Source organism: Haliotis rufescens, unplaced genomic scaffold, assembly GCF_023055435.1.
Source record: "Haliotis rufescens isolate VD_foot unplaced genomic scaffold, xgHalRufe1.0.p SCAF_5, whole genome shotgun sequence".
NCBI lineage: Eukaryota > Metazoa > Mollusca > Gastropoda > Lepetellida > Haliotidae > Haliotis > Haliotis rufescens.
The window spans coordinates 54,250,006-54,394,184 of NW_025964223.1; the positions used below are offsets into that span (position 1 = coordinate 54,250,006).

At 40.4% G+C, this 144,179-nt stretch overlaps 4 protein-coding genes across 5 annotated transcripts; 2 read left to right on the forward strand and 2 right to left on the reverse strand.

Annotated features, from left to right (window-relative positions):
• Positions 1-4,130: 4,130 nt before the first annotated feature.
• LOC124125994 (WD repeat-containing protein 3-like) lies at positions 4,131-45,783 on the forward strand. 2 transcript variants are annotated; one of them, XM_046489420.2, is made up of 26 exons: positions 4,131-4,280; positions 4,777-4,958; positions 6,181-6,390; positions 6,979-7,097; positions 7,724-7,802; positions 8,952-9,047; positions 9,978-10,064; positions 11,278-11,379; positions 12,305-12,402; positions 14,271-14,406; positions 15,448-15,638; positions 17,372-17,465; positions 18,182-18,283; positions 18,997-19,082; positions 20,944-21,012; positions 22,192-22,264; positions 23,055-23,212; positions 37,524-37,635; positions 37,847-37,981; positions 38,204-38,254; positions 38,854-38,919; positions 39,061-39,153; positions 40,310-40,404; positions 41,901-42,029; positions 42,412-42,505; positions 45,593-45,783. In XM_046489420.2, exons 2-26 carry the CDS (start codon positions 4,788-4,790, stop codon positions 45,743-45,745), a joined length of 2,799 nt encoding a protein of 932 aa, XP_046345376.2. In that variant the 5' UTR covers positions 4,131-4,280; positions 4,777-4,787; the 3' UTR covers positions 45,746-45,783. The 2 variants fall into 2 exon arrangements, with proteins under 2 accessions (XP_046345376.2, XP_046345382.2); XM_046489426.2 differs by lacking the exon at positions 4,131-4,280 and adding an exon at positions 4,340-4,483.
• A 1,454-nt stretch (positions 45,784-47,237) lies between these two features.
• LOC124125984 (lysine-specific demethylase 9-like) lies at positions 47,238-64,212 on the reverse strand. Its single transcript, XM_046489410.2, has 9 exons — positions 64,027-64,212; positions 59,844-59,956; positions 56,830-56,934; positions 55,771-55,835; positions 55,106-55,198; positions 54,432-54,665; positions 53,366-53,422; positions 52,182-52,249; positions 47,238-51,901 (listed from the first exon to the last, which is right to left on the reverse strand). The coding sequence occupies exons 1-9, from the start codon at positions 64,032-64,034 to the stop codon at positions 49,462-49,464; spliced, it is 3,183 nt and encodes a 1,060-aa protein (XP_046345366.2). The 5' UTR covers positions 64,035-64,212; the 3' UTR covers positions 47,238-49,461.
• A 139-nt stretch (positions 64,213-64,351) lies between these two features.
• On the forward strand, positions 64,352-66,769 carry LOC124125973 (glycerol-3-phosphate phosphatase-like). The gene has a single exon (XM_046489399.2). It carries the CDS (start codon positions 64,553-64,555, stop codon positions 65,627-65,629), a length of 1,077 nt encoding a protein of 358 aa, XP_046345355.2. The 5' UTR covers positions 64,352-64,552; the 3' UTR covers positions 65,630-66,769.
• Positions 66,770-79,735: 12,966 nt separating this feature from the next.
• LOC124127333 lies at positions 79,736-86,119 on the reverse strand. Its single transcript, XM_046490728.2, has 3 exons — positions 85,819-86,119; positions 81,238-82,326; positions 79,736-80,389 (listed from the first exon to the last, which is right to left on the reverse strand). Exons 2-3 carry the CDS (start codon positions 81,878-81,880, stop codon positions 79,842-79,844), a joined length of 1,191 nt encoding a protein of 396 aa, XP_046346684.2. The 5' UTR covers positions 81,881-82,326; positions 85,819-86,119; the 3' UTR covers positions 79,736-79,841.
• Positions 86,120-144,179: the final 58,060 nt, after the last annotated feature.

The following is a 144,179-nucleotide window of genomic DNA, read 5'->3' on the forward strand; positions in this document are numbered from 1 at the left end:
AACTGAAATATGACACCCTTCACCCCACCGCTGCCGCGCGCTTTCTACTTGGCAGGAAAGTAAATTCGTTTACTAACCTTCTGACCGCTGTCCACAACACCAACATGCATGAGTCAAGAAATAGATGGAAATGAAATAGTGGGAAAACCTAGAGGTTTGGACCGGCAGTCATTCAGAGAATATAAGTTCAGTAAAGATCTGTACAGAAAGCAAGCTACAAATAACTTATGTGGTTTGCAGACTGACAAAACTACTGAACTGGATCAAAACGCCCTTGGTTTGGATATTACAGTATAAATTGCTTTGATGTTGCCTGCAGCAATGTAATGTCGTACTTTTTATAAGGGATTAAAACACCGGGCTAGTTGAAAAATGTAACTGTGTTCCGATACCACCACAATGAACCTCTGGTCTTTGGGTAAACAAGACGATTAATAATTGCTTTAAAAACACCATCACACCATTAGGAGTAGAGATGGAACTACATCCAGTAGCTCTGGTGATGTCATGGAAAAGTGGGCCACATATTTTGAAAGTGTGTTCCGCGTAACCAGTGTGGCTCACTTTGACGAAGGACACAGATTTGAAGATGAGAAACAGATCACGGAGATTAGGAGGTTGTGTTACATGTGCTTTAATGCCTCCTATCACCACGGAGAAGGTGGAGCGAATCTATAGAGCGAATCGAATGGAAAGGCTGGATGGGTTTGTGTACGAACACCTGAAATTTGGCAGAAAGACTTTGATGTATCACCTCTGCTGTCCGTTCAACACAGTCATAGAGACTGGAATAATTCCGCACAAATTGAAACGAAGTGTTATTCTGCCTATTCACAAAGGAGGCCGGAAATATAGAAAAGATCCGAACGCATACAGAGGAATATCTTTGAGCCCTGCAATAGCGAAAGTATTTGAAATGGTATTACTTCCACATCTGACAGCACAGATGGCATACCAAAAGGCTTATGTTCCACACATGTGTCTTTTAATCTACAAGAAAAGGTACACAATTATACTGAACGAGATAGCATAGTTCATGTACTTTTCCAAGACAGTGCAAAAATCTTTTGATAGTGTCTGGCATGATGGTCTAAGAAAGAACCTTTATGATCGCGGCAAGAGGGGAAAATTGGGGACTTTTATTGAAAAACTGTATCAGGACATGGAGAAGTCCATTCAAATAGGGGATAGGGAGTCTCGCTGCTTTACACTGCAACAGGGAGTACGCCAAGGGGGTGTACTATCAGCAGTCTATATCTGCTTGACATAAACCAGCTCTTAGACAAGACTGTGGACTCCAAACGAGGGTGTATGATCATGGACTTACATTTTGTTTTGTTTTTTGTTTGTTTGTTGTTTAACGCCGCACTCAGCAGTATTCCAGCTATATGACGGCGGTCTGTAAAAAATCGTGTCTGGACCCGACAATCCAGTGATTGATGTGATGAGCATCGATCCATGCAATCGGGAAACGATGAAATGCATCAACCCGATCCCGTTCATGGACTTACATACTAGATATCCAACACAAGCTGATGATGTCGCCTTGGTCAGCTCAAGTTCAGCAAATCTGTCGACACTTCTGAAAATCGCAGGTGATAACAGCTAACAGGGGCGTTGCATACTCTCTCCCTTTAAAATTAAGAAAATGACCTTCATAAGCAGAGAAAGGTCTCCGCAAGTACCATCTGAATACAATGCTCTGCGGGCACCCTATACCTAGAGCCATGTCAGTGAAGCATGTTGGTGTTGTACAGACTGATGACTTAACTCTATCGAGATGACTCTGGAGACAAGCAATAAGCTCTGGCCTTATGTGTATTCCGTCACACAAAGGACTAGGTTCTATATGTGTCAGTCATTTAACATGTTTGAGGCTGTTGCTCTACCAAAGTGCCTATTTGGATGTCAGTTGTGGAACTCTACCAGTTCTACTGAGCTCCTTATACTTTGGAGAGCCTGTCCACATATGACCAAAGTCATCCAAGGGTTGCAAAAGAGAGTAAGGACTGATGTATACCTTGGCCTGTTGGGACTACTACCCTTAGAGGTCGAGATTGATAATGCAAACTTCTTTTTGCAGGAAACCTCAACAATATGGACCAGATATATTTTCCTCATCGGGTATTCATGACCAGACGTCTGTTATGTGCAATGCCATGGCTGATGAGGCTGATGCAGAAGAACAAGCTGAATAATGTGGTAGATGGGTACCTGTTCACAGGCACCTTTGCCAGTCAAAAGAGGTGGGAACAATCTGTAAGAGGTTTCATGAGTAAGCGTGGTGTGAACGAATTGTAAATGACGAAGAACTCTTTTGGTTTGCATTGCTGCACAATCAACTTGGAGTTCCCCAGCATGGCACTTCAGGCAAATCCTTTGTGCAGAGCTCCTGCAAAGTTTCTAATCTATATTTGTCAGCGTTAGAAATTGGCACTTGTCCTATACTCCTTACCAAACTGCCCAATAGTAAATGTATCCTAAGGACTAGTAGAAATTGGCTCATTTTAAGGGTTTTTCTATATGTTATCATTATAAGGACTAGTGGACAAAAACTGTTAGTTTCTAACCCTGTTTGTGCTTCCATAAGAGATCTTAACGACGTGACATTCCTTTGTGAGAAATGTGGTAGAATTTACAGTTGTTCACTGAGATGAAATTTATTATATACGGGCTCAACTGTGGTGTGAACTGATCAACATTGGACCAATAAGCTTCAGTGTATATCTCCAACCCTATCTGATATTCAGCTTGTGCTATGCCTACTGTTCTGTAGGCCTGACTACGAACTGAACGAAGACGAGTCGGAACAATTCATCTCCGTGTGTGCCAATTATGTAATCTAAAGTGTAGCGGAACTCGCTGCACTGATACAAAAGCATTGACACTGGGATCTCCTATGGATGTTCAGTGAAGCCATACATTTATTATCTGATATGTCACATCCAATTACATATGATGTACATAACTACATAACTATATAATCTCCTAAGCATATTAACGTAATCTCCCAACTCGGAGGAGTCATCGAGGCTCACCACCCGATCCCGTTAGTCCTTACACAGACATGCATGGGTTGCCGAAGACTAGTTTCCACCCGGATCTTCTCGGAGGTAGATTAAGTGAGTGAGTTGTGCTTACCGCCACTTTTAACAGTATTCCAGTTATATCACGGCGTGTAAGTTAAATGTGGGAGGAAAGCCAGAAGTGATGCAGGTCTTAGACGTTTAGCACTTCGGTGAAACCCATGAGCACGGGTATGGTGCTGACAACCCAAGAAACATAATCGGGGCGAACCGGGATTCGAACCCGGATTCGAACCCACAATCATAGGTTTCTGTCATGCCCAAGGGACGCAACTCTGCACAGCGAATCGCTGCGCCTAAGACGACTGGGCCACCCCTGATCCGGGTAGATTAAGAAACCCGGGCCATCGATAGGACAGCCCCCAGAGTAGAGGTTTATCCACACGTGGTAACACAAAATGCGTTATATATATGTTTTATGACAGGTTTGTCCTAAACAATCGAAGCAACACTAAAGCATAAGAGTATACAGATAAGTATAACTGCTAGGTAACATCATTTACAAATAACCACCCGTGCACTGATATAAATGCAAAACGATACTTTCTTGTCATGATGATGATGATGATGACGACGTTTGGGAAGTTTTCAAACAGGGCAACAAGACTTCCAAAAGCAAATTGTTACTTATCCTATTTGTGTTTATACAGCACGTTGTATGCAGTGAGGAATAATCGTTATCTGTTAAATTTAGATTAATTAGTACATAATAAAATATATGTAAGAGAAGATTTTGAATGATTTAGTTCAAATGTCCCGAGTCTCGTTTATCTCGGGAGAAATCAGTATTGCAAATATTTAAATGCTACCGACAGTAGGTAATATTCGAAAGCAAACAAAATGAAAAAAAAGAAATATGAACAAATTTGGCCTTTCTTTATATTTTACATTTATTAATACATAAATTTAAAACGCTAGAGTCAAATTCAAGTTCTTATTTAATAGGACAAAATATATAGTGAAGACATTTAATCCACTTTGCGTTCAATCAGATATGATCTCTGGTTCAATCTACTGCTTGTTCGAACACCAAAGCGACAAAATAATATACCCCTGAAGTAACTCTACACAGGGTCATTGCCTTACAACGTAGCAGGGAGCTCAACAATCCATGCGCAAGAGAACACGTGCTTCCGGAATATTCATTCCCATTTTCAGACAAGACAACATGGGAAAAGGCAACGTTGTGACCAGGTGAATATTATCTCTTCATTGCACAAACATCCCAGCTACATACACACTACACTAACATTTGACGTCAGGGTACCTATTTGTTAGAATAGCCATATTTCAAAGCCATGTGTGTTGGCATGAAAATGGGACATTAAAGAGACATCAGTTATCACAGCGTCGTAAGCCACAGAGATTGGAGGACAGCTGAAGGGAACTCTAGCCGGGTAGCCCACGTTCTTTTTACGCTTAACTTATCGATGCACCAGTAACACTTAATACTTTTCAGACTTGGTGATAATAAAAATGCTTTTTGCATGCCCTTTGTTTAAAACCTTACATCAGGCCCAAATCATGCAGGCGCATTAAGCATGTGACACTGTAAGACAACAAACCCACCTATTTTCCGAAATATGTTCAGTTTTAATCATGCTGAAACTGCTGACAGCAATGGTCAGCCAATTGTCATGCCGAAATAGATGTTACATATTTACATTAAATCAATGTTTCTTCTTTTCAGATAAGTCCATAATGGGTTTGACCAAGCAGTATCTAAGATATCAACATAGTGCTGTATTTGGTATTGTGGGAAGTCAGAAGTCTAACATTGTATTTCTTGACATCCGAGGAACTAGAGGAAAGTATTGTGCAGTGGGAGCCTGTGAGAATGTCCTTATTTGGGATCTACGCACAGGAGAGAAGGTAACATATTATTCAACATGGTTCAATGAGTACTACTTTGCAACTAGAAAATTCTGCCGTCTCTTTCCTGAACATGCTGGAACAGACAATCTTTGATACTTTGAACACTAGGCTTGTAGAAATTAGAATGCATTCTTTAACATGCTTAAGTTGACTATATTAGGGTTCGCATGGTCACATATAGACACATGGCGGCGGTATTAATGGAATTAAATGGGTGATGAGCAGGAGAGACAAACACTAAACATGGCCGTTCTCTGCCATAGTGACCTGTATTTGTGGGTGAGTGTAAATTATCAAGCCTGGATTGGGAAAGCCAAAGAGTGAAAATATCGGCATCAACCCACTTCTTCAGGGCACAATGATACACATCAACCAAGTTGCTCACCTGATCCCCATTTTAGTTCTCTCTTACAACATGAATGATGTACTATTGTCCTCGCCACTTGTAATAGAATCATCGATCCAACTTGCGCGGATCGCTGCTCATGATATTAATCAATGGATTGTCTGGTCCAGACTCGATTATTTACAGACCGCCGTCATATAGCTGGAATATTGCTGAGTGAGGCGTTGAACAACAAACAAACCAACCAACTTGTAATAGAATCACAAAATGTTGTGATGATTGGTTAACGAAGATAGCTGCATGTGTTCCAATACTACGAAAGTGAAAACAAGCTATGCCACGGCGTAATGACATAAGTTGCAAAGTATGCTTTTCAAGAAATGTGAGTTGTCCATTTTCTAGCAATAAACATCATCACTGAGTTTTGATGGCATTACAATGTGGATAAGAATCAGCAGTCAGCTGCGAGTGAGTATATTTAGCAGTGAACTTCATCAAAATGATCAAGAGCACATTAGATACACATGCACACACTGCTAAATATATCCTTGCAGTCAGCTGTCAGTTTCCTACCTGTGATTACAAAACTCAATGATTTATGTAGCTAGAATTACTGAGTGCAGTGTTAAACTACAACAAATTTTTAGAGAAAAACACTTGTTTTTCGTGTTCAAGATGGTCATCTTTGATGGATATCAGGGTGCAGCTTGTGCAGTCTTGCACAATTACGGCTTTAGCTTTTTGGCTTAGCTTCCACATGTGCTGATAGTAAATACATTAAGATTATGATATAATACAAATTAAGCTGCTTGAAAGTTTTGGCTGGAACTGAAGCGTTTAGCACAGATAAATGAATCTTACTTCTGGTTCCAGTTCAACGACCTTAAAGGAGACAAACATGAAGTAACGGTTATATGCCGCTGTCCGGACAAGCGCCATCTGGCTGTAGGGTACGATGATGGAACAGTTCGTGTGTTTGACCTGACGTCTGGTGACCTCCTCATCACATTCAGTGGCCATAAGTCGGCCGTTACAGCGCTGCGATATGATCGACAGGGTCTGCGACTTGTGTCAGGGGCCAGGGTGAGTGTCATACATGCCTGTCCTAGTTGTGTACTGTATGTATAAGATAACACCTGGGCGCGTGAAGATGCGGGGTAGAATAGGTCTTCAGCAACCCATACTTGCCGTAAAAGGTGACTATGCTTGTCATAAAAGGCGACTATCGGGATTGGGTGGTCAGGCTCGCTGACTTGGTTGATACATGTCATCGATCCCAATCGCGTGGATCGATGCTTATGATATTAATCACTGGATTTTCTGGTCCAGACTCGATTATAGCTGGAATATTGCTGAATGCGGCGTTAAACCAACCAACCAACCAACTAGAAGAATACAAGGTCAGTAGCAGGATTTCTAGGAATCACTGTGCTGACTTGTCACTTTGGAGTGTCAGGATCTGTTTATCCTGGGTTAGTATCCCAGATTTCTTCCTGTGATAATGATTTTGGTTTCTCAGCACCACAACAAACAAAACTCTCCACTGATCTTAATCACTTTTAGCTTCGTTTCTGATGTATTGAAATTTAAGCGTGTTAAAAATTAAATGTTTATTTCTGCAGTGACAAGTTGCAAATAATACTATTATTAAAGATCAGTAAATGATTTCAGGATACTGATGTAATTGTATGGGACATCGTCAATGAGTCTGGCTTGTTCAGATTGAGAGGTCACAAAGGGCAGATAACCCAAGTTTGCTTCCTGAAAGAAAATAATGTGCTGGTAACAAGGTAGGCCTGGTGTATCTTTTGTAGATTCCGTATAAATGTTCCCTAACAACATCCCTCAGAGCTACAGATAAGCAGCGTATTTGTGTAAAATACCCCCCCCCCCCCCCCCCCATATTCAAAACCCAGTTACTTTCAATAACTTCTGTACAGAAATGTATGCATTAAATGAAAAAGTCAAATTATAAATACAGCACGCGTGAATACCCAATGAAGCTTTTTCAGCATGCGTACAAACAAGCTAATTCTGAAACACAATTACATACTAATTTTCTTTCTGAGTAAAGCCTATATATTTAGAACAGTTATATACGTCTTTAGAAAGCAGTATTTCGTATTTTTTAAATCTTAAAATGTTCACTAATTTTGGGAAAAACCCAATAGAGTGATGAATAGATGAGTAAAAAAATATTGATTACCCAATGAAAAATGTAATAACCCAATAAAATATGGAAACCCTTGAGTAAAAACTCAATTGCCCCAAAAGTTATCTGAAGCTCTGTCCCTTCTTTGTACTCCCTTTGGTTTTGGCCTTAATGAATCGTCTAATAAGTGATGTCCCAATGTTTATGGTTCAGTATATGATCTGCACGTATACTTCATAATTTGTGAACATTTCCATCATCCAGTTCCAAAGACACATTTATCAAGTTTTGGGATCTTGACACCCAGCATTGCTTCAAGACACTAGTTGGACATCGCAGTGAGGTAAGCAATGGTAAGGGCAGGCCGATTGTATTCATGACTTTGTCAGACTTTGTCATGTAAATTGCAAGGTTCAAGTACACGATCAGGATATGGTTGTACTGCATGTGACCCAAATCACAAACGCCCATTGGATCGGAGCCTTTAGCCATGCTGTATGCTACAATATTTTATTGTGGTGTGGTGGGGTAGCGCTGATGTAAGTAGTGTCAAACAGATCGCCTAGGTTGATTTCTCACATGGGGACTATGTTCCTGATACAATACTTTATTGTGATGTGGTAGGGTAGCGCTGATGTAAGTAGTGTCAAACAGATCGCCTGGGTTGATTTCTCACATGGGGACTATGTTCCTGATTCTGCTCCAAAAAATATTTAGGCTGATTGTTTTAATTAAAAACTATCTGGTTTTGCATCTGCAGCTCTAAAAATATCTAATCTCCAATTGAAATCACAGACCCCCTACCCAACCAAACCCAGAATATCAAATAGTCGGTCCCTAAGGTGCGTTGCGTCGCTAGCTGTGGCAAGCATGTAGGTTTCTTTGCACATCTAAGAATTGTGGTGTGTTGAGCTTTTCTCCCACAATAAGCCGACATGTTGTGTAATGACTTAATTACTTTTGAAAATGCTGATAAAGCCCAAATCCTTAATCACTTGCCTCATGTCATTCTTGGTGTCCCTGGGTGTATTCTGGGTTAGGATAGGTCCCCAGCAACCAATGGTGGTTGTAAAAGCAACAAAACCATGAAGATGCTGGGTAGGATAGGTCTTCAGAAACCCATACTTGTCGTAAAAGGCGACTAGCGGGATCGGGTGGTCAGACTCGCTGTCTTGGTAGATGCATGTCATTGTATCTCAATTGTAGGGATCAATGCTCATGATGTCTATCGCTGGATTTTTTACTGACCACCGTCATATAGCTGGAATATTGCTGATTGTGGCGTTAAACAACAAACAAACTGTATGAGGCGACCAAGTGGCTGAGCTGGTCAGACTCGGTGGCCTGGTTCGTAGTGTGTCCTTGTAACCGGACAGCATGGATCGTTGCTCCATCCATATTTTCTTTCTTCATCCAATATTAGATGTGACATTTTATATTAAATGTTGTACTTTCGTGGATACTTTATTTGATCTGTTTGTATGGTCTCCAGGTGTACGACTTTGTTCTGTTGAAAAATGACCATCGTCTGGTGACAGGATCCTCCGACAGCGAGCTGAGGGTCTGGGACATCACTTATAAAGGGCAGGTGAGTGGTGACTCCTGCAGGAAGGAATAATGGCTTTAAACAATCAGTGAAATCTTCATCAATTGCAATTTCTTTGTCAGCAACCCATGCTTATCTTAAGAGACGACTAACGTAATCAGGTGGTCAGCCTTGCTGATGCATGTCATTGATTCCCAATTGGATAGATTGATGCTCATGATGTCAATCACTGGATTGTCCGTGTCCACTCAATTATCTACTGACCGCCATCATATAGCTGGAGTATTGCCGAGGGTGGCGTTGTTTAAACAACAAACAAAGAAACCAACTTTGTCACAATTTCCAAACCTTATTCAGAGAAATCCGTTATTGTGGAAATAATGATGAAAATGCCTGTATTCCGCAATGTTATGATTGTTGTCAATTAAATGAAGATTGTACTGTTTACGATTCAAGAATAAGATTCTTTGGTCTGGGAAAGTAAAGTTGACTGCGAAAGTAAAGTTTTGTGATTTTTGGAAAATATGTCGAGCCATAAGAAGAAGAAAATGGGATGTTTGTGACAAAACAAATTGTACAGATGAAAATATATCCTAAAGACTGCTAACTTTTCAGTAGTTTACCAATAATTTCTGGTTGTGTTTTAAATGAAGTGTCATCAGAACCACAGCTTATTTTTCTCTGGAGAACTATATGACTGAACTAATGCTGATGCGACATTGCTCTCACTCACTCACTCACTCCAATTATTTACAAACCGCCGTCATATAGCTGGAATATTGTCGAGTCCGTCGTTAAACAACAAACCAACAACATCCCACTCACTTACCCACTCGCTCGCTCGCTCACTCACTCACTCACCCACTCACTCACCCACCCACTCACTCACCCACTCACCCACCTTCATTTTTATGCCAGTTTAAGGATCATGAGAAATTTGATGTTCAGAAGGTCTATATATTTATGTGACAGGAAGTTGCAGATGCTGCTGAGAGTCCGGAGAAGAAGCTGAAGCTAGATACAAGTGAAGATGAAGAGGAAGAAGAAGAAAGTGAACTGGTAAGCATTTTATTCAGAGTGATAATGTAAGGCAGTGAGTTGTGTATTGAGTGGGGTACCAGGTTGTGAGTGTATTTGGTGGCTCCACTGTTCATGTGTTAATGGTCCTAAGGGGCGGTCGGGTAGCCTAGTGGTTAAAGCGTTCGCTCGTCATGCCGAAGACCCGGCTTCGATTCCCGACATGGGTACTATGTGTGAAGCCCATTTCTGGCGTTCCCCGTCGTGATATTGCTGGAATATTGCTAAGAGCGGCGTAAAACCATACTCACTCACTCATGGGTCCTAATGTTCAACTGTTGCTTCACAACAGTGTATGGGAAAAGGACAGAGGATGGGGATTGTGCAGTCAAAATGGCCCCTGTGTGTGTCCACTGAGGACCATGCTCCACGATTGGAGCCCATTTTCAGTCTAGAGCTAACTAAGCATTGTTGTTTGTGAAACTGAGACATCGTTTTTGTGTCATTAGGGTCACCAGGAGCTCATAAATTGATTTGCATAAAAAAGGATTCAGCATAAAGATCTGGGTTAGAATTGGTCTTCAGCAACCCATGCTTGTTCTAGGAGGCAATTTTTACGAGACCACCAACAGGCTCGCTGACTTGATCGATGCATGTCATTGTATCCCAATTGCATGGATCGATGCTCATGATGTCAATCACTGGATTGCCTGGTCCAGACTTGATTAATTACAGACTGCCATCATATAGTTTGAATGTTGCTGAGTGTGGCATTAAACAACAAGCAAACAAATATTGGAGGTAGTGACGTCCTTTACAAGATGTCGGCAAATGATATTCCCTTGATGCTTGAGGAATTTGTGTGCGTGCGTGCGCGCGATCATGTGTGATCGTTCTCATGATTCATCAACATGAGTGTTGCATCTTGAGGAAGAATGCATGTTTCCACTTGTTTGAACCTCTTATTTACCTGTTCTTACCCCGATGGGAATGTGGCTTCTATGCTTGTCGTAAGAGGATTGGGTGGTTTGGCTAGCTGACTTTGTTGATGCATGTCATTGTATCCCATTTGCGTAGATTGATGCTCATGATGTCATTCACTGGATTGCCTGCTCCAGATTTGATTATTTACAGGCTGCCTTCATAGAGCTGGAACATTGCTTTGTGCAGTTTTGAACAACAAACCTGAAATATAGAAGGAGCAGAATGTCTGAGTGTATTATGACATTGAGGTTGAATACTTTTCATTTGACAGAACATCCTCAAGTGCACCAAAGTTGGATCTGTCATGAGATTGGGCCGAGACAGAGTGGTATCCATGGTAACAGATGAATTAGAAAGTATACTCGTCTGTCATGTAAGTAACTGACAATATCCAGTTTTTGATGTATTCCTGAAAATTGAATGCACACATAAAACATGTAGCGTTAACCACTTTCCAAATGCATTGTGACTAACAGAAATAAAGTTGTCTTTTGGAGTGGCAAGGCTGGTTCAGTTGTCTGAGGCGCCACAATTCTCTGTGTCCCTGAGAGTGCCATGGTTCGCTGAAAATGATTTTTGATTTTCAGATGTTCCAAGAATTATGTTCTCGATAACATACCCGTACTTGTGGGTTTTCCACCCAGGAAGATCCGGGTCAGAAAAGGTCTTTAGCAACCCATGCTTGCCATAAAGAGGTGACCTAACGGGATTGGGTGGTCAGGCTCGCTTAATTGGTTGGTTATGTCATTGTATCCCAATTGTGTGGATCGATGCACATGATGTCAATCACTGGATTGTCTGGTCCAGACTCGATTATTTACAGACCGCCGTCATATAGCTGGAATATTGCTGAGTGTGGCATTGAACAACAAAAAAAAGAAACAAACAAAAGAAACCTTTCTGTTTCACGGGTGTCACATTCAGTTGTTCTTCAGCTGGGATATAACTGAAATACTGGTCAAAACACGTATGAAATCCAAGTCCCCCAATTTACAACATGTACAAGTGGTGCAAGATGTAGCAGTTGCTTGCATTTCATATTCAGGCAGAGGCGGTGGGGTGGCCTAATGGTTAAAGTGTTTGCTCATCACGTGAGGACCCGAGTTTGTTCCCGACATGGGTACAATGTGTGAAGCCCATTTCTCATGTCCCTTGCTGTGATATTGCTGGAATATTGCTAAAAGAGGCATAAAACCATATTCACTTATAGTAAGACAAAGATAAGTTTACACAGGTACTTAATGTGATACCTGTTGGGTATTGGTTGGAGTATAGACAGTGTCTGTGATGTGTTGTAGGGCAATGCTGCAAATGTGGACGTGTTTGCCCTGCCATCTGAGGAGAAGCTCAAGAAACACCTCGCCAAGAGGGAAAAGAAAGCCAAAAGAAAACTGAAGTGAGTCATCTGTCATTCATTACACATTGGACCCGGGGTAGAATAGGTCTTCAGCAACCCATGCTTGCCGTAAAAGGTGACTATGCTTGTCGTAAAAGACGACTAACGGGATCGGGTGTTCAGGCTTGCTGACTTGGTTGATTCATGTCATCGATCCCAATTGCGTGGATCGATGCTCATTATATTAATTACTGGATTGTCTGGTCCAGACTCGATTATTTACAGACCGCCGTCATATAGCTGGAATATTGCTGAGTGCGGCGTTAAACAACAAACGAACCAACCAACCAAATCATTACACATTGCATCATGTGGGGCCATGACAGATAGTGCCAGGACGTTGAGTACGGGCTTGGCCAACGTGCTGATCCTGAAATAAAGTCCTGGGAAAGAGATTCAGTATGCAGCTTCTTGTGTCTCTCTGTGTGGAGTGTTCACGACACTGCTGCTGATACAGTGTCACAGTTGCACCTGTTATATTCTGCAACATTGCCAACACATACTGTAAATGCTTCATAGTAATGAGGGGGGCACGGGTGACCCAGTCGTCTAAGGCGCAGCAATTCACTGTGCAGAGTTGCGTCCATTGGACACGCCAGAAACCTATGATTGTTGGTTCGAATCCCGGTTCGTCCTGATTATGTTTCTAGGTTTGTCAGCACCATACCCGTGCTCGTGGGTTTCACCGAAGTGGTAAGCGTCTGAAACCTGCATCACTTCGGGCTTTCCTCCAACATTAAGCTGACACGCCGTGATATAACTGGAATACTGTTAAAAGCGGCGTTAAACCCAACTCACTCACTCATAGTAATGAGGTTTCTGATAAACCAACGCCATAACAAACTGATCTCCATTAATAACTTTAATAATGCCTATACTTTGCTACAAGTGCAGTACACCAGTCTATCAACTAGTCCCCATTATACCATTAACCACATGTAAAATAATGTATCTGGGCATACAACATCGAATGTAAGACTGAATAGAAAAAAGTATGAATTATCACTCAACCCACAGACAAGGACCTGGATGTTGATTATCGCATGTAGAGAACATGCGAGTTAAATATGACTATCAGTTTGTATGACTACCGTGTCTAATATACCGTCATAACAAACTGATCTCCATTAATAACTTTAATAATGCCTCGATCCAAAGAAAGACCCAAATGTTCAGTAATAAACATCCAGGAAGATAATCGCATGTAGAGTACCGGTACATGCGAGTAAAATATTACTATCAGTTTGTGTGACTGTTTAGTAATACAATGACATATGATAACGACATGATTTGCTGTTCAAGATGACACATTAATGACATAAGCTGATGGCATGAGACACTGACAAAATGAGATGCTGACATCAGACGCTAACTTTGTACACTGTGCTGTTGTTATGTAACAAGCCAGTTCAACAGCTGTCGTACAATGGGAGCCCAGTCGTTTCGCATTATCTTTCTTGATTTGGGGGAACTTTGAAAAAATAAAACATCACCAACATTTAGTGAAGGAGTTTATATGAAAACATTTAGCTGAATTTGATGAGTATGAAAACTTGTCCAACTATTTTGAGCAAAGCTGCCAACCGTCCCAAATTATTTGTCAGTTATGAGTTTGCATCTAAAATACTGATATTTCCAATTGAGTCACTCCACTCATATTATCAAAAGTTGCCGTACTAGAAATAGAAACAAAGCAACAAGATATTGTCAGGCTGTTGTGTCCCTGACAGAAGATTGTACAAAATAGAGATTGTAATTTGGGAAAGTCGGCAGCTATGATTGCGGTACAAAGCTGTGATGACTTCCAGTGTATCATCAGTAGAGGGGGCAGTAGGTTTCATGTCTCAAGACTATGTCTGCTGCTATAGGGAGGAGGAGGGAGAGGGAGAGGTCACTGTGGAGATCAAGCTGATGGATGAGATCAAGAGAATGACTGCAGTCAAGATGGCCGCCAAAGTGAGGGCGCTTGACCTCCTGGAGGAGCAGGAAGGGGAGTCAGTGAAGGTGAGGAACGGATCAGTAGTACAGCTCATTTACCTTCTCTGATCACTGGGGGGACTAGGCCCTCAGGAAGTCCAAGAAAGTTTAATTCACATTTAAATCCTTCTTTATCCCTAAACATCAATTTAATGTACATATGAATCTACCAGGTCATGAATACACTGACGATGTTCGTGTTTGACACAATTCATTTATTGCAGTGTCTAAAATAGAATGGAAATAGGGTCCCCCCTATAAACATGATAATGATGTGAAATGGACCCGTGAAGATCTGGGGTAGAATTAGGTCTTAATCAACCCATGCTTGCCGTAAAAGGGTGACTATGCTTGTCATAAGAGGTGACTAACGGGATCGGATGGTCAGGCTCGCTGATTTGGTTAATGCATGTCATCGTATTGCAATTGCTGGATCGTCTGGTCCAGACTCGATTATTTACAGACCATCGTCATATAGCTGGAATATAGTGCGGCGTTAAACAACAAACAAACAAAATGATGAGAATTGGAAGACATCTTCATCATTTCTCTAGGATAAGACGGGGACTAGTCTTGATCAGCTGGCAGTTTGAACTAGCTGTAAAATAGTAGGAAATAATGATTTGCTTTTGCTGTAAGATGTCCATGTGATTCACACCTTCATAATGGTCCACTTAACTTCGATTCCCTACATAGGTACAATGTGTGAAGCCCATTTCTGCTGTTCCCCACTGTGATATTACTGGAATTTTGCTAAAAGCGGCGTAAACCATACTCACTTACTCCACTAAACTCTGATGCTGATTCTGGACTTTGAATGTGAAGTTAAACCTCACTCACACACGCACACACTCTCTCGCTCTCACTGCACGAACCATCAAGCTCTGCCAGAGTGCAGATTACAGAATATTGTGACATTTGTGTTCCCCCTTGTTCCCCACCATTTCTCTTTTAATACATCCAGACGTTCCCTTTCAAAATGTAATTTTATAGCTTACTAGTTACGACTCAAAGTGACCATTTTGTCTTCAACTCAGTTTCATGATTTTCTGACTTGTGTGTCTGCAGTGTGTGTGCCTGCTCAACAACAACTCCATACAGACGTCGGCCATACACGTTGACAACAAGAAGGCGGAGTTGTCTGATGTGAAAACGCTCGGCCTCCCGGCTCACCGAACCACACCACGGACCACATGCTTCAGCTCCGACAACCTGGCCATACTGTCTGCCAGCAGCGAGTCCATCAAGATCTGGAACAGGTCAGCATACCTGCCTTCACTCAGGTGGTTCATGTTGAGCAGTAGGCTGGGAAGGTGTTTGAAAAAACGAATAACATTGCGGGTCATTCACCCTGGTTATGTTCCTCTAGACATGCTAAAGTGGTAAACCAGGGGTCCGGAAACCGTCATATGCGCCGGACATGTCCGATTGGGAATCTCAAATGTCCGTTTTAAAATATTGCTTACCGGACATTTTAAAAAGTATTGTCCGGACATTCTTAAATTTTGACCGGACATGATCAACAGTTAGGACTGAGCAGTTTCTGTCTGCAGTTGCAACACAATGAAGATTAACTACACTGACAAGCTTTGTTTGTTTTGATTGCTGTAAATACATCGTACCTACATGATAGTCCAATCGGTAAAACACTGTAATAGGCAATAAACTGAGTTGACACTGATTAATCGAGGATTAATTACTGAGAACATCTTGTTAATTTGAGTGAAAGGTGTTTACAACTGTACATTAATACCTTGCATCATCGATGTACCTCATTATCCTCACAATGCTACGATACGTAACCTCAGACAAGAAGCGAAAGCGTGACGACAGCCAGTCGACCGATGCAGATCAGTCGAGCGGATCTGCCAAACCCTCAAAGTCTGGACGATCATTTTGTAAGTCGTGGCTAACGGCTTTCACTTGGTTGACAAACAATGAGGATTTGCAGATTTAATTTTTTCAGTAGCTAGTCGTATATTGAATCTTGATTGACCGCCATTTTGCTTTCTCGGACGATCGATATCCAATTTTTTTATGGTCAATAATTAAGTACAGATGAAAAAAGTATTCAAATAACTATTGCTATCAACGATATTTTAGTATTTGTGATTAAATTATCTGTCTTGTTTTTAAAAAAATCTTTAGTTTAAAAAAAAAAATTCCCGTGAGGTCACGTGATAACCAAATATGGGATAATAGTCTCGATCCAAATGTTACAACGCGTACACTTGAGCAGACTCATGAATATAACTCATGAATATTAATTAGACCGTTCACTACGTTGATAGATCGTTATTATAACAGAAACAAACGTATGTTTTCCATGTAAATCTAAAATTATATTATTTGTTATTAATTGTCCGGTGAATTAAACAATTTAAATTGAAACAATTCATAATTCATCATGTTATGAATACGTAAACTTGTAAACTTGTAATGTGTGTGAAAAGTCGTACTAAAATACGCTATTTGAAGGGGGCGTGGCCTAAATGCAAATGTCCGATTGGGATTTTAAATTTTCCGGACCCCTGTGGTAAACGTTTGAGAACTTCATCACTTTGGGCTTTTTTCCTAACTAGGCTGAAAAGCCATGATACAACTAAAATACGGGTCAAAATTTTCATGATCGAACCATTGTCTAATGGTAGAGCATCCATCCTGGAGAGTAGAGGGTTCGGGGTTTGATCCCTGGCTGCGTCATACAGAAAGATGTTGAAAGATGGTACTGCCTGGCACTCGGCATTAAGGGTCTAAAACAAGGACTGGTCGGCTTGGTGTCAGTATACTGTTCCTGAGTAGGGTATTCATGTTAAAACATTGCATTGCATCTTAGTGGGCTAGCACTATGAAGGTGGCATCAGTCTGGTTTAGTACAAGCAGCCACACACATGTTGCTATTTAAGTGCAATAATCTTGGACGCAACGTTAAACACCATTTCACCTCACCTCAAAACTTTGTTAATCCACTTACTCACTGTGTCATGTCCAGGGACTCACTGCAGCCTATCCGCACCATGCCGTGTGAGTACGCCATCACCTCCATGTTTGCCCCGGGGGACAGACACGTCATAATCGGCACCAAGGTGAGTCCCTGCTTGCTCAACTCAGAGATAGTCGTAAGGTTACTTTGTGTGATGGAACCCTGTTGTAGCTCTTGGGTCACTTTGTGTGATGGAGTGATTTTGATTGGACTAAAAATAGCAAAAATCTAACACCATAATTCCAGCCTAGTTCAGTCAAGGGTGGAAACTGGGCTGTTATAGTCGGTTAACGCCCTTGCCTCGGGAAGATGTGTTAGGGGCAAGTTAACAGGATTTTGTGGTGAGGCTTGCTGACTTGGTTGACACATGTCATTGTATCTCAATTATGTAGATTGATGCTCATGGTGTCAAATCACTGTGTGGTCTGGTCCAGAATTGGGTATTTACAGACTGACGTCATGAAGCTGGAATACTTGCTGAGTTCGACATTAAACAACAAACATTCACTGGCTCAGTCACTGACTCAGTCACTCTCAATCACTCATACTGAAGATCTTTTGTTATCTTGCTTGTGGAGAGTCATACAAATGTGATAGTTGTTTTGCTCTTGAAAATAATGAATAAATAGAGATTTTTCATTGTTGGAAAAAGTTTAAACATTAAAGTTTGACATTTGGGAGGATTAGATATTTTATTTATTTCCCACCCATGTAACATATAAGCTGAATTTGTAACAAAACTATAGATTAAATTTAAGAATGTAACAAGATTGTTTTTAGAAAGACATCTAGTGAATGTATAAGTCTCCTTCACTACAGAGTGGGAAGCTGCAGATATTTGATGTGGCGTCAGGATCCCTGCTGGAAGACATTGAGGCTCACTCCGGTCCCCTGTGGTCAGTCTCCATGGCCCCAGACAAGGTGAGACCTCCACTGTACGGCTGTCACAATATCATTTATGGATGACAACTTCTATATTATCCCCCACCATGAAGTGGGGCGGGGGAATATAGGAATGGAGTTAGCCTGTCCGTCCTTCCATCTGTCGGTCTGCTTCCCAATGGGGACAGTTTTTCTCAAAAACAATTTAAGTTTATATACAGAAGTGAAAGTTGACACACTGGACTCTGCCATGGTGATTTGGGGATAGAGTTGGTCCCCAGCAATTTATGCTTATCATTAGAGGCTGGATGGATAACATGGATCGGGTGGTCAATCTTGGTGACTGGTAATTTACAGGCCGCCATTATATAGCTGTGATATGTCTGACTGCAGCATTAACCAACTAGAGGGGCCCGGGTGGCCCGGTTGTCCCGGTTGTCTAAGGCACCGCGATTTGCTGTGCAGAGTTGCATCCCTTCGGCATGGCAGAAACCTATGATTGTCGGTTCAAATCCCGGTTTGCCCCGATTATGTTTCTAGGTTTGTCAGCACCATACCCGTGCTCGTGGGTTTCACTGAAATGGTAAACGTCTAAGAATTGCATCACTTCTTGCTTTCCTCCCACATTAAGCCAACACGCCGTGATATAACTGGAATACTGTTAAAAGCAGCGTTAAACCCATCTCACTCACTCACTCTTTAACCAATTAACGAACACTCACACACTCACTCACTTCTATTCCCAACAACAGAGAGGCATAATGACTGGCAGCGCTGATCACAACATCAAGTTCTGGAACTTTGAGCTCATTAAAGATGAAGAACATTCCTCAACCAGGTAACAAATCAATAGTCAAAGACATTTGACTGCAATTTGTGGTTTTGTGGGGGTAATAGTAAATCCGTAATTCAAGAATGGTCACCACTGTAAGGTAGCTAAAGCTTTGGGTTATTGAAACCATAGTCAAGGTCTTAGAGGAGACCAGTGCAGAGCAATAGTGTTGATAATGTATCAGCTGGGACAAAACAATTTTATCAACGACAGTGCATTTCACGTCAATGGAGAAATTTGCAGTTTGGATGGTTTTTTCCGACTCTTTTGAATTATGCAAGTTAATCTGTTGTTACACTGTCTTGTAATAAAGAAAAGTCTTCATTGCATATCCATACTTATGTTAGTAATCTATAAATATATAATTAATAACTTTTACTCAATATTTCATTCTATAATGTTCACATAAATTTTGGCGAAATTGTGTGTCTTTCAAAATCCGTCTTATCTATGGTCATATATGGTACCAATGCTCGACAAATAAGCTGTCCTGTTAGACAAATGGTAGTGAAACCTCATCCTAGGTCTATCACTATATTTCTACAGGCTCAGAAGGCCAGTGCAGTAAATAAGGACCACACACTGACTGACCTGAAAAATACCGTCACAAACTTATTGCTTACAGTGGCTGAAGCACCTAATTGGGCTAGCTGTATTCATAGGTAATTTGTATTGTTTATTAGACATAGTGACTTGGGTATATTTATATAAATGTCAAGCTCTGTAAAACATGAGTATAGGATACCATCCTACTCCGATACAACCAGGTCCATGGACTAGCGGTCTTGTTGTGTGTCGACATGGCTGCATTAAACAACCTGGGAGAGAAACTGCAGCTTTTGCTTCGTGACGTAGGCTGACCTGGCTTACTGTTACCATAGGGCTGGAGACATATGTGATGTGTTGCTAGGCTACAATAATACACAAGATTGCAATGTTGTGAATATGGCATGAGTTGATTATCTTTGTCATTGTGACATGGCTTGCTCTTAGTAACCTAAGATGGGTCCCAGTAGATTTCTTGGACACTTGAGTTATAAGCACTATTGTGATGCTGTGGAACAGGAGGGGTGGTGGGGTAGCATTCGCTCGTCACACCGAAGACCTGAGTTCAATTCCCCACAGGGGCAGTCGGGTAGCCTAGTGGTTAAAGCGTTCGCTCGTCACGCCGAAGACCAGGGTTTGATTCCCGACATGGGTACAATGTGTGAAGCCCTTTTCTGTTGTCCCCCGCCGTGATATTGCTGGAATATTGCTCAAAGCGACGTAAAACCATACTCGCTCACTCACTTACTCAATTCCCCACAATACAACGTGAGGCCCCTTTCTGGTGTTCCCTGATATTGCCTGAATAATATATATACTGAATATTGCTAAGCAGGGTAAAAATATATTCACTCACTCACAGTGCAGCAGTATGCTTTTCCAACTTTTTTTCCCTCTTTATTGTGTACACTTCCCCCCCCCCCTGAAATACAGCTGTAAAGATTGAAATAGCAAGATTATTGGAAACCTTAGATGGTGACTGTTTATAGTTTGGTATAAAGTTATTTTGTAAATAAATAAAATATACATGTTGAGATCATTGTTTGAAATAAAAAAATTCCAGGCTGCCATCAGGACCCACAGACTTCAGAAGCTGCAGGCCCTGACTAAACTCTTCAGGCCATTATTAAAAAAACTGCAGCTTATTATGACAGATAAATCGACATGTACATTTACTGCAGGCCACAAGGATCCATACAAATTTGAAACTACGAGCCCGACTCGAGCTCTACCTGTCGGGGGCCTACAGGCAGGCATTTTCTTCGAACTCTGGTTGAGATATATCTTTCTGGCTTTCTCCACAAAAATGTTCTTTCCCCAGCAAACGTCTTACCCTGGAGCACAAGAAGACACTGAAGATGGACGAAGATGTGCTGTGTGTCAAGTACAGGTGAGTTGTCTCCCATTCATGGGTTTGATGCATTGGCTCTTGTTTGCCATTATGCCCTAATGACATGGATCATTGAAAGTGATATCAATCTCCAGAGTATCTCATCCAGATTAAATTATTTTAAGGGTGCTCTAATATTGTGGGGTGCAGTGTTAAACAAACAAATAACCACCTACTTCCAACTTTCCACCATAGTAACTTGTGTTGAGACCGTAGCTGCAGGGATGATGGTTGGTTTGTTGTTTAACACCGCACTCTGTAAATGATCGAGTCTGGACCAGACAATCCAGTGATTGATATCATGAGCATCAATCCACACAATTGGGATACGATGACATGCATCAACAAAGTCAGCGAGCCTAACCACTCGATCCTGTTAGTCGCCTCTTACAACAAGCATAGTCGCCTTTCACAGCAATAATGGGTTGCTGAAGACCTATTCCACCCCCGATCTTCACGGGTCTTATGCGCAACGATCCATTTACTCATTGGTTTTAAGTGGTACAGCCTGTTTGACTTTTAGTTTGCTGCCTTTAAGCTGATCCACCATGATGGAACAACTAAAATACCCTCTAAAACAATCCGTGAAGATTCCGGGGTAGAATAGGTCCTCAGCAACCCATACTTGCCGTAAAAGGCGACTATGCTTGTCGCAAAAGGCGACTAACGGGATCGGGTGGTCAGGCTTGCTGACTCGGTTGATGCATGTCATCGATCCCAATTGCATGGATCGATGCTCATGATGTCAATAACTGGATTGTCTGGTCCAGACTCAATTATTTACAGACCGCCGTCATGTAGCTGGAATATTGCTGAGTGCGGCGTTAAACAACAAACAAACAAAGTTTCTAAGACAGCATAGTACCTAGTTCTTTCACTTGAGCACACGTTCTCCAAGTTTTTCTGTGCTCTCTGCCTTTGAGAGAATAAGAATTGGCTGTTGATAATTGTCAGGTTGATCCAGACTGTTGAGTACAGAGGCAGCCACTCCATGCTGCTGATGAAATGAAAGTCTGGAATAGAAACATTAGGACTGAGACCTGCCTGGCTGCCCACTGTGGCAGTGGGGTGTTCTCGGTGCTGGGACAGTGTTGCTATACTTTCCCTGGCAGGACTTGCTCCACGCTGTGATGTTGCTAAAAGTGGTGTAAAACAATACTCACTCACTGTTTGTTTCAGTCCTGACCAGAAGTTTGTGGCAGCCTCGTTGATGGACAACACGGTCAAGGTGTTCTTTTCCGACACACTGAAGGTGCGTTAAGCCTGATGTCTGTGATTGCTGAGTCACTATCATAGTAATGTGTATTTTTCTATCAGGAATAAAGGTGCAAAATATTTCTTCAATTGGCCCTTGTATAATGAAGCACCAACTGTTTGAAATCAACCACCTCTTTACAGCACCTTATGCTGAAATTAATCCAGCAGGCAGGGCTAAAAAGTGTGAAAATAATTCAGCATGGACTGTCATGGCAATCTTCAGATGGGGCGCTTATAAAGATTACTTACAGATTGGGGGGTGCACGGGTGGCCCAGTCGTCTAAGGCGCCGCAATTCGCTGTGCAGAGTTGAGTCCCTTGGTCATGCCAGAAAACTATGATTGTGGGTTCGAATCCCTGTTCGCCCAGATTATGTTTCTAGGTTTGTCAGCACCATACCCGTGCTCGTGGGTTTCACCGAAGTGGTAAACGTCTGAGACCCGCATCACTTCAGGCTTTTCTCCCACATTAAGCTGTCTCGCTGCGATATAACTGGAATACTGTTAAAAGCGGCGTTAAACCCAACTCACTCACTCACTTACAGATTGATCAAGAAGTTTTGTCAGGGGGCTCTTGTCGGATCGGTGTTCTTAATACAGGGATTATGGTATCTAATTTCTGTAGTTTTTTGGCGGTGGGGTAGCCTTGTGATTTAAGCATTTGCTCGTCACGCCGAAGACCCGGGTTCGGTTACCCACATGGGTACAATGGGTGACACCATGTCTGGTGTACCCTACTAAAAGGAGCATAAAACCATACTCACTCACTCACTGACTAATGTTTCAGTTCTTCCTGTCGATGTATGGCCACAAGCTCCCAGTGTTGTGTATGGACATATCGTCTGACAGCACGCTGCTGGTCACTGGATCTGCCGACAGGAATGTCAAGATCTGGGGAATGGACTTTGGAGACTGTCACAAGTCTATATTTGCCCATGACGACAGGTGAGTACATCCTGTCTGACAGTTCCACATCAGAGATGTATGATGATATGGTCCACTTGTTGAAACCCCACCGAACAGTGCAGCAAGTAAATGACCCCAATCAAATGTTTTTTCACAGTATTATCGTAGATGGTTCATACTTTTGATGACATCTGACCGCCATGAATTGGGCTGCCTAGATGACAGTGAGTTCTGCAAGAAACTGGGTACCTTGGGTACATTTGACCAATGACCCATGAAGATTCTGGAGTAGAATAGGTCTTCAGCAACCCATACTTGCTGTGAAAGGCGACTATGCTTGTCATAAAAGGCGACTAATGGGAATGGATGGTCAGGCTTGCTTACTTGGTTCATACGTCATCGATCCCAATTGCATGGATCGATGCTCATGATGTCAATTACTGGATTGTCTGGTCCAGAATATTATTCAGACCGCCGTCATATATCTGGAATATTGCTGTGTGCATCGTTAAACAACAAACAAACAAACAAATCATTTGTCAAACCTGAGACCCAGACAATGGCTGGTTAACCCTTAGACTGTGTGTCGCGACAATAGTCATGCAAGACTCTGGAAAAATGCATGCCCATATTCGGCAGAGGCTCTCAATTACCATTACGAATATTGAATATCTGCATGATGTATGTCAAACCAGGTCCGTGTACCAGTGGTGATAATGTTCTAAGTTAGGAAACCACTTATGCTTGCAATTTTCTATAGTAAACAAACCAAGTGTGCCATATTGAAATCAGTTTTTGATTCCGTGATTATGTAGTTGTTGCCTTGGTCTTGACCAATGAGTTACTGGGTTGTTGCTAAATGCCGATTCAGACCAACTTTTTGGTGATGTAAATTTCTCATAAATGATTGATACTAGATCTGCACGATGTTTGTCAAACCAGGTCCGTGTACCAGTGGTGACAATATTCTAAGTTAGGAAACCACTTATGCTTGCAATTTTCTATAGTAAACAAACCAAGTGTGCCATATTGAAATCAGTTTTTGATTCCGTGATTATGTAGTTGTTGCCTTGGTCTTGACCAATGAGTTACTGGGTTGTTGCTAAATGCCGATTCAGACCAACTTTTTGGTGATGTAAATTTCTCATAAATGATTGATTCTAGATCTGCACGATGTTTGTCAAACCAGGTCCGTGTACCAGTGGTGACAATATTCTAAGTTAGGAAACCACTTATGCTTGCAATTTTCTATAGTAAACAAACCAAGTGTGCCACATTGAAATCAGTTTGTGGAAGCCTTGATTATGCAGTTATTGCCTTGGTCTTGACCAATGAGTTACTGGGTTGTTGATAGATGCCGATTCAGACCAACTTTTTGAGTGATGAAACGTGAAAATCCTAGACATGGTCCATTTGAAATATTCCACTCTACATGGCCCACAGAACAGACCAGGTTGTACCAGCGGTCTTGTTGTGTGTGAACATGGCTGCATTAAACACTGGGAGAGAAACTGCAGCTTTTGCTTCGTGAGGTAGGCCGTCCTGGCTTACTGTTACCATTGGGCTGGAGACAGGGACAGCCTTCTGTCATACTCCCAAGTTGTGACGGAATATGGGCGTGAATTTTTACATATTGAGAAAATAATTGTGGAAATGAATAATACACTTTTGAACCTAATGCTTTCAGCCTTTTCCTGAAAGATGTTCATTTGATGTTTGTGTGTTGTTTAATGCGCATTAAACAATTCAAGCTACAGTAAACTCATCTTTAACGAACAGGCTTAAAACGAACTGACCGATATAACAAACTTATTTTTTAGTCCCAGCCATTTGTTTATATGCTGTATATATGCTTAAACGAATTGCGGTTATTACGAACTAAAATTAGTGGTCCCTTTGAGTTCGTTATAACCATGATAACCATAGTTTATGTATTTAACAGTGGTCTGTAAATAACTAAGTCTGGACCAGACAATCCAGTGACTGAAATCTAGGGCTGGTTATCGATATGGATTACTCAGATCGATTATCGGTAGTCACATATCGATCAATAATCGATAAATATCAAAGAATTCTATTTTGGTAAAATGACATTACAGAAAAATGGCAATTCACTTCTCCGGAGACTCAGTGTTTCAACAATACGCACGTTACATCGCATTTTTAGCGATGAACAATCTGAGTTTAAGATTCATGTCGTCAAAGACAATTATTATTTGTATAAAGTGAGAATACCGTATTTTCTTGAGTATTCCTTTTAATATTGTTTTTATTAATTTCGGCGAAATCGTGTGTGAAGCGATCGGAAGATCGCACAACTCACCGTTATTAACAGCAACCACGGTCAGAATACCGCTATTGACGTCTTGAAACGAACTTTAGTTGACAGAGAATGGATACATATATCATAAATGACATACTTTGACTCGTTAAAAGTCATATTTGTTTTTGTTTGACGATTCTATGTCAACATGAAATTCTCGCGATCACGCGATCACGTGCGCGTGAGCCTTGACGGTGACTGGTCAGACTGGGTCCATGTAAAAAATAATACCCGGGAATAGCGATCAGCTGCTTCGCTTAGGGTTATTATCTATTTTAAATATGTTTAGTAAAGGCTGCATATAATTAAGAAAATAATGGAATATATTATTCTTGATAAAAAAAATAGTTTCATATACAATTTTTGCCGATCCTTGCATTAAAAATCCTATTAAGTTATATCATTGGGTGTGTCTTGACCGAATCACCGGTCGATTCCAAGAAAACGTGTGTACAGCTGATTGCTGTTTCCGGCTTAGTTTACGAGAAAATACACAAGGTAATCTTAATCCCTGGATATAAAACAATGCCTAGCAGAACAATAAATACTATTTAAACGGTAAATAAACATGTCTGGTGATTTTTTATCTCAAATTTCGAATTTGTACTGAGGAAGTTTCTCATCACCCGTTCGTGTGCCGGACTTCGCTGAAAGGGTACGGTGTAAATTTTTTCTGCGCATAATATTCAAATTTCTTTTTTTCCAAAATATTGAACCCGCTAGAGGGGGGTGCGCATTATAGATGGGTGCGCACTGTACTCAAGAAAATACGGTAATTGAGAAATTAAATGTAATTTCACCTGATATAGTCGTTTGTCATTTATGTACAGTATTCACGAAACTATTCAGATACAAAAATCATCAAATATTCCGCCATTGTGAATGTCAGGTGTGTGGTACGTAGTAGGTTGTACTAGGTTCACAGGTGTGATACGTAATAGATTGGGTGGCAAACTGATATTAAACAAACATCGTGCGATTATAACGGGGAAATTAGGAATTTTTGCTGCCATATCGTAAAAATGTCAAACCCCACGTGGACCTCACGTGGGCTGTGATTTGAGAATACCGGGGAAAACGAAAACTATGAGCATTGAAAAAATCGAAACAGACCGGAATACGTAGTTACCAAATAGACATAAAATTTGAAATTTTATGAAATAGAATGGGAAGAATTCTTTTTAAGAATTAAAGTATTATGAAACCTATTTTAATCATGATACTTCATACTATTTCGAAAATATACATATTTTCTAAAGTCCTGACTCCGCATTTAGATGCCAGTGACTACATTTGTAATTACCCACTAACAACACGTAATGGCGTCGTCGTTCGATTCAAAGCAGAACTTTTTACTTTTTGAAACATTTGATTATTATTTGCGACTAAACATAAAGCGAAGGAGAGAAAACTGTATGTTAGGGTGAATCTGTTTATATCTAGCGATAATTACAAGGACAGCAAAACAAATAAGTCAAATGTGTTGCAGTAAAAACTTTTATTTGTCGAAAAAATACATGTCATTATCGATAGCATTATATTCATATCGATAATCGTCACAACCTTCTTCCATCGATGATAATTACGATTATCGATCTGAATCACCAGCCCTACTGAAATCATGAGCATCGATCCATGCAAATTGGGGTCCGATGACATGCATCAACCAAGTCAGCGGGCCTGACTCCCCGAACCTGAGTAACAGTAATACGTATTCAGAATGACTTTCTCCACCCCAAACTTTTATGGTTTATCAGTAACCATTGTTTTATGCAGCGATATGTATACTATAGAGAGATTGATGTATTCACAAACAAGTTCTTGTGTGAAAAGGTATAGTTTTAAGGCAACCAATCAGAATCCATCATTCTTCAGTGTCAAGTGATACCCACCTCTTGATCATGGTAAGCAGCAAAATATAAGGACCCCTCCATCACGTTGAGCAATCTGTATGTTCATTTTCGTATACTTTGAGCTGATCCTAATGTATGAATCATTAAGCCTTATACACATTACATGGCATTGCCGGTGATATGTCATGGAAGTAATATTACCGAGGCAAATGCTGGATGATAATTCCATTATTGTCATAGTACCCAGGCATCTGTACTGACATCTGTGTCCGATAGTGACACAGGTGCAATAAAAACCTGGAACAGAAAATGTGACCTTAGATGCTGTGTGGGGGCTTCAGTAGCCACTGTACCTCTCAGGTCAGAGACACAATGACAGGGTAGTCATGATATGTTTGTTGGATTTGGATAATCAATCAGGTTTATGTACATTCAAATGTGAGATGGGTACAGGTGTATACAGTGTAGAGCACATTGCAGTCGTCATGTGGAAACAACTCCACACATGGCAAACACCACTGGCAAATGTGCAGAGGTTGGCTGTGACCTCTCCTGTCTGTGCTGACTAGAAATGTTTTGCAGGTGACAGATGTGTCAGTTTAGATATGTCAGGCAGCCACAGCCAGGCATGGGTCTCTTAACTTTTGGCCGTTAAGATAATCATCAAATCAGCATTTTCAGTAAGACGGTGTGAATTTGAAATTGTGATACTTGTAGGTGTTTTGTATATTCCTCGTCTTGTCACATGCCAGCTGTTTGATTGTGAACACATCACATTGAAGTGCCTTGTGCCAATTGTGTTAAAATTGTTGATGTAAATTTCTCATAAATGATTGATACTAGATCTGCATGGTGTATGTCAAACCAGGTCTGTGTACCAGTGGTGACAATGTTCTAAGTTAGGAAACCAATTATGCTTGCAATTTTCTATCGTAAACATACCGAGTGTGCCATATTAAAATCAGTTTGTGAAAGCCGGGATTATGCAGTTGTTGCCTTGGTCTTGACCAATGAGTTACTGGGTTGTTGCTAAATGCCGATTCAGACCAACTTTTTGAGTGATGAAACGTGATATTCCTAGACATGGTCCGTTTGAAATATTCCACTCTACATGGCCCACAGAACAGACCAGGTTGTACCAGCGGTCTTGTTGTGTGTGAACATGGCTGCATTAAACACTGGGAGAGAAACTGCAGCTTTTGCTTCGTGAGGTAGGCCGTCCTGGCTTACTGTTACCATTGGGCTGGAGACGGGACAGCCTTCTGTCATACTCCCAAGTTGTGACGGAATATGGGCGTGAATTTTTACATATTGAGAAAATAATTGTGGAAATGAATAATACACTTTTGAACCTAATGCTTTCAGCCTTTTCCTGAAAGATGTTCATTTGATGTTTGTGTGTTGTTTGATGGGCATTAAGCAATATTCAAGCTACAGTAAACTACGACTTTAACAAACAGGCTTAACATGCTTAAAACGAACTGACCGATATAACAAACTTATTTTTTAGTCCCAGCCATTTGTTTATATGCTGTATATATGCTTAAACGAATTGCGGTTATTACAAACTAAAATTAGTGGTCCCTTTGAGTTCGTTATAACCATAGTTTATGTATATAACAGTTGTCTGTAAATAATCAAGTCTGGGCCAGACAATCCAGTGACTGAAATCATGAGCATCGATCCATACAAATTGGGGTACGATGACATGCATCAACCAAGTCAGCAGGCCTGACTCCCCGAATCCGAGAAACAGTAATACGTATTCAGAATGACTTTCTCCACCCCAAACTTTTATGGTTTATCAGTAACCATTGTTTTATGCAGCGATATGTACACTAAAGAGAGATTTATGTATCCACACACAAGTTCTTGTGTGAAAAGGTATAATTTCAAGGTAACCAATCAGAATCAAGCATTCTTCAGTGTCAAGTGATACCCACCTCTTGATCATGGTATGCAGCAAAATATAAGGACCCCTCCATCACGTTTAGCAACCTGTATGTTCATTTTCGTATACTTTGAGCTGATCCCAATGTATGAATCATTAAGCCTTATACACATTACATGGCATTGCCGGTGATATGTCATGGAAGTAATATTACCGAGACAAATACTGGATGATAATTCCATTATTGTCATAGTACCCAGGCATCTGTACTGACATCTTCGTCCAATAGTGACATTGGTGCAATAAAAACCTGGAACAGAAAATGTGACCTTAGATGCTGTGTGGGGGCTTCAGTAGCCACTGTACCTCTCAGGTCAGAGACACAATGACAGGGTAGTCATGATATGTTTGTTGGATTTGGATAATCAATCAGGTTTATGTACATTCAAATGTGAGATGGGTACAGGTGTATACAGTGTAGAGCACATTGCAGTCGTCATGTGGAAACTACTCCACACATCGCAAACACCACTGGCAAATGTGCAGAGGTTGGCTGTGACCTCTCCTGTCTGTGCTGACTAGAAATGTTTTGCAGGTGACAGATGTGTCAGTTTAGATATGTCAGGCAGCCACAGCCAGGCATGGGTCTCTTAACTTTTGGCCGTTTAGATAATCATCAAATCAGCATTTTAAGTAAGATGGTGTAAATTTGAAATTGTGATACTTGTAGGTGTTTTGTATATTCCTCGTCTTGTCACATGCCAGCTGTTTAATTGTGAATACATCACATTGAAGTGCCTTGTGCCAAATGTGTTTAAATTGTTGGTGATGTAAATTTCTCATAAATGATTGATACTAGATCTGCACGATGTTTGTCAAACCAGGTCCGTGTACCAGTGGTGATAATGTTCTAAGTTAGGAAACCACTTATGCTTGCAATTTTCTATAGTAAACAAACCAAGTGTGCCATATTGAAATCAGTTTTTGATTCCGTGATTATGTAGTTGTTGCCTTGGTCTTGACCAATGAGTTACTGGGTTGTTGCTAAATGCCGATTCAGACCAACTTTTTGGTGATGTAAATTTCTCATAAATGATTGATACTAGATCTGCACGATGTTTGTCAAACCAGGTCCGTGTACCAGTGGTGACAATATTCTAAGTTAGGAAACCACTTATGCTTGCAATTTTCTATAGTAAACAAACCAAGTGTGCCATATTGAAATCAGTTTTTGATTCCGTGATTATGTAGTTGTTGCCTTGGTCTTGACCAATGAGTTACTGGGTTGTTGCTAGATGCCGATTCAGACCAACTTTTTGAGTGGTGAAACGTGAAAATCCTAGACATGGTCCATTTGAAATATTCCACTCTACATGGCCCACAGAACAGACCAGGTTGTACCAGCGGTCTTGTTGTGTGTGAACATGGCTGCATTAAACACTGGGAGAGAAATTCCAGCTTTTGCTTCGTGACATAGGCCGTCCTGGCTTACTGTTACCATTGGGCTGGAGACAGGAGACAGCCTTCTGTCATACTCCGAAGTTGAGACGGAATATGGGCGTGAATTTTTACATATTGAGAAAATAATTGTGGAAATGAATAATACACTTTTGAACCTAATGCTTTCAGCCTTTTCCTGAAAGATGTTCATTTGATGTTTGTTGTTTAATGCACATTCAGCAATATTCAAGCTACAGTAAACTACGACTTTAACGAACAGGCTAAAACGAACTGACCGATATAACAAACTTATTTTTTAGTCCCAGCCATTTGTTTATATGCTGTATATATGCTTAAACGAATTGCGGTTATTACGAACTAAAATTAGTGGTCCCTTTGAGTTCGTTATAACCATAGTTTATGTATATAACAGTGGTCTGTAAATAGTGGAGTCTGGACCAGACAATCCAGTGACTGAAATCATCATCAATCCATACAAATTGGGGTACGATGACATGCATCAACCAAGTCAGCGGGCCTGACTCCACGAACTCGAGTAACAGTAATACGTATTCAGAATGACTTTCTCCACGAACTCGAGTAACAGTAATACGTATTCAGAATAACTTTCTCCACGAACTCGAGTAACAGTAATACGTATTCAGAATGACTTCCTCCACGAACTCGAGTAACAGTAATACGTATTCAGAATGACTTTCTCCACCCCAAACCTTTATGGTTTATCAGTAGCCATTGTTTTATGCAGCGATATGTACACTGAAGAGAGATTTATGTATTCACACACAAGTTCTTGTGTGAAAAGGTATAATTTTAAGGTAACCAATCAGAATCCATCATTCTTCAGTGTCAAGTGATACCCACCTCTTGATCATGGTAAGCAGCAAAATATAAGGACCCCTCCATCACGTTTAGCAACCTGTATGTTCATTTTTGTTTACTTTGAGCTGATCCTAATGTATGAATCATTAAGCCTTATACACATTACATGGCATTGCCGGTGATATGTTATGGAAGTAATATTACCGAGGCAAATGCTGGATGATAATTCCATTATTGTCATAGTACCCAGGCATCTGTACTGACATCTGTGTCCGATAGTGACACAGGTGCAATAAAAACCTGGAACAGAAAGTGTGACCTTAGATGCTGTGTGGGGGTTTCAGTAGCCACTGTACCTCTCAGGTCAGAGACAGTGACAGGGTAGTCATGATATGTTGGTTGGATTCGGATAATCAATCAGGTTTATGTACATTCAAATGTGACATGGGTACAGGTGTATACAGTGTAGAGCACATTGCAGTCGTCATGTGGAAACTACTCCACACATCGCAAACACCACTGGCAAATGTGCAGAGGTTGGCTGTGACCTCTCCTGTCTGTGCTGACTAGAAATGTTTTGCAGGTGACAGATGTGTCAGTTTAGATATGTCGGGCAGCCACAGCCAGGCATGGGTCTCTTAACTTTTGGCTGTTTAGATAATCATCAAATCTGCGTTTTCAGTAAGACGGTGTGAATTTGAAATTGTTATACTTGTAGGTGTTTTGTATATTCCTCGTCTTGTCACATGCCAGCTGTTTGATTGTGATCACATCACATTGAAGTGCCTTGTGCCAATTGTGTTTCAATTGTTGGTGATGTAAATTTCTCATAAATGATTGGTACTAGATCTGCACGATGTTTGTCAAACCAGGTCCATGTACCAGTGGTGACAATATTCTAAGTTAGGAAACCTTTTGAATTGACTGAATTACAGTCAAGATGTACAGGGTGCATGAGGGACCAGGTCCATGGACTAGCGGTCTTGTTGTGTGTCATCATGGCTGCATTAAACAACCTGGGAGAGAAACTGCAGCTTTTGCTTCGTGACGTAGGCCGCCCTGGCTTACTGTTACCATAGGGCTGGAGACATTAGAAATATCAAGTAGTTTCTTTTGTTGCTACATACCTGATCAGGTGTCAACATTTAATATTCGCCTATACAGACCCAGCAAGGGAAATCTAACAATCTGTCACTTGTCGAATTTGCACTTCTAAAGACCAAATGTTATAGATTGTACCGGAAATTTACATGGCATGGCCTAGACTTGATAATTAACAGGCTACTATAATATAGTCGTAATATTGCAGGCTGTCATGTGAAACGTTCACAAAATGGCATTGTTCTCAGTGTACTGTAGGAGTAAAACGGGTACATGTTGTGTTTGTTATTGTCGGTGTTGCCGTGGGCTGGAATTATGGAATTTCAGGATCAGGTCACTGGTGGTAATATTGTAAGTTAGAAAGCCTTGTGTAGATATAATGTACAGGATACATAAGAAACCAGGTCCATGGACTAGCGGTCTTGTGTGTCATCATGGCTGCATTAAACAACCTGGGAGAGAAACTGCAGCTTTTGCTTCGTGACATAGGCCGACCTGGCTTACTGTTACCATTGGGCTGGAGACAACACCCCAGGGTTGGGCACAGGCCCTTGTGTCGTTACTTAAATATTTCTAGACCAATTAATATCACGAGTGTCAGAAGAGCACTATGCTGTTAGGATCGTGCATTTCTGACACTCATGATTGATCTTGAAAATGACACAAGGGCCTGTGGGGTTGGGTCCTGGGTTGGGGCGACTTTCTGGGGCATTTAATCTATTGCAGTAGTTATGACATTATTGCCATACTATTAAAATTGTAGTGCCGCTGAGTATCTTCACATTCCAACATTTGTCCAATTTACTTTTGTTATTCGACATGGGGTCAAGCGTAACAATTCTATTAGTTCTAAGTTACAGTAGCTTGTCAGGGGATTTGTTCAAGAGTAGAGAGAGGTATTGTGTTCTGGTAGTGATAAATATCGACAGTCAAGCAGGGTATCAATATCAACTGTTGATATGGTAACTTGTCATTGATGTGATTACCTCAGACAACAAAACTTGAAGAAAAAGCAATCCTGCTTTTGGATAACTGCCCAGCCCACCCCCCTGCCTCAACGTTGACTTCACACGACGGCAAAATCAAGGCCGTTCTCCTGCCGATAAAATACAACCTCAATCATACAGCCCTTGGATCAAAGTATAATAAAAGCGTTTAAATCACACTGCAAGAGGAAACTGATCAGCAATTTGCTAGATTCCGCTTTGCCCCCAACGGATTACATTATTACTTGTGTAAAGAATTGTGATTGGCTCTTCACTCATAGCGTCTGTTAATGCTTGTAAAGTTAAGGCTTGTAAATAAAAACAAACAGCGAAAAAACATAATGGATATATATTTATTTTGATGAACCGTAAACAACTCGAATCATTGCAATGTGCGAGAGAGGCGAAGATCGTGAGATTGGCCGAGCGCACTCCCCTATGACTCCGCCTCGGTTAAAGGCTCATCGTCTATAACGCCCACCAATTATTTCGACCCCATTGGTAGCGTTGTAGCGAGGGACCACTGTATACGGTCAAACGGATATGAAGGTTCAAATGTGTAAACAGATCTATGGGGTCAAACGTGTCAAATGGTGTAGGGTCAAACATGTAAAACGGATATTTTGGGTCAAACGGATATATAAGGTCAGAGGTGTCAAACAGATACATAGGGTGAAACGTGTCAAATGGATATATACTGGAGCTTGCTAGAACATGTTCCTGTCGAGAGACCAGGCATCTGTACTGACATCTGTGTCGATAGTGACATGGGTGCAATAAAACCCTGGAACAGAAAATATGGCCTTAGATGCTGTGTGGGAGCTTTGATAGCTTCCTTGCCTGTGAGGCCAGAGACAGTAATACAAGGTGTGGGGTGTATCGATAGTGGATCATTGTGGTAACTGATCAAGCTTCACAACTTTTAGAGTTGTATGGATTTGTGGCATTGGTTGCTCCACAGTGTGCAGAGCGGCAGGAAGGAAGAGAGTTGTCTAGAAGTAGGGGCAGATCTCCCTGCTTGTTCAAAACAGCTTGGAGATTATTTGGCCTTAGTTTGCCAAGATACAAAGACTTTATTTACAAGTGTTTGAGGGATACTTTTGTCAGTTGAACAGTTCAATGTCAGGTTGGGGGTTGGAACTAACACTCGAACCGGTCTGCAAGTTGTCCGTTCAACAAGATCTACCTCAGTTTCATGTGTCATGCATTAAATCTGAAAATGAATGACATCGCCTTCGTAGGTATAATAGGGGGAGCAGGGGTGGCCCAGTCGTCTAAGGCGCCGCGATTCGCTGTGCAGAGTTGCATCCCTTGGACACGCCAGAAACCTATGATTGTGGGTTCGAATCCCGGTTCGCCCCAATTATGTTACTAGGTTTGTCAGCACCATACCCGTGCTCGTGGGTTTCACCGAAAGTGGTAAACGTCTAACACCTGCATCACTTCTGGCTTTCCTCCCACATTAAGCTGACACACCGCGATAAAACTGGAATACTGTTAAAAGCGGCGTTAAACCAAACTCACTCACTCACTCGTAGGTATAATAAGTGTTAAGTGAAAAATAGTCAACTTGACATCCAGTGAGATTCATGAATCATAAGAATCTCTTTGAGGATGTCAACATTTTCACGGTTAGCTTTTCTGGGATGGAGATATCTCAACAGTTGAAGAATGAAGTATTATATCTTGCATTTATAGGATATTAATCAAGCTTCCTCTTTCCTTTAAAGTTTTATCCCAAGTAGAATATGTTTTACTTGAACCAATCTTTAGAAAGGTGTTCAACCTCAAATAAATGTTAATAGAAATGTACAAGATATTATAAAAAAAACCAGGTCCATGGACTAGCCGTCTTGTTGTTTGTCATCATGGCTGCATTAAACAACCTGGGAGAGAAACTGCAGCTTTTGCTTCGTGACATAGGCCGACCTGGCTTACTGTTACCATAGGGCTGGAGACATGTGATGTGTTGCTAGGCTACCATAAAACACATGATTGCAATGCTGTGAATATGGCATGAGTTGATTATCTTTGTCATTGTGGCATGGCTTGCTCTTAGTAACGTAAGAAGGGTCCCAGTAGATTTCTTGGACACTTGAGTTATAAGCACTATTGTGATGCTGTGGAACAGGAGGGGTGGTGGGGTAGCATTCGCTTGTCACACCAAAGACCCGAGTTCAATTCCCCACAGGGGCAGTCGGGTAGCCTAGTGGTTAAAGCGTTCGCTCGTCACGCCGAAGACCAGGGTTCGATTCCTGACATCGGAACAATGTGTGAAGCCCTTTTCTGGTGTCCCCGCCCCGTGATATTGCTGGAATATTGCTAAAAGCGACGTAAAACCATACTCGCTCGCTCACTAACTCAATTCCCCACAATACAATGATCCAATCTTTAGAAAGGTTTTCAACCTCAAATAAATGTTAATACAAATAGAAATGTACAAGATATTATAAAAAACCCAGGTCCATGGACTAGCGGTCTTGTTGTGTGTCGACAAGGCTGCATTAAACAACCTGGGAGAGGAACTGCAGCTTTTGCTTCGTGACATAGGCGGCCCTGGCTTACTGTTACCATAGGGCTGGAGACATATGTGATGTGTTGCTAGGCTACCATAATATACAAGATTGCAATGCTGTGAATATGGCATGAGTTGATTATCTTTGTCATTGTGGCATGGCTTGCTCTTAGTAACGTAAGAAGGATCCGAGCCCCATGCATGTTTCAGGATCAGGTCACTGGTGGTAATATTGTAAGTTACTTAAAGTTAGAAAGCCTTGTGTAGATATAATGTACAGGATACATAAGAAACCAGGTCCATGGACTAGCGGTCTTGTTGTGTGTCATCATGGCTGCATTAAACTACCTGGGAGAGAAACTGCAGCTTTTGCTTCGTGACGTAGGCTGACCTGGCTTACTGTTACCATAGGGCTGGAGACAGGAGACAGCCTTCAGTCAGACTTAGGGATGTAAGGACTGCATCAATTAGGAACTTATGGTTAAGTCTTTTAAATGAAAACTATTGTGACATCACCCCCAGGTATCAGTACTGACATCTTTGGTCCAGGTGACCTGGGTGTAATAAACGCCTGGAATATCAACAACTGCCTCTTGTCACCTGCTAGCCCCGTCACTGGAAGCAGCTTGAACAAGATGCGAGGACATGGAGCCCTGTTTCACTATCATGCCCTGCACATGGCTGTTGGCCCCATTCACAAATAAAAGTAATATTTTTAAATCATGTTTTTTTGGGTGATTTCTGAAAGTAACTGTTGGGTGAAAAATGACGGATCACTCGGCTTATTTTCTTTGGTTTGTATTTTTTATTTCTGTAATTGCAGAGTACAGTAGTTAAGTTTGGGCAGAAAGAAAAATCTATGTTTATGTATATTTGACATGAACATTTTTGTTGCTGGTTTGGTAAACCAAGTAACAAAATGGTGTTCTGAACAATATGACTGACAGTTGTGTGCCCGGAAATGTGAATGTAACCACAACATAACTACAATGTAACCTCAATGCAGCCACACAGCACCGTGTTTCAACATTATGTGTATACAGTTTCGTGCCTAGACTTAAACTGTAACCACAATGTAACCATAATGTAATCACAACCACAATGTAACCACAGCTCCATGTTTCAGCATTGTGCCCGGTATCGAAATGTAACCACAGCTCCATGTTTCAGCATTGTGCCTGGACTCGAAATGTAACCACAATGTAACCACAGCTCCATGTTTCAGCATTGTGCCCAGACTCGAAATGTAACCACAATGTAACCACAATGTAACCACAGCTCCATGTTTCAGCATTGTGCCCAGACTCGAAACGTAACCACAATGTAACCACAGCTCCATGTTTCAGCATTGTGCCCGGACTCTAAATGTAACCACAATGTAACCACAGCTCCATGTTTCAGCATCATGTGTATACAGTTCGTGCCCCGGACTCACCTGTTCTTCAGTGGCGGCAAGGACAGGAAGCTCAAACAGTGGGATGCAGACAACTTCGAGCTCGTCTCAACACTCCAGGTAGGAAATTGGTCTGCTTCAATACCAAGTCAAGGAGTATTGGGCAAAAACTTCTTTATTATACGTCCACAACATCTCAGGGCTAGTTATTGCCCCTTCATTGGGTGACTATCAACATGAGGGTGAGCAACAATCATAACAATGTGGAGACACTAGTGTTGATGCAGGTGATGTGATGGCTAACTGATGCTGGATGTGTCCATGTTTGCAGGGTCACCATGGAGAGGTGTTCAGTCTGACTGTCAGCTCCAGTGCTAACTTTGTGGTGTCGGGCTCCCAGGACCGGTCCCTGCGTCTGTGGGAGAAGACACAGGAGGTGCTGGTGCTGGAGGACGAGAGGGAGATGGTAAGTAGTCACCAGAGGATTGAACTGAAATACTGTCATGAATCACAAGAATCTCTTTTAGGATGTCAACATTTTTACCGTTAGCTTTTCTTGGATGGAGATGTGTCAAACTTGAGGAATTAAGTATCTTACATCTATGGGGTTTTAAACAAGCTTCTTATTTCAATGTATAACCACAATGTACTCACTATCATTGTCTCATTACACTTGTGTGTGTTCCAGGAACGTGAGCAGGAGTTTGAAGAGGCGATATCTAATGAAATGGAGGTAGTGGTGAGTACAATCAGATACAACTTCATCAGTACAACTTGATCCGTGCAATCGGTACAACTTGGTCGGTGCAATCAGTACAACTTGATCAGTGCAATCAGTACAACTTGGTCAGTGCAATCAGTACAACTTGGTCGGTGCAATCAGTACAACTTGGTCGGTGCAATCAGTACAACTTGATCGATGCAATTGGTACAACTTGATCAGTGCAATCGGTACAACTTGATCGGTGCATTCGGTACAACTTGATCGGTGCATTCGGTACAACTTGATCGGTGCAATCGATACAACTTGATCGGTGCAATCGGTACAACCTGATCAGCAAGGTGGTAAGCAACATTCCCTCCTTAGTGATCTAAGTAGGCTCGGGATAGTCCATGAAAGAGGACAACGTCTTGTACAGGTGCTCAGTCACAAGCTATGGTCTGGGTTAGAATTTACCAGCCTATGCTTGTCGTAAGAGGCGGCTAACAGGTCAGGTGGTCAGGCTCTCTGACTTGGTTGATGCATGTCATTTTATCCCAACTGCCGTCTAATAGTTGGAATATTTTAAGTTTAGTGTTAAACAGCTGTCAATCAATTAAACATGTGATGTGTTTCAGGTACCAGGGGAGACAACCACTGAGGTCGCTCTGGCTGGGAAGAAAACGGTGGAAACTGTTAAGGCGGTGAGTGACACTGACTTCTTACGTGTGTACATGTACTTGCAAACACCTAGCTATTACCATCATAGAAGGGAATTGTGGTAGATGTTACGATTCCATAATCCTCGTGGCACTGGGTGGCTACAGTTTGTGTGTGTGTTGCAGGCTGAGCGGCTGATGGAGGCCATCGAGGTGTACAGGGAGGAGAGCGCCAACATCCAGCTGCACAAGGCCGAGTGTCAGAAGACGGGCAAGGAGGTGAGACATTGAGTGTTTTCTGTGTGTAGTGTCATATGGACAGAATCGGCATTTAGTGTAACTCTTATTATCATGATTATACAACAACCTAAAAGGGTGGAGGTATATAGTTAAACCCAGGGGTCCGGAAACCGTCATATGCGCCGGACATGTCCGATTGGGAATCTCAAATGTCCGTTTTAAAATATTGCTTACCGGACATTTTAAAAAGTATTGTCCGGACATTCTTAAATTTTGACCGGACATGATCAACAGTTAGGACTGAGCAGTTTCTGTCTGCAGTTGCAACACAATGAAGATTAACTACACTGACAAGCTTTGTTTGTTTTGATTGCTGTAAATACATCGTACCTACATGATAGTCCAATCGGTCAATCACTGTAATAGGCAATAAACTGAGTTGACACTGATTAATCGAGGATTAATTACTGAGAACATCTTGTTAATTTGAGTGAAAGTGAACTGTACTGTACGTTAATACCTTGCATCATCGATGTACCTCATTATCCTCACAATGTTACGATACGTAACCTCAGACAAGAAGCGAAAGCGTGACGACAGCCAGTCGACCGATGCAGATTGGGATTTTAAATTTTCCGGACCCCTGGTTAAATCAAGGAATTCCATCCGTCCTTTCTTCGAGGACATTTCCTGTGCGACCTGTAACTTGAGAACTGCTGCATAGATTCTTTTCAAACTTAGTGTACACTTTCTACACCAATAGGAGAGGTACAGTGCAAAGTTTGATTTTAATAAGTGTATTTTCTGAGAAAATATTGCTTTTTTCCTGTTTTGAACTTGGGGTCAATGTCAGGGGTATTAGGCTAAATAAAATAATAGTCTTGGTTCTCAGGCACCACCCACATCATCATAAAGTCTGCTGCACGTTTTGTTTTTATTTCCCTTTTAATTTTTTTTATAAAAATCCTAATACTTTAATACAATGCTCAAAACAAAAATATAGGAAAATGGAAACAAAAAAGAAAGTATATTTTTTTCATAATTGAGAGATGGTATTAATAAAAATTGCATTGCATGTTATGCTAATCCTCTTTTGATAGATAATCAGTTATGTCAGAAATATTTAAATATACATTTGGAATCAGTTTTGTGTATCATGGAAAGTTGAGTAGTATATATCGCGTTTCACTTGTAGCTGGCTCCTCCCCAACTGAACCCACTCATCCTGGCGTATGGAGTTACCTCCCCTACACGCTACCTGCTGGAGGTCATCAAGAGGATAAAATCAAGGTCAGCATGATATTAGAAGAAAGGATTACATAATCTGAACCCCATTTGTTATAAACATTTAGAACTGTCATACCTGCAGTATTCATGAAGGTGAGGTATCCTCAAGGATGTGACCCGTGAAGATCTGGGGTAGAATAGGTCTTTAGCAAACCATTCTTGCCGTAAGAGGCGAGTAACAGGATCGGGGGGTCAGACTCGCTGACTTGGTTGATGCATGTCACTTTATCCCAATGGTGTGAATCATTGCTCATGATGTCAATCACTGGATAGTCTGGTCCAGACTCGATTATTTACAGGCCGCCATCATATTGCTGGAATATTGCTGAGTGCGGCGTTAAACAACAAACAAAATCCTCAAGCATGTTATTCAGTTGGACATCATCTGTGGTGATTCCAGGACAGAAAAGTGTCTCAGAGCCCAATGCATGTTTCAGGATCAGGTCACTGGTGGTAATATTGTAAGTTACTTAAAGTTAGAAAGCCTTGTGTAGATATAATGTACAGCATACATAAGAAACCAGGTCCATGGACTAGCGGTCTTGTTGTGTGTCATCATGGCTGCATTAAACAACCTGGGAGAGAAACTGCAGCTTTTGCTTCGTGACGTAGGCCGCCCTGGCTTACTGTTACCATAGGGCTGGAGACATTAGAAATATCAAGTAGTTTCTTTTTGTTGCTACATACCTGATCAGGCGTCAGCATTTAATATTCGCCGATACAGACCCAGCAAGGGAAATCTAACAATCTGTCACTTGTCGAATTTGCACTTCGTAAGACCAAATGTTAAAGATTGTACCTGAAATTTACATGGCATGGCCTAGACTTGATAATTAACAGGCTACTATAATATAGTCGTAATATTGCAGGCTGTCATGTGAAATGTTCACAAAATGTCATTGTTCTCAGTGTACTGTAGGAGTAAAACGGGTATATGTTGTGTTTGTTATTGTCGGTGTTGCCGTGGGCTGGAATTATGCGCTGTTGGGGCTGCCGTTCAATGAGGAATGTTATGTGAAAATGTTGTCGGTGTTGCAGTGAGCTGGAATGGGAGCTGTTGGGGCTGCCGTTCACTGAAGAATGTGTTTATGTTATTGTCGGTGTTGTAGTGAGCTGGAGTAGGAGCTGTTGGTGCTGTGTTCACTGAGGAATGTGTTGTCGGTGTTGCAATGAGCTTGAGGTGGCGCTGTTGGTGCTGTGTTCACTGAGGAATGTGTTGTCGGTGTTGCAATGAGCTTGAGGTGGCGCTGTTGGTGCTGTGTTCACTGAGGAATGTGTTGTCGGTGTTGCAATGAGCTTGAGGTGGCGCTGTTGGTGCTGTGTTCACTGAGGAATGTGTTGTCGGTGTTGCAATGAGCTTGAGGAGGCGCTGTTGGTGCTGTGTTCACTGAGGAATGTGTTGTGTAGGTTATTGTCGGTGTTGCAGTGAGCTGGAGGAGACGCTGTTGGTGCTACGTTCACTGAGGAATGTGTTATGTATGTTGTTGTCGGTGTTGCAGTGAGCTGGAGGAGGCGCTGTTGGTGCTGCCGTTCGGCTACGTGATGGACCTGCTGAAGGTGCTGGACATCTTCCTCCAGGCCGGATGGGAGCCGGAGCTCTCCTGCCGATGCCTCCTCTTCCTCCTCAGGTAGGGACAAGTTAGGTGTCAAGAACAGGCAGTCCATCGCTGTGGAGAGATTCACAAATGTCTTCTATCTAGAGAATCCAGAAATGTTGCGCCACCCGGTGAAGATTCCGGGGTAGAATAGGCCGTAAAAGGCGACTAACAGGATCGGTTGGTCAGGCTCGCTAACTTGGTTGATGCATGTCATCGATCCCAATTGCGTTGATCGATGCTCATGATGTCAATGATGTTACAGACCGCCTTCATATAGCTGGAATATTGCTGAGTGCGGCGTTAAACAACAAACCAACCAACCAACCAGAGATGTTGCCTGCGGTGATTCAGTGAAATAAGGATATTTTACATGTAAATGTGATGGTGATTAATGTCATGTTTCTGATTTCAGAGTACACCATGGTCAGATTACCTCGAGCCAGGCGCTGCTGCCGGTCATAGACAGACTCAGGACATGCACTCTCACACAGGTCACACAGCTCAGGGTAAGCAAACACACAGGCCACATAGCTCAGGGTAAGCACTCTCACACAGCTCAGGACAAGCACTCTCACACAGCTCAGGACAAGCACTCTCACACAGCTCAGGACAAGCACTCTCACACAGGTCACACAGCTGAGTGTAAGCAGTGTCTCACACGTCAAGCAACTCAGGACAAGCACTCTCACATGGGTCACACAGCTCAGGGTAAGCAAATACACAGGCCACATAGCTCAGGACAAGCACTCTCACACAGCTCAGGACAAGCACTCTCACACAGGTCACACAGCTGAGTGTAAGCAGTGTCTCACACGTCAAGCAACTCAGGACAAGCACTCTCACATGGGTCACACAGCTCAGGGTAAGCAAATACACAGGCCACATAGCTCAGGGTAAGCACTCTCACACAGCTCAGGACAAGCACTCGTAGGTCAACAAGTCGCAGTAACACAGTAAACATTTACTCTCACAGCCCAGCATGAGCACACAGTAAGTACTTACTCACGGGTCACACAGCTCAGGGTAAGCGCTCACACAGGTCACACAGCTCAGGGCAAGCACTCACACAGCTTAGGGTAAGCAGTCACACAGGTCACACTGCTCAGGGTAAGCAGTCACACACAGGTCACACAGCTCAGGGTAAGCGCTCACACAGGTCACACTGCTCAGGGTAAGCAGTCACACACAGGTCACACAGCTCAGGGTAAGCAGTCACACAGGTCACACAGCTCAGGGTAAGCACTCACACAGGTCACACAGCTCAGGGTAAGCGCTCACACAGGTCACACAGCTCAGGGCAAGCACTCACACAGCTTAGGGTAAGCAGTCACACAGGTCACACTGCTCAGGGTAAGCAGTCACACACAGGTCACACAGCTCAGGGTAAGCGCTCACACAGGTCACACTGCTCAGGGTAAGCAGTCACACACAGGTCACACAGCTCAGGGTAAGCACTCTCACACAGGTCACACAGCTCAGGGTAAGCAGTCACACACAGGTCACACAGCTCAGGGTAAGCAGTCACACACAGGTCACACAGCTCAGGGTAAGCACTCTCACACAGGTCACACAGCTCGGGGTAAGCAGTCACACAGGTCACACAGCTCAGGGTAAGCGCTCACACAGGTCACACTGCTCAGGGTAAGCAGTCACACACAGGTCACACAGCTCAGGGTAAGCAGTCACACACAGGTCACACAGCTCAGGGTAAGCAGTCACACACAGGTCACACAGCTCAGGGTAAGCAGTCACACAGGTCACACAGCTCAGGGTAAGCACTCACACACAGGTCACACAGCTCGGGGTAAGCACTCACACAGGTCACACAGCTCGGGGTAAGCACTCACACAGGTCACACAGCTCAGGGTAAGCACTCTCACACAGGTCACACAGCTCGGGGTAAGCACTCACACAGGTCACACAGCTCGGGGTAAGCACTCACACAGGTCACACAGCTCAGGGTAAGCACTCTCACACAGGTCACACAGCTCGGGGTAAGCACTCACACAGGTCACACAGCTCAGGGTAAGCACTCTCACACAGGTCACACAGCTCGGGGTAAGCACTCACACAGGTCACACAGCTCAGGGTTAGCACTCACACAGGTCACACAGCTCAGGGTAAGCACTCACACACAGGTCACACAGCTCGGGGTAAGCACTCACACAGGTCACACAGCTCAGGGTTAGCACTCACACAGGTCACACAGCTCAGGGTAAGCACTCACACACAGGTCACACAGCTCGGGGTAAGCACTCACACAGGTCACACAGCTCAGGGTTAGCACTCACACACAGGTCACACAGCTCGGGGTAAGCACTCACACAGGTCACACAGCTCAGGGTAAGCACTCACACACAGGTCACACAGCTCGGGGTAAGCACTCTCACACAGGTCACTCCTCAGGGTAAGCACTCACACACAGGTCACACAGCTCAGGGTAAGCACTCACACTGTTCAGGGTAAGCAGTCACACAAGTCACACAGCTCAGTGTAAGCACTCACACAGGTCACACTCCTCAGGGTAAGCACTGACACACAGGTCACACAGCTCGGGGTAAGCACTCACACACAGGTCACACAGCTCAGTGTAAGCACTCACACAGGTCACACTCCTCAGGGTAAGCACTGACACACAGGTCACACAGCTCAGGGTAAGCACTCACACAGGTCACACAGCTCGGGGTAAGCAGTCACACAGGTCACACAGCTCGGGGTAAGCAGTCACACAGGTCACACTCCTCAGGGTAAGCACTCATACACAGGTCACACAGCTCAGGGTAAGCACTCACACACCGCTCAGGGTAAGCACTCACACCCTGCTCAGGGTAAGCACTCACACCCCGCTCAGGGTAAGCACTCACACACAGCTCAGGGTAAGCACTCTCACACAGCTCAGGGTAAGCACTCTCACACAGCTCAGGGTAAGCACTCACACCCTGCTCAGGGTAAGCACTCACACCCTGCTCAGGGTAAGCACTCACACCCTGCTCAGGGTAAGCACTCACACAGCTCAGGGTAAGCACTCACACAGCTCAATGTAAGCACTCTCACGGGCCGCACAGTTCAGGATAGGCACTCACAGGTCAACAACTTGCAGTAACACACAATAAGCACTTGCTTACAGGTCATGCAGCATAGGGTAGGCACATTCACAGGTCACCCAACCCTAGGGAAGCACTCACCCACAAGTCACATCAGACCCTTGAAGATCCGGGATTGACTAGGTCTTCAGCAACCCATGCTTGCCGTAAGAGACGACTAATGGGATCGGGTGGTCAGACTCGCTGACTTGGTTGATGCATGTCATCGATCCCAATTGTGTGAGATTCTGCTAGGTTCAAATCTCATCGTCAAGCAAATTCTGGCAACTTAGCTATGTTCATGGATTTCACTATCTAGGCACATGGGACTGTTTATGTTAGTATTTAACACTAACTTATTACTCTCATGACATGTTCACTTACAGAGTATATAATAAATTTACTGTTCAGATTTCCTGCCTGCAGATTTTTTGAATGCTGAGTAGTCCCTCGGATTGTTTTCCATGACCTAGTCTGCTGTTCGTCAACTGTACTTGTTCAATGTTTCAGGACCAGATTGGGTTCAACTTGGCCGGGCTACAGTTCCTGCAGGGTCAGATCGAGAGGACAGACGAGGTCATGTTCTTCAAGGATGCCACAGACCGACTCCGAGAGAAGAAGAGGAAGAGGAAAAAGAAAGTCATACTTGCGATCAAAACATGACATTGTATATTTACTGAAATAAATTGTTTTATTATGAAGAATGGAAGGTTCTTTGTGGGGAAGGTTAGAAAAGATGATTCCAGTGCAAAGTGTGTTCTTGCCTGTATGAATCCTAGGTACAGACACACAAGGCTCCATTACGGGTGTGTCCTGGAGTGACAGCAATGGAAATGATGCTAGGGGGTTATACAGTTTGGAGCTGTTTGTGTAACATTGTATCCTCCTGGATATCGTCTCACTGTGAAGATTCTGGATGTGAGGCTCAAGTGGGGATCAGGTGGTCAGACTCGGTGTGCATTTTATCAAATCGCGATGGTGTCGATTGTTGCTGTATAATATATCACTCGATGGATTGTCTGGTCCACACTTGATATTTGACAGACTGCCTTCATGTATGAGAATACACAATGCCACTTAGAAAGTGGTCAAATTTTAGTGGACTAGAGTGGGTTAGATTGCTGACTTTGTGAGCTGGCGATTAGGTGCCTTACTCTGGGAGTTAGGGTTCGAATCCCAGACAGGACTCCCCCCCCCCCCCCCCAAAAAAAGTACGAGAATCTGTACTTTACTAAGAAACTGTTATCCCAAATATAACATTTGTTACATCTGACCACTTTCTAAATGGCATTGTGTATTCATCACTTTCGGCCATTGGAGCGATGCCAGTGTCAGAGGGGTACACAAAGTATGTGATCTGGACTACCATCTCACTACTGATCATGTGACGAGTCAATATTCGAGGTCTACATTGAAATCGTAACATTGTATTGTTTCGTCACGTGGTACGGATTCACCAATGGAACTGCAAGATTCTTAATAGAGGTAACCCGTGAAGATTCCGGGATAGAATAGGTCTTCAGCAACCTATGCTTGTCATAAAAGGCGACTAATGGGATCGGGTGGTCAGGCTCGCTGACTTGGTGGATGCATGTCATCGATCCCAATTGGGTGGATCAATGCTCATATTAATCACTGGATTGTCTGGTCCAGACTCCATTATTTACAGACCGCCATCATATAGTTGGAATATTGCTGAGTGCGGCGTTAAACAACAAACCAAACCAAACTTAATAGAGGTATAATAATATCAAGTACTGATTTGTCTGGTATGGACCAGCATTTACAGTCCACAGGTTGGCGCGTATCCCCAACATGCCAACCTATAATATATTGTTTACTTTCTCTCCTAGATTTGGGACGGGGGGGTAGCCTATTGGTTAAAGCGTTTGTTTGTCACGCTGAAGACCCAGGTTCGATTTCCCACATGGGCACAATGGGTAAAGCCCATTTCTGGTGTCCCCCGCTGTAATTTTGCTGGAATATTGCTAAAGCTGCGTAAAACCATACTCGCTCACTCTCCTAAATTCGTGTAGTGGCGTAGCCTGGTGGTTAATGTGTTAGCTCACCACGCCTGTGGTCTGGGTTCGGTTCCTCTCTGAACCAATATTGATCACAGATGCTTTTTGCACACAATGGAAGAAAAGACAAAACGTAAAGGTATATCAGGCATTTAATAGCACATTTATGTACATGGAATACAGCTACTTGAGACAGATTTCCAAAGAATTGATGAGGATGACATTGCTCAGTAGTGCCAAGAAAAATATATTCAGATGAGTGACGTGCAGTTGCAAGAACAAGACTTGGTGCACAGCCAAATACTTAGTTCCATGAAAAGCATATCCGTTTAAGTGAACAGGTCATGCAAACCCAGTGTGTTGGTAAATGTTCGGGTAATGCATTGTTGTATAAAGTGTAAGTACATTTATCGGGACATGATCATTGTATCAGAGCCTTTAGCTGCCCTGTAAGGAATGGAAGATACTTGTATGGCACAAATACACATTATGAGGCATGCAATTTCTATTTTGATTATGGGGTCCTTGTGATTACGAAAAAAAATATTAACATGTATTCAACTAAGGTGCACCCTATAAACAGTGATTATGGTGCTATACCGTTGGCATCCAGGGGAATGGATATAATACTCATGATATAATAGACTAACATCTAGTCTCTGAAATGAACATATCGTAAAGAAAAAAAATTGTTCAGTTATCTTAATAAAAATATAATAAAAGGGAGCCCAGTGATTCTCTTCATTTTCAGATACTGCAGTAATCTAGACTTGCCAAACATTATAGACTTGCATGGGCTGTATTTGATATATATTTGTATCAGGGTCTGTGAGACAGACTAATGATATTATAACGTTGTTCAAATCCATCCTCTATGATCAAGGGTTTAGTATTGACAAATACCTTCATTTTGGAAGTGATATCAGCAGCCCTTCAATGTCATCACAATCTCTTGCTCATTAGCTTGAAATCAACAACCAATCAAATGCCTACTCTGACAACAACTTACAAGACATTCGCTGTTGTCCAGGTCAAGTTGGGTGCCGCTGGAAATGCTGATTGTTCCAATGATGAAAGATGTGTTGAAATTGTTTGGACCACTATATTTAGCATTGTGTCCTTTGATTGATTGTTTGTTAAATGCCACACTCAGCATTGTTCCAGCTATACGACAGCAGCCTGTAAATGTTAGCGTCTGGACCAGACAATCCAGTGATTGGTATTGGGGAATGATGACATATGCCATCAACCAAGTCACCAAGCCCGATCTCCTGATCCATTAAGGCACCCCTTACGACAAGCATTGGGATATGTTCCCCGTATGAGACTCTAAATGAAGCTATGGTGGTGAATTGGTCCATGGTATTAATCATTCTAGAATGGAGTAATAGTACAGTGATTATTCAAGGATGCAAATCTTGGTCTTGGTCTTGTGATGACAACTGTTGATATCTGAGGCTCAAAACCTACTTAACAATTCTCAAATGTGCATACGCACTTATTTTAACAGCCATGTTTTTACCTGTTTTGGAAAGGAATTCAAATTTAAACTGTCACTTTTTTTATTTGAAGCTTTACCAATAACAAAACTTAGCACTTTTACACTGAAAGATACAACCAGAATCTTTGAAATAAGAAAAAAATATGAATTAATCTGATAGAAAAGAAAGATCACAGAAATATTACTTTACATTTATCATGGTATGACAAAGAGTGGCTGACAATACATTATTAGCTGGACATTATGAAAACATGCACATGCATAAAAAGCAGGAACTTTCAACAAGATGTAGATCAAGGATGCACCTGTAAATTATGTGTACTTCAAGATAATTTTCAAGTGTTATTCAATAAATCCTGAACTAAAACAATATTGTTTTCATTCCGTTTGATGCAACCATTTTATTATTTCTTACTACTTTTCAAATACAGTTTCATGAAAGACATATTGTAAATGGTAAGCAGAGAGTGACTTCTAGTTCTTGCAGAAAGGTAATTTACAAGTATCATACAGAATATACAATATTGCTACCGCTAGCATTGTCTAGTATTGGCATTACACTGTGACACGCACCCTCAAAGCAATGACTGCAGAAATAAAGATTCGAAATACTCGTAGCACAGCAATCATGTTAGGGGGGTTTTCCCTCAGCCCACCCACTTTCAAATAAAAATGGATCAATCCCACAACACACATACTCTATACCCTATTTTGATGCATTTGCACAACATCTGCAAATTTGGATCAGTTGGTTGAAAATATAGTTGTCTATGTGTATAATCTGAAGCAGCAGTATTACGGGTTTACTGGAAAGATCCAGCAGGATTGTCCTACTGCTGATAGTTATACCCTGTAGTCTATATGTTCATCTCTGAGGCTGTATCAACACTGAGGAGGGGAGACAGTGGATAATTGGACTGCATCTCCTCGAGAATCCTATCTAGATCTGTTTCCCGGACTCCCCGTGAGGCACAATTAGGGTCTTTGTTTTCACAGTCATCATCAAGCACACTGTCAATGTCTGTCTCAAACACATCCCAACCCAAAGAGGGCCTTGTCTGCTCCACAACCTTCTCTGTGAGTGACCTTGAACAGGATGCCTTCCTGTCAAAGTTTTGACCTTGACCTTCTCTGTCACATGTCCCAGAAACTGGAGTTGTCTTCAAGATGCTTCTCACCTGCCCAGTTGGTGTCAAGGGGGTTCTGGGGCTCTGTGGTTTATCACCACTGGTTTTCTTAGCACTGAATGTTCTGGCAGGTTTCTTTGGCGATGGTGTTGAACGATTGACACAGTTCTGGTTCAATGATCCAAGCACTCGTGATACAGATCCAGATGAGTTTGAAGGCTTTCTCTGCATGTTCTCCTCACTGGACACCTCACTACTGGACCTGGATGATCTGTCACTGGCTAAACTGGACACCGAGCCCCGGTCACTGGCCGAACTGGACACTGAGCTACGGTCACTGGACGACTGTCTCTGTCGCGCCTTTTCAACTGCCTCAGCAACTTTGCTTTTGTTTGGCTTTGGTTTCAGCACTGGTGGCTTTTTCATTACCTTTTTTACTTCATGCCCTTCTGAGTTCTCTGATACACTGCTGGATGTAGAACTGGAACTACCTTCAGACTGCTTCATTTCTTGGATGGTCCTCTTTAGATGTTCAGCACTGTTTTCAGAATGATATCTGTTCCTAGTGTCGTGCTTTGGTGTGGTCCTCTGGTCAATAACATCTTCGGTATACAAGTTTGTGTTCAGGCCTTTACCGAGGTTCCGATGTCGTCTAGGGACATCTGCTGTGATGTCTTCGATAGAAGAGGCATAGGCAGTCTTCAGTGACTTCATCGCACCAGACAGTGCTTGGCGGTAGGTGAACACATCATCCTTCTCTGTACTTGTGTCCAGGTCTGTGAGGGCATCTGTCAAGTAGTTATGATTGGGTGTGTCACCAGTAGATGGGGGTTTCTGATCCATGCTAGCTTCACTCTCACTGGATAACTGGCACAGGTCAGGTTTGTGCAATTTGGACTTCATTGGAGGTGGGACCAGCACAGGCCCTACGGAGACTCTTCGAGAACTTGTGGACATTTCTTTGACTTGGGTAACCTGAACTGGAACTGCTAATACTGAGTTTTCAGGAGCTTTTGACTGATGATTTGGTTCCATGTCTTGTGGTGTCTCCTCTGATTCGTTAACTGCTTCCAGGATGGGGAGTGCTAATGGTGTGATGGGAACAAGGGTTGGAGGAGGAGTCTCGGTAGATGAACAGTCCAGAGACAGTAGGGATTTAGGTGTAGTACAACAGTATGAAGGCATGGCCTCCAAGACCTTAGATGACCTTGGAGTGCCACATTCAGCAATCAATGATGACTGAGAACCATAAGCTTCAATAGATGGTCGGTATTCATTCTCCATTGGCGGTGTGTCCATCAAGAGTTCTGGGGGTGGGGGTGGCAGGAGGGAGAGTCTGACTGGGGGATAGATGTCTGACACCAGGTCAGGAGGTGGGGGTAGGGTAGACAGATCTTCATCAAGAAATGCTTGGACTTCAGGATCCAGAATCTTCACCTTTATCTCGAAAGACTCTGGCTCAGATTCTTCATCAGATGAGGAGGAGGAAGAGTCTACATCTTCTTTTTCATCTAGTTTAGGATCACACAGATCAGGCATGGACACTGCCATCCTCATGGGACTTTCCATCTTTTGAGGACTGAACACAGATTTAGATCCATTGCTTATTTTTGCTGGAGATGTGAACTCATGGCCATTTTTCTTGATCGAGAACACGGGAGCTTCTTCAGCATTATTAATCACCTGGTACGGCCAGGTCTCCAGAGGTGACTTCCGTTTTGGAGGCAGAGGAGGAGGTGGCGATGTTACCTCCTCAACTACCTTTCCCTTCTCAGCAGACATCCGCTTCTTCTTGACCGGCACAGCATATATCTCTTCCACACTCTTACAGCCATCAGTCACTGGACGAGGACTGTCGACATGAAGGCCGGAGTCCAGACTCTTTGACCTTGATACTGATAGACTCCCACTGAAGAATGGGTCTGGGTCTGCATACAGAGGATCGTAGTCGGAGATCTCTAAAGGGTTGGCATCCTTCACCTCCTCGTAGGGAACGGAGGTGTCCAGCCTCACCTTGGTAGACTGGCTGGTCCGCTTAGGGGGCTTAGGTTTTGAGGATTTCTTCTTGCCTTGTTTTTCCTCTGATGCTGGGCTGGCCGGGGATACATTGAGTTCTCCTTTAGATGTCCATGACAACACCGTAACCTTGTAGGGATTGTCGTTCTTCAGTCTGTAAGATTGAAACAAGGAGTTAGTGACTATGGTTTAATACCACTTTTAGCAATATTCCAGCAATATCATGGCGGGGGACACATTGTACCGTTGAAACAAGGAAATTTGTACTTAACATCACTTTTAACAAAATATAAATCTACCAGCTATTTGGTATTCATAAAATATACATACAATACGTAAGGTAAAACTGATACAGTCGATATATTTAATACACATATTTTCTGAAACTAGTCACATTTATATAATAAAATATTCCAGCAAATTGAGCAACCTACTTTGATTTTTTGGGAGTTGTACCCTTACTCTTCTTCTTCTTTTTCTCAGACACAGGTTCAGGATTGTTCTGCAAGACAGAGAATTACACATTAATAAAATGTCATCCTGTTGGATACTTCATATCTTAGTTAGAGTGATTTCACATCTAATACTGAGGCCTGTAAAGTCCTCTAATCACAGAAATACTCCAGTCAGCAGAAAGCTACTTGAAAACATATTCCTGCAATATGGATGCAATATTTATTAGGGCCATGCAAACCAGTGACTGAAAGCATGAGCAACAATCGACACCATCTGGATACAATGATAACCAGGCCAGAGTCAGATCATGTGATCCCCATTTAAACAGCTCTTGTGAAAAGCATCAGTTTCTGGGGAGGTATCCTGTCATGGGATCCGCACAGGGCCAGCTGTCTGGACCAAACCCAGGTTGTAAGCAATGTGTTGGCTACTAAGGCAAGTGACTTGGTTTCAATTACGCCTCTGTTCCCCCAGCAGTCAATGGGTACCCTGTTGGGTGAGATGGTAACTCGAAATTTTCAAGCGCTGTATAGGCATCTTGCGGTATACTCCCCAGGGAGATGAGAAAGCAGCTGGAGTGCACACTGAACCGTTGACCAGTGTAACAATGGAGGTCCGTTTGGTTGTTTTAAGCTGTGATCAGCATCTTTACAGCTATATTATAGTGCCTGTACTTGGGCAAAACAAACCACAGCCCCCATTTCACACATGCGATCGCAGGACTATGAACTTGAAGAAAAGTGTGCATGCTTTTCTAGTTATTGTATATAGGCTGATTAGTTTTGAAATGCATGAAGTATGTTTCCGCCACATATAGATTGTAAGTATGGGGGCAGCTTGTGCCAGGCCGCCTGAGTCTCCTAATTTATATGGTAGTGGCCAGGATACATTACCTGACCAAGACCCCTTCCCCAAAGTGATTGTATGTTAAAGTATAGGAGTCACGATTGTCTCAGTGGCATTACTATTGCTTTGAGGGACGTTTTAGTCACACTTACTTGCAGAACAGTCTGCATGCTCAACAAAGTAAACCATTATGTTATGTGCTTTGGAAATGCGTGAAAGACAAGTATGTCGGCAGCCATATATGTACTCTGTGTTCACCGTTCATATATTCTGAGTTGCAGTGTGTATTTGTCAGCTAGATGTGGGCAGCCATTACCTTTTGTATGTTGCCATCTGTAGAACTGTTCTCTTTGTCCACGGCACCCGAGTCCTTCTGGGAAATACCAACAATAATGCATCTTAGTGTCACTGGTCACACTATCACATCATATAAGTTTACAGTTAGAAAAATTGATGACTTTGCTAATCCAAACTTCAGACAGTGCCTATAAAATCTTCCTGATTAATTTTCTGCAGAACATGCATTTTTCATCTCTAAGACCATGGATGCTATGCACCTCAATAAGGATAGTTAAAAGCAATGCACATCTATTTATCATCCAAAACTGGCTCCCACAGGAAATATCGCTTGGGCGAGATCAAGCCATATCTACAGTGTAGATATCGCTGCAATAAATTGCATCACAATCAAATGACATCACCAATGGCTCTGCTACTGTAGCTGTTAGCAGTACTTTTTACACTTTACACTGCTAATTACTGTCTACAAACTGAAAAAGTTGGAAGAATGATGTTGGATGATAAATAAAATCTCATCCTCGTGTCTTATCAAATATATCAACATTTTTATCAACTCGTATTGATATATTTGATATCAAAAGACACTTGGGTGAGATTCTCTATATACACTATGAAACTATTTACCACATCCAGCCATATTAATCACGATGACATGAGGTGAGTATGGGGTTTAACATCATGTCCAAGATTATTTCACACATACAACGATATGAGTGTAGCTATTTCTAGTGCTACACCACTGATTACCATGCTATAGATTAACATGGATGATCCGCTTTATGTCAAGTGTCAGGTAGGGCAACAAGTACCCATCTTTTACATTGGGCATGACACATCCAGGGGATGAACCACTGACCTTCACTCTCCGGGCAGACACTCTATCCACAGTGGTAGTTCAAGTAGACATGAAGAGGGTTAATATATGTTTTGGTTTGGTTTGTTGTTTAACGCAGCACTCAGCAATATTCCAGCTATATGACGGCGGTCTGTAAATAATCGAGTCTGGACCAGACAATCCAGTGATTTACATCATGAACATCGATCCACGCAATTGGGATACGATGGTTAACATGTGTACTCACGATGTCTGGCAGTTTGATGATCCGTGGTGTTGATTGAGGTGTGAGGGGGTCCCCTGGAGATTTGCCAAACGTGGAGAACGGAGAGTCAAGCAGCACAGCGCCCTCTAGGCTCAGGTCAATGGGGTGATGGAAGCCAGGGATGTCGGAGAAGGGAGACCCCTCCACAAAGCTGAACCTCTGCTGGTTACGAGATGGCGGCGGTGTGTCTGTGCCAGTGGAGCCACGGTAGTATTTCTGCGAACGACAAAATGATTTTGAATGAGATATGGCAGGAAATAGAAATATGTCAAGCAGATAGTCATACATTCGTCAAAGTGATAATACCAATAGAAGCATCCAGCATACTTTTTCTTTTACCATGTGTTGAAGTTTGAATATTTGTTTCACTTAGTGAGCATTAATGTTCCAGAGAAATAAAAAATAATTACCAAATAACAATTCACAATTCAAATGAGAAATGATATGTTCGATTGATAACAAGCTTAAGATTTTTTTAAAGCTCATGTTACCAATGGTTACTGGTTGTGTCTAATTGATCCCAAAACATTTTTAACCAATGACATGTCTGGTTGACTGTGATAAAACAATGTTAACATTACATGTTTATATTGCCATCGCTGGTTACTACTTCCTGTTGTCAGCACTAAGTGAGGAGACAACAGATTCTTCCATACCTGTGGCAGCTTTTTCTTGTTCCATAGTTTCATGAAATCTTTGAAGTACGTCTTCAACTTTGGGGACTTCAGGTCAGCAGCTGTCTTTTGCTTCTGATGAAAAGGAAAATTTGAAAATACTGAAAATACTAAACATTCAAAACCATAATCCTTTATTCAAGTTTTGACTGTCAATTAAACATAGGATTCATTGACATCAATACAGTTTGTGGTGTATTTTGAATGAATTACATATATATATATTCTATTTCAGAAATATGCCCACAAAATTAACAAACTGGTTCATATTAACATATAACATAAGATAACATATTTCCAAGAGGGAAATTTGTTAAATCTTTGCATGCTTGATATATAATTCGACCTGGGGTGGAATAGGTCTTCAGCAACCCATGCTTGCTGTAAAAGGCGACTCTGCTTGTCAAAAGAGGCGACTAGTGGGATTGGGTGGTCAGGCCCGTTGACTTGGTTGATGCATGTCGTCGTATCCCAATTGCGTGGATCAATGCTCACGATGTCAATCACTGGATTGTCTGGTCCAGACTCTATTATTTACAGACCGCTGTCATATAGCTGGAATATTGCTGAGTGCGGTGTTAAACAACAAACCAACAAACATCATATAACCATTCCATTTATTGTGACACAGATGAAGGTTCGCTTACCTCTTCTTTCAGCCACATTTTGAACTCTGCTTGCTTGCTCAGATAGTCCTCCATGGATATCATGTCTGAAACACAACAGGTCACATGTACTCTCACACAAGTAATACAATACCTACATACTCTATATACCGTTTTCGCCGTAATAAGCGCCCAGGGCGCTTTCAAAATTAGAAATAGGGGGCTCTTATTAGAATGAATTTTTAAAAAAACAAACAAACAAAACAGTTAATAGATCGTAAATTTCGTGGTTTATGCTGACAGCCTGAATTGATACAAAAGAAAAGTCTGTGTGTATTATACACGACAGATATATTTTTCCAGAATTTATTTACCCATAATTAAGGGTGGATATAACACACGAGTGCGTATTATACACGAATAAATAAGTCTTGTGTACATTGATTAATCGGAAGGGGTGCTAATTGGGATTGTTCACTAGCCAATATATTAGTAAATATCACCGTGGGCGCTTATTACGTCAAATATGGTATTACATCTATAACTATAGTCTCCTACTGATCAACCATCATGATGACATCACACTATTGTTGTTGCAGATGATCCTTAGCCAGGAGACTGTCTCAGTGGTCTAGTGGTAGAGTGCCTGCCCGGAGAGTGGAAGGTCCGCAGTTCGATCCCTGTCCGCATCATAGCGTGTGTGTGTCTGCTTGTACAGTCCGGACTGATGCCGATTTATAGTGCAAGCACACTGAGATACTATGCCGCAGTTTAACATGAATACCCCACTCAGACACAGTATACTGACTCCGAGCCGACCAGTCCTTGTTTTAGCCCCTAAATGCCGAGCACCAGACAGGGCAACAACAAGTACCATCTTTTAACGTCTTTTGGGATGATGTGGCCAGGGATCTAACCCCTGACCTGCCACTCTCCGGGCGGATGCTCTACCACTAGACCACGGAGGCATTCTTTAACCATTAGGCTACCCCACCCCAGAATAAACTGAATAATAATAATGAATAAGACATGGCGCTAATTAAGACAGTTGTGTCAGAGACACAAGTATTGTTGCCATGGCAACTAGCCATCGGAACTTACTGTTCTCTATCTTCTTCTGCTGTTCCTTCTGTTTTTTGCGGTCTCGCCTGATTGACTTGCGGGCGAACATTCTCTGTTTGCGACTCACCTCAGCAATCTCACCATCTGGCAACAATACAAGGACAGTCAGTGGTCACGTTTATATTCATCACCATGGTCCATGTTTCACACAAATCTAGTTTCTGTTTCGCTCAAATCTTCACAGATTTTTCATTGTAAATTTAATACACCTCTGATGAACATGCAGAATGATGCCCACAACTTGGCCATGGCTTCTCTAAGTATAAATGTTTTAATTTGGAACAAACATTATTATTACTTTTCCATTTCAGTTATAAATACATTAAACTACGTTTATAACCAACACGCTTATAAGGATATAACAAACTGTATTTTGATCCAGTCCCTTTGTTGTATATATTCTTATAACAAACTACGGTTAAAACAAAAATTAGAGGCCCCTTTGAGTTTGTGATAACCATAGTTTACTGTATCTCCATACAACCATGATAACATGCACAGTATCTACCATGGATTTAACGAGACCTGTTCAGAGGCTGATATTCGGCTCACAAGTCTGCAGCAAATGTACATCAAAATTCCCAAACTTGAATTAAAAATCTCCCAATTCATGTTAATAAAGCTTTATCTAATGTTATGGCTTTGTACAGGTAATTTGTATATCACTGATAACAGGACCAGTATAGATGAAGAGGCTCTAAAGCTTTGATTTACACTATTGCAATGAATCCAGTGTTAAAATTAATATCCAAATTTAGAAAAGATAAGAACTTTTCAAAATCCCAGTTTTGAACAAAAGAATATTTTCTCAATTTGCCTGCCATGAGCACTAGTTTAGACTCTCAGAGAAATCCCTGACCAAGCTGCTCTGTTGACTTGACAGTATAACAGTAAAATCAGAAAAAGGCACAGGCCTATGTAATCTCCCCACCAGCTTCAACCTTACTTCACCAGTTTGCAGTACATGTGTCTATAAAAGCACTGAAAGTGTACAATGTGCACACCATGCACCTACCACAGACTAATATACAGTTGGGTGTGGTATATATGCCACCACAAGACAATATGCCACTCCCACTTGACACCTGCACAACTCATCTATCACCCAGGGCATCCACATCAAAGCTTGTTAATTACATAAGCCCATTGTTTTAACAAAGGGATCTGCATAAGCTGAGACTCTGTGCTGTTAAAGGGATGTCAACAAGCTAATCTGGGGCAATATAACAACAAACTTAATTGCGCTTGGGTAATTAAATTGGGTTATTACTTTCCTGCTTGATGAAATTATGTGCTTACCATCCTTATAACCTATAATTGGGATGTGCAATAACAGCTGTTTAGTGGCTACAGCCTGGACAGTCCCAAAGAGGGTCAGGTCAGCCGAAATTACAAAGGCAGAAGGTGACCTCTTAAAAGCAATTAAAGAAGTGTTGTCAGAAAGAACAATTCTGTTTTTGAGGTAGCTACTGATACTTTTTCCCTCACATAACAATGTTAAATAGTCTGTCACACAGACCCTGAAACAAATATATCCAATACAGTCCATGCAAGTCTATAATGTTTGGCAAGTCTAGATTACTGCAGTATCAGGAAATCTGAAAATGAAGAAAGTCTCTGGGCTCCTTTTTATTATATTTTATAACTGTAATTTAACAACTGTTTTTTTCTGTAAAATATGTTCATTTCAGAGACTAGATGTTAGTCTAAATGTTAAAGTAAATAATTTTTATCTATTGTGGATAAAAAGTGTTAGGGAAATTAATTTTTTCAGAAATTGTATAAATCATTTTTCAAAACGTTACAATGACAGCAATGTAGGAGACTTGTTCAACTTGCTGGAAAATTTGCAAAAAGAAATTATAAGGAAGCAAACTTATGGATGTCAACTTCTTTATTATTGTGAGTGAGTATGGTTTTACGCCACTTTTCAAGCCTCAAAGTTGTGACTAAAATGGTCTGCTACTACTTGTACTGGCAGATAATTCCTACTCAAGTTAACAATGAATCGAAATACATAAATATTAACATGATGATTAATGATTAATGTAAAGAGCATTTTATTTCATTTGACAATGCTCATTGGATAAGCAAGCATATACCTATATAATCTAGTAACATAAATTGCACCATTGTTCGTGTCACAAGTAATAAAAATCAAGTACAGTTTCCACTAATATACAGTTCCAAGACTAGTGCTATGACTTGTACATCTAATAGTTATTTGATAAAAGATCATTTCAAATGCTTTTGGCTACCTACACTATTGACTTGACTTCTTAATTTTACCTCTGGCTACCTGGAAAAAAATACTTGTAGCCCTATGGCTACTTGGTAAAAATTTTAACTTTGAGACATGCTTTTAGCAATATTCCAGCAATATCATGACGGGAGACACCAGAAATGGGCTTCACACGTTGTACCCATGTCGGGAATCGAAAGGGTCTTCCGACCGCTTTAACCACTAGGCTACCCGACCGTCCCTCTTTATTATGAGGAACACAACGTTTTGGAGTATATGCTTACCCCTTGATCACGTGAAACGTCAGCATGGTCAGGTGAAAGTTGACATCTACAAAAGCTCCTACTTACGTGTATCACTTCTGAATGCCTTTCAAAGAAATTTATGTTTTTCCATTAGGATAGAAAAAGCAGAAATGGTTGAGAAATAACTGGATTTTTTTCTGGATTTTTGTCTTCAAACAGAGCAGAATGGCGAAAACACAAGGTTTTACCATGCATGCTATAGGTCATAGGATTGCAAAAACTCATTAGTCTTTAATTTTCTAACAGTGAGAAGTATCCCTGACTCCGAGTGAGTGAGTGAGTGAGTGAGTATGGTTATACGCCGCTTTTAGCAATATTCCAGCAATATCACGGCGGGGGACACCAGAAATGGGCTTCACACATTGTACCCATATCGGGAATCGAACCCGGTTCTTTGGCGTGACGAGCGAACGCTTTAACCTCTAGGCTAACGGACCGCTTCCTACCTGACTCCGAGCTGGACTCTGATGGTGTGGCCCCATCCTTCTGTGGAGAGTTGATAGCGGGGCAGGAGATACTCTGCTGGGACTGCTTCACCAGGTTTTCACGACGCAGGAACCTGCAACAGTCAACTCATACACTCACATTCACATACATAAAACATTTATTACCTACGAGGGCAAACATATCAGGGTTCATAACAGTCAAGTGTGCCCTAGGGTCATATCATGTCGTGAGAAAATGGTGTATTGTTTCTATCATCAGGACGGCATTATTGACGTCATTCGAACCTTATTGTGAAATGAGGTCGGAATGATGTCACACTAGAAACGACGTCATAGCTGAAGATTGTTGACGTCATTCGACAAATTGTGGTTCCGCTGCTGCGACTTGCTGTCCTTATAAATGAACACTAAAATTTGTCTCTGTATGTAGACATCTTCTTCGGTAAAAAATAGAACATTATATTCGTGTTCAAGTCTTTCTATGTTTACAACACTCGTGCCTAAATTCCTTTATTTGTTGGCTCTCGATCAGGAAATACTGGAATTTAGATACTTGTGTCGTTAACATAGTATGACATGAACACGAATATAATATCCTCTACATACAGCAAACTCAATCCTCATGGGTTCCAGGTAATGTTGGGACGAGTTGCGTCCCTCGGACATGCCAGGCCCTGTGATTATGGGTTCAAAACCTGGTTCGCCAATTGTCAGCATCACACACTTGCTCGTGGGTTTCAAATTGGTAAATGACAGACCTGCATCTCTTTGGGTTTTCTTCCCACATTAAGCTGAGTCACTGTGATGTAACTGGAATACTGTTAGAAGCAGCGTTAAATCCAACTGACTCACTCACCCATGTTGTGTGAAGGTTAGTTTCAGTTTAGCATAGTTAGTGTTTGTTTGTTGTTTAACGCCACACTCAGAGCAATATTACAGCTATTTGACGGCGGTCTGTAAATAATCGAGTCTGGACCAGACAATCCAGTGATTGACCCCATGAACATCCATCTTAGATTCTACTCAATTTGGATACGATGAAATGCATCAACCAAGTTAGCGGGCCTGATCCCGTAAGACGCTTCTTCTGACAAGCCTGGGTTGCTGAACATGCTGAAGATCAATACTAACCCGGACCTTAGTGAGTAGTTGGGATGTAATGATTCACTGAACATTCAGTGCATCTCCACGAGTAATGTAACATTATGTAGCATGAAGTGATGCATGGATACAAGAAGATACACATATTAGGGTGATATGTTAATTGCATAAAATTAATTGTAAAATACTTTCTGCTTGTATATGTACAAGATAGGGCTGGCTATCGATAAATATCGGAGAAATAACTTTGAGCAAATAAACAAAAATAATTCCAAAAGAAATCAACATATTTCACTCCACTGGGTAAGTGGTGGCACATTTATGCAGGGATTACTTTGTGGACATTTGAGATATAACAAAAACAGATGCTTTCCGTCTTCAACAATTGACATTATTGACAGTTTATGTAAGTTATTATCGGTGACACAATTTTCATATCGATAATCGTTAATTTTTCTTCCCACAGACTATAATTCTGATTATTGATTTTTTTGGGCCAGCCGTAGTACAAGAGGGCAATATTCCCTAACAGACTCAAAGCTACTAAATTTGGCAGGACTTCTGTTCATTCTAATAATGATGGAATGTCTCCTGGCATGGAAAGCTTGTAAAGCCCTGCAACCATCCTTGTCAATACAATTCTAATTGATAGATTTCCAAAGAGTGAGTGAGCGAGTATGGTTTTACGCTGCTTTTAGCAATATTCCAGCAATATCACGGCGGGCGACACCAGAAAAGGGCTTCACACATTGTACCCATGTCGGGAATCGAACCCAGGTCTTTGGCGTGACGAGCAAACGCTTTAACCACCAAGCTACCCGACCGCCCCAGATTTCCAAAGAAGTTCCACAGTAGATAGATAGTGTTCGGACCAGCGGTGTTTAGATGTGTGCAGCGTCAACAAATAAATGCCTAATAAACAGCATTCCTGTGCATAATAATGAAAACTACTGAGGAGAAAAAACAACATATTAGTTTCTATTTACAATCGATTCATCCAGATGATTTATGTTGACACTGAAAAGAAATTATATTAAAAATACAAATGTTTTCAAAAACTGGCGCCTGCTATAAAATGTGCCGCTGCAGGAAATGTTTAGTGAACCAATAATGAAAGCTCTCAACATTGCTGGTCTTATTCAGTGACGTCGCATGTAGAGATGATCGATAGATCACTGAGAGGAGCTTATACCCACACGATGAACCCTGACAGTCACAGGGCATTGTTTTGCCACTGTATCTGGCAACACAATTAAAAAAATTATGTCACAGGGTATTGAGATGTGTTTGAAACATTTGTGGTACTGTATTCTAAAGGCGGGTTAAGATTTATTGTAAAAATACATAGCAACAGCATGAATTATCAGCATCACATACAAAAATCTAGGCAATGTTTCATAAATATATCATATGAGAAGGAAATCTTTATGACAATATAACAGAAGACCTTGGTCTAATGGCCATGATGTACTGGTGAATGTAGACTAACATATATATTTTTGATAGAAACAAAAAACTCAATTCAAATTAAAAAGGAGCCTTTTGAGGTGGGAATAGCCTTGCTTCATTTAGGGCTTTTGCATCAAAGAAAGGGCTGGGCTAAAGGTGAAATAATAATATGGTTCGAAGGGACTGTGCCAAGCCTAAAATGAGACGGGTTATAGCGAAAACGGCACCTCAGCAAAACGTCACCGGGCGAAAACGGCACCGATTGGTGAAAACGGCACCTCGACTCAAGCGAAAACGGCACCTCGACTCGAGCGAAAACGGCACCTTATTTTTTTTTTTACGTTGGTCAAATGAATGATATTAAACTTACATTGTAACATGCAAAGGCCAATAATTGTGAGATGTTAAAACAAGTTTACATTAGAAATTAGCCTCTTCTCCAACTATAATCCAACTTAGCTTATACGCAACTCAACTTATGGTGAAAACATAACATGCTTTGACGAAAGATAATAGAAATTAAACTCACATCGTCTCTTACAAACACAAATAATTGTGAATTAAAACAAATAAGAAATTAGCCCCCTACTCCAATTTACTCACCGACTTTTATTCACTATACGCTTTGAAGTTTTAAGTACCTTTACTCAATTTAAGCTGAAACTGTATTTAAGAGGCCTAACATGGTGCTGTCAGATCACAATTATTCACAATGGCCTTTCGATGTGTTGCATGCGAGAGGAAAGACAGAAAAAAAATCAACATGCTGTATCATGTGATAACTGTGACCAGTGGAACCGGACTTTCTATGGCCCGTTATAGAGAAATTTGCCGTACTGACTTCCCTTTCCGCTGTGTGAAATGCGTAGCTCCCGTCATTGAAGAGGTGATCCGTAACTTTCATGTCAGTTGCCAGTCAGAAGATGCTGAAGAAATGAGAGTACCAAACCTATCGGAAATTCACATTACCGCTTCAGATGTACTCAATACATCAAATACCATGTAAATAAACCCTATATATTACTACAAAAATCGTTGTTATCGTTATTAAACATAGAGGTTCCGTTTTCGCCCGACACATAGTAGCCGTTTTCGCCAAATGCGGTGCCGTTTTCGCCAGAGAAATCGGTGACGTTTTGCTGAGGTGCCGTTTTAGCCTGCACCCAATGAGACAATGGTCCATTTTTTTGCATATTAATTACACTACATAAATAACGTAATCATATGTGATATCATCATTCAGTTAAATGTCTTGTATATTCTAAGTGACACTTTTCAAACGCATTCTGCAACTTGTTCATGTGTGTTGAGTTAACTCATTTATACTATAAATACGCGGATTGATATCATTGATCATGTGATTCCAATTTCCGTTTTGAATGAGATATCTTTACATTGTTTACACTGGCAGTGACATTGTATCCGTGGATTGTTTCAGTCTGTAATGTCATACTGCGACAACATATGATCATTACATTGTGCGATTATGTGAAACAACGTTTGTAAACATCCTTCGCTCCAGTTGCTGTGGTATAACGGACAATACTGCAAACACCGTGAGATCTGCTCTCTGCATTATTGATCGCACTCAAAAACGTCGCTGTAGGCACGGTAAAGTTTATACTTGCTTTACCTGAACATCTTGTTCAATAATACATGTAATCCCTTTCTGTATCATCAATTGAGTATTTCTTGTGTTCAAAACTTTGAGTTTCGCGGCCAACGCAGTAACTGATGACGAGGTAGGCACGCTTCTTAATTGTACTATCTCCGTACGACTACTTACAATTCGATTTTTTTTTGTAATTAGTTTCACAATTATTGATGTTTTGTTTGATATGTATCAATCAATAAAAATAAGATGTTTATTACTTTACAAAAAATTCATATACACATGATGTTTATACATGGATTAGAAACATTCTCAGCTATGTAATGTATGTTTTTGAAATGTGTTGTATTTAAGCTGTTTTGCGCGGTACGTAGTTCACAAGCACCTGGCTTTACAATATTTTTCACAGAAAACGAAGGATAAGACTCCTCCTTTCGACGCTGATTAATGCTCTTCGAAATTGACACCTCATATTAAGATGAACACGCGATGATGAACTGGATTATCTAGGTTATCTGAACTATAGAAGTATAATACCGGTGTTGAAATGGCTTTTAACACTATCAGCTATGCTAGCAGACGATGGTTTGTACGAAGTCGATCGCTGTATAACGTATTGCACAGAAGTGGAATACCAGTTATAGCTCAGTCAAGCACCAAAGAAAAGTGTTTAGGAGGATCCGTTGTTTTAAACGGAAGAGCATTTTCCACTTTAACCATCAACAATAAGAACATACAAGAAGTGAAAGTAGACGACACCCGCGACATATTGTTCAAGTATGACACCATCATGCTCGACTGTGATGGTGTTTTGTGGGAAACTGACCATGTTACCCAGATTCCAGGAATTCCACAAGCAATGAGCGGCTTACGAACAGCAGGAAAGCAGATTCTGTTCGTCACAAACAACAGTATTCCTGGGAGAAATGCACTTGTTGACAAATTTCAGCAATATGGTTTCAAGGGTTCTTTTGAAGAAATCTTCACGGTGTCGTATGCCGCAGCAGTGTACTTGAAAAATGTTGCAAACATTCAGGGATCTATCTATGCTATTGGCACACCTGGCATGGAATTTGAGTTGAAGGAATTAGGTTTAAAGTATTTCGGCTTTGGACCAGAGACCGAGGAACCAACAAGAGACAATGATAAGCTTCTCGCCATGAAGTTGCACGATGATGTTGATGCAGTGCTGGTTGGATTTGATGAGTACTTTGACTATATCAAGATGTACAAGGCTGCAAGCTACCTCACAAAAGCATCCTGTCTTTATCTTGCGACTAACAAGCTTGAAGGTGGCGTTATGATTGGCCCCAACAGGAGACAACCAATCACAGCAGCGATGGTTCAAGCAGTATCTGTTGCTGCCAAGAGAGAGCCAACAGTTGTTGGCAAACCTGATCGTCATATGTACCAGTGCATACAGGCCATGTATCCTAACATTGATAGATCCAGGACCCTGATGGTTGGCGACAGTGTGAAGGCCGATATTGGGTTTGCCAAGGAGATTGGTGTGGACTCAGCTCTTGTTTTGTCTGGAGCAGCCAGCTTGGCGACAATTGAGGACAACCCAGGTCTAGAGCCTGACTATGTTCTCCAGTCACTGGCTGTTCTTGGTACCAGTTAATCTTGGACCGCAGGCTGTAAACCTTTGTAACCAAGGACGTATTAAGGCAGGGATAAAAAGTTCCCTCTGATCTACCTCAGGCAATATCACTTGTGTCTTTTTTTATGCATGGTGGTGTAGGATTGACAAATAATGATCAGAATATTCAGGGTGCTGTGATTCAAGTGTATTTACCATCTTTTATCAAAACTACACTACCTCTACAAATTTTATGAAATGTGATTTACAGGAGTTGACCCTGCGTATGGCAGAAGTATGGCTGTGTGGCATCAGGCAACAAACAATTTTTATGCAGATTGATTATTTTGTGGACATTTGAGAAAAACAAAAACAGTTACTTTCCATCTTCAGCAATTAATGCTGACAAGAGCAAGTCTGTTTTGGTCAATCTAAACTCTTCATTTCATCACAATAGTTTATGTAACATATTATCAATGACACAATTTTCTTATGGATGATCATTTCCCATCAATAATGATCCCGATTATCAATCTTTTTTAACCAGCCCTTATACAAGAGGTCTAATCTCGAGCCAATATCCCCTAACAGACTCAAAGCTACTAAATATGCTCAGGCCGGACTTCCATTCATCCTAATGAAGATGGGATGTTTCCTGGCATGGAAAGTGTTGAGTTTGTATACATCATATCAAGACAAAGAGTATAGTTGGATGAAAATATGAACCAGTTTAGTTTGTATTTAATTCATGGTTCAGTCATGGTTTTAGTTTAAGGCTAAAATTCTCCAAACTTCTATTTTATTCCACAATTAGCGATATTTTTAGTACCAAGTATTTTAAATATCATTAAAATATTGAATGTCATATTGACTTGCATTTTTAATCAGCAATAAAATGGTTTCCAGTTATTATTTAGTGGACACTAAAAAGTAAACCAAGCTGTTGCCTTACTGATAGGAAACTTGATCCTATTCGTACAAAACACATTTGGACTCGTCATACTCATGAACTAGGAATACAAAGTGGACGCGTTTCTTAATGGATAACAACTTCTTTCATATTCTGTTATAGAGATGATTTAGTATAGATCCCTGTGCCTTTGTGAAACAGGGCAGTCATGCTTGACAACAGTGTAAAGATTTATGCCAAACGTTGCTATAAAGATTGTGTCAACTTTGTCATCTGTCGACTTCTAAGAATTGTTTATCAAGCAAGTAAAGAATACGGCAGAGCTCCAGATAACTTTTTGAGCAATTGAGTTTTTATTCCAGGATTTCTATTGTAATTGGGTTATTACATTTTTCATTGGGTTTTTATTCCAGGGTTTCTATTTTAATTGGGTTATTACATTTTTCATTGGGTTTTTATTCCAGGGTTTCAATTTTAATTGGGTTATTACATTTGCCATTGGGTAACCAATATTTCTTCACTGATTTAATCATCACTCTATTGGGTTTTCCCAAAACTAGTGGACATTTTAAAAAAATGAAATAATGTTTTAGATGTATATAACTGTTCTAAATGAATAGGCTTGACCGGAAAAGTAAATTAGCTCATAATTGTGTTTCGGAAATTAGCTCCTTTGTACGCATGCTGGAAAAGCTTCATTGGGTATTTACGTGTGCTGTTTTGATAATTTGAGTTTTTCATTTAATGCATGCGTTTCTGTATGCAAGTTATTTGAAAGTATTTTGGTTTTGAATATTAAAAAGGGGTTGGGGGGGGGGGGGGGGGGATTTTACGCTGATGCTGATCTGTAGCTCTGAATACGGTAAACTACGTTTATGACGAACACACTAATAATGAACTGACAGATATAACAAACTGTTTTTTGGTCCCCACCATTTGTAGTATACATGTATATTTGTATAAAAAAACAGTCAAAATGCATGCAACAACCTACGATAATTACGAACTAAAATTAGTGGTCCCTTTGAGTTTGTTATAACCATAGTTTACTGTAGTTATATACACATACAATAATCCTATTTTTAAAAACTCTTAGCATATAAACATCTATGTAGCATCTTTAATATATAGGGGATCAAACATCTTTTGATGAAAAGAAAAGATGCAAATGCTTGATACATCATACATGGTTGGGGCCTTCATGATTTAAATTTGCATAGATTGATTGTCAATGGATCACACATTCTCAGCTTTTCCAGACTTTAGTCAAGGACCAACCTGTAGGTCCCATGACCAAATCATGGAAACAAAGGTTTGAAAGTGTTTTTGAGTTCCCTGATGTATACTGAACAATTTTGACTTGGGCTGCCCCCTTGAAAATTAAGGGGTCAACAAAGGTCAAACAGGGGTCAAACTTCAAATATGATGTAATTGTGTCGATATGTAAATCAAATTACTCGTCCAGTCATAAGGAACCTAGAAATATATAGTTTGTTGTACTTCCCACCTTAAATGGGGGAGCTATGGCCAAAAACGTTGAAGGGTCAACTAACTTTTGGCAGTCGGTGAAATTCACAAACACAGTTAACATTGTCTGATTTTCATGATTTTAGTGTCTAATAATATGTTTTCTGACAAGACAAATTCAACCAAGGAACTTTTAAAAGTAAAAAGGGTTACCTTGACGTTGAAAATCGAAAATGGTTGCCAAAAGGGCTGCACGAAGAATTGTCTTGCTTAAGCAAAGTCATTGGAAACAGGATCCTTGGCCAATAATGCAGCATATTTCAGAATCCATTGTCCAGTAATCCTTTTCTAACCTTACTTTAGTGCACAGTTCATCATCCGACTCTGTGTCATACCCATCAGATGCAGAGTCGGAATCACTGTCACAATTACTAGTATCTGAATGAGTGAGGGACTACGGTTTTACGCTGCTTTTAGCAATATTCCACCAATATCACGGCGGGGGACACCAGGAATGGGCTTCACACATTATACCCGTGTCAGTAATCAAACGTGGGTCTTCGGCGTGACGAGCGAACCATTTAACCAACTAGGCTACCCGACCACCCCCACTAGTATCTGAATCTGTGTCTGATTCTACAGAGCAGTTTGCTCTGGCGCCACTCAGGTGTTCAGGCAGTGCTGGCTGTGAATACCGAATTGGCAAACATTTGCCCTCTCTTAAGCTCCAACCATACTGTAGAGGAGATGATGGGGCATCTGGGTTCATAAAGTTCAACATGATGAATGCCTGATAGTTGGCTCTGGTGACTTTCAGATTATGCGAATCTCTATCAGGAGGAATATATATGTATGTGTGTGTGTGTGTGTGTGTGTGTGTGTGTGTGTGTATGATAGTAATCTGCTCCATGTCTTTGTGAGTTTGTGATGGATAGAAATGACCATGAACAATGCTTCGAAGATGAAAGCAGAAAGCGCATCTTAAAAAATGAGAAGATGTTGTTGACTCACACAAGAACCGTCAACTCTGTGAATAGAGTTAGAAGTTCCCTACATGCATTGGCAAACCTCACTGAATCTTCTGAAGGTCACAAGGAGTACTCCACAACAGGGTTGTTGCTGGATGAGCGCGGGGTACAAGACTTAGACAATTGCATCACAGAATTTGATAGTGACCCGTTCGACCCTACCAAGCCAATCTTGAGGTCATTCCAGTCAGGAATTGTAGCATCAGATGCACTTGTCAAAGATGTTGACACAGCACACGAGGATGGTGAGACTCTAGTGCAATCATTCTTTAAAGAGCGAATGTTCTCTGATGACAAACAGTTTGATACAACCATTCACAGAAACAGCAGACACAGCTTCAGCAAACCACCAGTTGCCATAGACGCATCAAAACAGAACGTAACAAAAACGGATGCAATTGAAAACAAAGCCATGGCCGAGATCATCACTTTGGCACAGGACTTAGATGATGGTTTTGTGCTATCTGAAATTATGGAGTACCGCATGACAGAAGAGTGTCTCCCGATCTTCAATATATATTGAACAATACGGAAAGGGCAAAAATCAAATTTGACTGAGAAGTCCAACTTTCTTCAACTGGACTTACCAAACAGATACATTGCCCTAGTAGACATGGGATTCATTTGGAGGCTGTCAACCCCATCTGCTGAGGATAGGGAGATGCAAGATGAAAGTTCTTATACGTGGGGAGATTATGCCGCCCAAATGTTTAACCTTGTTGTCCAACGCCATCCTAAGGCTTCCCAGATAATATTTATCAGTGACCCATATGATCTACTCTACAGCAACAAAGACAGTGAACATGAACGGCAAACAGGTGAATTGCCTTTTGTTGGTGGGACCAGGAACATTTTCATCAAGAGAAATGATGAACTGCCATCTCCTAGGCACTTTAACAACATGTTCAAGAACCCAGTAAACAAAATACGCCTGCAGCAGTTTCTGAAGACTGAGTTCAAAACCTTGTTACTCCAACATCCAGAGACCAGATATATGTACTCCGTAAGGGAACGCTGTAGTGATTTGTCCACTGATGAGGAGATGGGGGAGTTCGCATGTCAGCATATTGAAGCAGACACTATTTTGGTGTTCGGCACATCAAATTGAAGGAATTGCAGGACTAAAAAGAAAGATCAGCAATGTTATCATCCCATTTCACGTCTACACTGGTGCAGATGCAATTTCTAGTTTTTATGGCCATGGCAAACCATTTGTCTTTGCCAGCGCAATGAAAACAGAAGAGGCACAAGAGCTACTGAGAGAACTTGGGAAACGTGTTCCAGTGACACCACAAACTCACAAAGACATGGAGCAGTTTACGATCAAATATGTATATAAGGATAGAACAAGCAAGACACTCGCAGAAGCTAGGGCCAAAAGGTGGGAGGGGATGAAGGGGAAATCAACTCTCAGGATTCCTCCTGATAGAGATTCGCATAATCTGAAAGTAACCAGAGCCAACTATCAGGCATTCATCATGTTGAACTTTATGAACCCAGATGCCCCATCATCTCCTCTACAGCATGGTTGGAGCTTAAGAGAGGGCAAATGTTTGCCAATACGGTATTCACAGCCAGCACTGCCTGAACACCTGAGTGGCACCAGAGCAAATTGCTCTGTAGAATCGGACACAGATTCAGATACTAGTGGGGGTGGTCGGGTAGCCTAGTTGGTTAAATGGTTCGCTCGTCACGCCGAAGACCTGGGTATAATGTGTGAAGCCCATTCCTTGTGTCCCCCGCCGTGATATTGGTGGAATATTGCTAAAAGCGGCGTAAAACCGTAGTCACTCACTCACTCAGATACTAGTGATTGTGACAGTGATTCCGACTCTGCATCTGATGGGCATGACACAGAGTAGGATGATGAACTGTGCACTAAAGTAAGGTTAGAAAAGCATTACTGGACAATGGATTCTGAAATATGCTGCGTTATTGGCCAAGGATCCTGTTTCCAATGACTTTGCTTAAGCAAGACAATTCTTCGTGCAGCCCTTTTGGCAACCATTTTCGATTTTCAAGGTCAAGGTAACCCTTTTTACTTTTAAAAGTTCCTTGGTTGAATTTGTCTTGTCAGAAAACATATTATTAGACACTTAAATCATGAAAATCAGACAATGTTAACTGTGTTTGTGAATTTCACCGACTGCCAAAAGTTAGTTGACCCTTCAACGTTTTTGGCCATAGCTCCCCCATTTAAGGTGGGAAGTACAACAAACTATATATTTCTAGGTTCCTTATGACTGGACGAGTAATTTGATATGCATATCGACACAATTACATCATATTTGAAGTTTGACCCCTGTTTGACCTTTGTTGACCCCTCCCCAAAATGCCCGGGATTTTCAAGGGGGCAGCCCAAGTCAAAATTGTTCAGTATACATCAGGGAACTCAAAAACACTTTCAAACCTTTGTTTCCATGATTTGGTCACGGGACCTACAGGTTGGTTAGTATTTAGTTGGCACTTGGTGGAAGACAATCAAGGATTCAGAACCAAGTGGCCCTGGAAGGCAAATTGGGGAAAAAGTCATTATATTGTTCAAAATTGGGATTTCTAAAAATTCTTTTTTCCCCCTTAAATTTAGAGGTGGCTCTATAATGAAATCTGAGAGTTACTTGGATATGAGACATTCAAATCGCTGTACCGAGTTAGGTGGAATGATGGTTTTCTTTAATATCGAGATTCTTGATACTTGCGATACCATTTGAGAACGGCACAGAGTCATTTCAATGGTATCTGATCCAATCTGTAGTAGCTGTTGAGTCAGGCTCAGATGTGCCCGACCGCCTCCGTTGTTGAGTGGTAGAGCGTCTGCCTGGAGTGCAGATGTGCCCGACCGCCTCCGTGGTTGAGTGGTAGAGCGTCTGCCTGGAGTGCAGATGTGCCCGACCGCCTCCGTGGTTGAGTGGTAGAGTGTCTGCCTGGAGTGCAGATGTGCCCGACCGCCTCCGTGGTTGAGTGGTAGAGTGTCTGCCTGGAGTGCAGATGTGCCCGACCGCCTCCGTGGTTGAGTGGTAGAGCGTCTGCCTGGAGTGCAGATGTGCCCGACCGCCTCCGTGGTTGAGTGGTAGAGTGTCTGCCTGGAGTGCAGATGTGCCCGACCGCCTCCGTGGTTGAGTGGTAGAGTGTCTGCCTGGAGTGCAGATGTGCCCGACCGCCTCCGTGGTTGAGTGGTAGAGTGTCTGCCTGGAGTGCAGATGTGCCCGACCGCCTCCGTGGTTGAGTGGTAGAGTGTCTGCCTGGAGTGCAGATGTGCCCGACCGCCTCCGTGGTTGAGTGGTAGAGTGTCTGCCTGGAGAGCAGATGTGCCCGACCGCCTCCGTGGTTGAGTGGTAGAGTGTCTGCCTGGAGTGCAGATGTGCCCGACCGCCTCCGTGGTTGAGTGGTAGAGTGTCTGCCTGGAGTGCAGATGTGCCCGACCGCCTCCGTGGTTGAGTGGTAGAGTGTCTGCCTGGAGTGCAGATGTGCCCGACCGCCTCCGTGGTTGAGTGGTAGAGTGTCTGCCTGGAGTGCAGATGTGCCCGACCGCCTCCGTGGTTGAGTGGTAGAGTGTCTGCCTGGAGAGCAGATGTGCCCGACCGCCTCTGTGGTTGAGTGGTAGAGGGTCTGCCATTTTCTGACATCTCAACCCGAGCGTCCAGTTGGGTCAAATGTTTAACCACACTCGACCTTACAGGTTGTGATGGAGTTTGCCGCTTATCCTGTGAAGAGGTGTATTTTGACCAAGGTTTATTTGGGCAACCAAGTGTTCTTCCTCAGAATCATTGCCCAAGTGCGATTGCCTCACATCACGTCGAATGACTGGTCTAACTTAGACTGCCTGGCTATTCTGGTAGTACTTTTGGACTGCATCCATAGCTGCTTCCAGTGTTCTAAGTCCCAGGTTGGAAACATATTTGGCAGCTTTTATGTTAGCGCATCCTTGGCAGAGTCTCCGCACCACTTGTTGTTCAACGAAGCCCTTTGGTAGACCTGTAAAGGCAGCCATCGCTACAGTCTTCCAATGACTGTCTGAGTCCTGACGAAGATTTGGAAACAGCAGTCTCAGCAGGAGACCGTTTCCTAAACAACCTTTCTTAACCATTCCTACGAAGGAGGCCAACGGGATCGGGTGGTCAGGCTCGCTGTCTTGGTTGATACATGTCATCGATCCCAATTGCGTGGATCAATGCTCATGATGTAAATCACTGGATTGTCTGGTCCAGACTCGATTATTTACAGACCGCCGTCATATAGCTGGAATATTGCTGAGTGCGGCGTTAAACAACAAACCAACCAACCAACCAACAAACCAAACGTTTGTTCCCTTCGAAATGCATGTGTCACGGGTTGCTAACGCGTGGTGGACGGGTTCCACACGAGTGACCAGCGGGGTGCACACAGGTCGTGTCACACATTGCCCCTTGGCCATGCATGTAAGGGGAATGAACCCCCAGGCACTAGTGTATCTAGGACATTCTGCCTGATCACCTCGTGGACTCTAGGCCGGGGGATGTCTGAGCACAGATTTCAACAGATACAGACAGATATGGTTGATAAAGCATCAAGGCCTTCTTCGTGACAATTCGTCACCACTCGCCTCTTTCCGTAACCTGCAAGAAGAATAACGGAATAACACGAGTTGGTCACGAATGTCTTCGTCACCTGCTTCTTCCTGGCCTTTATTCAAGACTCCGCCACCAGGAAGGCAATGTACTTGGAGTCGTCTGCGCAATGTCGACCCCAAACACTTCTACCTTGGTAACGAAACTTTACCAAAATATATAAATACAAATATTTCAGCTGGATCTCAGGATAATAGGTAGGTGATCTTCGTTAAAATAAAGATTTAACTTAGCGTGACAACTTGCACACTTATTGTCCACTGTGAAAAAACTTCTTTTTTTTGAATGCAAAATGTTTGTTGAATGGCTGAAATAGTACAACTTATCATTTCCCTTTAATGTCAAGCAGAGGAATATTGGTGGTAGATTTATTGCATTAGCGTATATTACATGATACAATGAAGACGACTTCTGTTGAAGATTTTATGGTGCGATGACAGCTAAAATACGGGTATTATGGCAATGATACAATAGAGTTTGGGTATTTAGAAGAATTATAGGTGTTTCGCCATAGTTCATACATGTGCATTGTAATTCATAAATATTAACATTACAACAAAAAAAGGTACGTCAACTGACGTTTTGTTCGATATTCATCACCAGTACTCAACATTAAATCGAGAGGTTCAACACTCTTTTGAAATTACTTCTTTCACCAAGAGCCTTTGGTGTGTGGCAAACAACATGAATTTATGAGGAATACATATGTGACCATCGATAATTCATAAGGAATCGATATATAAGGTACAAAATTCTTTTGGATTCAGATATTGACATTAAGATGTGCCAGGGTGTAAAAAAGCAGACATCCTCGTGGGCACAAATTGTGCTCCCCTTCTTGCTGATCTGATTCTTTATGCATATGAAGAGGAATTTCTGCTCGGATTGGCAAAGTCAAAATAAGGTAAGTTGGCCAAGAAGCTTAAGCTTCAGGTATATCGATGATCTGATTTTGTACAATAACCGTCAAATAGGCAATCAATTTCCACTGATTTACCCACCGGAACTAAAAAAAGAGAGACCACTGAGACCGCCTCATATTTAGATTTATGCATGAAGTCTCTCCCCCAGACTGTATGCGAGAGATGGCTTCAGCTTTCCACTAATCAACAACTTTCCCTTTATGTTGCGCAATATTCCAGCAGCTCCAGCCCTAATTGGTGTTTACATTTCATAACTTTTGAGGTACAATCGAGCATGCTCTTTGCACCAAGATTTCAAAGAGAGTCATATGACTCTTGCTCAGAAGTTGTTTGATCAGGGCCTCAGTAAAGCTTTCAAAGGGTTTTCTGGTACACATGCGGAGGACATTTCCTTATTTGACGCATCAGTGACAAAAATGATGTCCGATGCAAATCCTTATTTTGACTTGTACCATATGTTCCTGTTTTTTTCATGTGAACAATTGACTTGCCTTTGCATGTTCTTGTGACGGGTGCTACCGGTGGGACAGGATACACTCACCGTTTCGCGAACACCTGGTGTCATCTGTTATTGAAACTGATTCGTAAAAACTTGATTTTAAGGGCGGTGTCCATTATATGTTACCAGATGTTGTGATCTGGTTGTACTAAATCACCCTCTTTACAAATTTCTGACTTCAGTGATATAATCATATATATTAAGAACATTACAGATTTTCCGAGGTAAAAATATAATGTCACTAGTTAATGTTACGCATACCGGGTATATATACTCTTGAAAAAACTCGGGGATCCACGTAAAAAAACTTAACATTTGCAATACTAAAAACAATGTATGCGCATTTCAGTTTATTGTAATCTACTGTAGGCTAAAGCACATACAAATAGGTTACATAATGCCCTGCCCCACCTGTTCTTAAAGGTGATAGATGCTGTGTTACAACCCTTAATGTAAAAAGATTTACATTAAGGGTTACGTGTCAACTCTTGTTACAACCCTTAATGTAAAAATTACACTTAATGTAAAAATATTTTACATTAAGAGTTGCGGGTCCTCCCTTGTTACAACTCTTAATGTAAAAAATACTCTTAATGTAAACATTTTTATATTAAGAGTTGAAGTGATAGATAATATTTTTTTTACATTAAGGGTTATCACTATGAAATAATACTTATCAAACTTTCATGAAACTTCGCAGATGTAATTGATCGTTACTTTGTGTAGATGTGCAAATGACTAATCATTTTTAGATTCCCTCTCTACAACGACCACCTGGTTGTTATATTCACAAAAGAGTTTATGACCCCTAACCCCTTTAACCAATTTTTATCAAACTTACTGTTTTACAAAGGTTATGTTTCGATACTCTGAAAGGTAACCTCGTTACTATCCTAATACCGTAAAGACGGAAAGGAGGACTCAGCCCAAGCAGATCAGACCAAGTTGTAGATGATGTTGAGTTGTAAGAATGGTCCATTAACAGAGTTTTAGGCATAAAATAATGGGCAGTTTGTTGCAGTATTACGATATGACAGTTAAGCATACACCAGAATCATATGCTATAACAAACGAAAGGAATTCCAATGCAATGTTTGGTTAAAAAAAAACCCGTAGGTTTCCCAAGTACCGTGCCGAGTCAAATATAACCACTTAAAGTTTACAGTTTTCGGGTATGAAGTCTATACCTTTTCTTTAGCAGTTTAGCATATCCTGTAGTAAGAATATTGTTGATTGAAAATAGCGAAAAAGAACATTAGGCATACGGCCTGTTGAGTATTTCATGTCAGTTATGATTAGGAACCGACCATTCGATCTTCTGTGGGAGCTGACATAAGCTCACCACGGAACTTCGAACCGTAGTGTGAATAGATTTCGCATGACGGATGACGCACGCCGACGGATGGCAATACGTCACATAAGCCTTTCGCTCATCTTACAATGCGACAATGCGACAAATGGCCAAAATGTCGCATTGTCGCAATGTCGCAATGTTGGCTAATTTTGACAGTTTTTGCTTGTTTTTCCAAGGGCGACAATGCGACAACGCGACAATGTCCCTTGAAGTATTCCATATTCAACCGCAACATATTATAACATTTTGGGGGGTAAACGAGCATATTATAAAGAGACGGCCAATATCTGACACATTTCAAAACAGCGAGCGACTGAATAGAACATCTGCCAGACTCGTTCTATGTCACTGAACCCCAAATTTCAGCCCCGTATAGAAGTATTGGTGTTATCTTTGTATCAAAACATTTGAAGTAAAAGCGAGGCGAGTATGGTTTCAAGGAATTTATACTAATTAACAGGACCATGAACAACTTAATTGCCTGAATTGCAATATTATTTAAGTACTCGACCTCAGTAATCTATTGCTAAAATTGTTGTTGACAGTATTGCCAAGCACAATAAGGTCTTCCGCAAGTAGAAGTAAACAAATATAAATACATTCCGAATGTAACTTAACATCAAAACGACAATTGTGTTCCATTTCAGTAACCAATTCGTTTATTAAAAAACAGAAACAAAAAGTGACAAAGCATACACCTTGCCTCACACCCATGAAGCAACAAATATATTAGATACTCTGTGGTAAGTCTTTACATTACTGTACATGGATTGTAACATTTTACCCAGTCTTGTATATCAATCGATGCTAAACAATAATCTATCACGCTACACCCAAAATGTCCAATAGGGGGCACGGGTGGCTCAGTCGTCTAAGGCGCCGCGATTCTCTCTGCAGAGTTGCGTCCCTTGGGCCCGTTATGTTGCTAGGTTTGTCAGCACCATACCCGTGCTCGTGGGTTTCATCGAAGTGATAAACGTCTGAGGCCTGCATCACTTCGGGCTTTCCTCCCACATTAAGCTGACACGCCGCGATATAACTGGAATACTGTTAAAAGCGGCGTTAAACCCAACACACTCACTCAATCACTCACTAAATGCCCAATAAATGTACAGTCACCGATTTGATAGTCAGTTCCAAATCTTCCATTCACAATATGTATGTTCAAATTTGAACACATTTCCAAGAGTTTTTCGTAAGGTATTAAGTAATTCATCACATGAATATCTTTCTATCTCAAATTGTGCAAAAAAAACTCTACTAAGTAAACATTACTTTCAACATGGTGAAAAACATCGTTCTCCACATAGTCCCGCGTCACACCGGTTCTACTGTTCATGTACAATGGACCCTTTAAGATCCGGGGTCTTCAGCGACCCATTATTGCATTCTTGCCGTAAAAGGCGACTATGCTTGTCGTAAGAGGCAACTAACGGGATCGGGTGGTCAGACTCTCCCATGATGTCGACCACTGGATTGTCTGGTCCAGACTCGATTATTTACATCTGGATTTATTCATATAGCTGGAATATTGTTGAGTGCGGTGTTAAACAACAAACAAATCCAAGTACAATGATAGAAACAGCTGGGTACTCTTCCAGTGTACTCAATAGAAAAATACAGCAACAGCTCTACCCCATTTTGTCTATCTTCGTTGTCACACCAGGTCGATTTCTCCGGCTGCATATATGTAAACACGCATAATGTATCTCTACTGAAACCAAACATACTTTTATCCAACAGAATAGTAATAGCATGTTCTCTGTATCGAACATCAATAACATATCTTATCAGTGAATATTTTATCAAAAGTATGCCTCCCGAATACCTCCCGAACTCGAACCTTTTTGTGGCTGGTAAATTTCTATTGACTATGTTTCTTATAAAACAACAATGTCATTTTCAGGTACAATAGAAACAAAGCCAATGTCGGATAGTTTGGTGGTTAAATCTTCTATATTCCTTGCAATGTAAGATATGCTTTTGCATAACCTTCGACCTTGTCTGCAGCACCCACTCCTGATCCACAGTTGACGATGTTCCACTTGAGTCGCGATCTGCGACCGGAGCCGACAACTGATGCTCATCATCTTCCAGAATAGAAGCTGGCATGTCCTCAATAACGAGCCTGCCATTCTTATTATAGCCCCCCTTGTTCTCAGCGTTTCTCACGCTTTCGCTTATTACGAATAATTGCAAGAAACCGAGCAAAAACAATAAAAAACGTGAAAATAGCAAAAAACTATCCTATCTTTACAATCAAACATTGTTAATAAGAATATTTTACATTAAGGGGCAATATGTACGATATTAACCCTTAATGTAAAAAAATAAAAATTTTACATTAAGGGTTGCGGGTTGTTACTCTTAATGTAATTTTTTTCACATTACCCAATACATTTCTTTGACCTTTACGCACAGTATAGGTTGCTGGGGACAAATACGGAGCATGGTGCTGACAGACCACTGATTGTAATCTGAACGAATGTGGATTTCGAACTCTGCACGTGTCGCCCTGCACGTGCCTGGGACAAGAAGTGACGACCCTGACACGTGCAGGGCGATAAGATGGCGAAGACGTTAGGAATTTAAGCAGCATCCAATTTGGGGACAATTCATACGGTAAGTAAAGACAGATCAGATTCAACTTTGAAAGACAGTTAAGTAGATTTTAAACGCGAATTTTATAATAATCCTGGGACCCATGGGGTAGTTAGCGGAAGGGGTGTGTGGAAGGAGGTTGTTGGTTGGTTGGCTTGTTGTTTAACGCCGCACTCAGCAATATTCCAGCGGTCTGTAAATAATCGAGTCTGGACCAGACAATCCAGTGAATAATATCATAAGCATCGATCCACGCAATTGGGATCGATGACATGCATCAACCAAGTCAGCGAGCCTGACCACCCGATCCCGTTAGTCGCCTCTTACGACAAGCATAGTCGCCTTTTACGGCAAGCATGGGTTGCTGAAGACCTATTCAACCCCGGATCTTTACGGGTCCGACGAATTTGGGATTCGATCCCACGATCTATGTTTCTGGCACGCCTAAGGGACGCAACCCTTTAGAATAGTGAAACTCTCCTTCCCTAGCATGTTTAAGGAACAGTTACTTGTATGTGGGAGTCTTGAATGTTCAAAATGTTTCCTCATGAACATTCCCCAATTCCATCTTGAACCGGGCGCACGGGTGGGACAGTCGTCTAAGGCGCCGCGATTTGCTGTGCAGAGTTGCGTCCCTTGGGCACGCCAGAAACCTATGGTTTGAATCCCGATTCGCCCTGATTATGTTTCTAGGTTTGTCAGCACCATACCCGTGCTCGTGGGTTTCACCGAAGTGGTAAACGTCTGAGACCTGCATCACTTCGGGCTTTCCTCCCACATTAAGCTGACACGCCGTGATATAACTGGAATACTGTTAAAAGCGGCGTTTAACCCAACTCACTCACACTCCATCATGAACCCTGACTCACCAAATGCCTTTTGTTTGTAACTCTTTCAAATAATTGATAAATATTTTGGCTTTCAATACATTAATGCCTATGCCATAATGCGTCCCGTCAAAACTTCTCACTCCGATGGTCATATTATAGGTGGGCATAATAGGGATCCCATGCGGCTTCAACAGCTTCGACATTCTTTCGTTAAAAGCTATTACTTGTGGCTCGTTTTGAGTATTGGATCTTTTCATACTGCTAGGTGCATGAAGATGCATCCACATCAGTTTTGGCCACGGCTGTTTCGTCATAAAATCAAGAACTGGTTTCAGGTAATGATTGTATATTGAATTCGAGTCGAGTCCAACGTGAAATCCTATCCCAACAACAAAATAAGATCTCTTTGTTCGAGGGGCGTCAAAGAAAGCTTGTTGGAACTGCTTTGAAAATTGAAAATTGTAGTATGGCGTAAACCGGAGTCGAACCCGACCCCCACACAATTCCGTCACATTCTGAGGAAGTTTTGCTCTGCATAGTTTCTCCTCATACATGTTCATGCCAGAACAGCGTTTCTTGATATCTGAAACAGCGTCAACAATAACTTAGACATATAAGAACAGTATATCAGATCGCTCACAGTGCAGAAGCTTACTGAATCAGAAAAGCCTAAATTGTTCTTTGATTACCCCGAAACCCCACCACTCCCCGAGTAAAAGTATATTGCTTACAGAGTGAGTGAGTTGGTTCAACGGCGGCGTCTTGTCCCCTATTTTGAGGTTGTAAACCAAACGTAAGACAAGCCAGTGTTGTTATTTGACGGAAAGGCACCCGACTGGTAGGATCTGTTTAAATGGACTTCTATGCACTTAGATATTCAAACAGTGTTATTCTAAACACGTGTTCTTACTAAATGTGTTACTGGTGTTAAGTAAGTAATGGCGGCTGGTCGGTGCGTACGCGTGTGTGTTAAGCCATATTATAACGTACTGCTTCATTCACAAGGTCGTTCCGTGTCTGTTTTACGTAGGGCCATTAGTTAAACGACGACTTGAAAGAATGAAGTCGTATTCCTTACCAACATCTTTTTTCTTTTTCACAATTTACACCCTGCGTAGAACCAACAAACACGGGGTAGAACCCAAGGAGCGCATGGGTGATTCTGACACTTAAGGGAAGTAACTCTGAACAGCAAGTTGGGATGTCTTAGACCAGTAGGCCGTCTGTGCATCCGACATCTGACAGAGTGGGGCGCCTGGATACCTTAGACTTGAAGAACACCCGTCGGAATACTATCCTATTTAATGTCTTAACATCAGAGATGGTGAACCTAACTTATTCGGAAGGGTTTCAGGGTATAACAGTGCAGTACAAAACATAGCACAACGCGTACTGCAACAAAATACTTTCTAGTGATGTCAAACGGTGTACCTGCATCTTCAGTGGATCTCAGACCGCCGTCCTCGAAGTTGTGTCTGATGGCCATCAGCAAGCCTGTGTACATATGCCTGATCAGTGAATCCCCTATGAAATAGAGATAGGCCCCATCCAACAGCCTGCAGATCTCTTTCTCAGACGTCTCTTGTGGGGAGCATCTGGGGTCACCTGTCCTCCACGTGGAGTACTCGGCATGAATGGACTGACGAAGGTCCCAGCAGTTAGGGCAGCGACACAGGTCCTCAGTGACATTCTTACATCTAAAGTTGAAACAACAAGGGGTCGTGCCTGTAGGGCTACACATGGCGCGAATGAAAGGACTGACCTGCGAATATCCCTGGTTGCCACACTGACCATCTGGTCTCTGTAGGCTTGCTGGGACGCCATGCATCTGGAGAGCCAAGGCATAGAAGTCTTCTGACTTCCGTTTCTCTACCAGAGACAGAGGTCGGGTAATCCACTGCCCTTGTGTCATGTGATCTAATACACTCGGGCACGTGTTGTTGACTACTGCTGCAGGTGCCGGAGGTGGTAGAATTGTTGAAAATGGAGCATGGTATACACAGACAATACATATTAGAATGACTGCAATAAAAAGAACAACTCGCTTTGATAAATGTTTAGATCGGTGGGCCATACTCAGAGGCTAGTGATGTAGGATGCCACGGCTGCCGACAGTGCTTGCAGGTACTGAAGACTTCACTTAACACGTCACCCTGTACATCATTTGTGCGTGTGTGTATGTTCTTGTATGTCAAGGCAGTGCTTTTAGGGTTCAGGGATTTCACTGAGCACGTCTTTCGGATTTGTATGTGTCTCTGTGGGAAAGCAGTGTTTGTGAGTTACTGCAGATTTCACTTGGCGCGTCTTCTTGTACGTCTTCCGTATGCGTAAATATCTGTATGGCAAGGCAGTGCTTGAAGGTTACTGGTAATTTCAACTGGCGCGTCTTCTTGTACGTCTTCCGTATGCGTAAATATCTGTATGGCAAGGCAGTGATTGAAGGTTACTAGAGGTTCCACTCAGCACGTCTTCTGGAATATCTGGCGATTACACATAACACGTCCCATCCACGCCTTGTACCTGTGTGGAAATAAGACGTTGAGAATATCAAAACGAGAGATATAAACATATCAAAATACAGCCTGGGGTTACCTACAAATGTCTGAAACATTGTGGACATCATTTGTGGATAAATTCCTTAAGCCTTTGTCACGATTCAGAGCTACGTTTTGCCCCTTCACACACACACACACACACACACACACACACACACACACACACACACACACACACACACACACATTCATACAGCTGTCTGGGCCAGACAATCCAGTGATTAATATCATGAGCATCGATCCGCGCAATTGGGATCGATGAAATGCATCAACCAAGTCAGCGAGCCTGACCACCCGATCCCGTTAGTCGCCTCCTACGACAAGCACAGTCACCTTTTATGGCAAGCATGAGTTGCTGAAGACCTATTCTACCCCGGATCTTCACGGGTCACGAATTTGTTATGTTATGTTATGTTATGTTATGTTATGTTATGTTATGTTATGTTATGTTATGTTATGTTATGTTATGTTATGTTATGTTATGTTATGTTATGTTATGTTATGTTATGTTATGTTGGGCAAGACTAGCAGTAAAGGCAATCAAGATGTCCAATTGTGGTTGATGATGTGATTAAAGCACAGTGGAGTCAACCCTTAACAGAGACCTAGGTATCTACCTACCCAGCGTGAGCTCCACTCATTCACACCATCAACCACAAATGGATATCTTGATTGCCGTGAAACTATGCAAATCGACACTTCAAACTCTTGTTATTGAGGATTTGCATGCTAGCCTGTCACACAGGCATGTGATTACCATGCAGCATGAGGTAGATTCCAGAACAGTAGCAAACAGCATGGTCACTGACAGTGACGTAGTGACTTTCTTATTTATAAGTGTAATACGAAAGTGCAGATATATGAAACGTAACAAAAATTAAATATACACAACGAGATGCTGAGCATAATTTGATATGATTGTGGTGAATCTAAATGTGTTTTGCGCATTCATAATGCGAGACAGCCTCTGTGGTCTAGTGGATAGAGGATCTGCCCGGAGAGCGATAGAACAGTGGTTCGATTCCCGGCCGCTTCATACCACGAAACGTTAAATGATAGTATCTGGTGCTGCCCTGCCCTGTGATCGGCATTAAAGGGAACAAACCAACGAACTCGCCGGCTCGGAGTCAGTATACTGTGTCATGTTAAACTGGTGTCTCGAAGGTGCATTTTATCCATATGTCGCATTGTCGCGCATTTTAACGCCTTTCTTACACATTGTTGATGGGGCGACAATGCGACATATTTTAACTTTGAAAAATGTAGCATTGTCGCCATTTGGGAAAATAGAATTATATATTCAAAGCACGACAATGCGACAAATGGCTAAAATGTCGCGTTGTCGCATTGTTTTGTTTTGGTTAATTTTGACACTTTTTACTGGTGAGGGCAACAATGCGACAACGCGAAATGTCCCTTCTTGGACTCCTATCACCGTGGTTCATGAGATAGAAAGAAATCTGCTGCTGCTTCACGGCGCGCAGACATTGATTTGCAGCAAGCCTCATTGCGTAAACGTTTTGTTCGGTTTAACAAAAGTGTTTATATGAGTTCTATAAGCCAAACAACCATTGTGTAATGTTCACATTAAAAACACGTGTGTGAGTACCATGCTCCTTTTGTGAGTTGCAACCTTAATGTCAAGGAGATGTCTTCCCAAAGATGTATTGAAAAATGCTTGATTTAATTTAAGAATAAATTATTTTTTATTGAACTTTAGTAGAAGCACAGTTATTTTATTCGGTTAGGATGTATATTTTATATAAGTTTATATTCCCGTCCATAACTGGGGAGCCTTCATAGCGGTTCACGTGTCCAGTGTCACGTGTCCAGTGCAATATATAGCCCTGGGCCCTGTTCCTCAAAGCGATCCTAGCGCTATGACTGTCCTAAGCCTGTGTTAAAGAATGGGAGTAACGATCATCTCAGTGCTAAGATCTCTTTGTGGAACAGGACCCTGGTCCAACTGTTTAAACCACATGCACCACCTAATATATTATCAATAAAATAATGTCTTCTAAACGTTGTCCCCATTGTTTCGATCAACTCCACCGATATTGACCTCGGCAGACATCCGAACAAACTAAACGGTTCAATGCTATTAACACTAGTATCCACCTAGCAACCGTTGATTAGTTTGTTGTGAAAGGCTCTAACATCCTTTACTGTTTCTGTACGAGCATATACGGGCATTCAGTGTCTTGGGAGGTTATCGACCGCGACGAGAAGCGACGCGTAACAAGTTCGACAGCAGGTATACAGAACATATGTATGTACTGTGATATTTCTCATTACTCATATGTATGTGACGTCCTGCGTGTCTCGTAGGCCATAATGGCCGGACACTGTACACACTATTTGTGTATTTTTATTGTCACTGCTGTACAGTGTGTGACACGAAAATAAAATAATTTTCTTCTTCTTCTTCTTCTTCTTCTTCTTCTTCTTCTTCTTCTGTATTGCTATGGCTATCTTTTCTGTCCAGGTGAGATACTACAGGGTTTCCCGCGCCAGTGAGGACAAGGCGTGTTCTGAGTTCATGTATGTCGATTGAGCTTAATGCTTAGACAGGCGTAATGTCCACCTTCCCGCCATTATATATTATTTACACAATGGACATGAATAGGACGTGACCTGGCTTACTGAAGCCTTATCTTCAAACATTTACACAGTTACCAAGGACACAACATGACACAACAAATTGGCGATGTCGCCTGGTGCAATGTTAATTTGCAGAGGGGAATGTCTGTGTGACTTTCTATTCATTATTATTTACAGATTAAAATATAAAATGCAGCAAAGAGGGTTTGGGTGATCCTGGCACAGTCAGGCTGGTTAGGCTCATCATCAGCTCAGGGCCCTTGCCCCCCCCCCCCCCCCCCCCCCCCCACACACACACACACACACGAAGCCCAGTCAGCGAATGGGACTTTTCCCAGGAAGCGCTGCCTTGTCAAACCAACCCAGAATTTTTCGGAGAATTATTATTATTATTATTATTATTATTATTATTATCATTATTATCATGCAGCTGAGATGCACTGAGTGAAGTAATACATAGAGGATATCAGGCATCATGTGTGGTTGAGAAATTTTAACGACATGCACTGTTAGCAATATTCCTGTTATATGAAGGCTGGTTGGATAGGCACCAAGCTATGGTGGTTAACAGCAAGAAAGGCATACGATGACACATTATCAGCCAAAACAGAGAACCTGGACACCCGATCCCATTGCAATCGACAAAGATCAATTACTTGGGGGTCCGTTTTGTTTAAGAATTACCGCGGTCATATTCAATTAATGTTGGATGTGTCATATTGATCGTTGGGTAATACAGTGCTTCTTTATAACAGTGTACATGCGCCTAATAATCCACTGCTTTTAGCAGTGAAATTATGAAAACTGAACAGTTTATCACGAAATATCCGCACAATATGGACAAAGAATGTCTCACCTGACTGAGGGCGGTATATCCACAACCTGCTCGAGCGGTTTGCGTGTCTTGGTATGTTCCGCGTGTGTCGATAAGACCCCACCCAACCAACCGGTCGAAAAACATTCAACTCGGGTCCCACACAAGCAACACGAAGGCTTCAGTCGTTGAAATGGCAGTATCACAAAACCTATACTTGAAGCACTACTGTCGTTTGTGGAATGTGCTATTCTGATCATACATAAACATGCGTTCGCGTCAACCTCGGGGTGTGTGTGTGTGGAGATTTTTTGTACCCCCACCCCCACCCGCTTCTGAGTGTTGACGGATGTAGCCTTAACGTGACGGGTGCTGGGTAACGAGTTTCAACCTCGCCTACTGCGTTTTGAGCTGGTTGGGACTGGTTCCCCATCTGTTCGGGTGTCACTGATGGAGGGCAGGTCGGGCTACGGATATATATCAATACGTCGTGCATGTGATAAGCTTTCTCTCGGGCATCGGCGGGTTTAGGGTGTAGGGAAAATAGATATCGGACTATATAAGCCCAATCGACTCAAACCATATTGAAACCAGGTGGGGGAAATATGCATTCATTCATGGCCATACTTAAGAAATTACACAACTCAAAGCTTGTTTAGTATCAAGTTTTGATGATATAAAAATTCATCCAAAAAACATAGATTGAATTATTCCGGTACACAATGATTATGTAACCCATATAGGATCTCAATTTTATGATTAACGGACAGGGGCATGACGCGATGTGCACGAGGTGCTTGAAAACACGAGGTGCGTGTAAGGATAAATAATTGCTTAACAGATCTGTTTCCAGTAACTTCTGGAGTTAGACAAGGATGCGTGATATCTCCGACATTGTTTTCGGTATTTATTAACGACCACGCAGAGGACATTAATAAACTTAAATGTGGTATTCAGGTAGACGAGAATATGTTAAGTATTTTACTGCACCAGACAATCCAGTGATCGACATCATCAGCATCGATCCACGCAGTTCGGGATATCATGACATGCATCAACCAAGTCGGCGAGCCTGACCACCCGATCCCGTTAGTCGCCTCTTACGGCAAGCATGGGTTGCTGAAGGACATTAATAAACTTAAATGTGGTATTCAGGTAGACGATAATATGTTAAGTATTTTACTGTACGCGGACGACGTTGCTTTGGTTAGATTTGTTAGACTGTGTCTCTCGCTGGTCAGCACAATGGCGTTTGAAGGTTAATGTGAAAATAACTAAGTGTTTAAAGATCGGAATTTTTCTTTATTATTGGCTCTTCTCACATTGACATTATTAATGCCTATAAATATTTAGAATTTTGACTTTATGTGCATTTGGATATTAATTATTCTGTTAAGGAATTGGCAAAACCAGCAAATAGAGCTCTTGGTGTACTTATCTGTAAATTTACATTAACGGGTGGTATGTTATTTTCAGTTTTTAATAAACTGTATGATATTCCAGCTATATGACGGCGGTCTGTACATAATCGAGTGTGCACCATACAATCCAGTGATCGACATCATCAGCATCGATCCACGCAGTTCGGGATATCATGACATGCATCAACCAAGTCGGCGAGCCTGACCACCCGATCCCGTTAGTCGCCTCTTACGGCAAGCATGGGTTGCTGAAGGACATTAATAAACTTAAATGTGGTATTCAGGTAGACGATAATATGTTAAGTATTTTACTGTACGCGGACGACGTTGCTTTGGTTAGATTTGTTAGACTGTGTCTCTCGCTGGTCAGCACAATGGCGTTTGAAGGTTAATGTGAAAATAACTAAGTGTTTAAAGATCGGAATTTTTCTTTATTATTGGCTCTTCTCACATTGACATTATTAATGCCTATAAATATTTAGAATTTTGACTTTATGTGCATTTGGATATTAATTATTCTGTTAAGGAATTGGCAAAACCAGCAAATAGAGCTCTTGGTGTACTTATCTGTAAATTTACATTAACGGGTGGTATGTTATTTTCAGTTTTTAATAAACTGTATGATATTCCAGCTATATGACGGCGGTCTGTACATAATCGAGTGTGCACCATACAATCCAGTGATCGACATCATCAGCATCGATCCACGCAGTTCAGGATATGATGACATGCATCAACCAATTCGGCGAGCCTGACCACCCGATCCCGTTAGTCGCCTCTTACGGCAAGCATGGGTTCACGCACTCCCCCCCCCCCCCCCCCCACCCCCCACCCCCCACACACACACACACTTTGACACTAAATGAATTACAGTAAGTTTGGCTTCAAATGAGAACGATGAATTGCAAAATAACTCAAAATCGGGAAGAGCCTATCAAATGCCAATACGGTATACGGCAATAAATACCCTGTACCCAACAGCATCTGCTGTTTCGTATTTGTATTCCCGTCACTGGAAAAAGTTGTTTTAGAAACTATCATGCTGTCGAGTTGATATCTTGAACGAACTGTAACATGTTGTCCCAGGCAGCAGCGTGCAGTGTGATGGGAGAAGCACACACTCAATGTCAGCTAGTTCATGTAGACCTGTAATTTCAGTAGCCTCCTTGTTCAGAGTTGGCCTGAAAGGACTTTTTGTCATGAACAATATCAATCGGTTTACCGATGTCAGATAGATGACAATTTGTGGTAGTCTTCGAACTTGTTTTTTTCTTCTTTCCGAATCTTTGGGCTTAGCCTCAAGTAAAACTTTGACATCTTCACATCAACTTCCTCTGGTGGTACTGTTTCCATGTGTACTACTTCGCTATACGTTTCTAGGTGCCAACATTTACCTGCACTTGTACACCACTTCTGCCCTAAGAACATATTGGAATTTAGTTTACTTGTGATAACTCGTTTTCCGTTAACCCGTCGTCGTCAGACCTCGCTAATTCATCTTCAATGTGATAGAAACATGAAGCAAAAGTGTTGATTTTCGGCAAGGCATATGCCAACACTATTATAATTATTGAAACTCGAATAACGGTGAGGATCATGTTAAAATCTATCTTTTCCATTCATCAGTTGCTTACAGCCTTGGGGTTATCTCATGATAGTGCTACAGGTGGTGATCTATTATCAGTTACTTAAACATTTACCTGATACGTTTAAAGTGGTTGTACGTCAAGAAGACGTATTAAGACAGCCTTGAGGTGTGATCCCAATAACTGTCAGGCCTCGGTTTGGGAATTAGCTATTGGGAGCTAGCCTTGAAACAAGAGAGAAGAGAGCTGTGAGGTCCTTAGGGTTTATTCAAGCAAGTGTGTCATATCATTCAAGTTACATCAATTAATATATAATAGTGACGTATAATGATAATAATGATAATAATATGCTAACACAGTGTCCATCTAATAAAGGCATAATAATAAAGGCAATGTATTTAATATTGGAGTATGTACGGTAACATTATACAACAGATGCAGTATGTACTAGAATGATAACGGTAATGACAAATAACATTTCTTAACAGCTTAATTGAGTAGTCGTAACATTTTAATAGAGCATGTACGATAGACTGCGCAAACTGCTTAGATGAGGAACATGACATTTACTTATGAAAAGAGGGTAAACATTAATATTTGTAGTTTCAGTAATAATTATCACAACATAATAATTTCGGCAAATACGGAAAGTAACTAATTGATCCAAATAAAGATACGAATGTACGCAGTAGAAAATATAGCTCGGTTTTAGTTAGTGTAATAATTAGTTTTAGTAGTGATTACTTTGGTGACTACGGTAATGACTCACGGCGGCTGTGTTGCTATTGACTATGCGCATTTCCTAAATATATACGGAGCTAGACGATAACAGCTAATGGAGTGAATACGGTAATTGTATACTTAAACGGTGTGCGATTGAATGTACGTTGTTATGAAGTATAAAGGATGACTATAACACTATTTAAATGACTACAGTAATGAAATTGTGGTATTGGCTGTGTGGTAGCGTATGCAACTATATGAGGGACGGGACTCTTTACAAAATATTCAAATACTTACTTAATGAGGATAAAACCTAAGAAATATGGAATGCGTTGTTATAGCCTATTCTGTAAGCGCACACGGAAGGTAAAGCTGCTCATATAACCTTTGATCGGTGGACTGTCGGAAAATATGGAATAACCGACCTACGTATAAAATAAATCTTGCTTGAAACAGTTGTGTTAACTCTAGGAACCGTTTTGTGACTAATCTGCATGTACGCTACGCTACTGCATGGAAATATAAACTGTATATGCATCTGGCATTTTGAACAGATGATGTTAGACACAGAAGGGGAATATAATCATGGATGTCGAAATATAGGAGAGAACTATTGGTGCGGCATATTAATGACACATAAACTGGAGGAGCCCACGACGCATTACACTTCAAACAACACTGGAGTTGTCAAACAACACAAGTGCCTGAGTATTAAACGGTAAATAATATATAATGAGCAGTCATTTAGAACTTGTACACAGTAGATTGAGCGTTACAATATTTCAGTACTGATTCAACTTGACTAAAACATTTTCTAGACAATAATAACAATGAAATAAGAAGTTTAGTCATTAAATAGGAATATTTAAATGTTTCTTACCTTGAAACAAGAGAGAAGAGAGCTGTGAGGTCCTTAGGGTTTATTCAAGCAAGTGTGCTGAGGACCAACACCCAAGGAGTTTTATACCCCCGCAGCTCTACTCGTATCACATTAACAATTACTTTGATGTTGTAATATCGGTCTCTGTCATCTGCCCTAGGCTGTCAAAGTTGACAACACAAAAGCAGGTGGTAACAGAATAGTATCAGTATTGCCTAAGAAGAGTTCAATTTAATTACAGTTTTAGAAGATGGTCAAAGGGGGCACGGGTGGCCCAGTCGTCTAAGGCGCCGCGATTCGCTGTGAAGAGTTGCGTCCCTTGGGCACGCCAGAAACCTATGATTGTTGGTTCGAATCCCGGTTCGCCCCGATTATGTTTCTAGGTTTGTCAGCACCATACCCGTGCTCGTGGGTTTCACCGAAGTGGTAAACGTCTGAGACCTGCATCACTTCGGGCTTTCCTCCCACATTAAGCTGACACGCCGTGATATAACTGGAATACTGTTAAAAGCGGCGTTAAACCCAACTCACTCACTCACTCACTGATGGTCAAAACCTGCGCCAGCTGGTAACAAAACATTTATCAAGAGAACAAGGGCCGGGGAGGACGTATCCGCCGACTTTATCTATGATTACTTAATTTACTGTTCGCATGAATGAGCTCGCCAAGGGCAGCCGTCAAGGTCGACCAGTGGCGATAAAAACGAGAAATACTGGTCTAGCGACTTTCGAATTTTAGAATTTCCTAGTTTAAGTTTAATTTGTGAAAAATATAAAAAGTATAATGAAATATATGCACTGTAATAGTTCTATTGAGTGGTTTCAGTAAAATAGACGTACTATTGACCAGTTTGTTAGATTGGAAACATTTGTCAATAATTAACACAGTCTCTATATTTTTCTTTTTAGAAAAAGCGTACCATACGACCTGGAAGCAGAATTTTGAAGGATCTTCATGACACAGGATTGAGAGGTCACTTGACTCATTTTATATCGCACTTTTTAAACAGATATGCATTTCCCGTGTGGGATGTTTGTCTCATTTTTTCGATCAAAATGTCCCTCGAGGTAGCATATAATCAGGCACGTTGTCTAGTATCAAAACTTATTCTACCTAAAGTTTGAAGAGAATGTTGATGGGTCATTATTTGCAGATGGTTTTAATGTATGATGTCGAGGTAAAATATGCACACGATTGTGAGACATTTGAATTGTTGCCTCAGTTAGACTGATGATTGCTCACAACATAACGGTGTAAAAATTTCTAAATCTCCTACAAATTGTATTCATTTCTGTCGTAAAGATGTGATATATTTAAGTGCCAAAACCTGCTGTAACATTTTATCTAAAAGATATGATTGCCTTTATTCTTAATTTATGGTTTTACTTTTATATGCGTTGTAGTTTGTGTACCTTTTATTTATATTTTAATATGCTCTTTTTATGAAAAGTCTCTCGTAACCCTGGATAGGGTGGCTCGTTACATTTTATACTTGTATACTTTTACATATGATATGTATTTGAGATATATTTTTTGTATTTTAAAAGTATGTATAAATCATTGTAAGGAGGTGAGACTATAATAAACTGTCTGTCTGTCTGTGAACTTATCCTGTTTAATTGATTTCATGTTTCATTGGCTTCCACCTGTGTGTTCTCTGTCCGTCATGTTGTGACAGTGTTACCCTTCTGTTGTCATTATTTAGTCATGTTATCCTACTCATGTATGTACTATGTACCTCATTCTCCGTGTGCGACATACGCTTGCAGTCGGAAAGCGCACGTTAAATCTCCAATATAAGTAAGTAACCTCGTGCTCATTCAGTCCCCCTTTTTGTTTACTTCTGCAATGGAAGGACGCCATCTTGCCTCAGAGCACAATCATATCTAACAAAACATATGAAATCAAACAACATCTCAACCAGAAGAAAGATATAAGTGGGATCGAGCATTCGGACTATCAGATTATCCGAATGCCCTACCTTCACAGCCTTGAGGCTTGCCGGTGTCCCGGTATAAACTCTCCCCCGTACAAATTCTCCCCCCGGAGATTTTATACCGGTACAGATTCTCCCCCGGCGAATCTGTTCTGAAATAAAATCTCCCCCGGGCGGATATATTTCGCGCCCCCCTCAGTATAAAGTCTCCCCCCTGATTATTCGGTTTGTTGCAATGTCTTTAAGTACTATATTCTTTAAAAAGTTATCTTTAATGTAAGGAGGGTTACTTTAAAAAATAGATTATGAAATATGGTCATAATGAATTGATATATCAGAATATTTTATTTGGTAACTGTACCTTCCATCCTAAAATAATTATAAGACATAATCATACCAAACAAAGGATGGGAGACATGAGTCTCTACAGAACTTGTTGTTTCTAATACAGTTGTTGTTGTCTGTATACATTTTTTTAATATACCAGTTTGAGTCTACATGTGAACACAATCGATGGTTGAAATGTTAGTCTAAGAACAAAACATGAACTAATTCTAAAGAACTCTGATGTATAAAGTTACCTTCATCTTTGATTGACTGATGTATTTTCAATCTTTATTCAGCACTGAAGAGGCCACAGGCCTATAGTACGAAGCATTAAGTTTATGAATAAACTGTTATAAAGTATTCATAAAGTATCAGGGGTCATTTCAACTTGCAAAATGATTGACATAGTCCTTTATAGAGCGAGGATTGGGCTGTTTTCTCACCCGATTGACTGACATACAACATTCACATGGTTTAGAATGGTACAATGAATGGTAAAGCATGCAAATTACTCTATTACGCGATATTTCATAAGAAAATATCATATCTCCGTTAAAACATAAAACCAATATTTATGAGTCTACATATTGATATAAGACTTTATCACTGTATCCAATTCCAACATTTTAGATATAAACTTTCGGACAGTTCAGTTCAAAATTCTTCAACCTTTAATACATCACAGGGATTTGTAGCTAGACGACGGGAATCTACAGTCTTGACTGTGTGTGTGTTTTTTTATGAGAATGCTTCTCACCGACCTTAGCGTATAGGGGTGTGATGTCCTGGGCAGGAAATGACAGTGTTTTGACTACTCGTCTTTCATTAATTAACGTTATGGGCATCCCTAATTAACATTTACTAATTCATGTTAAACCAACACAGGATGTTTTCTGGAAGTGGACAATCGCGAATGTAATAGGGCTGACACGACATGTGTTAATAACTGTCCTAGAACTTCTTAAGTTACTAAACATTCTTTATATCTAACGACTAATATTATATCCACCTATATACCACTTTATTGTCTCATATTGCGGTAGTAAAGAAAACACAGTGTTCAAAGTGAAGCCCTTTTCACTCCACATTCTCAACATCGTCTCTATCAGAAGTGTTTGGCAACTATTGAACTGCATGGCAAGTATTTATAACCCGACCGGGGGAGGAAATATTCTGGGGGGAGATTTTATTTCGTAGGGTGGGAGAGAATTTATTTCGAGAGGGGCGGAACTGTACCAGTATAAATGACACCGGCCGCATGGAACTCTGGGTTGGAGAGTGTAGTTGTCGCAGCGCGCATTGATCCGGGAACCGGACCGGAAGTGACAGTTTGGACCGTCGCTTGTATCGTTTCAAAAGGAGAGTTATTTCCCTTTGGAACGAAAAGATTGCCCAATAGTCAGTGTTGATAAGTCAAAAATGATCGGTTAATCATCACACGAACAGTGATGATGGCGTTGAAATATGAGCACATACAGTCGTGCTGTGACTCGATTGATTGAATTTGTTGTTATTTATTGTCAAAAAAGAAAGACGATATTTGCAATTGCAATAAGCTCCCAATTTATGCATCACACAATATGTTATTGCAAATTTCCATTTCATCTACCCTGAGCCTTTTCCCAATATTAAATGTTCAGCTCTTACAAGGAACGTCACAGAAAGTAGTATAGGTAATGGTGATTCTGCCGCAACCCCACTGGAGCCAGATTTATATACCTATACTGCTACTACAGGGGGAATTTTTTATGTGTAAACGCTGATGCGATTCAACGATCGTCATGAGATTAAGTTAAATTGACTCTAGCTCACCACTACCTTGAGTCAATCAATGATACCATAGAGGGAATTTTTAGCACAAAAACGATGATGAGACTAAACTAAATTGTAATGAAAATATTCTCTATTATTTTTACTCATACGCATACCATAATTTTTTAACAAAGTGATATTCAACATTTTTACTAAGTTCTTCGTTCATTTTACTAGGAGACAAGACTATATACCCTTCTTGGTAATTGGAAAGAAACAATTGATGACCGTATTTGGTTGGTCTGACATCATTGATATAATATATACCTTGTGGTAATTCTCTCCATTTGATAATTTTGTCCCTGAGCATAAATGCTTCGATAGCTTTTTCGAGTTCTTCCTTTGTTGGTTTGTAATTCTCCATTATTATATATTTATGTAAGCATTCGTTTAAATGAATGTATGATTTGTTATGCGGTGCGATCCAATGATAGGAAACAATCTATTTTTAATCTCCAACCAGTTCTTTGGTTTTGGCACGGAATAATTGACGCGCTTGTGTCCCCTGTTCTTTGTACTTTTTTTCTCGTCTTCGCTAATACCACTGATCTTACGATATTAAGATCGAATCTCCTGCTTTATTGTGTTGTATTTGGTGAGTTCTGACAACACTGAACGAAAATCCTCCTCGGATATCTTACAATCAGCCAGTGCTGTTGAAATATGATCCTCAATGCTGTTCAACTTTGCTTCGGCGAGTATCGGGGGCACGGGTGGCCCAGTCGTCTAAGGCAGAGTTGCGTCCCTTGGGCACGCCAGAAACCTATGATTGTGGGTTCGAATCCCGCTTCGCCCCGATTATGTTTCTAGGTTTGTCAGCACCATACCCGTGCTCGTGGGTTTCATCGAAGTGCTAAACGTCTGAGACCTGCATCACTTCGGGCTTTCCTCCCACATTAAGCTGACACGCCGTGATGTAACTGGAATACTGTTAAAAGCGGCGTTAAACCCAACTCACTCACTCATTCGGGGGCGAATATATTTCGTGACACCGGAACTACTGATGTAACTGATTTCAGAGATCTTATTAATCCTCGCAAACATTCGGATTAAATCTACTTGGCAGTGAATATTAATGAAGAACATCTTGTTAAAAAGACACACCGAAACTGATTTGCATAACTGATGACCACAACATATTGCAAAATATCAAAATAGTAAAAAGAATACAGTTTAACCTGACACTGAAGAGAAAACAAGAACGACACAGAAAAGTAAAATAGTACGTCATATAGAACTGAGATAAAGTAATCTGAGAAGGGATTCATACGTTATATACAACTTAAAAATATATTATTATGAAAAACGAAAGGAAAGGTGGGACACCCCCCACCCCCCACCACACACCCCACACCCCACACAAGTAACTAAATGTATAATTCAGAAAAAATAAAGGAGATAAAAAAAAAATGAATAAAAAAACACATAAACAAATTAACATTAAAACTATTGGCAACTGCATGGCAAGTATTTATAAAACGACCGGGGGAGGAAATATTCTGGGGGGAGATTTTATTTCGTAGGGTGGGGGAGAGTTTATGTCGAGAGGGGCGGAACTGTACCGGTATAAATTTGCCGGGGGGAGATTTTATTCTGAGGGCGAATATATTTCGTGACACCGGCTCCGGGGCGCCGCTACCCCTTACAGATTCTCGCGTGGCTCCCGGCTAGCGGCTCTTCTACTCTTTCAGTTAACTACTCCTACCCTTCACCCCTCACCCTAAGCTGTATGTATAGTATCCCCCCCCCCCCCCCTCCCCCTTCCCAATTCTACATTTATTGTGTTTTTGTTGTTGCTCATAAACCCTGTCCCAATTGACTTCGGAATAGACCTGGAAGACCTCATCCACCCCCCCACCCCAACACACACACTCAACAAACCACGCACCCCAACATATCGAACCTCAGATCATCATCCAACAACCCCCACAACCCAGCACCAAACAACAACCCCAAACCACCAAAACACCTCCCCCAAGCAAACTAAACGCCCAATACATAGAGACCAATACCACTAGAGACAGCACAAGCAAAATAACATTCTCACCCCCCCTCCCCCTCAAAAAAAAAGAAAAAAAAGAAACCCCCACCCCCCCAAAAAAAACAAAAAACCCAAAAAACAAAAAACAACACCCACTACGAAACATATTCTGCTAGCTTTCTCCACAATAGCCACCCGACTTAACGACACATACCCCATCAGCAAATCTGCTCTCTGCTTGCAAAAAGCAAACATTATACACAAATTCGTAAACAAATGCGGCAGAGGGTTTCAAATCACATTCCCCCAACAAAAAACACTCACCCAAGCAAGCAGACAACCAATAATAGACGGACTAAACATTACATGGCTGGTGCCCAAGGGAAAACCCTGGGAATTCCCAAGTACGAATTCATACAGAAGCGTTGTTTTTCATCATTTAGACCCTTTAATTTTGAACGTAGCGTCTTAGCATACTCTGGGATAAGTCATAAAGTTTGGTTGCATGCCCGTTCAAGGATACCCATCCTAGAGAAAAAAACAACCCAAAAATCCAAACTATCGTAGTTACAATCTACAGCAATCTATGAATTTACCTTAGTATCTATTTGACACATCTTTACAATCACCTTTCAATGATCGGCCAATTGATCAGTGATGACAAAGGCTTGAAATCGCCACAGGTTAATTAACAACTTCGGAAATATCTCCCGTCACGTTTATAGTCGGCCATTTTGTACTTGATGTAAATGTATTACAACGCTCTGTCATTGTGATTGACTTACTGAGGTAGTTCTTAACGGACCTTCTCATCTAATGAGGATATTTTTTGGAATACATTTCTTGTAAACAAACTAAAACAGATGTTCCTCGCTTTGGGGGGAACTATTTTATTCCGGAATGGCCTATTAAAGCTAATAGTAAGTCAAGGCACAATGCGTGTATATGATCTGTTATTATATGTGTTTAACAAATACGGTTTTGGGCGTTAATAAAATACACTGATGCAAGTATATTCTAATCAAATCAATTGGATAATTGAATATGCTTTATTTTACATATTACATAACATCACTACACAAAATTTGGACATTTGCAGTAACACACTACGGTGATCGCATTAAACACCACTTTGAACAGTATTTTAGTTATATTGTATTGGCTCAGAGCATTATTGTTCATCACAGCGTATAGACTCGGCATGCAGATGAACTCATCAGCGCATTTTTATACTTTATCTTTTAACTGGCATGTTAAACTTCTATTTCATAACTCAGTTTTATTTGCACGGATCACTATGGAATCTTGGAAGGGACATTGTCGCGTTGTCGTATTGCCGCATTGACGCCCTTACAAAAACAAGCAAAACGTGTCGAAATTAACCAAAGCGCGACAATTCGACAACGCGATATTTTGGCCATTTGTCGCATTGTCGCGTTGTCGCATTGTCGCTCTTTGAATAATCTTTTTCTATATTTTACAAAAGGGCGACAATGCCGTAACGCGACATTTTTCAATGTCAAAATATGTCTCGTTGTCGCATTGTCGCCCCATCACAAATATGTATAAAAGGCGTAAAGTTCAGTTAATGTTACAGTTAGGAAGCGGTAACCAAGTTATATCTGTCGTAGAAGTTCAACTTGATACATGTACGTCTTGAATTGAAAACACAAGTCCGTACGCGAGACCATAACGTTTTATGGTGAGCTCTTCTCTATAAGTGCTTAGTGTTCAGCTCCCAGTTCCAAACACGTTGTACCTCATCAACAATCCACATTTCTCTAGTGCAGTGATAGTCCGGAAGATCTTACTCTTGACCGTATCAGACAACTGACGAGTGCACGCCTGACCTGTGACCTCATTACACCCCCCATGAGGTGTTTGCAGAAGGGAGAGGGGCAGGAGATGTGTGCTCCAGCCCAGCGCGAAGCTCGCGACACGCTGTATATACTGCATATTGTATACAGTATATTGCAGTTGATATACTGTATACTGCATGTGATACTGATTTGCGGAAAAGATGCGGCTTTCAAGATTCAAGATTCAATTTGCATTTATTTCATATACAACAGACCGCCGTCATATATCACTGGAATGCTGCTGAGAGCGGCGTTAAAACAACTTGTTTTCATAATGGAGCGCTGCAGTCATTTAAAATGGAACCGTATGCATGTGTTGTACCAACTCAATCACTCTGTTTCGAATATTCAGCAGCAAAAATATATAATAACCAGCTGTGAGGAGAGATATAAGATTTTTATATGCAGTCAAATATGGATGATAAAGGACCCCTCACTAATTAGGTTCTTGTTTACTTAAGAGCAGAGTTGGCCATGTTAGATGATATGACGGTGTCCTCCCAGATCGCCTAATTTCTCCCCACAAGGTACCAAAATACAATTAGGTGATGTGGGTATGCCATGCCTGGATGAGATTTATAATTAGGTAATGTGGGTAGTTGGAACAGTCCACTTTACTGAATGAAGGGATGACAAGACAACCAGAGATACATAGTTTTACATATTTTAATCAACAATATATTATAACAAGTAGCCTCTATCAAAAACTATGTGTCTCTGTGTCTCTTGTTGAATTAGCATTAGATAAGGTTGAGAAATAATTTGGAAAGTGTGTCGTCTCCTACCCCAGCTGGCGCCATCACAAACCGTCAATCACCCACTGAGTCATAGCCCCGACAGCTGAATGTCCTGCTATTTTTCACAAATTAAACTACCAGCGGCGGTATTGATTTAAACATATTTTATTTCGGAAAACCAAATGGATTAGGCACAAGTGACACACTTACGAGGCCTTCTCCTATTACATTGTAGCTCCAGTGTCTGTTTCAACCAACTCACTAACCGTGTTAATTAATGATGAGGAAGAAACCTAAACTGATTGTATGTATGTGAAGAAAACCTTGAGCCAATATTCATTTTTGAAAGTTCAGAATAATCAATTATCCTTAAAAAGAATGCCGTGCTTGTTGACTTTATAATGTTTCGACAGGCATTTTGCCAGTTATCTTGCTTATTTAAGAATCAAATTATGTTTTAAATGATACCAGTTCATTTAGAATACCATATTCTAATTAGTTGAAAGCAAAATATTAGTGATTTGCTCCAAAAGTGGTATCATATTCCATACTGTTAGCAAGGAAGCGATATTTTCATGTTTTGGAGGCCATCTTGTCGGCCATCTTGAATATTTCAAAATGCCCAAAGATGACAGAGTGTCATCAGTCAGTTTCATAATCTAGAGTACATCATTAAACAAATCCAGCAATAAAAAAAACTTTATCCCCTAATTCTGGGTTGGGGGAAAATATTCATTTCTCTGCCGGACTACAAGCTATGGTGGTTAACAGCAAGAAAGGCATACGATGACATATTATCAGCCAAAACAGAGAACCTGGACACCCGATCCCATTGCAGTCGACAAAGATCAATTACTTGGGGGTCCGTTTTGTTTAAGAATTACCGCGGTCATATTCAATTAATGTTGGATGTGTCATATTGATCGTTGGGTAATAAAGTTCTTCTTTATAACAGTGTACATGCGCCTAATAATCCAGTGCTTTTAGCAGTGAAATTATGAAAACTGAACAGTTTATCACGAAATATCCGCACAATATGGACAAAGAATGTCTCACCTGACTGAGGGCGGTATATCCACAACCTGCTCGAGCGGTTTGCGTGTCTTGGTATGTTCAAAACATCCAACTCGGGTCTCACACAAGCAACACGAAGGCTTCAGTCGTTGAAATGGCAGTATCACAAAACCTATACTTGAAGCACTACTGTCGTTTGTGGAATGTGCTATTCTGATCATACATAAACATGCGTTCGCGTCAACCTCGGGGTGTGTGTGTGTGGAGATTTTTTGTACCCCCACCCCACCCGCTTCTGAGTGTTGACGGCTGTAGCCTTAACGTGACGGGTGCTGGGTAACGAGTTTCAACCTCGCCTACTGCGTTTTGAGCTGGTTGGGACTGGTTCCCCATCTGTTCGGGTGTCACTGATGGAGGGCAAGTCGGGCTACGGATATATATCAATACGTCGTGCATGTGATAAGCTTTCTCTCGGGCATCGGCGGGTTTAGGGTGTAGGGAAAATAGATATCGGACTATATAAGCCCAATCGACTCAAACCATATTGAAACCAGGTGGGGGAAATATGCATTCATTCATGGCCATACTTAAGAAATTACACAACTCAAAGCTTGTTTAGTATCAAGTTTTGATGATATAAAAATTCATCCAAAAAACATAGATTGAATTATTCCGGTACACAATGATTATGTAACCCATATAGGATCTCAATTTTATGATTAACGGACAGGGGCATGACGCGATGTGCACGAGGTGCTTGAAAACACGAGGTGCGTGTAAGGATAAATAATTGCTTAACAGATCTGTTTCCAGTAACTTCTGGAGTTAGACAAGGATGCGTGATATCTCCGACATTGTTTTCGGTATTTATTAACGACCACGCAGAGGACATTAATAAACTTAAATGTGGTATTCAGGTAGACGAGAATATGTTAAGTATTTTACTGCACCAGACAATCCAGTGATCGACATCATCAGCATCGATCCACGCAGTTCGGGATATCATGACATGCATCAACCAAGTCGGCGAGCCTGACCACCCGATCCCGTTAGTCGCCTCTTACGGCAAGCATGGGTTGCTGAAGGACATTAATAAACTTAAATGTGGTATTCAGGTAGACGATAATATGTTAAGTATTTTACTGTACGCGGACGACGTTGCTTTGGTTAGATTTGTTAGACTGTGTCTCTCGCTGGTCAGCACAATGGCGTTTGAAGGTTAATGTGAAAATAACTAAGTGTTTAAAGATCGGAATTTTTCTTTATTATTGGCTCTTCTCACATTGACATTATTAATGCCTATAAATATTTAGAATTTTGACTTTATGTGCATTTGGATATTAATTATTCTGTTAAGGAATTGGCAAAACCAGCAAATAGAGCTCTTGGTGTACTTATCTGTAAATTTACATTAACGGGTGGTATGTTATTTTCAGTTTTTAATAAACTGTATGATATTCCAGCTATATGACGGCGGTCTGTACATAATCGAGTGTGCACCATACAATCCAGTGATCGACATCATCAGCATCGATCCACGCAGTTCGGGATATCATGACATGCATCAACCAATTCGGCGAGCCTGACCACCCGATCCCGTTAGTCGCCTCTTACGGCAAGCATGGGTTCACGCACTCACACACACTTTGACACTAAATGAATTACAGTAAGTTTGGCTTCAAATGAGAACGATGAATTGCAAAATAACTCAAAATCGGGAAGAGCCAATCAAATGCCAATACGGTATACGGCAATAAATACCCTGTACCCAACAGCATCTGCTGTTTCGTATTTGTATTCCCGTCACTGGAAAAAGTTGTTTTAGAAACTATCATGCTGTCGAGTTGATATCTTGAACGAACTGTAACATGTTGTCCCAGGCAGCAGCGTGCAGTGTGATGGGAGAAGCACACACTCAATGTCAGCTAGTTCATGTAGACCTGTAATTTCAGTAGCCTCCTTGTTCTGAGTTGGCCTGAAAGGACTTTTTGTCATGAACAATATCAATCGGTTTACCGATGTCAGATAGATGACAATTTGTGGTAGTCTTCGAACTTGTTTTTTTCTTCTTTCCGAATCTTTGGGCTTAGCCTCAAGTAAAACTTTGACATCTTCACATCAACCTCTGGTGGTACTGTTTCCATGTGTACTACTTCGCTATACGTTTCTAGGTGCCAACATTTACCTGCACTTGTACACCACTTCTGCCCTAAGAACATATTGGAATTTAGTTTACTTGTGATAACTCGTTTTCCGTTAACCCGTCGTCGTCAGACCTCGCTAATTCATCTTCAATGTGATAGATACATGAAGCAAAAGTGTTGATTTTCGGCAAGGCATATGCCAACACTATTATAATTATTGAAACTCGAATAACGGTGAGGATCATTTTAAAATCTCTCTTTTCCATTCATCAGTTGCTTACAGCCTTGGGGTTATCTCATGATAGTGCTACAGGTGGTGATCTATTATCAGTTACTTAAACATTTACCTGATACGTTTAAAGTGGTTGTACGTCAAAAAGACGTATTAAGACAGCCTTGAGGTGTGATCCCAATAACTGTCAGGCCTCGGTTTTGGGAATTAGCTATTGGGAGCTAGCCTTGAAACAATAGAGAAGAGAGCTGTGAGGTCCTTAGGGTTTATTCAAGCAAGTGTGTCATATCATTCAAGTTACATCAATTAATATATAATAGTGACGTATAATGATAATAATGATAATAATATGCTAACACAGTGTCTATCTAATAAAGGCATAATAATAAAGGCAATGTATTTAATATTGGAGTATGTACGGTAACATTATACAACAGATGCAGTATTTACTAGAATGATAACGGTAATGACAAATAACATTTCTTAACAGCTAAATTGAGTAGTCGTTACATTTTAATAGAGCATGTACGGTAGACTTCGCAAACTGCTTAGATGAGGAACATGACATTTACTTATGAAAAGAGGGTAAACATTAATATTTGTAGTTTCAGTAATAATTATCACAACATAATAATTTCGGCAAATACGGAAAGTAACTAATTGATCCAAATAAAGATACGAATGTACGCGGTAGAAAATATAGCTCGGTTTTAGTTGGTGTAATTATTAGTTTTAGTAGTGATTACTTTGGTGACTACGGTAATGACTCACGGCGGCTGTGTTGCTATTGACTATGCGCATTTCCTAAATATATACGGAGCTAGACGATAACAGCTAATGGCGTGAATACGGTAATTGTATACTTAAACGGTGTGCGATTGAATGTACGTTGTTATGAAGTATAAAGGATGACTATAACTCTATTTAAATGACTACAGTAATGAAATTGTGGTATAGGCTGTGTTGTAGCGTATGCAACTATATGAGGGACGGGACTCTTTACAAAATATTCAAATACTTACTTAATGAGGATAAAACCTAAGAAATATGGAATGCGTTGTTATAGTCTATTCTGTAAGCGCACACGGAAGGTAAAGCTGCTCATATAACCTTTGATCGGTGGACTGTCGGAAAATATGGAATAACCGACCTACGTATAAAATAAATCTTGCTTGAAACAGTTGTGTTAACTCTAGGAACCGTTTTGTGACTAAGCTACATGTACGCTACGCTACTGCATGGAAATATAAACTGTATATGCATCTGGCATTTTGAACAGATGATGTTAGACATAGAAGGGGAATATAATCATGGATGTCGAAATATAGGAGAGAACTATTGGTGCGGCATATTAATGACACATAAACTGGAGGAGCCCACGACGCATTACACTTCAAACAACACTGGAGTTGTCAAACAACACAAGTGCCTGAGTATTAAACGGTAAATAATATATAATGAGCAGTCATTTAGAACTTGTACACAGTAGATTGAGCGTTACAATATTTCAGTACTGATTCAACTTGACTAAAACATTTTCTAGACAATAATAACAATGAAATAAGAAGTTTAGTCATTAAATAGGAATATTTAAATGTTTCTTACCTTGAAACAAGAGAGAAGAGAGCTGTGAGGTCCTTAGGGTTTATTCAAGCAAGTGTGCTGAGGACCAACACCCAAGGAGTTTTATACCCCCGCAGCTCTACTCGTATCACATTAACAATTACTTTGATGTTGTAATATCGATCTCTGTCATCTGCCCTAAGCTGTCAAAGTTGACTACACAAAAGCAGGTGGTAACAGAATAGTATCAGTATTGCCTAACAAGAGTTCAATTTAATTACAGTTTTAGATGATGGTCAAAGGGGGCACGGGTGGCCCAGTCGTCTAAGGCGCCGCGATTCGCTGTGAAGAGTTGCGTCCCTTGGGCACGCCAGAAACCTATGGTTGTTGGTTCGAATCCCGGTTCGCCCCGATTATGTTTCTAGGTTTGTCAGCACCATACCCGTGCTCGTGGGTTTCACCGAAGTGGTAAACGTCTGAGACCTGCATCACTTCGGGCTTTCCTCCCACATTAAGCTGACACGCCGTGATATAACTGGAATACTGTTAAAAGCGGCGTTAAACCCAACTCACTCACTCACTCACTGATGGTCAAAACCTGCGCAAGCTGGTAACAAAACATTTATCAAGAGAACAAGGGCCGGGGAGGACGTATCCGCCGACTTTATCTATGATTACTTAATTTACTGTTCGCATGAATGAGCTCGCCAAGGGCAGCCGTCAAGGTCGACCAGTGGCGATAAAAACGAGAAATACTGGTCTAGCGACTTTCGAATTTTAGAATTTCCTAGTTTAAGTTTAATTTGTGAAAAATATAAAAAGTATAATGAAATATATGCACTGTAATAGTTCTTTTGAGTGGTTTCAGTAAAATAGACGTACTATTGACCAGTTTGTTAGATTGGAAACATTTGTCAATAATTAACACAGTCTCTATATTTTTCTTTTTAGAAAAAGCGTACCATACGACCTGGAAGCAGAATTTTGAAGGATCTTCATGACACAGGATTGAGAGGTCACTTGACTCATTTTATATCGCACTTTTTAAACAGATATGCATTTCCCGTGTGGGATGTTTGTCTCATTTTTTCGATCAAAATGTCCCTCGAGGTAGCATATAATCAGGCACGTTGTCTAGTATCAAAACTTATTCTATCTAAAGTTTGAAGAGAATGTTGATGGGTCATTATTTGCAGATAGTTTTAATGTATGATGTCGAGGTAAAATATGCACACGATTGTGAGACATTTGAAGTGTTGCCTCAGTTAGACTGATGATTGCTCACAACATAACGGTGTAAAAATTTCTAAATCTCCTACAAATTGTATTCATTTCTGTCGTAAAGATGTGATATATTTAAGTGCCAAATCCTGCTGTAACATTTTATCTAAAAGATATGATTGCCTTTATTCTTAATTTATGGTTTTACTTTTATATGCGTTGTAGTTTGTGTACCTTTTATTTATATTTTAATATGCTCTTTTTATGAAAAGTCTCTCGTAACCCTGGATAGGGTGGCTCGTGACATTTTATACTTGTATACTTTTACATATGATATGTATTTGAGATATATTTTTTGTATTTTAAAAGTATGTATAAATCATTGTAAGGAGGTGAGAATATAATAAACTGTCTGTCTGTCTGTGAACTTATCCTGTTTAATTGATTTCATGTTTCATTGGCTTCCACCTGTGTGTTCTCTGTCCGTCATGTTGTGACAGTGTTACCCTGCTGTTGTCATTATTTAGTCATGTTATCCTACTCATGTATGTACTATGTACCTCATTCTCCGTGTGCGACATACGCTTGCAGTCGGAAAGCGCACGTTAAATCTCCAATATAAGTAAGTAACCTCGTGCTCATTCAGTCCCCCTTTTTGTTTACTTCTGCAATGGAAGGACGCCATCTTGCCTCAGAGCACAATCATATCTAACAAAACATATGAAATCAAACAACATCTCAACCAGAAGAAAGATATAAGTGGGATCGAGCATTCGGACTATCAGATTATCCGAATGCCCTACCTCCACAGCCTTGAGGCTTGCCGGTGTCCCGGTATAAACTCTCCCCCGTACAAATTCTCCCCCCGGAGATTTTATACCGGTACAGATTCTCCCCCGGCGAATCTGTTCTGAAATAAAATCTCCCCCGGGCGGATATATTTCGCGCCCCCCTCAGTATAAAGTCTCCCCCCTGATTATTCGGTTTGTTGCAATGTCTTTAAGTACTATATTCTTTAAAAAGTTATCTTTAATGTAAGGAGGGTTACTTTAAAAAATAGATTATGAAATATGGTCATAATGAATTGATATTTCAGAATATTTTATTTGGTAACTGTACCTTCCATCCTAAAATAATTATAAGACATAATCATACCAAACAAAGGATGGGAGACATGAGTCTCTACAGAACTTGTTGTTTCTAATACAGTTGTTGTTGTCTGTATACATTTTTTTAATATACCAGTTTGAGTCTACATGTGAACACAATCGATGGTTGAAATGTAAGTCTAAGAACAAAACATGAACTAATTCTAAAGAACTCTGATGTATAAAGTTACCTTCATCTTTGATTGACTGATGTATTTTCAATCTTTATTCAGCACTGAAGAGGCCACAGGCCTATAGTACGAAGCATTAAGTTTATGAATAAACTGTTATAAAGTATTCATAAAGTATCAGGGGTCATTTCAACTTGCAAAATGATTGACATAGTCCTTTATAGAGCGAGGATTGGGCTGTTTTCTCACCCGATTGACTGACATACAACATTCACATGGTTTAGAATGGTACAATGAATGGTAAAGCATGCAAATTACTCTATTACGCGATATTTCATAAGAAAATATCATATCTCCGTTAAAACATAAAACCAATATTTATGAGTCTACATATTGATATAAGACTTTATCACTGTATCCAATTCCAACATTTTAGATATAAACTTTCGGACAGTTCAGTTCAAAATTCTTCAACCTTTAATACATCACAGGGATTTGTAGCTAGACGACGGGAATCTACAGTCTTGACTGTGTGTGTGTTTTTTTATGAGAATGCTTCTCACCGACCTTAGCGTATAGGGGTGTGATGTCCTGGGCAGGAAATGACAGTGTTTTGACTACTCGTCTTTCATTAATTAACGTTATGGGCATCCCTAATTAACATTTACTAATTCATGTTAAACCAACACAGGATGTTTTCTGGAAGTGGACAATCGCGAATGTAATAAGGCTGACACGACATGTGTTAATAACTGTCCTAGAACTTCTTAAGTTACTAAACATTCTTTATATCTAACGACTAATATTATATCCACCTATATACCACTTTATTGTCTCATATTGCGGTAGTAAAGAAAACACAGTGCTCAAAGTGAAGCCCTTTTCACTCCACATTCTCAACATCGTCTCTATCAGAAGTGTTTGGCAACTATTGAACTGCATGGCAAGTATTTATAACACGACCGGGGGAGGAAATATTCTGGGGGGAGATTTTATTTCGTAGGGTGGGGGAGAATTTATTTCGAGAGGGGCGGAACTGTACCAGTATAAATGACACCGGCCGCATGGAACTCTGGGTTGGAGAGTGTAGTTGTCGCAGCGCGCATTGATCCGGGAACCAGACCGGAAGTGACAGTTTGGACCGTCGCTTATATCATTTCAAAAGGAGAGTTATTTCCCTTTGGAACAAAAAGATTGCCCAATAGTCAGTGTTGATAAGTCAATAATGATCGGTTAATCATCACACGAACAGTGATGATGGCGTTGAAATATGAGCACATACAGTCGTGCTGTGACTCGTTTGATTGAATTTGTTGTTATTTATTGTCAAAAAAGAAAGACGATATTTGCAATTGCAATAAGCTCCCAATTTATGCATCACACAATATGTTATTGCAAATTTCCATTTCATCTACCCTGAGCCTTTTCCCAATATTAAATGTTCAGCTCTTACAAGGAACGTCACAGAAAGTAGTATAGGTAATGGTGATTCTGCCGCAACCCCACTGGAGCCAGATTTAAATACCTATACTGCTACTACAGGGGGAATTTTTTATGTGTAAACGCTGATGCGATTCAACGATCGTCATGAGATTAAGTTAAATTGACTCTAGCTCACCACTACCTTGAGTCAATCAATGATACCATAGAGGGAATTTTTAGCACAAAAACGATGATGAGACTAAACTAAATTGTAATGAAAATATTCTCTATTATTTTTACTCATACGCATACCATAATTTTTTAACAAAGTGATATTCAACATTTTTACTAAGTTCTTCGTTCATTTTACTAGGAGACAAGACTATATACTCTTCTTGGTAATTGGAAAGAAACAATTGATGACCGTATTTGGGTGGTCTGACATCATTGATATAATATATACCTTGTGGTAATTCTCTCCATTTGATAATTTTGTCCCTGAGCATAAATGCTTCGATAGCTTTTTCGAGTTCTTCCTTTGTTGGTTTGTAATTCTCCATTATTATATATTTATGTAAGCATTCGTTTAAATGAATGTATGATTTGTTATGCGGTGCGATCCAATGATAGGAAACAATCTATTTTTAATCTCCAACCAGTTCTTTGGTTTTGGCACGGAATAATTGACGCGCTTGTGTCCCCTGTTCTTTGTACTTTTTTTCTCGTCTTCGCTAATACCACTGATCTTACGATATTAAGATCGAATCTCCTGCTTTATTGTGTTGTATTTGGTGAGTTCTGACAACACTGAACGAAAATCCTCCTCGGATATCTTACAATCAGCCAGTGCTGTTGAAATATGATCCTCAATGCTGTTCAACTTTGCTTCGGCGAGTATCGGGGGCACGGGTGGCCCAGTCGTCTAAGGCAGAGTTGCGTCCCTTGGGCACGCCAGAAACCTATGATTGTGGGTTCGAATCCCGCTTCGCCCCGATTATGTTTCTAGGTTTGTCAGCACCATACCCGTGCTCGTGGGTTTCATCGAAGTGCTAAACGTCTGAGACCTGCATCACTTCGGGCTTTCCTCCCACATTAAGCTGACACGCCGTGATGTAACTGGAATACTGTTAAAAGCGGCGTTAAACCCAACTCACTCACTCATTCGGGGGCGAATATATTTCGTGACACCGGAACTACTGATGTAACTGATTTCAGAGATCTTATTAATCCTCGCAAACATTCGGATTAAATCTACTTGGCAGTGAATATTAATGAAGAACATCTTGTTAAAAAGACACACCGAAACTGATTTGCATAACTGATGACCACAACATATTGCAAAATATCAAAATAGTAAAAAGAATACAGTTTAACCTGACACTGAAGAGAAAACAAGAACGACACAGAAAAGTAAAATAGTACGTCATATAGAACTGAGATAAAGTAATCTGAGAAGGGATTCATACGTTATATACAACTTAAAAATATATTATTATGAAAAACGAAAGGAAAGGTGGGACACCCCCCACCCCCCACCACACACCCCACACCCCACACAAGTAACTAAATGTATAATTCAGAAAAAATAAAGGAGATAAAAAAAAAAAGAATAAAAAAACACATAAACAAATTAACATTAAAACTATTGGAAACTGCATGGCAAGTATTTATAAAACGACCGGGGGAGGAAATATTCTGGGGGGAGATTTTATTTCGTAGGGTGGGGGAGAGTTTATGTCGAGAGGGGCGGAACTGTACCGGTATAAATTTGCCGGGGGGAGATTTTATTCTGAGGGCGAATATATTTCGTGACACCGGCTCCGGGGCGCCGCTACCCCTTACAGATTCTCGCGTGGCTCCCGGCTAGCGGCTCTTCTACTCTTTCAGTTAACTACTCCTACCCTTCACCCCTCACCCTAAGCTGTATGTATAGTATCCCCCCCCCCTCCCCCTTCCCAATTCTACATTTATTGTGTTTTTGTTGTTGCTCATAAACCCTGTCCCAATTGACTTCGGAATAGACCTGGAAGACCTCATCCACCCCCCCACCCCAACACACACACTCAACAAACCACGCACCCCAACATATCGAACCTCAGATCATCATCCAACAACCCCCACAACCCAGCACCAAACAACAACCCCAAACCACCAAAACACCTCCCCCAAGCAAACTAAACGCCCAATACATAGAGACCAATACCACTAGAGACAGCACAAGCAAAATAACATTCTCACCCCCCCTCCCCCTCAAAAAAAAAGAAAAAAAAGAAACCCCCACCCCCCCAAAAAAAACAAAAAACCCAAAAAACAAAAAACAACACCCACTACGAAACATATTCTGCTAGCTTTCTCCACAATAGCCACCCGACTTAACGACACATACCCCATCAGCAAATCTGCTCTCTGCTTGCAAAAAGCAAACATTATACACAAATTCGTAAACAAATGCGGCAGAGGGTTTCAAATCACATTCCCCCAACAAAAAACACTCACCCAAGCAAGCAGACAACCAATAATAGACGGACTAAACATTACATGGCTGGTGCCCAAATGGTTCACACAAATACAGGGGGGTTATACACATAGACCACAGGGACACACATGACGACATCGCAGAGTATATACACATAGCCAACAAAATTCCATCCCAACCTTAAATCATAAATTTCAAAAACATAAACAACCGCACACCCATCCCGGCAGGACGACCACACAGACAGTTTTTTCTCACATTTTAGTCAACAACACTACCTACACAAGGGGCGGTCGGGTAGCCTAGTGGTTGAAGCGTTCGCTCGTCACGCCGAAGACCCGGGTTCGATTCCCGACATGGGTACAATGTGTGAAGCCCATTTCTGGTGTTCCCCGCCGTGATATTGCTGGAATATTGCTAAAAGCGGCGTAAAACCATACTCACTTCACTTCACCTACACACATTGTATTTAGAGCACTCATCTATAAAGTTTCCCACTTAGGAGGTGAGGTGAAAAGGGGTTTAACGTCGCGTCAAAGTTTATTGCACTTATATAGCGACATGCATGTACGTGTGTGTGTTTGTGTGGCTGCTTGTACTAGTCCGGACTGATGCCGATTAATAGTGCTAGCTCACTTAGATACCATGCCGCAGTTTAACATGAATACCCCACTCAGACACAGTATACTGACTCCGAGCCGACCAGTCCTTGTATTAGCCCCTTAATGCCGAGCGCCAGACAGGGTAACAAGAAGTACCATCTTTTAACGTCTTGGTATGACGCGGTCGGGGATCGAACCCCGGACCTTCCTCTCTCCGGGCGGACGCTCTACCACTAGACCACGGAGGCGGTTCCCAGTTTGGAAAAACCCGACACAATTTTATATCTGACATATATGTGCACAGCTGGTGAAGGAGAATTATGGAATGATATTGCAGAATGTTGGAGAATATAGAATAGTATTGTAGTATGTTGGAGAATTTGGACATGCTGTGTACTTCTTGTGTTTGTCTTTATTTGTTACGACCCGTGAAGATACGGGGTAGAATAGATCTTCAGCAACCCATGCTTGCCGTAAAAGGCGACTATGCTTGTCGTAAAAGGCGACTAACGGGATCGGGTGGTCAGGCTTGCTGACTTGGTTGATGCATGTCATCGATCTCTATTGCGTGCATCGATGCTCATGATATTAATCACTGGATTGTCTGGCTCAGACTCGATTATTTACAGACCGCCGTCATATAGCTGGAATATTGCTGAGTGCGGCGTTAAACAACAAACAAACAAACAAACAACTTTATTTGTTAATTCTTTGTTCCAAGGGGGTAGCATAGACACTGCTCCTACAGAGGGAATTTTTTATGCAAAAATAATAATGCGATTCAACGATCGTCATGATTCGTATTAAAAGAAACATTAATATTAATTAATAATGGATAAATTTTTCTATAGCCCACGAGGATATTGGAAAGGTATAGGAGCAATACAAAAATTAGCCGCAGCTAAGGTATTGTCCAAGGGCGTAAGTTTCGGCCCTGGGATGGTAGCTCAGGGTGATGACGGAAGACAAAACTCAGGGGTGAAGTTTAAGACGACAGCAGCCATGTTGATTGTTGATGGTTTGGGATAAATCGAAAAGGTACATGTTGATAATAACGTGACAGAACGTACACCGGGACCGAGTGGCCAATCTTCCTGGGTGGGAGAACCGTTCTGTCACTCACCTTCTGTTTGTCTCCTGACTGATTTGCTTACTTACTTATATTGGAGATTTTACGTGCGCTTTCCGACTGCAGCGTATTTCGCACACGGGCCCGGCCAGGCCATTTAATGTGTTTCCGTAAAGGGGGAAAAGTTGTTTGGCAATCCAGTAGGGGTGTTTTAGTGTTTGCTTATATAGAATTTTGGAAATTTTGAGATTTGGAAAAAATGCCAAGAGGGTTTTGGGGGGGCGAACTAAGGGAGCTGAGTATGGAAGTTTGTTAGTTTGATTATGTGGTTTGGTTTTGGTAGTTTATTGGGGTTTTAAATGCGATTTATTAGTTCTGTTTTGATTAAGTATACGCCTAAGGTTTTGAATTTTTCTATTTTATTTTGTGGGTTTAGGATTGCTTCTAGAGTAAGAGCCTTATTTAGATTTCGGCTGGTTTGTAGTGTAGTTCTGTGTGTTAGGTAGTGGGTGCAGTGTATGAGTGCGTGTTCTGGAGTTTCTTGTTGTTTTCAATGTGTGCAGGTTCCTGTTGCGTGTTTTTTTAATTATTTTGAGGTGGTTATTTAGGTTGGTATGTCCTGTTTGGAGTTTAGTGATTACTCTGTCAATGTTTTTGGACGGATGTAGAATTTTGGGTTTGGTTAGGGTTTTTTTTAGAACCTTTTTTTACTTGGCTATTTGAGTTTAGATATAGGTAATGCCATTTTTTGGTGACACTTTAAATTTCTGATTTGAAGATGGGTAGATTTAAGCTTATTTCTGGGATTTTAAGGGATAGTTTAGCTGCTTTATCGGCGTTTTCATTGCCGTATATTCCTACGTAGGCGGGAGTCCAAATGAATACCATTTGTTTGCCTGCCTTAGTTAAATGGTTTGAGCTTTTTAGTATTTGATTTATTAGTTCAGGGCGGTTTTTGGTGTTTTTATTTTGGAGGGCTTGTAGTCCACTGAGCGAGTCGGTAAGTATTAGGATTTTTTGTTGTTTTTTAGATTGTTGATTATGAAGGCTGAGGCCATGCCCATTAGTTCGGCCGTGAATATTGATTGATTGTTTGGGAGTCGGTAGGATTGTGTGGCTTTTGTTGGTTGTGTGATGTGGACTCCGAAACCTGTGTGTTTGGAGATCGGATCTGAGGATCCGTCTGTGTAAATGTGACACCAATTTGGCCAATTTTCATTTATGTATGCTAGTGTGGTGGTTTTGGCTATGTTTGGGTCGGTTTGTTTATTTATTGTGCTAGCTAGTGTTATGTCTATTTTGGGTGTTTTAAGTTACGGGGTGAAGATATTTGATTTTTTACAGTTTTGTTTATGATCGTTTATTTGGTGTTCATTTAAGTAATTGGTTATTTTTTGGGATATTGGAGTTAGTAGAGGGTGTTTTCGAGCTAGGGCTTGGTTTTTGGGGCTGATATTTTTGTTTATTAGGTTTAAGATTAGGGGGTTGGATTGAGACGCGGCCCAGACATTTAGGGTTCCCTACGTAGACTTAGTGGCATGTCTCCTGTTAAGGCCCGGAGTGAAGTGTAGAAGGTGACATGTTGCGTATTATTAGTTTTAGAGCCTGCTATTGGATTGAGTCTATTTTTTTGCTTAGGGATTGGTTTAGGGTGTCGTATATGGTACATCCGTAGTCTATTTTAGATCTAATTAGTGATATATAGAGTGAGAGGAGGGTGTCTTTGGAGGCCCCCCAGTTTGAGCCAGTCAGGCATCTTAGCGTATTTAGATCTTTGCTACATTTAGTTATTAGATTATTTATGTGAGCGTCCCAGGAGCGATGTTCATCGAAAATTAGTCCTAAGAATTTGTTTTGTTTTAGGAATTGGATTGGTTTGTTGTTTAGCTGGAGTCTTGGGGAGGCGGGTTTCATGTTTTTTGTGTTTAAATACTATTCCTGTAGTTTTTTTCCGAGTTAAGGGAGTCTCCTGACTGACCATGTCAGACGGGTTTTGTAGAGCGGGGTATTACGTAACGTGTGGCTAGGTCATTGTCCCACGTGTATGTATATACGTAAGGAGGTGTTAATTGAATTTTATAGATAGCGCTGGAGATTAATTATAAGGGTCCTGCCCGGAGGGGCTAATGATATGAGGGGATACGCCGAATGTTTGCTGAATATATTAAACAAAGGACATAGAATTTCGGTGCACATGGAAACATATTGAACCAGTCAGGTATTTAGATAAATGAAATGTTAAATAAGTATCGAAATGGTTTGCACTATTTTAAATAAAAGAATTGAAATGGTTTGCACTATAACAGTATCTAAAGATATGACCAAGGATTGGCTAAAGAAACAAGCGATGTGGCAAATATACTTACCGGCACCGCGTTATATCCCGAGGAAGAAGCTTGATATTTTTACAACGAATGAAGTTCATCAGGCTGACCTTTTGTTTCTTCCCCACGATAAGGTAAGACGCAAAGCATATAAATATGCTTTAACCGTGGTGGATGTGGCTAGTCGCTACAAGGAGGCTAAACCATTAATCTCAAAAGATTCAACAGAAGTAGCTAATGCACAGAGGCACATATATAAACGCGGACCACTTATATGGCCCAAGTTATTTCAAGTAGATCCCGGTCGTGAGTTTAGGGGATCAGTAACTAAACTGTTAACAAAGCACGATGTCGAAATCAGGCGTGGTAAAAAAGAGGCCCACCGTAGTCAAGCTATCGTTGAAAGATTTATATATTTTACCTACTGTATAAATTGATGTAATTTTATGTATACAACGCTGGACACTTAAATAACTATTTTTCTTCTTCTTCTTCTTCTTCTTCTTTAACCGGACATCAGCGGAACGTTTGTTTGGCTATCAGTATGGGATTGAAATGAAATCAGAACGATTAAGATTAAACGAATGGGTGACACGATTATCAGCTGTTGTATCAGCGCTGAATAATGAAGTAACGAGATTAATCGGGAAGAAACCATTCGATGCGATTAAAATGAAATCTGTGACTTCCGAAACTTCAGCACCGAGGAGAGGCAAAGAACAAAAACTTCTGGATAGAGTTAACGTAAGATATTTATACCAGCCCGGTGAACTCGAAGGAGGCCAAAGTCGTGCAACCGATCCGATTTGGTCCCTTAAGATACACGAGGGGTGTTCATTAAAGATTTCCCCCAAAACCACTTAGGGTTATCATATTTGGTTGAAATTTCACATGTGTAATGATACATGTATTTATGGGAAATGTCTGAATTTGCAGCACCGAACTATTAATCTTACCACTTTTACAGGTGTTATGATCGAGTAGGGTGTGACAATGGAGCCAGTAGAATACCGAGCAGTGAAGGGTTTTTATATTTGAAAGGTCGCACACCAAAAGAAACTTTCGATGAAATGAACGCAACTTATGGGGAAGATGCCCCATCATATGACGTTGTTAAACACTGGCATCGCCAGTTCAAGTGTGATCGGACATCTGTGGAAACAGCTGCCATTCCTGGTCGCCCCCTATTCAGCCATTGATGAGGACACTATCCATCAAGTGGAGACCGCATTTCGGCAGACCGACGTATAACTGTTCGCCAGTTAGCACAAGATGTCAAGATCAGTGTAGGGTCTGTGGAAAAAAATCATCCATGACAATTTGAACATGCATAAGGTGTCTGCACGATGAATTCCCAGGTTGCTCACACCTTTCCAAAAGCAGGAACGAGTCAATTGCTCAAAGGATCTTTTGGACATGTGCCAAAAAACCAGGCAAACCTTTTTCGACAGACTTATCACACAGGATGAAACATGGGTCCATCACTATGATCCTGAGACTAAAGTTCAGTCGATGCAATGTAAGCATGTGGAGTCACCACCCCCAAAGAAGGCACGTGTCCAACCCTCACAGTGTTTTGGGACCAGCACGGAGTAGTGATGAGGGATTTCTTGGCAAAGGGTACCACAATTACAGGAGCTTATTATGCTTCACTGCTGCGGAAATTGCGGAACGCTATCAAGCTTAAGAGGCGTGGCATGCTGACCAAGGGTGTCCGTCTCCTGCAAGACAATGCTCCAGTACACAACTCTCACGTTGCCGAGACAGAGGCGCAGAACCCCTCGTATAACATTAGTCGGTTGGTTATGAAAGAAGGAGAGCCTATTCTGTATTATCTAAAGATGGACCGGGCAGGGCATTTGCACTAGAAGAGTTGCTCATAGTTCCCAACGATACAGTATTACCACCATAACCATAAGCATAGGTAGTTACACCATCCTTATCAATCCATCTCTTTGTATCTAAGGGGGATAATGATGTCTTGTTCATTCTTAATCGATATATCCTGTGATTGACACTTCTTAAAGCGTTCATCTCGTATTTGAATGTTCTACCGTTGAATAATGCTTCTTTTTACTGTTCGTGTTTGATATGCTTTTTTACCACATACTTCTTAACGCCTTAAGCTTTTCTTATCTCTTAGGTCTTAATCCAACATACTCAGTTATAGGGTCCCAGCACATTCATCCTTTATCTTACCTAACACCTTTTTATTTACTACGCCGTGCAGTGGATTATCTTTTGGGTAATCGCTCATGTCGTACATATCTATTTTTTCTGCCATATCTTTATACACACCCTCGGCTTGTATTTCCACCAACAAAGAATTTATGTCGGTATATCACACCTCACACCTATCACCGTACTGCTTCTTAAGTTCGTTGTAATAAAAGTCATACATTAAGTGTTTTGACAAGTCAAGAATACTCATACCACCGGTCTGTTGAATTTTATATTACTCTTCTGCATATGCAGCACCGCTAAGTCGTTATCAAATATCTCGCTTCTGTTAAAAGCTGGACTGGCTATAAGTTTCCTGAGTCTTTCTTCCTCATTAGATCTGACCAATATAACATCAACACGCTTCCTTAGATGCTCCATAGTTTTACCTAATACTGAGTTATTCATGAGCTTATATACACACCCAGGTTGTTAGTATACAACGTAGCTATATATAGTAATACATGTACACCCAGGATGTCAGTATACAACGTTGCTATCTACAGTGATACATGCACATCTAGGTTGTTAGTATACAACGTAGTTATATATAGTGATACATGCACACCAAGAATGTCAGTATACAACGTAGCTATAAATAGTGACATATGCACACACAGGATGTTTGTATTTTATGTAGCGATATATAGAGACACATGTACACACAAGATATCAGCATACAACGTAGCTATATACAGTGACACATGCAAGCCCAGGATGTTACTATAGAAGGTAGCTATATATAATGGTACATATACATCCAATATGTAAGTATGCAAAGCAGCTATATATAATGACACATGAACACCCAGGATGTCAGTATCCAAAGTAGCTATATATAGTGATACATGCACACCGAAGATGTCAGTATACAACGTAGCTATATATAGTGACACATGCACAACCAGGATGTAAGTATACAACGTAGCTATATATACTGACACATGTACACCCAGGTTGTTAGTATACAACGTAGCTATATATAGTGATACATGCACACCCAGGATGTTAGTATACAACGTAGTTATATATAGTGATACATGCACACCAAGAATGTCAGTATACAACGTAGCTATAAATAGTGACATATGCACACACAGGATGTTAGTATTTTATGTAGCGATATATAGAGACACATGTACACACAAGATATCAGCAAACAAAGTAGCTATATACAGTGACACATGCAAGTCCAGGATGTTACTATAGAAGGTAGCTATATATAATGGTACATATACATCCAATATGTAAGTATGCAAAGCAGCTATATATAATGACACATGAACACCCAGGATGTCAGTATCCAAAGTAGCTATATATAGTGATACATGCACACCGAAGATGTCAGTATACAACGTAGCTATATATAGTGACACATGCACACCCAGGATGTAAGTATACAACGTAGCTATATATACTGACACATGTACACCCAGGTTGTTAGTATAAAACATAGTTATATATAGTGATACATGCACATCGAAGATGTTAGTATACAACGTAGCTATACATAATGATACATGTACACCAAGGTTGTCAGTATACAACGTAGCTATATATAGTGACACATGTACACCCATAATGTCCGTATACAACATAGCTATAAATAGTGGCATATGCACACACAAGATGTCAGTAAACAACGTAGCTATATATAGTGACACATGCACACCCAGGTTGTCAGTATACAACGTAGCTATACATAGTGATACACGAACACCCAGAATGTCCGTATACAACGTAGCTATATATAGTGACACATGTACACCCAAGATGTCAGTTTACAACGTAGCTATAAATAGTGGCATATGCACACACAAGATGTCAGTATACAACATAGCTATATATAGTGACACATGTACACCCAAGATGTCAGTTTACAACGTAGCTATACATAGTGATACATGCACACCCAAGATGTCAGTATACAACGTAGCTATATATAGTGACACATGTACACCCAGGGTGTCATAGTGACACATGCACACCCAAGATGTCAGTATACAACGTAGCTATATATAGTGACACATGCACACCCAAGATGTCAGTATACAACGTAGCTATATATAGTGACACATGCACACCCAAGATGTCAGTATACAACGTAGCTATATATAGTGACACATGGAAACCCAGGATGTCAGTATACAACGTAGCTATATATAGTGACACATGCACACCCAGGATGTCAGTATACAAGGAAGCTATATATAGTGACACGTGTACACCCAGGATGATAGTATATAACGTATCTATATATAGTGACACATGTACATCCTGGATGTCAGTATACAACGTAGCTACATATAGTGACACGTGTACACCCTGGATGTCAGTATAAAAAGTAGCTATGTAAAGTGTTACATGTACATCCAGGATATCAGTATACAACGTATCTATATATAATGACACATGCACACCCAGGATGTTAGTATACAACCTAGCTATATATAGTGGTACATGTACACCCAGGATGTCAGTATAGAACGTAGCTATATATAGTGGTGCATGTACACGCAGGATGTCAGTATAGAACGTAGCTATATATAGTGGTACATGTACACCCAGGATGTCAGTATAGAACGTAGCTATATATAGTGGTACATGTACACCCAGGATGTCAGTATAGAACGTAGCTATATATAGTGGTACATGTACACACAGGATGTCAGTATAGAACGTAGCTATATATAGTGGTACATGTACACCCAGGATGTCAGTATAGTACGTAGCTATATATAGTGGTACATGTACACCCAGGATGTCAGTATAGAACGTAGCTATATATAGTGGTACATGTACACCCAGGAAGTCAGTATAGAACGTAGCTATATATAGTGGTACATGTACACCCAGGATGTTAGTATACAACGTAGCTATATATAGTGAAAGGTGCACACCCTGGGTGTCAGTATACAACGTAGCTATATATAGTGGTACATGAACACCAAGGATGTCAGTTTGCAAAGTGGCTATATATAGTGACACATGTACACCCTAGATGTCAGTATACAACGTAGCTACATATAGTGACACATGTACACCCTGGATGTCAGTATACAAAGTAGCTATATGTAGTGACACATGTACACCCTGGATGTCAGTACACAACGTAGCTATATAAAGTGACACATGTACACCCTGGATGTCAGTATACATCATAGCTATATATAATGACACATGCACACCCAAGATGTTAGTATACAAGGTAGCTGTATATAGTGACACATGCACACCCAAGATGTTAGTATACAACGTAGCTATATATAGTGAATCATGCACACCCAAGATGTCAGTATACAACGTAGCTATATATTGTGACACATGCACACCCAGGATTGGAGTACACAACGTAGCTATATATAATGACACATGCACACCCAGGATGTTAGTATACAACGTAGCTATATATAGTGACACATGCACACCCAAGATGTCAGTATACAACGTAGCTATATATAGTGACACATGCACACACAAGATGTCAGTGTACAAGATAGCTATATATAGTGACACATGTACACCCACGATGTCAGTATACAACGTAGCTATATATAGTGACACATGCACACCCAGGATGTCAGTAAACAACGTAGCTATATATAGTGACACATGCACACCCAGGATGTCAGTTTACAACGTAGCTATATAAAGTGACACATGCACACCCAAGATGATAGTATACAAGGTAGCTGTATATAGTGACACATGTACACCCAAGATGTCAGTGTACAACGTAGCTATATATACTGACACCTGCACACCGAAGATGTCAGTATACAACGTAGCTATATATAGTGACACATGGAAACCCAGGATGTCAGTTTACAACGTAGCTATATATAGTGACACATGCACACCCAGGATGTCAGTATACAAGGAAGTTATATATAGTGACACATGCACACCCAGGATGATAGTATATAACGTAGCTATATATAGTGACACATGCACACCCAAGAGATTAGTATACAACGTAGCTATATATAGTGACACATGCACACCCAAGATGTCAGTATACAACGTAGCTATATATAGTGACACATGCACACCCAAGATGTCAGTATACAACGTAGCTATATATACTGACACCTGCACACCCAAGATGTCAGTATACAACGTAGCTATATATAGTGACACATGGAAACCCAAGATGTCAGTTTACAACGTAGCTATATATAGTGACACATGCACACCCAGGATGTCAGTATACAAGGAAGCTATATATAGTGACACATGCACACCCAGGATGATAGTATATAACGTAGCTATATATAGTGACACATGTACATCCTGGATGTCAGTATACAACGTAGCTACATATAATGACACGTGTACACCCTGGATGTCAGTATAAAAAGTAGCTATGTAAAGTGTTACATGTACATCCAGGATATCAGTATACAACGTAGCTATATATAGTGACACATGCACACCCAGGATGTTAGTATACAACCTAGCTATATATAGTGGTACATGTACACCCTGGATGTCAGTATAGAACGTAGCTATATATAGTGGTGCATGTACACCCAGGATGTCAGTATAGAACGTAGCTATATATAGTGGTACATGTACACCCAGGATGTCAGTATAGAACGTAGCTATATATAGTGGTACATGTACACCCAGGATGTCAGTATAGAACGTAGCTATATATAGTGGTACATGTACACACAGGATGTCAGTATAGAACGTAGCTATATATAGTAGTAAATGTACACCCAGGATGTCAGTATAGTACGTAGCTATATATAGTGGTACATGTACACCCAGGATGTCAGTATAGAACGTAGCTATATATAGTGGTACATGTACACCCAGGAAGTCAGTATAGAACGTAGCTATATATAGTGGTACATGTACACCCAGGATGTTAGTATACAACGTAGCTATAAATAGTGAAAGGTGCACACCCTGGGTGTCAGTATACAACGTAGCTATATATAGTGGTACATGAACACCAAGGATGTCAGTTTGCAAAGTGGCTATATATAGTGACACATGTACACCCTAGATGTCAGTATACAACGTAGCTACATATAGTGACACATGTACACCCTGGATGTCAGTACACAACGTAGCTTTATATAAAGTGACACATGTACACCCTGGATGTCAGTATACATCATAGCTATATATAATTACACATGCACACCCAAGATGTTAGTATACAAGGTAGCTGTATATAGTGACACATGCACACCCAAGATGTTAGTATACAACGTAGCTATATATAGTGAATCATGCACACCCAAGATGTCAGTATACAACGTAGCTATATATTGTGACACATGCACACCCAGGATTGGAGTACACAACGTAGCTATATATAATGACACATGCACACCCAGGATGTTAGTATACAACGTAGCTATATATAGTGACACATGCACACCCAAGATGTCAGTATACAACGTAGCTATATATAGTGACACATGCACACACAAGATGTCAGTGTACAAGATAGCTATATATAGTGATACATGTACACCCACGATGTCAGTATACAACGTAGCTATATATAGTGACACATGCACACCCTGGATGTCAGTAAACAACGTAGCTATATATAGTGACACATGCACACCCAGGATGTCAGTTTACAACGTAGCTATATAAAGTGACACATGCACACCCAAGATGATAGTATACAAGGTAGCTGTATATAGTGACACATGCACACCCAAGATGTCAGTATACAACGTAGCTATATATAGTGACACATGCACACCCAAGATGTCAGTATACAACGTAGCTATATATAGTGACACATGCACACCCAAGATGTCAGTGTACAACGTAGCTATATATACTGACACCTGCACACCGAAGATGTCAGTATACAACGTAGCTATATATAGTGACACATGGAAACCCAGGATGTCAGTTTACAACGTAGCTATATATAGTGACACATGCACACCCAGGATGTCAGTATACAAGGAAGTTATATATAGTGACACATGCACACCCAGGATGATAGTATATAACGTAGCTATATATAGTGACACATGCACACCCAAGAGATTAGTATACAACGTAGCTATATATAGTGACACATGCACACCCAAGATGTCAGTATACAACGTAGCTATATATAGTGACACATGCACACCCAAGATGTCAGTATACAACGTAGCTATATATACTGACACCTGCACACCCAAGATGTCAGTATACAACGTAGCTATATATAGTGACACATGGAAACCCAAGATGTCAGTTTACAACGTAGCTATATATAGTGACACATGCACACCCAGGATGTCAGTATACAAGGAAGCTATATATAGTGACACATGCACACCCAGGATGATAGTATATAACGTAGCTATATATAGTGACACATGTACATCCTGGATGTCAGTATACAACGTAGCTACATATAGTGACACGTGTACACCCTGGATGTCAGTATAAAAAGTAGCTATGTAAAGTGTTACATGTTCATCCAGGATATCAGTATACAACGTAGCTATATATAGTGACACATGCACACCCAGGATGTTAGTATACAACCTAGCTATATATAGTGGTACATGTACACCCTGGATGTCAGTATAGAACGTAGCTATATATAGTGGTGCATGTACACCCAGGATGTCAGTATAGAACGTAGCTATATATAGTGGTACATGTACACCCAGGATGTCAGTATAGAACGTAGCTATATATAGTGGTACATGTACACCCAGGATGTCAGTATAGAACGTAGCTATATATAGTGGTACATGTACACACAGGATGTCAGTATAGAACGTAGCTATATATAGTAGTAAATGTACACCCAGGATGTCAGTATAGTAGGTAGCTATATATAGTGGTACATGTACACCCAGGATGTCAGTATAGAACGTAGCTATATATAGTGGTACATGTACACCCAGGAAGTCAGTATAGAACGTAGCTATATATAGTGGTACATGTACACCCAGGATGTTAGTATACAACGTAGCTATAAATAGTGAAAGGTGCACACCCTGGGTGTCAGTATACAACGTAGCTATATATAGTGGTACATGAACACCAAGGATGTCAGTTTGCAAAGGGGCTATATATAGTGACACATGTACACCCTAGATGTCAGTATACAACGTAGCTACATATAGTGACACATGTACACCCTGGATGTCAGTATACAAAGTAGCTATATGTAGTGACACATGTACACCCTGGATGTCAGTACACAACGTAGCTATATAAAGTGACACATGTACACCCTGGATGTCAGTATACATCATAGCTATATATAGTGACACATGTACATCCAGGATATCAGTATACAACGGAGCTTTATACGGTGGCACATGTACACCCAGGATGCCAGTATACATCGTAGCTATATAAAGTGATACATGTGCACAGCCCGGTTGTCAACACAGAACATTATGGTTCAGACAATATGTAAAATCAGTCAGCGTGTCAATGGACAATGAACAGATTTGTCACTTAATTTGTAAAATGACTAAAATATTTAGACATTTTAGAAATTGCCTAAATGAATCAGATTTAACACATTGAGTGCAACATGTATATTGGTTCGTATTCACATTGGGTGTTAGTGTAGATCATAGCAGGCTGCGCATGCGCCTGAATAGCATGTCGCTGAAAAAAAGAATGCCCCGTCACAATCGCGTTAATTATGAGATGATGTTGTGCAAAAATAATGTAATGTGACCTTGAAGCAACCCGGAATGGGTATATGTGAGTGAATCATGAACATTATTGAGCGTTTTGCTTAAAATCAAGTGTCCTAAATGTAAACAAATGTGAAGGCGAATTTACACAAGTATTGTCACTGCTGACTGACCCAGCGTCCAGCCAATCAACAAACAATGGGCAGCCCGAGCAGGGTCATTCAAGCACTGACCAGCTCTCACAGCAAGGAAGATGGCCTACGATAGTGTGGAGGATACACGCATTGACATTTTCAAAGCAATACACAGACGGCTTGGACAACGTTATGGAATATATTTTGAAAATGAACTGTTTGAAACATACACTGATAATAAAGAAAACGGAACGAAGAGAGGAAGAGTAGATAAGAATAGTCGACGTGATCCCCTAAAATGGACGTCCGCCAAAACGTGTTCACAGAGAGCATTCCAGGAAGTCGGTGATTGAGAAATGTGTGTCTATATAGACTTTTTTTTCACAAACATAACCCCCTCCCACACACTGGAAAAAACGAGCACTCAGCTATTGCAAGCCCGACCCCAGCCCGACCCACATGGAGACAGTTCAATGGTCAAACAACGAGGTAACGATTTTTTCTACCCTTATCTATACCACGTCCGATTTTCATTCTGTAAAAATCTATTGTTCAGAAACTCTAAGCACTGTGGCCAGTTTTACAAGGTGAACGTGTTGTTTCCACGGAGACATCCTAAGGTATGAAAAGCGCAGCAATATGCTGTCGAAAAACCATATGACTCAACCGATGTCTAATATAACTCAATGTTTAGCGTCATGAAAACATTTGTCCCATGAACCAGCGCGTGTTCCTTCACTCAAAAATCATTTCTTTGTTTTGAAGAAACACAACCGTGTAAATACAAATATCACCAAACGTAAGTTATGCTTTTATTAAATATAATATAACAGACACTGTGATTTCACAAAAAATACATGTTGTAAAACAACCGTGTGATAAAACCTGCGCACTTGTCAACACCTACCGTTGGATATTTATGATCAGTCAGATGTGGTGATTGGTAAAAACAATGAGGGTAGGGGTGGGATACTTGTGTTAGGAGGGTCACCTCACCTGTTAGTGATAGCTTGGTGTGTCACTTTACCAGAATAAGGCTAGGACATTACCGCAACACCAGATTCACTTTACAACATGCACATGCGCCGCAATGTAACATGTCTGCAGTTTCTAAATACGATGTCTCTACAAATATTGAATGTTTACTGATAAAAGAAGCTGTCATATTATGATCTCGCGACAGAAACCCTGTAAATTCATTTTCAAGTAATTGCTGCAGTTTGTCAACATTCATTGTTACTGACTAGTATATCACATAGATGTATCTTTGACGATATTCATCTTTACTCACGTGCTTCCAAAGCTTTACATTCTCAAGTTCGACTACTTCAAACGTGTAAACCTAATGAAATTGCATTAAACATAGTTTTGAAATGAAATGGCATAGTTTTCGTATTTACAGCTGTTACTTCCGTGTGTTTACCGATTAGCATACAACGCTGACAAAATAACATAGCGAAACAGATGGTCACGAGCGCCTATTGAAAATCTTTATTAGCAAAGTATGTACGTAATATAAAGTTTTAATGCCAGAGTAATTTATACGTAATTTCAAATCTTAATGCTAGAGACAAAAAGGTCTTGCCGTGACCTTTTGAACAGGAAGTAATGAACTATTACTCTGTGAACTCTATGACATAATCTCTGGTGTTTTTTTCGACACATTTCACTCACCACCCCGAACATAACCCTCTGCGTTTGTTGCATAACATTGGACTGAGATGAGTTGACTGTCAAGCCAGTATTACCTCTTTTAAACATCAAGATACTACTTTGTATACACCGGTCTAATGCTCATTTAATTGTAAAGTACTCTTTGTTAGCCATTTAGAAGTTGTAGGAACATGGGGACATAAAACGGTTATGGATAGCAACTTTAATGTTTGTAGCGATGTTTCAGGGTTACTCTATCATGCGAATATTGAGTAAGCCTATTGAGTAACATTGGTTATGTATTTTTACTTAAGCGTAATTTTACTTTGATTAACATTTTATACAAAATACTATTTCGTAGTTCCGTATGGAACGGCTAAATGGTTTAATGCATTTCATCTTATATACTTTTTATTAGATGTTAAGATGATACTTTAAAAAACATGTTACTTTACTCTACTCTCTTGCCACATGCCGCATGTCACACATATCACATCACATCACACATCACACATATCACATCACACATCACACATCATATATAACATATCAACTGACACACCACATGATGCACGACACATGCCTCATAACACATATCACATTTATGACATATCACATGATGCACGACACAAATCTCATAACACATATCACATGTATGGCATATCACATGATGCACGACACATATCTCATAACACATATCACATATATGACATATCACATGATGCACGACACATATCTCATAACACATATCACATGTATGACATATCACATGATGCACGACACATATCTCATAACACATATCACATATATGACATATCACATGATGCACGACACACATCTCATAACACATATCACATGTATGACATATCACATCATGCACAATATACCACATTTGACTTGACGCATTAAACGTACCATGACACATGTCACATACCACAAAACACATCACACACACACACACACACACACACACACACACACACACACACACACACACACACACACACACACACACACACACACACACACACACACACACACACACACACACACACACACACACACACACACACACACACACACACACACACACACACATATGAATTCCAAATATCAAATATCGCATGATATATGGCAAAATAACACATCACACATCATATACCACTTGCCACATACCTTCAAATGACACATCACACAACACAACACAAATCATATATCACATCGTACATATTAGATGACACATATCACATATCAAATGACACATGTCATAAGACACATCACGCAACGCATATCACATATCACTTCACACATATTAGATTTTAGATGACACATATCACAGGGTGCATGACACATTTCCTACATCACATGACACGTGACGCACTACACATATCACATGACACATATCACATTTATGACATATCACATGTCCCATGACATATACCACATAAAACATATCAAATATAACGCATATCACATGGCGCATGACACATATCAAATGTCATATGACATATCACATATCGTATGACATATCACATATATGATATATCACATGACACATGGCACATACCACATTCAACTTGACACATCAAACTCTCATGACACATATCACATGACACATGTCATATATCACTTAACACCTGGCACATCTATATCGCCAATTACCCGTCATCTATCACACATGACGTGATACATGACATAATATCACATTATCCATGATGAAGTGGGGAATGAAAAATATTTAATATCAAATATCAAATTACACGTCACACGTCACACATCACGCATCGCATATTACATTTCATACATACTACCCGTCATCTATCGCATGGCACACATGACATGACACATAACGCATATCACATGTATCCACGAGGAATGACAAATATCAAATATCACATGACACATATAACATAAGGGGCAATGGAGTAGCCTTGTGGTTAAAGCGTTCGCTCGACACGCTTCAGACCCGGGTTCGATTCCCCACATGGTGACAATGTGTGAAGCCCATTTCTGGTGTCCCCGTCGTGATATTGCTGGAATAATGCTAAAAGCTGCGTAAAACTATACTCACTCACTCACTATAACATATTACATAACATTCAATGTATACCATGACATATTTCGCGTGACACAACACATGATACATCACACAAATAACATTTCACATGATACGACACACGACACATGAGACGTATATATCACCTATGACATGACACATGACAAAACAGGAATGACACTGCACACATCATATGCCACATGACAAATACCGGACGCCACATATCACGAAAAAACTTTCCTGGCTCATACCACAGAATACATGACACATATCACAGGTAAAATGATACGTATCATAAACATATCGCATAACACATGAAACAAGACACATCACACATATACAATTGATCACATATCACACAATACATTACAGAACACACATCACAGGATACATGATATATATGGCACATTACTTAATACATGACGCACGACACAGGACACATATAAACGAACTCATGACAAACGTCACATGAAACATATCTCCTGATCTATATCGCAAGACACAGGACACATTGCATATAAAATCGTATTACACATATCTCACCTCTCATATAAAATGACAAATGATATATGAAATAAAATATAGCACATATGATATGACGCATATGGCACGCATACATGACAAATATGGCACATCACAAATATCAATTGATCACATCACATATTACAACAGATCACAGGACACATGACACATATGGCACATGGCACATCACACATATACAATTACTCACATAACACAAAAAATACATGACACATATCACAGGATACATGACATATATGACACATGCCACATCACATATATATAATGACTTACATGACATATCACAAACAACATTGCATGACAGATCACATGATGCATTACATATATTACACATCACATATATACAGTTACACACATTACTTGTCACAAAAAAACATATATCACAGGATACATGACGCATATGGCATATCGCACATATACAATTACTCCTATCACATATCAAAAACAACATTCCATGACACAGATCACTGGGCCCAATGTTAGATTACGCCTGTTTTATTCCTCAATACCTCCCTGGCAGCCAGAAATGTTTGTACCAATCTGGTTAAAATATCAGGTAACACGTCCTACTTTCTGCAAGCTGAATTCACTTTGAACTCTAGCCGTGAAAGAATTGAAATAAAAATAAATATTCAAAGTTAAAAACATGTAAAGAATCATATCTTTTTAAGAAAATATGGATATCAAAATCAGACATTGCACCAACGTTAGCCCCCAGTAGGACCGCCGATCAAAATAACGTTGGCCCAACGTTAGATTTCGCCTGTTTTATTCCTCAATACCTCCCAGGCACCCTGAAATGTTTGTACAAATCTAGTTATCACATCAGATAACAAGCACTTCATTCTGCAAGATGAATTCACTTTGATCTCTAATCACGAAAGAGTTGAAATAAAAAGAAATATTCGAAGTTAAAAACATGTAAAGAATCATATTTTTCCGAAAAAATACTCATCATAATCAAACTTTGCACCAACGTTGGCCCAACGTAGGACCGCCGATCAAAATAACGTTGGCCCAACGTTGATAGCCAACGTTGGCCCAACGTTGATAGCCAACGTTGGCCCAACGTTAGATTACACCTGTTTTATTCCTCAATACCGCCCAGTCATCCTGAAATGTTTGTTCGAATCTAGTTAACACATCAGGTAACAAGCACTTCATTTTGCAAGTAGAATTCACTTTGAACTCTGACCATGAAAGAGTTGAAATAAAAAGAAATATTCGAAATTAAAAACATGTAAAGAATCATATTTTTCCGAAAAAATACTCATCATAATCAAACTTTGCACCAACGTTGGCCCAACGTAGGACCGCCGATCAAAATAACGTTGGCCCAACGTTGATAGCCAACGTTGGCCCAACGTTAGATTACACCTGTTTTATTCCTCAATACCGCCCAGTCATCCTGAAATGTTTGTTCGAATCTAGTTTACACATCAGGTAACAAGCACTTCATTTTGCAAGTTGAATTCACTTTGAACTCTGACCATGAAAGAGTTGAAATAAAAAGAAATATTCGAAATTAAAAACATGTAAAGAATCATATTTTTCCGAAAAAATACTCATCATAATCAATCTTTGCACCAACGTTGGCCCAACGTAGGACCGCCGATCAAAATAACGTTGGCCCAACGTTGATAGCCAACGTTGGCCCAACGTTAGATTACACCTGTTTTATTCCTCAATACCGCCCAGTCATCCTGAAATGTTTGTTCGAATCTAGTTAACACATCAGGTAACAAGCACTTCATTTTGCAAGTTGAATTCACTTTGAACTCTGACCATGAAAGAGTTGAAATAAAAAGAAATATTCGAAATTAAAAACATGTAAAGAATCATATTTTTCCGAAAAAATACTCATCATAATCAAACTTTGCACCAACGTTGGCCCAACGTAGGACCGCCGATCAAAATAACGTTGGCCCAACGTTGATAGCCAAGTCATCCTGAAATGTTTCTTGAATCTAGTTTACACATCAGGTAACAAGCACTTCATTTTGCAAGTTGAATTCACTTTGAACTCTGACCATGAAAGAGTTGAAATAAAAAGAAATATTCGAAATTAAAAACATGTAAAGAATCATATTTTTCCGAAAAAATACTCATCATAATCAAACTTTGCACCAACGTTGGTCCAACGTGGGACCGCCGATCAAATTAACGTTGGCCCAACGTTGATAGCCAACGTTGGCCCAACGTTAGATTTCGCCTGTTTTATTCCTCAATACCGCCCAGTCATCCTGAAATGTTTGTTCGAATCTAGTTAACACATCAGGTAACAAGCACTTCATTTTGCAAGTTGAATTCACTTTGAACTCTAATCATGAAAGAGTTGAAATAAAAAGAAATATTCGAAGTTTAAAACATGTAAAGAATTATATTTTTTCAGAAAATATGCATATCAAAATCAAACATTTCACCAACGTGGGCCCAACGTAGGACCGACGATCAAAATAAAGTTGGCCCAACGTTGATTGCCAACGTTGGCCCAACGTTAGATTACACCTGTTTTATTCCTCAATACCGCCCAGTCATCCTGAAATGTTTGTTCGAATCTAGTTAACACATCAGGTAACAAGCACTTCATTTTGCAAGTTGAATTCACTTTGAACTCTGAACATGAAAGAGTTGAAATAAAAAGAAATATTCGAAGTTAAAAACATGTAAAGAATCATATCTTTTTCAGAAAATATGGATATCAAATCAAACTTTGCACTGCTTTTGCCTTGGTAACTATATAAAACAATGACACAAATACTATAATATTCCAAGGTAAGGGACACATTTTGACATAAAAAATGTTGCCTTCCCCCAAATAATAATTTGATGTCTGAAAAAAGTCTCAGCAGTGCTACCTCCACCTGTCCAAGTCGTTAAACCGTTAAAAACTGCTAAAACTGGGAAGGTGGCATGGACAGTAATACCATGATGCTCTTGGATCATACTTTGGCAAAAAAGCTTTTAACACTAAAATGAGCAAGGGTAACCTCGACTCATTCATTTCTCAAAGTTCAAAACATGAAACAAATAATATTTGTTCCGAAAATACACATATCAAAATCAATATTTGCACTGCACCTCTTCTATTAGTATAGAAAGTGTTTCTCACATTTGGAAAGAATCCGTGCTGCAGTTCTCAAGTAAAAGGTAGCACAAACATAGAATTAAAAAACAACATTCTAGGTTCAAAACATGTAAAAAATCATATTGTTTCATAAAACACACATGTCAAAATCAACATTTGCACTGCACCTCTTCTATTAGTATAGAAAGTGTTTCTCACATTTGGAAAGAATCCATGTAGGAGCTCTCAAGTAAAAGTTAGCACAAACATAGAATTGAAAACAACATTCTATGTTCAAAACATGTGAAAATTATATATTGTTTCATAAAATAAACATACCAAAATCTAACTTTGCACTACATCTCTCCATTTAATATCTCAAGTTAAAGGTCGCACAATATTGAACTGAAAAACACATTCTAAGTTCAAAACTTGTAAAAAATCATATTGTTTCATAAAATAAACACATCACAATCAACCTTTGCATTGCACTTCTCCTATTTGTATAGAAAGTGTTCCTCAAATTTGGAAAGAATCCATGTAGCAGTTCAACGTTTAAAGGTAGCACAATTTTGAATTAAAAAACACATTCTAAGTTCAAATCATATCAAAATCATATAGTTTCATAAAATAAACAAATCAAAATCAACCTTTGCTCTGCACCTCTCCTATTTGTATGGACAATATTCCTCAAACATGGAAAGAATCCATGTAGTAGTTCAACGGTTAAAAGTCGCACAATGTTGAGTTAAAAAAACACATTCTAAGTTCAAAACATGTGAAAATTATATATTGTTTCATAAAATAAACATACCAAAATCTAACTTTGCACTACATCTCTCCAATTATTATCTCAAGTTAAAGGTCGCACAATATTGAACTGAAAAACACATTCTAAATTCAAAACATGTACAAAATCATATAGTTTCATAAAATAAACAAATCAAAATCAACCTTTGCTCTGCACCTCTCCTATTTGTATAGACAATATTCCTCAAACATGGAAAGAATCCATGTAGTAGTTCAACGGTTTAAGGTCGCACAATGTTGAGTTAAAAAACACATTCTAAGTTCAAAACAAGTACAAAATCATGTCGTTTCATAAAATAAACACATCAAAATCAACCTTTACATTGCATCTCTCCAATTATTATCTCAAGTTAAAGGTCGCACAATGTTGAATTAAAAAAAACCATTCGAAGTTCATAACGTGTACAAAATCATATTGTTTCATAAAATACACATATGAAGTTCACCTTTGCTCTGCATCTCTCCTATTTGCATAGACAGTATTCCTCAAACATGGAAAGAATCCATGTAGTAGTTCTCAAGTTAAAGGTCTCGCAATGTTGAATTAAAAACACATTCTAAATTCAAAACAAGTTAAAAATCATATTGTTTCATAAAATGTACATATCAATATCAAACTTTCCACGGCACTCACACAAAAATGTCTTTTGAAGGACGGACAGACAGTGTCCTTGGTATGTCTTTATCAACCCGCTCTTTTAGATTGGTGGTATCATTAAATAGGAAACATCTACATTTTTATTATTAAAGATGTTTGTATATATTATTGCAGGGCACATCACACATTAACACTTAATCACATCACATATCGCAAAAAGCATAACATGACAGAGATCAAAGGGTACATGACACATATGGCACATGGCACATCACAAATATACAATTAATCACATATCGCCAAAATAAATTACATGACACAGATCACAGGATGCACGACAGATATGGCACATGGCATATTATAAATGCACAATTAATCACATATCACGAAAAAAACCTTTCATGACACAGATCACTGGATACATGACACATGGTACATGACACATCACACATATAAAATCAATCACATGGCATATCACAAACAAAAACATTACATGACACAGATCACTGGATACATGACACACATGGTACATGGCACTTCACACATCACACATCACACATATAAAATTAATCACATTGCATATAAAAAAGTTAAAAACATTCCATGACACATATCACAGGATACATGACATATATGTCAGATGTCAAATCACGCATATACATATAATCACATCACATATCACAAACAAAAACATTACATGACACAGGTCACTGGATACATGACACATATGGTACATGACAGATCACACATGGCACATCACACATAATAAAATTATCACATTGCATATAAAAAAACCAAAACAACAAAAACATTCCATGACACATATCACGGGATACAGGCACATATGTCATACGGCACATCATGGATATACAAATATCACATCACAAATCACCAAACAAAAACATTACATGACACAGATGATCACTGGATACATGACACAGATCACTGGATACATGACACATATGGTACATGGCACATCAGACATCACACGTCACGCGTAACACATGAAATTAATCACATTGCATATACAAAATAAAAAAACCCAAAAACTTTCCATGACACATATCACAGCATACATGACACATATGTCACATGGCACATCACGGATATACAAATAATCACATCACACATCACCAAATAAAACCCATAACATGACACAGATCACAGGATACATGAATCATATGGTACATGGCACATCACACATCACAAATATGTAAAAAATCACATCATATATCACCAAAACATATGACATGACACAGATCACAGGATACATGAAACATATGGTACATGGCACATCACACATCACAAATATGCAATTAATCACATTGACATATTACATGACACAGATCACAGGATACATGAAACATATGGTACATGGCACATCACACATCACTAATATGCAATTAATCACATCATATATCACAAAACATATTACACGACGCAGATCACAGGATACATGACACATCCCAGAAAAAAGTCAGACGTTGTGCCGTCGGTTAAAACAACGTTGGCCCAACGTTGATAGACAGCGTTGGCCCAAAGTTAGATTACCCCTGTTTTATTCCTCAATACCTCCCAAGCAGCTTGAAATGTTTGTACCAATCTGGTTTAAATATCAGGTAACAAGCAGTAAATTCTGCAAGCTGAATTCACTCTGAACTCTATACGAGGAAGAGCATGTTAATGAAACCTCGGCATACATAGTTTCAAATACGGCCAAGACAAAATTCAAAATGTTTTTAATTATATGCACACTTCGTAATATAATATTTACTTTCCAATACAACTTCCAAGACTATGCGCAAATTGTTCACAAATGTTTCAACACTATTAAAAGATATATGATATTCCCACGAGTTTGCAAATTAAAAATCATCAGACAATAAGCCTGGCACAAATTGAAACATTTAATTTTCCTTGGCCTTACCACATACATTCAGCATTGAGAGCAACAATGAGACAGGCAAAATAGTCCATGCATTGGATGTTCTATGATTGATTGCCTTGATCCATTAAAAAATATATGATGACAGCAATAAAATGACAATATAATTCTGGTTTAGGTGACCTTTATTTATTTGTTAAATGACAAGTCAAAACTTGGGCTGAGTGGTTGAGGAGCCTTTTCAGTCCTCAAATGAAGCATCAGACGAACTTATCACAGGGATGATCTTCAACCTTATCCATGGTCACTGCTTTTGCCTTGGTAACTGAATAAAACAATGACACAAATTCTATAAAATTACAAGGTAAGGGACACATTTTGACATAAAAAATGTTGCCTTCCCCCAAATAATAATTTGATGTCTGAAACAAGTCTCAGCAGTGCTACCTCCACCCGTCCAAGTCATAAAACTGTTAAAAACTGCTAAAACTGGGAAGGTGGCATGGACAGTAATACTGTGATGCTCTTGGATCATACATTGGCAAAAAAGCTTTTAACACTAAAATGAACAAGGGTAACCTCGACTCAATCATTTCTCAAAGCTCAAAACATGAAACAAATAATATTTGTTCCGAAAATACACATATCAAAATCAACATTTGCACTGCACCTCTCATATTTGTATAGAAAGTGTTTCTCACATTTGGAGAGAATCCATGCTGCAGTTCTCAAGTAAAGGGTAACACAAACAGAATTATAAACAACATTCTAGGTTCAAAACATGCAAAAAATCATATTGTTTCATAAAATACATATATCAAAATCAACATTTGCACTGCACCTCTTCTATTAAATAGTATAGAAAGTGTTTCTTACATTTGGAAAGAATCAATGTAGGAGCTCTCAAGTAAAAGGTAGCACGAACATAGAATAATTAAAAAAACATTTCTATGTTGAAAACATGCAAGAATTTCATATTGTTTCATAAAATAAACACATCCAAATCAACCTTTGCACTACATCTCTCCAACTAATATCTGAAGTAAAAGGTCGCACAATGTTGAATTAAAAAACATTCAAAGTCCAAAACATGTACAAAATCATATTGTTTCATAAAATAAACATATCAAAATCAACATTTGCAATGCACCACTCCCATTTGTATAGAAAGTGTTCCTCGTAGGAAAGAAAGATTCCATGTAGTATTTCTTAAGTTAAAGGTCGCACAATTTTGAATTAAAAAACACATTCTAAGTTCAAAACATGTAATAAATCATATTGTTTCATAAAATATACATATCAAAATCAACCTTTCCACTGCTCTCACACAAAAAAATGTCTTTGGAAAGACAGACAGAGGAATATCCTTGGTATGGCTTTATCAACCCGCCCTTTTAGATTGGGGGTAAAATTAAATAAGAAACATCTAAATTTTTATTATTAAAGTTGTTTGTATATATTCTTGCAGGGCACATCACACATTAACACTTAATCACATCACATATCGCAAAAAAACATTACATGACAGAGATCAAAGGGTACATGACACATATGGCACATCACAAATATACAATTAATCACATATCACGAAATAAAACATTACATGACATATATGGCAATGGCACATGGCACATCACACATCTCACATATACAATTATTCACATTGCATATAAAAAATAAAACAACAACATTCCATGACACATATCACAGCATACATGACACATATCTCACATGGCACATCAAATGCACTGTCTTCTGGCAGGGTACCTCGGCATACATAGTATCAAATTCGGCCAAGACAGAATTCAAAATGTTGTTTATTACGTGCACAATTTCATGATATAATATCTACTTTCCAAAACAATTTTCAAGCCTATGTGCAAATTGTTCACAAATGTTTCAACACTATTAAAAGTATATGATTTTCCAACGAGTTTGCAAATTAAAAACCATCAGACAATAAGCCTGGTACAAATTGAAACATTTAATTTTCCTTGGCCTTACCACATACATTCAGCATTGAGAGCCACACTGAGACAGGCAAAATAGTCCATGCATCGGTTGTCCTATGATTAATTGCCTTGATCCATTAACAAATATGATGACAGCAATAAAATGACAATAGAATTCTGGTTTAGATGACGTTTATTTATTTGTTAAATGACAAGTCAGAACTTGGGCTGAGTGGTTGAGGAGCCTTTTCAGTCCTCAAATGAAGCATCAGAGGAAATGATCACAGGGATGATCTTCAACCTTATCCACGGTCACTGCTTTTGCCTTGGTAACTGAGTAAAACAATGACACAAATATAATAAAATTACATGGTAAGGGACATATTTTGACAAACAAAATGTTGCCTTCCCCCAAATAATAATTTGATGTCTGAAAAAAGTCTCAGCAGTGCTACCTCCACCCGTCCAAGTCATTAAACTGTTAAAAACTGCTAAAACTGGGAAGGTGGCATGGACAGTAATACTATGACGCTCTTGGATCATACATTGGCATAAAAGCTTTTAACACTAAAATGAACAAGGGTAACCTCGACTCAATCATTTCTCAAAGCTCAAAACATGAAACAAATAATATTTGTTCCGAAAATACACATATCAAAATCAACATTTGCACTGCACCTCTCATATTTGTATAGAAAGTGTTTCTCACATTTGGAGAGAATCCATGCTGCAGTTCTCAAGTAAAGGGTAACACAAACAGAATTATAAACAACATTCTAGGTTCAAAACATGCAAAAAATCATATTGTTTCATAAAATACATATATCAAAATCAACATTTGCACTGCACCTCTTCTATTAAATAGTATAGAAAGTGTTTCTTACATTTGGAAAGAATCAATGTAGGAGCTCTCAAGTAAAAGGTAGCACGAACATAGAATAATTAAAAAAACATTTCTATGTTGAAAACATGCAAGAATTTCATATTGTTTCATAAAATAAACACATCCAAATCAACCTTTGCACTACATCTCTCCAACTAATATCTGAAGTAAAAGGTCGCACAATGTTGAATTAAAAAACATTCAAAGTCCAAAACATGTACAAAATCATATTGTTTCATAAAATAAACATATCAAAATCAACATTTGCAATGCACCACTCCCATTTGTATAGAAAGTGTTCCTCGTAGGAAAGAAAGATTCCATGTAGTATTTCTTAAGTTAAAGGTCGCACAATTTTGAATTAAAAAACACATTCTAAGTTCAAAACATGTAATAAATCATATTGTTTCATAAAATATACATATCAAAATCAACCTTTCCACTGCTCTCACACAAAAAAATGTCTTTGGAAAGACAGACAGAGGAATATCCTTGGTATGGCTTTATCAACCCGCCCTTTTAGATTGGGGGTAAAATTAAATAAGAAACATCTAAATTTTTATTATTAAAGTTGTTTGTATATATTCTTGCAGGGCACATCACACATTAACACTTAATCACATCACATATCGCAAAAAAACATTACATGACAGAGATCAAAGGGTACATGACACATATGGCACATCACAAATATACAATTAATCACATATCACGAAATAAAACATTACATGACATATATGGCAATGGCACATGGCACATCACACATCTCACATATACAATTATTCACATTGCATATAAAAAATAAAACAACAACATTCCATGACACATATCACAGCATACATGACACATATCTCACATGGCACATCAAATGCACTGTCTTCTGGCAGGGTACCTCGGCATACATAGTATCAAATTCGGCCAAGACAGAATTCAAAATGTTGTTTATTACGTGCACAATTTCATGATATAATATCTACTTTCCAAAACAATTTTCAAGCCTATGTGCAAATTGTTCACAAATGTTTCAACACTATTAAAAGTATATGATTTTCCAACGAGTTTGCAAATTAAAAACCATCAGACAATAAGCCTGGTACAAATTGAAACATTTAATTTTCCTTGGCCTTACCACATACATTCAGCATTGAGAGCCACACTGAGACAGGCAAAATAGTCCATGCATCGGTTGTCCTATGATTAATTGCCTTGATCCATTAACAAATATGATGACAGCAATAAAATGACAATAGAATTCTGGTTTAGATGACGTTTATTTATTTGTTAAATGACAAGTCAGAACTTGGGCTGAGTGGTTGAGGAGCCTTTTCAGTCCTCAAATGAAGCATCAGAGGAAATGATCACAGGGATGATCTTCAACCTTATCCACGGTCACTGCTTTTGCCTTGGTAACTGAGTAAAACAATGACACAAATATAATAAAATTACATGGTAAGGGACATATTTTGACAAACAAAATGTTGCCTTCCCCCAAATAATAATTTGATGTCTGAAAAAAGTCTCAGCAGTGCTACCTCCACCTGTCCAAGTCATTAAACTGTTAAAAACTGCTAAAACTGGGAAGGTGGCATGGACAGTAATACTATGACGCTCTTGGATCATACATTGGCATAAAAGCTTTTAACACTAAAATGAGCAAGGGTAACCTCGACTCATTCATTTTTCAAAGTTCAAAACATTCTATGTTCAAAACATGTACAAAATCATATTGTTTCATAAAATACACATATCAAAATCAACATTTGCACTGCTCCTCTTCTTTTTGTATAGAAAGTGTTCCTCAAATTTGGAAAGAAGTAGTTCTTAACTTAAAGGTCGCACAATTTTAAATAAAAAAAATAAAAACATTCTCTGTTCAAAACATACCAAAATTTCATATTGTTTCATAAAATACATATATCTAAATCAACCTTTGCTCTGCAACTCTCCAATTAATATAAAAAAGTGTTCCTTAAATTTTAAGAGAACCCATGTAGCAATTCTCACGTTAAAGTCGCACAATGTTGAATTAAAAAAAAAACACATTCAAAACTTGTAAAAAAATAATATTTTTTCATAAAATACACATATCAAAATCAACAATTGGACTGCACCTTTTTTTATTAGAATAGAATGTGTTTCTTACATTTGGAAAGAATCCATGTTACAGCTCTCAAGTAAAAGGTAGCACAAACATAGAATAAAAAAAACATTCTTGCTTTAAAATGTGAAAAGGAAACCTACAGGCGATATATCTCCTTTTTACTATCCCATCACTCCACGAAATCCAGTTGAAATGTAGTGATTTTGTACCCATAATTTCTGTTGACTGTATACCCAGAATAGGTTTGCATTAGTTTCAAAGATATACGAAAATATTAGTATTATACTTGTTTATTTACAATCAATTTCACTGTCCTATCAGAACCAAAAACTCAGTTTGAGTTTTGCCAATTGGACTGCCCTCACTCAAGGATCACAGTCAGTCATAATCATAGAGTCATATCATGAAATTGATAATATGTTTTTTACATGTTCTGCTCATTAACTAGTGTTTGCAATATACATGTAAAAGAAATATAATTATATAGATCGATTGTTATATATTCATGGGTACAAAATCACGTAGCATTTTGGGTAGAAAATATTTTTACGGTACATCGCAAACATCACGTGTATCTTGTTTCATCCGTTCTGAGAGGTGCTGTCGGATAGCATAGTGGTTAAAGCGTTCGCTCGTCACGCTGAAGACCCGGGGTAGATTCCTGACATGGGTACAAATGTGTGAAGCCAATTTCTGGTGTTCTCCACCGTTATATTGATTGAATATTGCAATGATAGACCAATAACACCATTATTTGGCCACAATTATGTCACATCAATATGTTATATATCTCTCCCCGCCGCCCTGTTTCAGAGAATAATTCGAAAATCATCGAGCGTAGAATCCATATCTATTTCTGGTTTCGGCTTCAAAACGTAGACTTCGATAAGTACAATGCTGTATGTGCTTCCGATTTCAGCAAGGAGTCATAAAATTACAAATAGTTTGATTAGTTTACATAATCTGCATTATGCTGCTATCGTTTTATTAAGTTCAGATTATAAATAAACTTATTTAAGTTTTGATACTTAGAAAGCTGCAGAAAAGCTTCAAGAGGACAACTCGAGGCATTGATTGCCAAGAATATATTTAGTGGCACTTCTCTGGCACGAAGACACCCTGGAGGCAGAAGAAGTCTATGAGGACATATCGAGGCATTGATTGCCAAGAGTATACCAAGTGACACTTCTCTGCCACGAAGACACCGTACAAGAGGCATTTCGAGGCAATAATTGCTAAGAATATGGTCCAATGACACTTCACTGTCACGAAGATGCCCTGGAGGCAGAAGATTTCTGAGAGGACATTTCGAGGCATTGATTGCTAAGAATATATTGAATGACATTTCACTGTCACGAAGACACCCTAGAGGCAGAAGAGTTCCATTAGGACTGTAACGAAGACATCCTGAAGGCAGAAGATTTCTAAGAGAACATTTCGAGGCATTGACTGCTGAGAAGATATTCAGTGAAACCTCACTGGGAGGAAGAATGCCCAGATCTAAGAGGACATTTCGAAGCAATGATTGCAAAGAATGTATTAAGTGGCACTTCTCTGTCACGAAGACACCCTGGGGGTTGAAGAGTTCCGATCGGACTGTCACGAAGACACCCTGAAGGCAGACGATTTTTCAGATAACATTTCGAGGCATTGACAGCTGAGATGATATTCAGTGACACGTGACACCTGACTGGCACGAATACACCCCAGAAGAGATCTAAGAGGACATTTCGAGGTATTGATTGCTAAAAAGATATTCAGTGACTCGTCACTATCACGAAGGCATCCTGGAGGCATTCGATTTCTAAGAGGACATTTCGAGGCATTGATTGTTAAGAAGCTATTCAGTGACACTTCACTGTCACGGAGACACTCTGGAGGCAGAAAGGTTCCAAGAGGACATTTCAAGGCATTGGTTGCGAAGAAAATATTCAGTGGCACTTCACTGTCACGAAGACTCCTCGGATGCAGAAGGGTTCTTTGACATCTCGAAGCATTGATTGCTAAAAAGATATTCATTGACACTTCACTGCCACGAAGACACTTTAGAGGCAGAAAGTTTCCAAGAGGACATGTCGATGCATTGATTGCTAAAAACATTTTCAATGACACTTCAATGTCACGAAGACACACGAGAGGCAGAAGAGATGAAACTGCACATCTCGAGGCATTGATTGCAAAGAATGTATTAAGTGGCACTTTTCTGACACGAAGACTCCTTGAATGCAGAAACGTTTCAAGAGGACATGTCGAGGGGTTGATTGCTAAGAAGAAATTCAGTGGTTATTCACTTTTACGAAGACAAACTGAAGGCAGAAGTGTGCTTAGAGGACATCTCGAGGCATTGGTTGCTGAAAAGATATTTAGTGACACTTCACTGTCACGAAGACACCCTGGAGGCAGGACAGGGCCAATAAGCCATCTATGAGTTATGATTGCCAAAAAGATTTTCAGTGAAAATTCACTTTCACGACGACGTCCTGCAGCTCATGAAGCAATTATTTCCTAGAAGATATTCGGTGACAATTCATTGTCAAGAAGGCATCCTAGAACTCTTGAACCAATGATTGCCAAGAAGATATTCAGTGGCACTTCACTGTCACGACGACACCATTGAGGCTGAAAGGTGCCTTGATTTCTTCTGGAAACATTGATGTTCAAGAGGATAGTCTGTAACAAATCACAGAAGAGTCACGGACGAGTTGCAAGGAGACGTCTGGAGGCAATGTTTGCCAAGAAGCTGTTCAGTGGCAATAGACTGTCACGAAGAAACACTGGAAGCATTAGAGTGCCAACAAGACTTCTGGGGGCAGAAAATTACCAAGAAGACCTCTATAGGAGACCGCCTCCGTGGTCTTGTGGTAGAGCGTCCGCCCGGAGAGCGGAAGGTCCGGGGTTCGAACCCGGGCCGCGTCATACAAAAAGACGTTAAAAGATTGTACTTGTTGTTACCCTGTCTGGCGCTCGGCATTAAGGGGCTAAAACAAGGACTGGTCGGCTCGGAGTCAGTATACTGTGTCTGAGTGGGGTATTCATGTTAAACTGCGGCATGGTATCTCAGTGAGCTAGCACTATAAATCGGCATCAGTCCGGACTAGTACAAGCAGCCACACACACACATACACGTGCATGCACGTCGCTATATAAGTGCAATAATCTTGGACGCGACGTTAAACCCAATTTCACCTCACCTCACCTCTATAGGAATATGTCTGCCAATAAGACATCCTTGAGGCAAAAGGCATCACCAGGAGACTCTCCAGGACCAGGTTTCCCACCTTCCATGGTCACTGGTACCCAAATAAGACCTCTGGAGACGTCGATCTAAGGGTCGGGTATGCTTCTTAGGCACGTTAGGTTCAGAGACTTAACACTGCACTAACCTGCACTAACCCGCACTAACAACCTGCACGTAGGCGCGTTACTTTATAGAAAGACACTTCCAAATTCTTTAGATTTAGGTTCAAAATCTGGGATTGTTTGGTTGTCAGAGGCAGTGTCAGCCTCTTTGTATCTGCCTGAAGCATACCTGACCACTGGATAACGACGGTCACACACTGGAGGCAAAAGGGGGCCAAGAAGACTTATGAATGCAGTGATGCTGCTAATAAGATATTCAGTGGAAATTGACTGTCACGAAGGCACTATGGAGGCAGAAGAGACCAAAGTGCACATTTCGATTGCATTTCACATTGATTGCCAAGAAGTATTAAGTGGCACTTCTCTGGCACGAATACACCCTGGAGGGAAAACAGTGACAAGAAGCATCTCGAGGCAATGATTGCCAAGAATATATTGAGTGGCACTTCTCTGTCACGAAGACTCCCTGGAGGCAAAAGAGTTCCAAGAGGACATTTCGAGGCATTGATTGCTAAGAATATATTCAATGACACTTCACTGTCACAAAGACACCCTAGAGGCAGAAAAGTTTCATTAGGATTGTCACGAAGACATCCTGAAGGCAGAAGATTTCTTAGAGAACATTTCGAGGCGTTGATTGCTAAGAAGATATTCATTGACACTTCACTGTCACGAAGACAGGAGGACGTTTCGAGGCATTGATTGCCAAGAATATTTCAAGTGACATTTCACTGTCACGAAGACACCCTGGAGGCGGAAGAAATGAAAGTGCACATCATTGTCATTGATTGGGAGGACTGTATTTAGTGGCACTCCTCTGTCACGAAGACACCGTGGAGGCAGATGATTTCTGAGAAGACATCCCAAGGCATTGATTGCCAAGAATATATCAAGT

Bases quoted from the DNA above. Each gene is read 5' to 3' on its own strand.
- LOC124125994 (XM_046489420.2), top strand. From the start codon at position 4,788: ATGGGTTTGACCAAGCAGTATCTAAGATATCAACATAGTGCTGTATTT. The intron at 21,013-22,191 runs GTGAGTTGTCTC...TGTTTGTTTCAG, and splicing joins GTGCTGTGTGTCAAGTACAG to TCCTGACCAGAAGTTTGTGG. The intron at 37,636-37,846 runs GTAGGAAATTGG...CCATGTTTGCAG, and splicing joins AGCTCGTCTCAACACTCCAG to GGTCACCATGGAGAGGTGTT.
- LOC124125984 (XM_046489410.2), bottom strand. The intron at 56,935-59,843 runs GTAGGAAGCGGT...TATTGTTGCCAG, and splicing joins AGAGTCCAGCTCGGAGTCAG to ATGGTGAGATTGCTGAGGTG. The intron at 55,836-56,829 runs GTAAGTTCCGAT...GTTGTGTTTCAG, and splicing joins GCAGAAGAAGATAGAGAACA to ACATGATATCCATGGAGGAC.
- LOC124125973 (XM_046489399.2), top strand. From the start codon at position 64,553: ATGGCTTTTAACACTATCAGCTATGCTAGCAGACGATGGTTTGTACGA.
- LOC124127333 (XM_046490728.2), bottom strand. From the start codon at position 81,880: ATGGCCCACCGATCTAAACATTTATCAAAGCGAGTTGTTCTTTTTATT. The intron at 80,390-81,237 runs GTACACCGTTTG...ACGCTGTTTCAG, and splicing joins GAGATCCACTGAAGATGCAG to ATATCAAGAAACGCTGTTCT.